General features: G+C 39.2%; 11 protein-coding genes and 2 pseudogenes across 16 annotated transcripts in view; 5 read left to right on the top strand and 8 right to left on the bottom strand.

The window, feature by feature from the left end:
* Positions 1–3,543: 3,543 nt before the first annotated feature.
* Positions 3,544–30,592, bottom strand: LOC110067188 (uncharacterized). 4 transcript variants are annotated; one of them, XM_020774489.2, is made up of 33 exons: positions 30,476–30,592; positions 28,308–28,365; positions 27,307–27,397; positions 27,087–27,179; positions 26,308–26,631; positions 25,789–26,068; positions 23,704–25,323; positions 22,955–23,160; positions 20,562–22,251; positions 19,827–19,990; positions 19,623–19,681; positions 17,897–18,026; positions 17,258–17,428; positions 16,801–16,898; positions 16,077–16,158; positions 15,476–15,581; positions 15,204–15,315; positions 14,909–14,963; positions 14,724–14,780; positions 13,847–13,900; positions 13,503–13,589; positions 12,743–12,829; positions 11,847–12,501; positions 11,211–11,290; positions 10,865–10,957; positions 10,337–10,390; positions 9,804–9,900; positions 9,495–9,683; positions 9,202–9,342; positions 8,659–8,740; positions 8,387–8,423; positions 7,363–7,425; positions 3,544–6,130 (listed from the first exon to the last, which is right to left on the bottom strand). In XM_020774489.2, the coding sequence occupies exons 3-33, from the start codon at positions 27,319–27,321 to the stop codon at positions 6,002–6,004; spliced, it is 7,110 nt and encodes a 2,369-aa protein (XP_020630148.2). In that variant the 5' UTR covers positions 27,322–27,397; positions 28,308–28,365; positions 30,476–30,592; the 3' UTR covers positions 3,544–6,001. The 4 variants fall into 4 exon arrangements, with proteins under 4 accessions (XP_020630148.2, XP_020630145.2, XP_020630146.2 ...); XM_020774486.2 differs by lacking the exon at positions 30,476–30,592 and adding an exon at positions 29,487–29,851; XM_020774487.2 differs by lacking the exon at positions 30,476–30,592 and adding an exon at positions 29,487–29,851 and having other exon boundaries at positions 20,562–22,248.
* A 10,357-nt stretch (positions 30,593–40,949) lies between these two features.
* LOC110067243 (tRNA wybutosine-synthesizing protein 3 homolog) lies at positions 40,950–50,774 on the top strand. The gene is made up of 8 exons (XM_020774547.2): positions 40,950–41,513; positions 41,614–41,685; positions 43,330–43,428; positions 43,562–43,633; positions 44,255–44,323; positions 45,903–45,967; positions 49,604–49,677; positions 50,215–50,774. The coding sequence occupies exons 1-8, from the start codon at positions 41,349–41,351 to the stop codon at positions 50,361–50,363; spliced, it is 765 nt and encodes a 254-aa protein (XP_020630206.2). The 5' UTR covers positions 40,950–41,348; the 3' UTR covers positions 50,364–50,774.
* On the bottom strand, positions 48,602–49,253 carry LOC149102082 (uncharacterized; annotated as a pseudogene).
* A 550-nt stretch (positions 50,775–51,324) lies between the features above and the next one.
* On the bottom strand, positions 51,325–55,703 carry LOC110067177 (cyclin-dependent kinase 9-like). Of its 2 annotated transcripts, none has more exons than XM_089275556.1 (4): positions 55,565–55,703; positions 55,157–55,241; positions 54,964–55,054; positions 51,325–53,211 (listed from the first exon to the last, which is right to left on the bottom strand). In XM_089275556.1, exons 2-4 carry the CDS (start codon positions 55,175–55,177, stop codon positions 52,349–52,351), a joined length of 975 nt encoding a protein of 324 aa, XP_089131682.1. In that variant the 5' UTR covers positions 55,178–55,241; positions 55,565–55,703; the 3' UTR covers positions 51,325–52,348. The 2 variants fall into 2 exon arrangements, with proteins under 2 accessions (XP_089131682.1, XP_020630132.2); XM_020774473.2 differs by lacking the exon at positions 55,565–55,703 and adding an exon at positions 55,311–55,528.
* A 333-nt stretch (positions 55,704–56,036) lies between these two features.
* On the top strand, positions 56,037–63,670 carry LOC110067178 (1-acyl-sn-glycerol-3-phosphate acyltransferase alpha-like). The gene is made up of 4 exons (XM_089275557.1): positions 56,037–56,585; positions 60,387–60,482; positions 60,995–61,067; positions 61,772–63,670. The coding sequence occupies exons 1-4, from the start codon at positions 56,070–56,072 to the stop codon at positions 61,942–61,944; spliced, it is 858 nt and encodes a 285-aa protein (XP_089131683.1). The 5' UTR covers positions 56,037–56,069; the 3' UTR covers positions 61,945–63,670.
* Positions 63,671–64,943: 1,273 nt separating this feature from the next.
* LOC110067175 (meiosis inhibitor protein 1-like) lies at positions 64,944–69,816 on the bottom strand. Its single transcript, XM_020774470.2, has 2 exons — positions 68,314–69,816; positions 64,944–67,816 (listed from the first exon to the last, which is right to left on the bottom strand). The coding sequence occupies exons 1-2, from the start codon at positions 69,782–69,784 to the stop codon at positions 65,355–65,357; spliced, it is 3,933 nt and encodes a 1,310-aa protein (XP_020630129.1). The 5' UTR covers positions 69,785–69,816; the 3' UTR covers positions 64,944–65,354.
* LOC110067176 (uncharacterized) lies at positions 69,798–76,673 on the top strand. Its single transcript, XM_020774472.2, has 4 exons — positions 69,798–69,926; positions 70,547–70,614; positions 71,140–71,291; positions 73,994–76,673. The coding sequence occupies exons 1-4, from the start codon at positions 69,893–69,895 to the stop codon at positions 75,342–75,344; spliced, it is 1,605 nt and encodes a 534-aa protein (XP_020630131.2). The 5' UTR covers positions 69,798–69,892; the 3' UTR covers positions 75,345–76,673.
* An 11,303-nt stretch (positions 76,674–87,976) lies between these two features.
* LOC110067238 (ZZ-type zinc finger-containing protein 3-like) lies at positions 87,977–111,092 on the top strand. The gene is made up of 13 exons (XM_089274886.1): positions 87,977–88,917; positions 89,532–89,592; positions 90,547–90,624; positions 90,953–91,100; positions 91,855–91,987; positions 92,378–92,498; positions 92,932–93,033; positions 93,958–94,053; positions 94,518–94,658; positions 95,377–95,475; positions 108,686–108,721; positions 108,832–108,932; positions 109,586–111,092. Exons 1-13 carry the CDS (start codon positions 88,361–88,363, stop codon positions 109,746–109,748), a joined length of 1,836 nt encoding a protein of 611 aa, XP_089131012.1. The 5' UTR covers positions 87,977–88,360; the 3' UTR covers positions 109,749–111,092.
* LOC149102081 (adenosine receptor A3-like) lies at positions 95,933–98,048 on the bottom strand. Its single transcript, XM_089274887.1, has one exon. The coding sequence runs from the start codon at positions 97,614–97,616 to the stop codon at positions 96,543–96,545; it is 1,074 nt and encodes a 357-aa protein (XP_089131013.1). The 5' UTR covers positions 97,617–98,048; the 3' UTR covers positions 95,933–96,542.
* LOC149102080 (adenosine receptor A3-like) lies at positions 98,506–100,740 on the bottom strand. The gene has a single exon (XM_089274889.1). The coding sequence runs from the start codon at positions 100,241–100,243 to the stop codon at positions 99,323–99,325; it is 921 nt and encodes a 306-aa protein (XP_089131015.1). The 5' UTR covers positions 100,244–100,740; the 3' UTR covers positions 98,506–99,322.
* Positions 103,126–104,167, bottom strand: LOC149102079 (melanocyte-stimulating hormone receptor-like; annotated as a pseudogene).
* Positions 104,477–105,419, bottom strand: LOC149102078 (melanocyte-stimulating hormone receptor-like). The gene has a single exon (XM_089274888.1). It carries the CDS (start codon positions 105,410–105,412, stop codon positions 104,477–104,479), a length of 936 nt encoding a protein of 311 aa, XP_089131014.1. The 5' UTR covers positions 105,413–105,419.
* A 5,280-nt stretch (positions 111,093–116,372) lies between the features above and the next one.
* Positions 116,373–122,566, top strand: part of LOC110067213 (gamma-aminobutyric acid receptor subunit beta-3-like) — an 11,180-nt gene continuing 4,986 nt past the window's right edge. The window contains exons 1-5 of one of the 2 annotated variants that reach the window (XM_089275104.1): positions 116,373–116,554; positions 119,493–119,623; positions 120,207–120,274; positions 121,247–121,473; positions 121,921–122,003. In XM_089275104.1, coding sequence (XP_089131230.1) covers positions 116,481–116,554; positions 119,493–119,623; positions 120,207–120,274; positions 121,247–121,473; positions 121,921–122,003 — 583 coding nt within the window. In that variant the 5' untranslated portion in view covers positions 116,373–116,480. The remainder of the gene's footprint in view (positions 116,555–119,492; positions 119,624–120,206; positions 120,275–121,246; positions 121,474–121,920; positions 122,004–122,566) is intronic. The other variant, XM_089275103.1, reaches the window with a different exon arrangement.

Below are 122,566 nucleotides of genomic sequence, written 5' to 3'. Positions count from 1 at the left end.
TCGGAAAATGAGGAAGAGTTAGGCCTCGTCCACACGTATCCGGATATTTTTGAATCCGCAACTTTTTCTTTCCGGATACCCCTTCCGTCCACAAGCATCTGGCGAATTCGGCAGCGAATCCGGATATTTTTGAATCCGCTCTCCAGAATGGAAAAAAATAAATCTGCAACGAATCCAATAACGTGTGGAAGGTAAATCCGGATATTTTCGAATCCGATGACGTAGCAAAATCGTTTCCAGTCTCAATATGACGCCAATATGGCGGCACAACGTATAGGCCTAGTTTCTCCAGAGTGAATCCGGATACCATAGGATGCGTGTGGACAGGCGAATTCGATTTGAATACGCTACGTGTGGACGGAGAAATTTTTGAATCCGGAAAGAAAAAGTTGCGGATTCAAAAATATCCGGATAGTTTTGGACGGGGCCTTAGAGACGTCATTCGGTTCACGACAATGGCAACGATGACAAAGAGAGGGATCATGTAAACGCACGTCCAGTAATGTTCCCAGGAAGAGTATTTAAAGTGCACTATGATCAAATTCTCGATACTCAGTTTTTACATTTTCGTACGCAATAGGTCTTTCCTAGGTATCTTGGCAAATTTCAATCTATTACGAAAATTAGAACTGATGTTTTTTGGACCTTTAGGTAAAGCATATGAAGAAAGCAAAGAATTGCATTCTCCCGAAAAATTAACTGCGCAATGAACTAAAATCTCGATTCATTTAGTTCACGTCCTTTCCACTCAGCGACCTACGACCCTGGTGCACTATACCACTCGAAAGTGTTGCAGAACTAGTATGCCTCTGTATGTATTCGAATTTCACTCGTATATATGTATTCGTATTTACTCGTATGTACGTATGTTAATCGTGTGTATCCATATGTTCCTCGCAGTAGTCGTGAGGTGCGTTAGTCACAATCTTGAAAAAAATTTAAAATATGCAAATTATAGGTGTTGTTGTGTTCTTGGGCAAGAATTTTACTCTCACAGTGCCTGTCCCACCCAGGTATATAAATGGGTACCGGCGAATTGAATGCTGGGGGTAACCCTGCGATGGACCAGCATTCCATCCAGGGGGGAGTCGAAATACGCCTGCATGGTCACTTCATGCTACTAAAACTGGGATAAGAACCGGTCGACCCGATAGGCCACTTAGCTCGTATACAGACTTGAACTTTCTATTCAAATTAGGGAACTGATGTTGTCATAAACTAGATCTTACATCAAGTATAAAAAGTAGAGCTATCGCGGTCAATTTGCTGCAGAGACCATTAAAACTTCAAATAGTTCTACAGACAACAGATTACAGCTGTGATGAATTCCGTTCCCATGGCAACTCACTCTTTTCCAGCCCTCTTTATCCGACTTACCGTAATGATTCGATTTAGCGCCCTCACTCCAATAAGCCCCCCGCCCCTCGAATGTTTTTTTATTATTATTAATAAGCGCCCCTACTCTAACATTATAGTATCGCAACGCCGTCAGAGTACTTATCAACGGAGGTTCATCTTCTTAAATTGCTCATATACGTAATGCCGCATTACAAAACCAGTGGTCGTCTGCGTTTCTCAGCTGCTATGTCCATGCGAGTGCGTGCAAGATGCCACCCCAGAAAGCTTCTATTTACGTATTGATGTACCTAAGTGACACTGTCAAAGCAGTCGAAATAGATCAAAATTCCTGACGTATGCTATATTTGTTACTGTTACAGTTTCTGTTATTGTTTCTTTTTGAAATAAACAGTATTAAAGTTCTGTTTTGAATTTTCGGTCGCTTCTCAAAAAAGAAATAAGCGCTCTGTCTCAAATAAGCGCTCTCCCTTGAGGTACCAAAAGTAATAAACGCCCCGGGCTCTAAATCGACTTGACTTAAACCCTTTCACCCCGTGGGGGTATAGGTACTTCAGGAAGTCTCTCCATCTCTCTCTCTGTCGTGTGACTGGCTCTCCAAATGTTGCCTGCAGTTGAAGCCTGCCTCCCTCATCTCCCCATCCATTGACCGTCGCCAGTTGTTCCTTGACCTCTCTCTCTTCCGCTTTCCCTGTGGGTTCCATCTCAAGGCCTGCTTAGTAGTGTTGGTAGTCTCCTCTATCCAGTTTTCAATATTTCAGTGATTTTCAACTCCGAAAAATTAAACGAGGCCAAGAATTCGACGTAACACATTTTTATTGTGTAAACCCGAGCGTTTTACTAGAAAATGCATGCACTACTCGTAAAATTCATCTGAAACTACGTCCGGGACCCGGGTGTGTTTGACCGTATATGAAAAATGAGTGCGTTGGGTGTCTCGAATTGAAAGTCATTATAAATGATTTTGACGATTATTTCTGCAATGAACTCCCGTTTAATTTAGATGCAATTTGTTGCTTATATAGGGACTGACCAAACCAGGATTGAAATACGCTGCAAAACGTTGGCAAAATGTTCAAGATCGCGCGTGATGGCTTCATCTTTGTCACCAGTGCTCTTATAATCTCTTTTTTATAATAACTGTCTAATTTCTCGGCCGTTTATTGGCTCATTTTTATCATCAATAAGAGTACAGACCGATAAAATTTTAATTTATGCGAGCTTTCAAGTTCAACTTTCAGCTATCAAACTGCCAACTTTTTAACCAATGAGATTTATGGACTTTTTTAAGTAGCCAATCAAAAAGTGAGAAAAGCTATTGATGTTCCCGTCATTTTGAATAAAATTCACTTATCCTTGTTTACGGCGTCTTTTCCCCTCATTTATTCCCGGCTTTTGCCGTCTTAGGGTCTTGTTATTGTAAAAAAACAAATTGACGTCAGTTTTCTACGCGTCTGTCCTCTTATTGATGATAAATTTCGTCATAACATTGTCAGTTTACTGCGAAACCACTCGCCTGCGGCTAGTGGTTCCACAGCCACTTTGACCATGTTATGACGCAATTTATCATCAACAAGATGAGAGACGCATAAAAAACTGACGTCAATTTGTTTTTTACAATAACAAGACCCCAAGATGGCAAAAGCCGGGAATAAATGAGGGGAAAAGACGTTAAAATTGACGAGAAAATTAGTCAAATTAGTATGTGAGAAATTTGACAGTGACAGATAGTAGCGTAGAATAGCGACATCATGATGGACAAGTGCATTGAAACTTTCCCGGCGAGGAAAATAGATTAGTCTTCCCTATTAGTCGATTCGGCTCATTGAGGACCAGTTCCCCTTCCTTTAATTATATCCTAAAAAGCGGGGACAGTTTTAGTTGTACACTGCATTGTGGGGCCGGGCGACGTTCGAAGAGCTTTACGTCGTTGTTTCAAAGCTTATCATGCATCAAAGCAAAATCATTCAAAGCCTAGTGAATGATTCACTACGCTCTCAAAATTTAAGGAAATGAAAAACTACAACAAAATCACCCAAGAAAATGATTCGCAAATCACGCGTGACAGTATACCACTGCTTGCACACGTTGATAATCCCCAAGATAAATTAACAAAAGGAAAAGAAATTAATTCCATAATTTCATGTACAGTTTGAAGTAACAAGCCTTTACAATCGAGACAAGGAATAAGTGACTACTCACATATTCATTTTATTTTGGACACTTTCATGTCTTGAGGTTCTTTGCATTACTGAACCCCATGGAAATTATTTACTCTCGCTTGAAAATTAGAAAGGCACCTTAAACAGTGACAGAAATAAAGTTAACAAAATGACCCAGACCTTCAAGGGTTAGACAAAGGAAAATAAACTACAACAAAGTACAGTAAGTAATTAAGCTTCTTTAGTACAAACTGACAATAAAGTTCCCGTAATAACAAGTCACACTTTCAAGGTTAGATAATGAAAAAAGAAGAAAAAAAAAAGAAAAAAAAAGAGAAAAAGGTAGAGCCTCTTCGTTACGAAGAAAAAAAAAAAAATTGAGTTCCTGGAAAGGGCCAGACTTTCAAGGTTAGATGATGGAAAAAAAAACGAATAAGGGAAAAAAAGTACAGCCTGTTAGCACAAATTGACAAAAAAATAAGTTTCCGAAATGAGCCAGATTTTCAACGTTAGCTAGAGAGAAAATAAAAGAGAGAGAAAACGACAGGAAGGAAAACAGCTGCAGGAAGTGCATTGCAATAGGTCAGATTTGAATAAAACCAGGAAAAGAATAAACCAAGTGATGATTTACAAATTTATAAAGACGTTGAAAATAAAGAAAGATCCCAACTCTGAAGAAAATAGCCAGTAGCATCCAAGATGACAACAGCCACATTAGGAGAACTAACAACTAAAGAAATCGTCCAATGTGGCAGAAAAAGGTGTGCAATTCAGTATCTTCACCAGAAAAAGAAGCCAAATTTACTGTGAGTGTCTGTTACGTGATAAAGCTCGACAGTCATACTGGGAGAACTAACAATAGACCAAGTCGTCCAGCATGACTGCCGAGAGACCACACACAACGAACCATCAAAACAAACTGGCTCCTCTTTAGCAAAGACGCTGTCGGTATGCTGAGGATCAGCCGCCATATTGGGAGAACTAACAACTAAAGAAATCGTCCAATGTGGCAGAAAAAGGTGTGCAATTCAGTCTCGTAGCCAAAAAAAGAAGCCAAATTTATTGTGAGTGTCTGTTACGTGATAAAGCTCGACAGTCATACTGGGAGAACTAACAATAAACCAAGCCGTCCAGCATGACTGCTGAGAGACCACACACAACAAACCATCAAAACAAACTGGCTCCTCTTTAGCAAAGACCCTGTCGGTATACTTAGGATCAGCCGCCATATTGGGAGAACTGACAGTGGAGACATCATCCAACATGGCGGCAATTTCGTAAGATCAACACTGGCTTCTTCCTTCAGGACGGGGTTAAAAGAATTAAATAAAAGAAAAACGATGACTGAAGCAGCAATGAAAAGCAAATAAGTAATGGTTAACTATGAGCGTAAATCGTGCAGTTGTTTCCCAGAAGACAACGTGGAAATAAGAGCAACGACAAAGAAACAAAACTGAACAAGTTTCGATTTGGAAATACTTTGGAAAGTTTGAATACTGAAAAAAATTGGCCTTCAAGAGATAAGAAACAAAAACTAAATAAAAAATTGATGAAAATCTGGCTCTTATTTAAAATGTCCTGAATGTTAAACTGCTAAAATCAATTTAGTACGTTTTAAACTCAAAATAAAATAGAGATTCCATTTGGAAACAGTTTGGAAGGTTTGAATACTGAGAAACTAGGTTAAAGAGATAACAAGGAAATAAGTAAAATTTTAGTGAAAGTCTGGCTCTTATTTGAAATGTCTTGAAAGTTAAACAGCTAAAATCAATTTAGTATGTTGTTGAGTCAAAATAAAAATAGAGATTCGATTTGGACACAGTTGGAAGGTTTGAGTATTGAAAACCCAGGTTAAAGAAATAACAAGGAAATAAGTAAAATTTTGGTGAAAGTCTGGAAGAATGGAAGAATGTCAAGTCAAATGATATCAAATTAACCCTTGACAGTTTGTCTTAAAAAGACGGACGATAACTGACCTATACTTACATACACAGGAAAGAGCTGTGATTAAAATATTACGGAATTTATAAATACGGTGTTAAGACCCCCCATTTTTTCTAACTATTACAATTTTAAATTAAGTACCTTTTTTGTTCAAGCAATTTTACCTACGGCAATAGGAATTGGAGATTTTGAAATATTTGTCTGGTTGAAAAATAAATCAATTCACTTTTATGAAATGTGGACTATCTGTCAATTGTCCACTGCACATTCAAAAACAATCTTCACTGACGGATTAAAAATTTGGCATAGAGCCCTGGCAAGAAAATTCACGTGAAAATGAAAATAATGAGAGCGACACTTAAGAAATTTAAAAGATAAGACAGAGATAGGGAGAGAGAGAAGAATAGAAGGAGATAGAGCGATAGAAAAACAACATTTTTTTTTTAAAAGCATAACATCATTTCAATATTAAATATTTTCAGACAAATATTTCAAAACCTCCAATTATTAATTAAAATATTTTCCTTAGAAGAATAAGTTTATTTCCGGATTCCCGGATAACGTGACTTTCTCGGAGAGGCCTGAGCACTAGGCTGGCTAAAAGCCATCGGATCAAAGAGCATTGGGGGTGGCGCAGCATTCATTTCCTGTGGGGGTGGGTCGGGATCCTGTGGACACGAAGAGAGAGTTGTTAGAACGACACTCGCATAAAAAAATGTGTAAGTTGGTAACTAATGAGGAAAAACAGGGACGATATCATAAAGAAGTGTTGTAGAAATGGGAATTTAACCATTCAGAAGTACAGTCAAACCTCGCTAATACGAACATTGGAGGGACAGAACAAAGTGTCAGTATAATAGATGTGGTCAAAGATATGATGTCACTGTAAAACGTCACTGTATGGTATAAAGTGTTCTTCAAGTACAAACTGACCCAAGCCTTATTTCTTTTTATTTCTTCTTGGCAGATGGCTCGTGATTGTAGAAAGAATCATGCGTGCAAAGCAAGGGTTTTTTGTGTGTGTTTGACTGGCGTCTACACTTGCCACAAGTCGAACTTGCTCAACTTTCGCTTATTCATCTCCCTCGAGCGAGGCGAGAGGGTAATTTTGGAGCGATGAAGTCGCGAGCGCGAACGGCAAAACCAACAAGCCAGGAAATAGTTATTGGAAAATACTTTTAGACAGTCTAACTGGCGTAATGCAAGGATTTGTTTACGTTAAATCACATAACGTCAAGCCAACATGATAAATAGCAATTATCAAACTGTTAGGTTATGTTAATTTTTAGAAAAAAGAGATGTAACCGGTTAGCAAGTAATACCACACATTAAAATGTATTATCTCATTCAAATGCAATGACAGACCCATTTACAGTAACTTTATCAGTTTATTTTAGACAACTTTAAGTTCTCAGTTATGACATCGAGTAGAGCTTTGCATACTGTAACAAAGTCTTAACTTCTAGTTTAGACCCTATTTTAAATGTATCATTTAACTTGGCAAAGGCATTGACAAACAAGCTGTTAAAAGTACACTTGCAAGTTCTTTTGAATCGGAAAGCAGTTACATTTCAGGCAGATGAAGAAGTTTACAAAAATATTTAAGCCTCAAGGGAAATTTAAGTAGGGGACCTTGGAATACACATGCTTTGAACACCTAATGTTCTTTGTTTGGATTTTCTACACCCCTAAACGTACCCTTCATCGACCAAAACAATAAATAAATAAATAAATAAATGAGAGCAATTGGGTAAACATGCAGTGAGGGTCACCTGCCCAAAGCTTCAGCTTTTTTATTTTTCTAGTCAGTGTTTTGCTGCCTAATTATTGCCCCACTGACTCTGCCTGAACTAAGCTAACTAGTAGACTGTAAGTGGCAGAATCATGACAGTGAATATACCTGGGGCATCATATAGCTACGCACTTCAGCAGATGCGAGAGAAACAGAGCTTGAACGGGAATGCTGAAATAAAAAATGTGCTAGTTAAGCAAATACAATCAGAAATAGTGCACATGAAACAAGGCAAGTGAAATTTAAAGTGTTTCCCCATTTTTGCTTCGTTATCGATTGACAGCCTTCCGTCAATTCAGTGATCTTCGCATGTTCTCTTCCTTACAGCGACAGAAACAAAGATTAAGTTTAACTTTTTTTGATTTTAAATCAAATTTTTGTATTCTTGAATTGCCTAAGATAAATAACCTCCAAGGTGGCAATACACCATATCATACATGGTGGTCTTACTGTGTGGGTCTCCTTTAAGGATTTTTGTTCAAAGTGAAATGATTAGTCTCTCATCAATATGGATGGGTTGATGAACTTTTATTTTGTAAATTATCTAACTTTTATGACAAGCTGGTAATTTATATTAATGCAGTAAAGAAAAACACGAAATGCGATTGTGAGCATTTATCTTCTTTCACAGTTTACGTGATATCACTATTACTGTAATATTGATTTCAACTAGTTGAAACATTTACTTAACCTCTTATTAAATCATATCCTTTTTAAAAAAAATAAAGCATCTCTTTGATTTTAATTCGAAACAGCTTACATATTACATACATTTCAAAGAAATTTAATTCCAAAGGTGCTTTAATTTTCTAATTAGTTTAAACTGAAACTTGGTTACACGTAAGTCGTCATCAGATTTGAATGGGTTAAATGGCAAAAATGTGAGCATGTGTCCTTTCATGGAAGAAATCTCTCATGTTTGACAACTACACTGCGACTACTATAACCAAAGCAGCCCAACAAAATTCTGTACAAATGAAAGAATGAAATCCTGAGATGGTAAGTTTCTTCACATCAGATTTACCACAAGCAGCACACTTCAGCCTTGGTTGGAGCAGAACCACTGCCAGGGCTATCAAAATCAATTTTAAATTTTGTTTTTGTCTTAGAAAACACAGAAAGGAAAGTTTACCTGTGACTGTTTATCACCCCCATCCTCATCTTCATTTCTAAAAGAGTCAAAGAAAGGTTGGTTTTAAAACACAGCGACGACGACGACAACAACAACAACAACAACAACAACAACAACAACAACAACAGAATTTACGCAGCCAGGCCCTACATTTGAACATGTAGCACCCAACAATTCAATGTAGATGGTACTCACTTCCCAAAATCTCAAAACTCATTACTAGTGAGTGGGTTCTTTGCTATTTTACATCTATTGATAACTTGCCAACATACCTAGATGAGGGACGTGAAGAAGGATTGCCAATAGCTGGTGACTGATCAAGAGTTTGCTCATCTGTTCTTTCATCAGATGTGTCTGAAAACAAACAAAGGAATGTGAGCTATACATGCTAAAAATACTTTGTGCTCTGCCATTGAATACCAAACCTGTATTCAAACGGAAACAGAGAATGGTGAGGTGTGGTTGGTTAAATACAATGTTTATTGGACAATTTCTTTTACAAGTTTATTCGACCTATTCTGTCTGTGATTAAAGTTTTTTACATTCAATAGGAAGACTGTCTGATAAGAAACAAAGGTAGCATTCCATAAGCTTGGTGCTCTGTATATTTCTCCAGTTATACCACTGTATAAATACCAGGGACACGACTTTGAAACTAATTGCAACTGTTCAGAGCTGCAGGCAACTATGTGCTGCGACTCACATCCACCAAACAAACTGATCTCCCTGCAAGTGACCCCAGGGATAATTTTGGAGTGGAGAAAGGACTACATATGCGGACAAGCAGGCCAGGAAAGCAAGTAGCATTCTATTACCTGTATTCACAGGAGAAGGCACAAAGAAATTGCCTTTGAATTCGGCGCCAGGCATTGGCATCATAGGAAGAAGGCTGCTTGGAAGCATAGCAGAATTAGAGCTTTTTCCACCTGGGTTCAGAACATCCACATATTTCTTAGCTGCAGGGAGAGAGAAAAAAACATGATTAAGTGATTCACAATTTCCTAAGCTCAAATTGATCAGTGATGTTGAAAAGGTTGCCCTTTACACTGGCAAGTATAAGGCTTAGCCTAAACAGAGACAAATGCATGAAATTTCACCAACTGCTCACCATGTCTGCTGCCACCATGTGCCTTTCTGGAAAATTTAGAAGCCACAGGAGGTGTGGCCATACCAGTAGGCATTCCCGGACTTGGCTGCAGGCTTCCTGGAAGAGTTGGCCTCCCAGGTACATTGGGCATGAGCATAGGGCTAAATGGAGGTGAACCAGCCCGTCCACCCACACCTTTAACTGCAGTACCTAGACAAAACAATCAGAGATTAACGCATGCACCTTCTGTTGCACACCAGATTCACAGAGATGGGGACATGAGAAACAGCACAAAATCAGGAAAAAAAAACTACATCAGCAAATTGTTACCTCCATTGGGGGGTATGCCATGACCAAGAGGCATTGGAGGAGGCATTCCACCACCAAGCTGCATGTCACTAGGAGGTGGAGGTGGAGGAGCCTTCTCCTGCAAAAGAAAAGAAGTCATGTTAGTTTACAGTACAATAGAATCGTCTTCCAATGACATTTGATCTAAAGCATCCCTGGTTACTTTGGCCGGTTTTGTATTTATTGAGATTCTCCATATGGGCGCATTTTATTTTTCACAAATTGCTTTATAAATTGTTCATTTGAGCAGACCCTATAGCACATATTCCAAAACAGCCAGTTACCATAACAAAATTGCTTGGGAGAAGTAACAACATAGTATACAGATGTTGTTAAATACTATCATCTGGAAATTTTTCAAATCTTCATTTGAAAACAAGCTAAATTTGCTGTAATCTTCAGTTAGACAACACACTAGGATAAGTTTTTCTCACAAGGTTTGGCTCAGTTGATTCAAATTGAGATTGGACAATCTAAGGAACTAATAATATCTATGAAAATCATCATACACACACCTCCTCGTCTTCATCTGTGTTGACCCACTTTTTAAGATCCTCATCCCAGTAAATCTAATACAGGATTGTTACGATAACAATGTTAAAAGTAGATCGTGTTTGGACACAAAGCCAAAAACAACTTTATTCTAGAAAAGGAGATCCTACAGAGATCCTTCACAACCTTAAGTTGGGTCATTAAACAATGACCCTCAGAGGCACGATGGCCTCATGATTAGGGCATTCATCTCTGGATCAAGCAGTCCAGGATTAAGCCCTGGCTGGGTACATTGTGTTGTGCTCTTGGGCAAGACACTTTACTCTCACAGTGACTCTCTCTACTCAGGTGTATAAATGGATGCCAACAAACTTGATGCTGGGGTAACCCTGCTATGGACTCTAACATCCCATCCTGGGGGGGAATAGAAATACTCCTAGTTGCTTCATGCTACAGAAACTGGGATAAGCTCCAGCCTTATGGGCTGCTTGGCTCGTATGCAGACTTAACCTATACTGGGCAGTAAGACAGTGTGTCACATAAGACCTTACCGATTTTTTTGTGTCATCTGGTAGAATCATTTCATTAGGGCCACGAGGAATAACCTTCTGAATTATCCCCGAGAGGCCAGAGAACCAACCACCCTGAAAAGAATAGAAGACATACTATGAAATGCCAATAATTTAATACCACCTGGGGTTATGTTCCTTCAAAACATCTTTTTTGTTGATTGATTGACACTCTGACTGTTAAATAGAAATGATGAGAAAAATGAAAATCTTCAAGTAAGTAACATACCTGCCTAGCAGTCACAAGCAAATAATTTGGGCTGAAAGGACTGAGGTACGTGTGTATGGGGATCAAGTGTATAAAGGAGAATAACATCATTTAACCAACCTGACTGCCATTATTTGCCTTTTTCTTTGCCTTCGCAGATGGTTTAGGCTTTGGTTCTTCTTTTGCAAGTGGCTCAGGTTCTGCAAACAACATGAAATTTGCAATCTTCCAATAAAAAATAAAGTCAAACCTCGCTAAAGCGGCCACCCCTTATTAAGCAGCCAGTTATCAAAGTCCTGAAATTGTTGTCACAAATACTGTAAATAAAACTCCTACCAGTATTTACCGGCCACCTCTTTCAAGTGGCCACAGCCACCTTTTGGTCATCCAGTGAGGGTTGTCTATCTTCTTTAACCCTATTAAGTGGCCACCCAATATTTAAATTTTAATGCATGTAGTTTGGCTTTGTTTGTTCGAGTACAAACTACAAAGTGACTGTGATGATTGTCTTGACGCGATTGCAAGTTTCAAAGTACATTAAATTTTTGCGACAAGTACATCAGGAAACAGTGATAGATGTTATTATGTGCAACACTAGTTGCAAGCCTTCAAGCATTTTTGTGTTTCTATAAATTGACATTTCTACTAGTTAAGCTTTGTGGCCAACCCCTATTGAGTGAAAACCTCCCATTTCCCCAGTGGTGGTTGCTCAATGGGGGTTTAACTGTAGAAATCTGTTTTTGTTTCACTGCATACCTTTAGCTGGAAGGGGCTCAACTTTCTTTGACTCTTCATATCCAACCCCTTCTGACCATGAGGACTGTTGACTGTCATTCCATGTTGGCTGCTGACTGTCATTCCATGGCAGGTGTTGACTGTCATTCCATGGCGGGTGTTGACTGTTATTCCATGGTGGCTGCTGATTATAAAAAGGCTGCACCTCCGTTGGTGCTGGTTGCTCACTCTCCATCTGTCCAGGAAGCTCCTGTGAGACAGGTGGGCCTGGAACAAAGAAGGGTGGCTGTGCAGGGGGATCAACAGCTGGGGGAGGCTCCTTCCTTGGCGATGATGGCTGTGGACCTGTGCTAGGGGGAAGCTGCTGAGCTGGAGGAAGCGGCTGAGCTGGAGGAAGTGGCTGAGCTGGAGGAAGATCAGGCTGGATTACTCGTGTATCCGTACTACCAGACCATGAATCCTGGCGAAGATCAGCCATGGAGTCTTGGCTTACTGCAGGTGCACTTGATGTGGGTTCAGCCCAAGAATCTTGATGCTGGACTTGCTCAGTTTTCTCAACCTGATGTTTAGGTGTGTTAACTGGGTCATATCCAGAGAAAAATGATGCTGAACTCTCTGCCAGAGGATCTTCCACCTCGCCTTCACTCTCAGTCACAGAGCTACTGATCTGGGATGACTGTAAAGGCAACCAAAAAATAATAACTTTGATGAGTTGAACCACAGTGTGAGTGGGCTGGGAAGAAGCATTGACTTGTTTCTAACACTCAAGAAGACTCTTACCAATGAATGCAAAAGATATTGATGTTTCTGATTAAAAAGCATTTTATGGTTCCAGTGTAAAGATGCATGGACTTACTTCACACCCTACCTAAGGCCTGAGAATGACAGTAAAATACCAAGAGAATTGTTATGCTTACATCTTTAGCTTGTAGAAGCCTGTCCAACATTTCTGTTGTTTCCGCAACAGCAGCATCTTGACCCTCAGGATTCAATCTATCTGTCAGCTGAGATGTAAAGAAAGGTATGGCTACATGAATTATTGCAACTTAACTGAACTACATCACATGACAACTGGTCCAAACGTAAAATTATTCGCTTGATGAATGCAGGATGTGTGGAATGGTCAAAAGCTTTGAACTTGACTAAAACTTTGACTTGGTGTATAGAATGATTTTCTTGAGTTACATTAAAAAGGAATGCTTAATTCTTTCTCTGCATCAGAGGACCAACGTAAATTCAATAATTGCAGTTATGTGCTAACAAAATCTGAATCTGATCACTGTTAACTCACTTCTTAAAGAGTGGCTTGAAAATTATTACATTTACCATCGACAAACTGAGAAAACATTAAAATCAAAACTGCTGACAGAATGATAACTTGAAAAACCATATTGGGAAAGGAGAATGGAAAAATACCGAAAACTGTTGAATCATCTCAGTAAAGTAACGCTTTTGGTAGCATTTAACATGAAAGATATCCCACTTAATTACAAGCTAACTGAAAGGCACAAGTACTAACTTTTCTTGTTTCATACCACATGTATGACAAGTCTGTTCTTGGTATATCTCACCAAAAGTGATCAAGGAACATGACTTAAATTCATTTCAGAAATCAATGTCATCTTCACACTGCCTCCATTACTGAAGGTTTGCCTAAAGTAAAATAGCAACTCTTACCTCCTTCATGTTCTTAATTAAAGTTGAGTTGAAGTGGTGAGGATGTTTAATTAATATTTTTCCAGTGAGATCTGCATAGTGCAAAGCCTGTCATGGTAAAAGGCAACAATAAATTACTGCTTTGTCATTTCCTGATCCATTATAAACTTTGGTACGTGTATGTGGTCAAGCATAAAACATAACTTTTAGACTGCTTATACTCCTTGGGAACGTACATGAATTACCAGTACAACTTACAATATATGTACCCTAATTGAGATCAAAATAGACAGAGTTTATTGCTTACTGTCTGAGGGAATGAAAGTAAATCAGCAGTCTACACCAAGGATGTCTTTTTATCTTACCTCATCAGTGAAGCCTGCTTCAGCCAACTTATTAGCATGGAGATATTTGTATGTCTAAGAGAGGAAGAACAGTAATGTTAGAAAATTACATGACTGAGATCGTTTGCATTTACAAATTTGCAGTTTTCTGTTCATGTGCATTGTTTCTTTGGCCATGTAATTACAATCTTCCAGAGTCATTTAGCTACATTTATGAACTTGAAAATTAACTACTGTTAGTAGCAAGGTTTCGGGCATTCACTCTTCACAAAGCAAAGTGAGTCATCAACCTACCCTTGGCCTCTAGTCACCAGAGTACAAATACCTAAGGTTTTAACACTGCATTTATCTATCAGTACAATTTTGAACTGGAAAGAGTTAACTGAGTATAACAAGACAATAACTCTGATTGCTGGGGGATTTCTTTAGCCTTCACAAGCCAGATTGGCCTCACCAGCCACGAAAAGACCAAGCAAACCATCCTTAACTTGAGAGTCAATTTGAGCACAGACCATCATTTGGCAGAATCAAAGGCCACTGTGAGCGACATAAGTAGGGCTAGTAAGTCTTACTATAAATGTTGCTCTAAGACCAAGCTATATTTTATTAGGTGACCTAGATTTGGGTACGAGTATGAAATCCAGTACAAGTACGACTTTTCAATTCTAGTTTCAGGCTTCACATTATCATGTCATAAATCCATCTCATCTCACAAGCTACCCTCTCTATCTAAAACCAACATGAAGAGTAAGGGCTGTGGAAATGTCACTGGTTTCAAATTCGAAAATCATACTCAATCTTGTACTCGCAGTCCAATCTAAAGGTCCCCACTGTAGTTTAGTAGCCCCAGCTACATGTACTCCTTCCACACAACACCTCAGTTACAATTGTCACAAACCTGTAAGACAGGGATATAATGGTCCTCGCTATTTAAACTGACAGCATACTCTAGCACCTGGAAAAAAAAAAAAATAATAATAATAACTTTTAGTAAACATATGTTGCTCCATTAATTCAGTTTCATATCTTTCTACAAGTGCACAATGTAGTAAACCAAGATATTAAGTTGTTTATAGTCCACACCTCCATCATTTGCAGGTTTTCAAGAGGAATGTGCTGGTCTGTGATTGTTTTCTTTCTGTTAAGACAAAGAAATTTTATTAGGGTGAAAATTTTGCCAATTTCACCACAACCTCCATTATCGCTGATGTTCCATTTCAATATATCAACTTAACCTCATTAACCTAGTATGTTACACAAAACTTTCTTCATCATAATTATAATAACACAGTGCCTGTAAAATAATAGCTACTTACTGAGTTTGTTATCTTATAATTTTAATTTATTATACCAGTGTCAAAGTGAACCCTATCATTACCTATGATCAATTCCTATCAGTGCCATCTTGGTCTTTTCATCATATGGAAAGCCAAATCGCTCACCAGCCAAAGTGTAGCACAAATGTGCTGCCCAGACTTGGTCATTAGTCACTGAAATAACAGAATTCAAAATAGTTACCAATAATGGCATTATGAGGGTAAAGGTCGACTGAAAGGGAAAAGTAGCCCAGAGAACAACTTACAGCAATTCAAAATGTTTGTATATTAATAATTTGCTAGGAAATAACTGAATACTGTATACAGCACTTACTGAGAGTGTCTCCCAAACAGATCATGTTTCTTTTGTTAGACTGGGGATGCTGACGAGGTGGATTGGCCACCATTGCTGCAAGGTTCCGTTGCCAGTCATCAGGCGTCTAACAGAGGAGTAAGCAGAATCAGAAGTGGCAAAAAAAATGGAAATCTGATCCAGAATACTTCCAATGGATCATCTAGTTACAACTTCAACAGGCCTATATTAATATTAAATCAAGTCTGATCACCAGGGCCCAACTGGATAGGTAAGAGACTGGGTAGAATGAGCAGAGATGAGAAGTGTGCAGATCGCAGCTGGGATAGCCAGCATCCTGGAAGGGGTAGGTTGGATTCTGAAGAGGACTTTTTTGCCATCAACTCCATTCCAGGAAGGTACATGAAAAAATGATCCTTTGTGGAAATTTGGCAAGTTACAGGTGAGATAGGTTGCATCACAGGTAAAACTACAAACATTTCATCTGGTTACCACTGTATATGGTATGTGGATGAACCAGAAATAACATAATTCAAACAGCCAGACCTACACACGTGGACTACATCAATGAGAGCAAAACAGTTTTTTGCCAATCAGTAAACAGAACAAAACTTTAGCTTACCATTAATGCTACAGGCTGCCGTCCTGAAAGATGATCATAAACTGTGTGGATTGGGTCAAAGTCGGTCATGGTCTTCATGAACCTGACATCACGAGAAATGCACAAGACAAAAGAATTAAGCTAGATGGTACACTACTGTATAAAGTGAACCTGGCCAGCATGGGCGTCTACTGCTAACTGAACAAACTGACAGCTAGACATTCGCAGGGCAATTTCTAAGGCCTATGATGTATTGATCTAAGTAAAATGTAAAAAGTAAGTAAAAAGTCCTCAAGATAACCACTGTATCTGGTCACATTTTGTAATCCGTCTGAGTGCTATAAATAAAAGATTAGATAGGCACATATCCTGTTGATTGCAAATGCTTAGTTTAACCATTCAACATCATCCTCATTTCATGGCTTAACTGGCCCCAACTAGATGATAACTTAATAATAAACTAAAGATTATCATTTGTCTCACAATGTAGTCACTTCAAGAGATGTAGATAGCAACATTTAGTTTATCTTGAAACACTACAATCTACATCTCAAGTGGTACATATGTACATGTACAATATGCTTTATCATTATTGTATCCTACCACAATGAACAAAAATAACCTTCTACATGACATAGATAATGACTTTTCTTAATTCATTTTCTAATTCATAACCACTAAATTCTGTACCTTGACACACACAGTTTACACATTACACCTTGTAGTTAGTTCATTTACAACATACCTGTTTGTGACTTCATTTTGCACCTTCTTGTCCATTTTTGATGCTAGCACCATTGCATGTCCCCACAGACCATATCTCATTGTGTATTCAAGGGCATCCTGATACAAGAATGAATACAAACAAGCAGTCAAATAACATGAGATAGTCTACCCCAGTAATGGCTTCTTTCTGAACTCTTTGTTATTCCAGTGGGTTAAAAGAGCAGTCATGAAACTAATGAGCTTTAAACTACGAGTAATAGTAGGCATCTCAAGCCTCCAAGCCAGTAAGGCTGAGGGCCGGAAATGACTGAAATTTCAGGCTAGAGTAGGAAGGGGTTGCTTTTTTTCCCCATGAACCAGAGTTGAGTCAAATCCACCATATGAGCCAGGGAAAAAAAACAGGGCCAAAAGCTAAATAAGAGTAATCTAACTGGCCCTTAAAGATTCTTCATACAAGAAAAGCCTATTTGTCTTACCTTGGTTGCTCCAGCTAAGAGCATCTCTCTAAAAACACTAAGATGTTTGCTCTTTTCATACTCTGATGATAGTGGCCCAGCCTCAGCAGAAAGGAATTCATTTTGGTCTGAAGAGTTACAGCTCCTCCAGTTCTCCATAATCAACTCAGCCAAATCTGAAGCCACAAATGCCTGCAAAGTACCATTCAAAATTCACTAACAGAAATCAGTGCACTCAACTTAGATCAATGTTCTACAAATGCTTGATCTTGAAATAGATGATAAATTTTACTAGATTAGCATTCTTTCGTAAATTCAAATTAATAGCTTTGTGCATGTGTTTTCAACAAGCACAGCAATTTGTCTTTAAGTTTGCAGCTTGGAAATAAAGATTTTCAAGTCAAAACTATTTAGATTCAGATTCTCACTTTTTCATCAAGGGTTTACTGGAAATTCAAAGATATCCTATATTTACGGTTTCCATGATTTGAAGATGAGATGAAAAACAAACAAATGGGCACAGGCAGGCAGACTGACAGACACACAGGTAGCCGGCAGGTAGATGGACAGACAGATAGACGGATGTACAGACAGACAGACAGATAGGCATGTATGCAAGATTGGAGGCAGTAATGTTAAGTTGTAACTACATGTACATACCCCATTGTGTTTGACCAAATTTGCTAAAATCTTCCATATGAGAGATTTCACCAAACCATCAGCAGACATGTCAGTTACAGTACTCCTCAGTTCACAGTAAGATATCACCTCTGTCCTACTTGAGTATATGCTATTATTGGGATGAAAAAGGTGACCACTCTTAACTTGCCACTTCATAAATCAGCTCTACACAATTAACCTAATACATGCACATTAAATTTACTCAAGAAATTTAAACTCAAGAATTTTTTTCATGTGTTTTGGTAGCCTGTGAACAGGCTCCTAGTGAGGGTGGAAAAAAAATTCAGTGAGCGAAAGCGTGATTCCGTGAGTGAAGCGAGTGGGAGTTGGAGCGTGAATCCATGAGCGAAGCGAGTGGGACGTGGGGGAGCCTGTAGAAATTGTTTTTGATACGCCATTCCGCCCTTTGGTGATTAGCCTGTTACAAATCAGTCAAGTAGGTAATTAAACCTGTCAAAATTGATGGTTTTTCCCGCACTGATATATCGGCTTTTTGTAGCATTCTACCGCACGCGGGTTTTGCAGTAAGGGGAAATGTAAGGCGAACGGGAACGTATTTGCCGTTTCTGCAAAAAGTTATTAAATCCGCTTGAAGGGAAAAGAGTGCTGGTGGTGTCAGTTTTTAACAGGGTAAAAAACAAAGAACTGACTGGGGCTTCTGGTCAAGAGAGTGTGGTTTTGGCTGTCAAAGTTGAAAAGCTAGGACATTGTTTACACCGTGGAATGAATTTCCCTGAATTGTCTTGCCTTTCTTGTGCCAGGCAAGTCATTCGCGTGGTTTATTCTTGCACGGTAATAACAAGCCGACATGCATATAACAGCGGAAACCATGCAGACCTACGACCTATAAAAATTTGCCATAGCACGATCTAACGGCCCCACTCCACTTAAAATTCCTCCTTATTACACAACATGAAGTGCCCTTCATGAACACGAGTGAAGCGACAAGAAAGGTCGAGTGACCGAACAGAGAACGGCAAATGTACAAATGTCACAAACCATAGAAGTCGTGTAGGCTAGTCAACCCCATTTTACACAGAGATGTGATGAAAATGTTGCAAAGAATTGCTCAAAGCTGCCTCGAATTCCATGTCAGTGAACTGTACATTGCACGCAGAAGCCATCTTTGTTGGTCGCTGCAAGAATTATGCAAATTTACATGCAGTTGTCAAGATCTGTCAAATATTTATCTCAAAGCTTCTCAAAGCTGTCAACAGTCATCGATTCAACCAATCAGATCTTGATACCAGGAGCTGGTATCATGGAATGGCAGCATCAATGGAATGTCTACAGGCTCCCCCGTGCACTCCCTCGTCACCAGACCGCTCTCGGCTCGTCCCGCTCGCCCTGTTCTACACTCGGCTAGCTCGCTCTGAAACCAACCGGGAGCCTGTTCGCAGGCTAGTGTTTTGGTATCAAAATGTTTGAATCCAGTTTGCATTCATGCTTCCTTGCCCCACATCTGCTATTTTCCTTTTTTTTGATTTTTAAATAAAATTAGGAAGATTAATAATATTTTTGTTTTAATAAATCAATTACTGGTCATTTTTGCTTGTTGGATATGAAATGATCATAACTATCAGTTGGCCCAGGGTGCCTATGGCCTCGATGACTGGCTATCTACCATCTCACATCCATCACATGCTGGTGGTAACCCTGAAGTAATAGTACATCATTATGCATGACTCAAAGCCTTTCAACAGACCTAGAAAGTGGACCAGGAAATGCTTTAATGATCTCCATCTCTGCAACACTAAACACCATCTGTGTAGAAAGGAAAACATGATGATTTATAAAATAAATCATAAAATAAGTCAAGTTTGGAATACATTTTAAAACTTTTCATCTTCTAAATTAGCATTTGAATTCTTGAATGAGAATTTCCATTCACACCGTAGACTATACTGACCTGCACTGATGCAATGACACATTTAGGTTGCTCCTCTTCATCTTCACTACTCATCAGTGAAATCAGCCGGCCACCACCAGTGAACTGTACCAAGGGGTGCTGCACCCTGTACAAAGGAGGGGTCAGTCTTGCAGGCTCGGATTCTTGGACTTCAGCCTCAGCAGCTAGAACCAAGAAGAGAAAAGACAAAATACACATTCACTCAACTCAAGTACCCTGTTCTGCCATTTCTGATGACAATCTTGTAATTCTTGAAGAGGTATGTAAACTTTAACTGATGAATTCTGGCTGTTGGTCAGAAGATGTGATTGGTCATTTATGTACGCAGTATAATTTTGCTTTCAATGGAACTATTGTCCTTCTGCTAGCTTTACTCTCTTTCGTTCTCTTTGTGGTAATTAGAAGCACATAAGTCCGTTCTGCTAACTTTGCATAGCAATGAATTATCTTTTGAGAAATTCATAGGTAAAATTTTCTTGATATGTTTCCGTCAAGTTAAGATTTAAACTTTTAAACAGTTTTGTGATATGAGGAAGGCTGTGGGAAAACAAGCAGTAGGCGATTGTTTTCACAATCTTTTTTTTAATGTTCCCAAACTTTCACCCTCTTTGATCTGGTGATCAACAAGTGAACTGCATTGCATACACTGTAGGTTTAAAGAAGCACTTACTTTTAGGGAGCAGTTTCTTACAGTGTGTTTTCTCACAAGTAACAACAAAGCAAATCCATTCATACCTTGCTCTGGCTGTGAACCTTCATACCCAGGAGGGTATGGTATACCACTGTAGAATTGCGCCAGCTGTTCTGGGGTATAACCCATGTTATAGTAGCCCTGTTGGGCGCAGTACTGTTCATAATGTTGTGGATAATAATAGTACAACATTGTTAAATATTGATACATGTCCATGGATTGAGAATCAGCGTATGGTGGATAACCATACTGATGTGAAGCGTATGACGATGATGAATAGTCATATGCAGGGCTGTTTCTTTCATAGTCCGATGATGGCGTACTACGTCCACTGTGGTATGAATGAGCATATCCAGGATCAGGCGCTCTATACAAGTCTTCCCTAGAAGAACGTCCTTCATTGTAACCCCTTCTGCCTTGTCTTGGTGACCCATACCCATAATAAGAATCCCTTCGATCATGATAGCTGTCCCTCCTTTCATAATCTCTTCTACCAAAATCCCTTCTATCATATTCCCTAGAATCATAATCTCTCCTGCTGTAATCACTTTCCCTTCTGTCAAATTCTCCTCGGTCTCTTCTGTCATAATCGTGCCTGTCATAGTCACGCTTCTCATGTTCTCGCCTGTCATAGTCTCTTCTATCATAGTCCCTACGATCATTTTCCCTCCTGTCCTGGTCATAATAAGGCTCTCTCCTATTATGCTCATAGTAAGGATCATCTCGACTCCGTGAATTTTCACGTGAATAAGAATCGTGATATTCACTCTCATTAGGAGGCAAATACCGGTGATCTGTTCTATCACCTGAGCCAAGAGACTCAATGTTCGATTGTTGTTCAGAATTATGAGATGACTCATCTACAGAATTTAATGGAGGAACTGATGGTGAGCCAGACTGAGGTGCAAATGGATTTGGCGGCGAGGTTTCCTGAGATGGCACAGTAACATCCTGTGATGATCCTACATCCATTTTAGATGTTTCCGATGTTTTCTTCTTTGGACGACCCTTACCTCCCTGAAGTAAGGATGCCAGTGACATCTGCACAGGGGCCACTACCGTTGAGGCATCAGGCAATTCTCTTTTTTTCTCTACTGCTGCAGATGTTCGTGTAGCTGGTGAGGGTGTACAGATTTCCTGACCTTGAGTGGGTTGAAATGGTACAGATTGCACTGGCTGAGATAATTCCTGTTGTGTGGCTGACATTGAGGCTGGTGTAGTTGAAGGACCAGGCAATTTTCTCAATATGCTCTCCTGTGTTGCAGATGATGATATGTATGGTGAGGGTGCAAAGATTTCCTGACCTTGTGTGGGTTGAAATGGTGGAGATTGCACTGTCTGAGGCAATTCTTGTCGAGTGGCTCGTATTGAGGCTTGTGCCATTGAAGCACCAGGCAATTCTCTCAATACATTCTCCTCTATTGCAGATGAAGTTGCATATGGTGAGGGTGTAAAGAGATCCTGACCTTTAGTGTGTTGAAATGGTGCAGACTGCACTGACTGAGGTAATTCTTGTCCAGTGACTTGCACTGAGGCTGGTGTAGTTGAAACACCAGGCAGTTCTCTCGATACTTTCTCCTGTGTTGCAGATGAACTTGCATATGGTGTGGGTGGAAACATATCCTGACCTTGAGTGGGTTGAAATGGTTTAGATAGCACTGGCCCAGGCACTTCTGCTTGAACTGGTGTAATTTGCTGGTGTGGTGCATCTGTAACTTGAAGCTGTATGCCCTGCTGGTGAAGAGCACATGCATCAGGGTACAGAGCAACAACCACCTTTAAGAAGTAAACTAAAAATGTAGTTTACATTATTTTGGAGGAGGGAAAATTAACTTTGACAGTACTCAGCTACCTGGAAAGAAGCCTAGTAGCCAACTCAGATATTATGTCAGTGAGACATTTAGATTCCATACCTTAGTCCTAGAAACACAAAAACCTACACACACATTTGCACTCACAAACACTATCACAGACAGGTTCACTTAGGTAGCTTTTTACTTAATTATTAAGCAAAAAGCTATCTAAGATAGTACACCAGTTACTAATATGTAAATGACAACTGAAAGCTAGTAAGTTAGAGTAAAAACATCATGTCTGGCAAGGTGCCATGATTGGGTGCCACAGAAAAAAGGCCTGTTAATTTTGTGCCAAAAACTACATTTACTTGCAAAATATTCTGGACGTCCTTTTTTCAGACTTCTAATTTTCTCACACTTTTTATTATCTTTTTATCCTATCAAGCCATCAAGCAGTGTCTCAACTAGAGTTTGCTCCATAAAGCCCAGCATAAAGGAAACTAAGAGCTTTGGATCTACTTCAAAGTTACTGTACTGTAAATATTTCAGATGCTTAAAATTTTGGATGCTTTATTTCCGGTTCCTTTTTTTGTCTAAAATTAAAATAGTCTAAACATTTTTGCAAGTAATATAAAACATACCTTTCTGTCAGCAGGAGATGTTTGATCATTGCCATGAAATTCAGAGGATTCAACTGCAGCAACAGCTGCTGGAGCCAGTACACATGGCGCTGGTAGTGGAACACTATTCATCCACAGAGATGTGCGTGGGGAGGAAGCAGGCGCTTTCCCAGCCAGTTGCTTTTGGAGAAATGCGGCCTGAATGGCATCTCGAGGACTGTCTGGTTCTACAGACAAGATAAGTCAAGCATAATACAGTTGTAACACAGATTACATCACAGGGTTCACAAAAAATTTAATCTATTTAAAAAAAAAAAAGAGCTGAGACATGAGACTACCAAAATGCGACAAAGATCTTTTAAAAGTTTATGTACAGCCAAGTTTCAAAACACTACAAAAACAATCTGTCAAGAGGTTTCTACCCAGTTTGGTAGAAAATTCTTCAGTAGTGGAGGCATGTTGAGAAGTGGAAATACATTACTATGACAACTACATTAGGGTATAATTTACTGTATGCACAGTATATAAATGAAGGGATTTAATTTTGGGACTTGACTTCTATCCACAAAAGTGCCTGGTTCCTAGCTGGTGTCTGCTTGCTAAGGTTTCCACTAACAAACCCATGTCAACCTATGAGTGTGCAAGAGAGGCAGTATTGTGTGTCCATGTATAGTTGAGGTCCATCTGGCCCTTTAAAATGAACATTTGAGAAGTGAAAATATGTACTACATAATTATATAATGATCATCAATTTTTATGCACTTTCTTACCATCTACTACAGACTTCAGCTTCCCACTTGGCTGAAATTGTCCCTCCATCTTAGGAGGCATATGTAGTTGCATCTGCTCAACAGGAGCTGGTTTAAACAACTCAAGTGGAGTTCCCTCTGAAGGCACTTTGCCCAGAGAGGGAGGTTGCACTGCTTCAACTACTGATGATGGCTTGAATGTCCCAGAGGGAATTTCCATTGATGGCTTGTGGTCCAAGGAGTCTGCTAAAGGTTTTTCATGAGATGGCAATTTGATGTAGGCATCATGATCAGGATCAGCACGTATATTTTCAGCCATGTTCTGCACTGGTTCAGGCTGTTGAACAGAAGCTTGTGGGGTAGATGTTGGGACAACTGGTGGTACCATTTTGGGTGGAGGCTCCAAATCATTACGGTGCAACATGATATCACCCTCTGGGAGAGCCATGTCCTGTGGTGGTTCAGGCTGTTGGACAGAAGCTTGTGGAGTAGAAGGCAGATTACCTGGAGGTACCAAACTGGCCTGGACTGGCTCAGGCTTTTGAAAAGAAGCTTGCTGTGTAGATGTTGGCACACCTGGAGGTACCATACTGAGTGGAGGCTCTAAATCACTATGATGCAACACAAGATCATTATTTGAGAGAGCCATGTCCTGCAGTGGTTCAGGATGTTGAACAGAAGCTTGTTGTATAGATGTTGGAACACCTGGAGTCACAGTTTGCAATGGTTCACCATTTTGAGCAGAAGCTTGTGGGATAGCAGGTGGTACACCCGCAAGCATCATACTGGGTGCAGGGTCTAAATCACTATCATGATGCAACTTAACATCGCCCTTTGAAAAAGCCATGTTCTGCAGTGTTTCAGGCTGTTCGACAATGTTCTGCGGGATATTAGGCTGGACACCTGGAGGCACTCTACTGCGTGGAACTGCCTCGAATTGTTCTTGTGATGGAGGCTCCAAATCACTAGAATGTGACATGACATCACCCTCTGCTGGAGAGGCTTGAAAAGCTCCAGGCTGAAGGTTTCCATGATGCTCAGACATGCCTTCCATGGGAGCTTGTGGTTGATGTTCATTCAAATTCAGATTTGACACTGGAGCTTCTTCAAGGAAGCTATCTTTCTGCACAAGATAAGGGTCTGCTTGCACAGGTTCTTGTAGTGAGGGTTCTAGATCACTATGGTTCAACATAACATCACCCTCTGCTCTTGTGACTGGAAAAGCTCTGGGCTGGAGGTTTCCATGAAGTTCTGACATGCCTTCCATGGGAGCTTGTGGGTGAACATTGTCAAACAATTTGCGATGGGATACTTGAGCCGCTACAGGATAGCTATCTCTCTGCCAACTCTGCACAGCAAAAGGGTCTGCTTGCACAGGTTCTTTTAGTGAAGGCTTGAAATCACTGTTGTGCAACATGGCATAACCTGTTGCTGGAGAGGCCACAAAAGCTGCAGGATGCAGGTTTCCAAGAAGCTCCGACATGTCTTCTATCGGAATTTGTGGGTGAACATTATCAAAGAAATTTAAATGTGATGCTGACTCTTCTTCAGAGAAGATACCTTTCTTGGTACTATCCACAGCAAATGGGTCTGCTTGCACTGGACCAGCATCATCCATTGTCTCTTCTTTAACAGAATCACCTTCATATTTATATTTAGAAGAACAATATATTATAGCAGTTAATAAAATGTTCTCTAAAAAGATATATACACCATATAATTAATGCATCTGTTGTTAGAATTTTAATATTTGATCAATGATGTGAGTCCAGGGTTACTAACAAGCCTGGAGGCTACAGGCAAATGACCTGTTGGGTTCACCACATCACCAACAGCCTTTATTTTGAGTATTGGTCACCACTGGCTTTCATACTCCTGATCAAATGGTTCCATTATCTTGTCCAGGTTGTAATTAAATACCAGAGACCCAATTAAGGTTCTGAATTCCACAAAATCTTGGGATATCTGATATAGAAACAACTAAGGAACACCAACTGCTTGCAACAAACAAGCAAACTACCCCTGGTAAAAATCCAGGTGGTGCTGTGCACGTAGTCCTGACAGGGAGCCACAAGCTCTCTATTATTACTAACTATTAATTATTACCTGGCTCAAATGATTCAGGCATATGTTGTTGATCACTGATCTCCTCGTGATTAAACACAGGAGACCAGCTGCCTAATTCAGGTTCTCGACTCCATGTCTCAGCACCCAGCTCATTATCCTGGGGGTTAAACAACTCAGGAGTGCCAACTGCTTGTGATGAGGGAGCCACATGTGACTGTTCTTGATTAAAATACAGGTTCTGTGCATGGTCCTGATAGGGAGCTGCAGGCACACCAGCCTGGCACACACTGGCATATGTGCGCCCATTAGATGTTGAACTCTGTTGACCAAATGCAGCATTGTTTTACTTGACAGAAAATTGGTCACAATTTATCTAATCTTTTAACTCCAAAGGATGCCAACATGTTTGATGCCTTTTGGAAAACAAAAAAATTCTTGAGCCAGGTGCAAATACTGTTAGAGTTTCTCTCAGTTTCTGTAGCATTAAGTGGATAGAAGCCTCTGGTGCCCCCTCCTTCATTTAACTGCAACATGTGTATATGTAATCAAATAACTAACCTGTTCTCCCACATCACTTTGTTCTGTATTTGTTTGCCCATTGAAATAATGGTCAAAGAAGTCAGCTCCTGAACTTTGTAAGGTGGCAGTCTGTGGTGTCATGTTCTGACCTGATAATGCCATAGCAGGGGGATACTTGGAGAAAGAATAGGGTGTGGTTTCTTCCTCAACCCACGTATTGTTAAGTTCAGGGTCCATTCCACGAGGAGATGACTCTACTGATGAGGAGTTGCTACTCTCAGAGAGATCCTCTTGATAGTGACCGTGCTCAGGAACAACAAGCTGGGAATCGTTATAGCCAGTATTGTGGTTAGGAGTACTTCCCTGTAAAGATAAGTTTAAGAACATTGGAGAAATTGTTAAGCATGCTGTCTTAATAGAGATGAAAAACAACATTTTAATAAAGAGGAAATGCAGAAGGGAAACAATAGGGTACAAATCCAACTCTGGTAGGCGTGGAGAGGAATGAATTCTTCCGCTGGACTGTACGACTTTCTTCTCATAGATGAAAATTTTCAACTTACACATTTGGTGTTATTTTAAAAGGGTTTCATTAACATTACCAGTAAGAGACTGAACTGTACTATCTGAACTTTTTTATGAGAAAAACTTTCCTCTAGATGGTCAAACCGGGGCAGGGGGAGGAGGAGGAATCATCCTCACAACTGGCCAGTTTATAAGTCAGCTATTTAGTTAGTAAAGATTACAAAAAAAAAATTATTTTACTTTTTTTTTAAACAAACAAGAATCATAGAGCATAACCAATTTTTGTATCCTACCAGATCATATGGTCCTACATGATTCTGATGGAAAGAATCATTGCCATAAAAATCATCTTCTGCTGGCCATTCGTCCCAGCCATCAAACTCATTCTATGGAGAAATTAGTTAGCTTACATAAGTTTAGAATGTATAATCATGTGTATTTATCCACTAGTAATAAAGCCAAGCAATATTACTCACTCATTGCTATTTTAGATACAGAAATAAAAATTTGCACCTGCACACTGGTCATAAAAGGATCAGCAGCAGCTGTAGAATTTCCCTCAAAAGGATGCTGATACTGTGCTGATCCTGATGAATGGTTCACACTAAATCAAACAAGAACAATGCAAGTACTAAATTAGCTAGTTATTATAAGATCTATTCTGACCCCAGCTAAAAAGAGATTTGTGTCTGGCCAAAGTGTCTCCTAACATACCCCTGGGGTTGGTCCTGGTTTCAGTAGAGTAAAGCAGCTAGTAGTATATCTAGTACCCCTTCTTCCCAATAAATGGGAGGCTGTTATCCCCAGAAATAAATATGCCATGTACCCATTTATACACCTTTCTGGACAGAGGCACTACAGGCAAGAGTAAAGTGCCTTGCCCAAGAATGCAACACTACGACACAGTCAGGACGTGAGCCTGGACTGTTCAATCTTATCAACCTCTCTGCACCAGCTAAAAATTCCAAACATTTCACAAATGACCTACAGGCATTGTATACTTTGAAGATGACTCAGAGATTTCTAAAATTTGTCAAGAGGAAACAAGGACTTCTGAAGACTGCCACATGTGGCTGAAGGAAGAAAGACGGTAATTGATGCTAAATGTTAAGAGCCACTAAATATTGCGAGGTCAGGAAAGATTTTCCAGTACTCTCCTAAATATCAAAGAAACACTATCACAGCTATTTTACTGCTTTTTGGTTAAAACAGTGCTAAGATTATACCAAAGTAACTTTGCCCATACAGAAAATGCTTCTAGAACACCAAGAAGATATTATCTGAACTGTTGAATGGAGAACATGAGAACATCAGGGTTAGACAACAGCAACTTACATCCTATTGGTTGATAGACTATCCAAATTAGTGGTTTGGAAGTCTGAACATAAAAAAGAAAAGAATTCTTGGACATGTACCAGGGTTAAGGGTTATTCTCATTGCTCCTTTTCCCCTTGAACAGAATTGTCCAGGAAAAATGGCTATGTCTTTGTCTACGAAGGAAATACTTTTATTACCTGTTAGATTGTTGATCCCAAAAAGAATCTTGCTGGCCTTTTTTCGGACTTGAATTACCTGAAATTCAAATGCCATAATATTTAACAGTTAGATTATGAGTGTGAGATTGCTATCGCAAGATTTCATAGTTGACGAGGGCCCAGCCCAAATCAACTACCATATATATATGTAGAAATCAACAGCGAATAATCTAATTGTTTCAGTGTAAATCTGCCAGTCATTCATTGTGCTAGGCTACTCACCATCTACAACAGAACAGATAGTGAGTAGCATAGTTCATGGAAAACAGCATTCAGATAGAATGCTAGTGGATCTATATTTATATTTAATAGCATTACCTACTTACATCTATTGCGAGTTTTAAAACTAGACCATCCTATTTTTCCTGGACAATCATTTTGTTCTATATTTGTTGTAGTTCAATTTAACCCTTTGTACAACTTGATATTTTCCTTCGTCCTGGTGTAATGTAATGTATTACAATTTATATAAAAAAAAACCAAGGAAAATACCACCATGTACCAAGGTTAATATTGAACCACATGATATCTCTTGAATAACTATGTAATAAACAAGGAACAAGTATTATTTAGTTTCACTAGTTTACAAATAAGTTCCACACACACACACCAACTACTGTGCAAAGACCCTGCCAGACATTCCATGCCTAAATACTAAGAGAGAAATATTATATATATTTGCCCTTCTTTTTTTCAACAAAAGAATTTGAATCCTTTGTGTTAAAAGGATTAATAACACTATTTATAAATAAAACTTGAGTTGCTTCTGCAAGAATTTAAGAGAAATGAAAATTACGATATCATGAGTAAAGCTATTCACCATTTATTTCATTAAACAAGCACGTTGAATTTTCTCTGTTCTTCAAGTTTCGAGAAAATAACCAACCGGAAGTAAAATATCTGTAAACGGTACACAAACGACACAGAATAAACTGTAAGCAGTTTTCTCTAAATATAAGATAACCTGCTGATAAAATTCGCCAAGAAAATTCTCAGTTAAAGAGAATCGCCCGACCTTTCAATATCTATTTCAGTCTGTGAACCGTAACTTCAGAAAAGTCGGCTTTTGCTGGTAGAACTTTATAACCGGTGTCTAAAACAGGTTTTCATCGCGACAGTAAGCCCTAAAGATTTTTAGCTTCAAGCAAAAAAACTTACCGAAGAATTGAGCTGCGTTAAAAATGCCTGGAATCTGTGCCATATTGTAGGCTGACCGCAGCAAATCTACCGATGAAGAAACTATACGCACGACAAAGCTGTAGAGCGAATTCACGATGCTTAGACCAGGATGTTTTGCACTTCAGAGGTCCCCCCTTCCATGGCGGAATCCTTTGACTTCCCCGCAACGGGACGAAGCCAAAGTTTACCAAAGAGCCGAGGAAAACATCGGTTAAACGTGCAGCAAAGTAAAACGAAGTTTGGTGAGTCTAACACAGTTTACGAAGAGCTAACTTTTTAACATATTATGCTAATGAACTTTCCTGCATTGAACTCACCATAGCAAATGATACCGCCACGTCACTTCACGCATTGTTTACGAAAGTTTGCCGCTGACGTCAAGAAACGGAAGTCTCGCGCAGTCGAACCGGAAATGTAAAGTACCATGTGTCGAGTAACGCAATTTTTCTAAAACGCGTATTGAAAACTGTCGAAAATGGTATTGTTCATTTCCTTTTGGATCACGATAGAGTTAAAACTTAATCGCAGATTATTCTGATAGAGGTAAACGTATATAAAATTGGTTTAGTGTCGATCTTGTCTTGTTTGCTTGATAGTCATTTGAATGCATTCTTGTGAATTCTTGGCGGTATCGAAGGAACAGCTTCCATTCTACAATGTAAATGACTTCGATCCATGGTGGAACAAAATATAATAGAGTTAAATACGTTCAGTTATTTTGAAATAAATGTTTTAACGTTGTATTATCGAGTTCAAAAAACTTTAGGATGTTGCATAAAAAATTTCCTCGCGACTGGGTAGTTGAAACGAAAAAAGTGACCTTTTCGATGTGGCATTCGGCTCAGGTTTCTATGATAGAAATCCCACTGAAGCTGCCACATCTGAAAGTCTGATTTCGAGTTTTAAATTTGAGCCGGCAAGCATAATAGTATTGTCATTCGACTTGTATGTTGTTGTACAGTTCTTACCTTTCTGAGGTAAATGATGGTTAGCAAGTCCGGGGCGGTAATACTGGCCGCTTTACAGTCCAACACCAGCAAACATGAAAATTTGTTCTCTATTCGTCCCTACTCCGCAGAGACAGACAACACGTGACAATCTTTCAGTTGGGCCCAGGCTATGAGCTTATAAACACCGAAACGACACATGAATGACGATATGTACATTCTTGGATATGAGATCGCCAGCTGTCCCATCGTTGCCGGCAAAATCGTTTCTATTTTTTTCTTCTTTTCAGCATTATATATGTGACTAGGTCGTCTAGGAGTAATCGAGGATCCAACAAAGTTTTGGCGGGCCGTTACCAGTCCTACCATTTTCACTCTCATCCCGCTTCACGTGGGATGAGGCATGAAATAAATTTTAATGGAGGGATGCGAGATAAAAATACTTCGGCTGGAGCGGGATTTGCTCATTTTGACAGGCGGGATGCGGGATAGTTTCAAAATTAACGGCGGGATGTGTGAGGAAAAACAGAAAATCACACGTTATAATTACGTGGAGAACTGAGACTTTAATCAAGCTAGGCGGGATTGGGATAAATCAGGATAAATTGATTCTGAAATTTAGTTATTCATTATTTACTATGTAAGTCCAAACTCATTGCTGAATATATAGGATTGCGCTAGCTAATAAACTTATCGATCTAATAATATACATGAAAAATTTACCCGATTCTGATTGGCTGAGAGCAGTGCAGTTCAAGTGTAACACCAGTGCAAATTACACGTCGTAATTCTGGATTATGATTGGCTGAGAAACAGTAGGAAATTTTCTCAGCCAATGATATCACGTAAAATGATGACGAAAATTTTGTGCGGAAACTTCGAAAAAAGTTTCAAGAAAGATCTTCCGGCAAATCCTTCTACCCGAATTGTTTCGTGTTTATATTATCAATAAGTAATCATACGGTTTTTCTCGTTCAATTTGGAATCAATTTTCACTAGTGAGTTTTTCAAAAACTCACTCGTGCAAATTAATTCCAAACTGAAGTCGAAACCATATGAATACCTATACTAATAGATCTAATAAATCGCAAACATAAGTAATAAATCGTAAAAATAGCTTCTTTGAAGGACACAAACGATTCTGCCAATACTACATGACTGGGCAATCTGTTTTACTCCTGTAGATAGGAGGCTTAACAATGGGAATACTTTAAAAGCATGTCCAGATGAGCGTGTGGAAGAATAATAATTATTAACTGGGTGAAACTCGGCTTTATCTACATATTGCTGGGTTATTTCTGGTCTTGTAGAGCATAGACAAGGGTGCGAGTGCAATTAATTTTGAGTGGAGCAGGACATGGGCCAAAAGTAAAAGCGGCAGGATGCGGCCGTTCAAAACAAAGCCACTGTTGGAACTGTTGACACTGTTGGGCCTTCGAGCAGGTGTTGAATTCCTTTGTACATCACTGGGCTTCGAATTTCTTTTTGACGGATTGGCGCGGCCCAAGAGTAATTTCCAAACTCCACTGAAAATAATTGATACTTAATGTAGTTAACAATACGACTCGGCAGACGGGATCGGGAATAAAAAGAAGGAAAAAGAAAAACATTAGCCGCCGCGACGGTTTACATAATTGAGTAAATGGACACCACAGTCATAGGCTCTGCACTCTCTGCTGACAGTGACACTCATATGCGGATGGTCCTAGAGTGAACTGAGCAAGGATCTTAAAACTGCCAAGTTCTCGGCAGAGCAGTAAAAATAAAAAAAAGAAAGAAAAAAAAGAAAAATAGAACAATGATGATAGAAATTGCAATATTGTTGCCCGGAAACGTTTTGGAGCGTGTTTTTTCAGAGGAAAAGGATCGAGGACCGTTTTCCCTTCCTACTGCAAAATACCAAAATTAAACCAAATATAGGTCGTCCCGGAAGTCGTGAATGAATAGTGTTTTATTGACCAGTTGGGAAAAAAAGCCCAGAGAGACTAAACATCGTAGAGATCGGCCCAATTCACATTATTTGGATGAGAAACATAACAAGAAAATGGGACGGGGCAGGTTTTTGACGGAAAACTCGTCAAAATTTACCCGTTTACATCATCAGCCGTGTCTAAGTCGACGAGTTTTGACATCCACTAGACGAAAACACCGTCGAATATCTGTTAAAAATTGACCCTTAGAGTCCTCATGATCAGACGGTTCTCTGGTCGAGTTTTGGGAGAAAATTCTGTCGAGAAAGAGCAACCTCGTTCCTATGGTCTTTCCAATTGATGGCGGACGAGGGGTCGACCGCCATCTTGAAAGAGGTTTGAGAAGAACTGGTACTAGGCACTGTGGGTTCACAAAATGGCGCCTAAGTGGCCACTAATTAACCCGTCCTACTTACTACCGTAAATTTTTTAAGGTATGTTTAGACGGACGCAGGCCTGTGGACGCGGAGTTTAAAGTAGACGGAATGCTCGTCAGACTGCTGTACCTATAAATTCAGTCCCGACGGCCGAGCGTTGGTGGAAACGAGAAGTACAACTGAATCCATAAATTAGGCGAGCTTATCCTAAGAACATTAAAATCAACCACAGCACTGAGAAGTACTCCGTTTATTTAACAAATAAATAAATAGATATGATGCAAAATAGAAATTTTTAACAAAGGAAGATGGAAATAGTTCGTATAGTGTGATCGTCCGGGTGAGTGTAGTTCTGAAAAATGAGGTTCAAACCATTTACTGTGAAGATGGAAATGATGTATAAAATTGAGTCCGTCTTCGATAAAATATTTATATAACTGTACACTTAAAACTTGATTATTTCTGGGCCTTGCCTTCGATAGCACACCAGTTTCCTTTATTTCTTGTATTTATTTTTTGCATGTTCGTCAACGAGCTCAGCCTTATATAATAACGCTTCACACTCGCAGTAAAATGGTGAGAATTTTCATTTTCTTTACCCTATCGATAATGGCCATAGAACCTGCACTTAATGGGGGATTGAATCGAAAACAAATACTGGCATGTACGTAACTTGCGAATTTTCCACGCTTTTTATGAGCCATTGGCAAAGGGGAAAATAAAGGGCTCATGTGCGGAACGTGACGAGGGAAAACGTCGTTAAAAGCAGCTAATATATAAAAGTATGTAAAACGAGTGAATTTTGCAAAATTTGTGCGTGAAACGAGATCACAATCTCTCCCCCCCCCCCCCCCTAAACCCCCAGTTATTTGCTTCCCTCCCCGGGCTTCCCTCTTCGATGTTTAAAGCAAAATTATGTTGCTGAGAATAAAAACGCACGCAGAAAAATGTTAAACACAACCTGTTCTCAATAAGTTACTGAACTATGCCAGAAACATCGGATTTCTTCTCTGTAGTTTAGTTCTGTCTTTGCGGTTTATTTTGGCGCAATTTTGACAATAAAATGAGCCTAATTACCTTGTTGCAATTCCGCCCCTTCCGTCGGTCTAGCATTTTCTGGCAAATGATCACAGGAAAACCCGTGACTTTTTAAACACCCCCGTGGGCGCTGAGTGCGACATTAACATTTGCAGTTCAAGCGTTTTACAGCTCGAAACGAAACTAGACCTTGAACGATTCCGGCGCTCTGACGTTTGAGGACCTCTGAGGAGCAGTTAAAACTTCAAGAGAGCGAAGGAGGTAGCAATTTCATTACAGCACTTCGAGAAAATGGACGCGTCGTACGAAGAGTGTTTCGCCGATGACGAATCCGACATCAGTGAGAGTTCGTTGAGCCGCGACGACATTCACAATGGACAAATTCATCAAGACATTGTAGAAACCACGGCTGAGAACGAATGTGTTTTTGACACGGAGTGGGCTTTGAAGAGAAGGTACAGCTTGTCTTCGCTTCTTTATTCTCGATTGCTGCTACGGTTGGAGGGCAAAATGAAGACTGCTCTTTCGTAAAGTTGTTTGGCTTGATGACGGCCTTAGTCACACTGATCGGTAAATAAAAAACAATGTCGGTGACTGATATTTTCTCAATACGAGAAATTATGACATTGTTGCGCTCATCGAAGGACGCAAGAGTTGTTTGAGAAACATATTAACTCACGAGAATAATACCTGATCTTGGAATGACGAAATACGATGAGAATAGTTTGGCACGAGAAATATTGATCATCGAACTGTCAATTTACTCAACTGAGAGCCAAGATATAATACAGGCATGAAGACAGCGTCCGAATCAGAAACATGAACAATGGACGAAGCTAATATTATCACTTTTGGTTAGAAAGGCGGACGCTTAATTGTGGTTTTGGGAAAGAAGTCTATTTATACCTCTTTTCAAGGGAGTTGACATCTTGATTTTCTGTTCTCTCCGGAAGTGAAACTGTAGTTCTTTACATAAAACAATATATACATAGTTTAGAAAACAATGATCTCAAATGGCTAAGGAAAATGATAAGGAACAATGAGTTGAATCTTTCGTGGTCTATGCTATCAGTTATGAGGGAAGGAAGCGGTTGTACAAGGTTGATACACAGTTAAATTTCTTTGTTCATGGAATTTTCAAATTCATGATCAGTTTATTCGTTGAAGTGCTGTGAAATAAAGTTGACTTGACTTGACTCTGGTCGGGAGAGACTAAGGGATATCAGTTGCAGAGACTGTGAGAATGAAAAAACAAAAACAAAAAAAAACAACGGTCCTTTTTTTCTAAGCATAAAACTTAAAGGCGGCTTGCATTTGCATTTAGTTTACGTGTATGTAAATGACTGCTAGAATATTCGGTTTGAAAAAAGTTACCACAAATTAAAACTTTCTTACCCCCAAATATCCCGAGATGGCAAGTTTCAAACCCAAAAAGGGCTTCATACTAGGGTCTTCTTTTTCTCCTCGAGATACGGCAATGGTTGAATTGGGCAATTGGCGAAAGTGCGAAAGTTGCGTGCGAAGTGCGGCTGAACCAAAGATCCCACGTGAAATTAATGCAAACTGAATGTTTTAGGGTATTTTTTATATCGCTGAACTGGTCCGCGATAGTGATGAAAAGGAGTTTCTGATCAGTTCCCTTAGCGGTCTGAATTTTAAAATACTGACAGCCAAGACGAACCCCTCACTGACTTTTTCATTGCATTGCCGACCGGCTCCGTCTGTAAACCATAAAGAAAAAAGAACTCGACCAATATTTCTCCCATACGGACCTAACGCTAGTTCAATAACCTATGATTATATCACTGACTCTTTTTTTTCTGTTTGGGTGTGAAGCTCCGTCCATTATAGTGAGACAGAGAAGGCGTAACATGTTCCAGGCTCTCGGTTAGTGGGGACGATCGAAAAAGCGGGCGGGCGACGAGCGGGATCAACACCAAGCGGGATTCGGGAGACCCCTCTCGTCGCTTGTCGCCCGCCCGATTTTCGACCGTCCCCACTGACCGAGAGCCTGGAACAAGCTAAAGAAGGCGGGAATCCTCGAAAAATCGTGACTTGTAACTCCAAAATTTCAACATGTAGAAAGCCCATGGCATGCATTTATCAGAACTGAATACTTTCACATTAATTGTTTGAGATTAACAGGCGGTTATTCCGTCAGTGAAGATCTAGAATAAACACATAAAGAAGTGGCAGGTATTGAGTCTGTAAACCAAAGGTTGTTCATGAACATTTTGTTTTTGCACGCGAAGTCCGCGCGAAGTTAGTACGAACTTTACGCTAATCAACTAAGGCCCCGTCCACGCTAAGCCGGAGGAATTTGAAAACAGAGGTTTCACTTTGAAAACGCATCAAATGTTTTCCGTCCAGACTGCGCCGGAGGAATTTAAAAACGCAGCAATCACCAGTCATTTTGGATTTGTGTTTCAGCGAAACACTCGGTCAGGGAAATCACCTGATTATCGCGACACCATACTTTTCGAAAAACTCCGTTTTCAACACGTTTTCTTTCCACACGAAAACGAAAAGCCGGTGTTTTCAAATTTCTCAGGTTTGAAGAGCGTTTTCGAAAAGCTTCGTTTTGGTGACGGATTAGTGTGGACGGGAGGCCTAACAGTAGAACTAGCTGCGTTTTCAAATTCCTCCGGCTTAGGTGTGGACGGGGCCCTTTGCATGACCGTGTCACTTGACCTTGTCAAACACTGATAAAAATGGTTGTGGTACGAAATAAATACCAGAAGTGGAAAGGGCGCGATGAACCTTTTTCGGTTTCCAATTTTGAGGCCACTGACGCTAAAGTTTGAGATGTTACGGCTATTTAGAGGCTTTAAAAAATTAACAAAACTTGTAAAGAAAAACGCTGGTGGACGCGGGACGACAAGTTTTGCAATCCAGCATCATACTGTCTTAAAATCTCGCACCAAAACGTCAGTGGCATCAAAATTAGAAATCCTACTAAACATTTCAACACTCTCTTCGTACGACGACCATTTTCTATGATTGACAAAGTCACGTGACACGGTCATGCAAAGGGCCTAGACTCACTAAATGTAGGGCGTAGTAGAGCAACGCAGGAAATAACAAAAAGTAATCTTCCCTACCTCCTATCTCCTTGCCCTAGAAAACGTTAATTTACCTCGGCTACGGCGAAACAAAATTAGAGACCAGCTGGGCATTGTACCAGCTTCGGATGAATCGAGTGATTTTATAAATGCATGCAGATGAAAGTTTGCGCCGCCTTTTCCGTTGACTGGCCAAGATTATCTCTTGGCTGAAGCCTATAAATAATTCCTAACAATCAAAATAAATCGAAATGTGGATTTTTTTTTTGTTCTTTTCCAGTCTCCCTTATTTTGAGAAATAATTTTTTAAAACCAGCTGGGCGATGTCTAATTCGTTTCTAGGAGTTTTTCGACGTTTTAAACTTCTAGAGAAATCCACATTTATCCTAAGGCTTCGCGGGATCGTGCTTGGAAGAACTTATTTTGGCGGTGAACGGTTTTCCTTTACAATTCTGGGAACGTACCGCTAAATATATAATGAATGTATGCGGTGATAGGTTGCTACAATTTGACGTTCTTTTACCTTCAGCCGTGAAGTGTATTGCCCCATATACCTTAAAATTTCTAAAAGTCCTCTGGTATATTTATATTTTCCCAATAGTTTGGTAAATAGTCCTTTTAGCTTAAAATTTAAATGTTTGGATTATTGTTCAGGCCGTATCAAATTATTTAAACTGTTTACTCTCTGGAGCGTTCTAGCTCTTTGTCAGCTAATAACAGCAAAAAAGAACACTGTTGTTATGCTAATTCCCGGCTAATTCTAAAGACATCAACAGCGAATCTCGTTTAGATCACATCAGAAGGAAAACCTTTGTTTTTGTTGTTTTGTTATGCACGAAAGTTTCGCTTTTCGGCGCGTTGTAGCGGCATTTGATTCCAGAACAAAATCATGAAAAACTTGGGTGTTAGCACCCACGTAAGCGACCAAGATTATCTTCCCGACGATGAAAGTTCGAGTGACGATTGCAGTGGGGCAACCGTAGCGAAAGATAACGAACTAAAAACTGGTAAATCGAAATCATCGGGCCGAGATCCGGATAATGAGTTTGTGTTTGACAAAGAGTGGGCGTTCAGGAGAAAGTGCTCCTTACAGTCATTACTCTCCGCAAGGCTTCTGACTTCGTCTTACGAACCGAAGATATGTAAGAAATTGGAGGTAGTTCGTCATCTTACTGGCCATCGGCGCGGTGAGTGGTGCACAAAGGAAACCCCTGCATCCTGTGACGCAGAGAAACCTTGCAACAGACCTGTTTGTTTCAGCCAAAGCATGAAAAAACAAAACGACACATCGGAATGTAAATCACATGCTAACGGATCTTTGAAATCACGGCACAGGTCAAATACTGTAGTATAAAATTCCTTAAAATGCCAGCGGTGAAACCTTAAGCAGTTTAGTCTCCGTCTTCACGAAAGTAAGCGAGGGAAATCTTTGGAACAAGAGATAGCAGCAATTTGGTTAAGTTTTCCCCCATGTTGGCTCTCATATGTAAAAACTTCAGTGCTAGCAGAGACGGACACGGAATGAAACAAAAGCATATCCGGATGCTGGTAATGTTCCAGAACGGAGGAGAATAATGGCAGCTAGAGATCTCCGGATACCGAAGAGCACACGAGTATATGACTCTTGCATTTTTGGCGGACAGCAAGCACCCTCAGAGCGCTTATATCAAACGAAGCTCTTTATGGAAATTTCATCTCGATCGAAAGGCGGGGAATAAAGCTGAAGCCGGCTATCAGAACGGATGGTAGTTGAATTATTTATAATAATTGAATTATGACATCAAGAGTCCTCTTGACAAACTCGAGTACCTGGTTAACACGAGTAAACCGAAATATATTCAGTCATAAACTGGATTGTTCGTACACACACAAAAAAGAAACTTCAGGAAATAATCAACGATGAAGCTATCCTTTTCGTTGCTTGTTACTGGGTAACTGGCAGAACGTGATCGCCGCAGGTTACCCCAGAAACGGTACGCTTCTGGTGGAATTTTTTAGGTCTGGCAAAATTTCCGTTTAGTTGCTTCGATTTTCATTTGCGAGTTTCTTAATTAATACGTACGTGACTTTTCACAAAGTAAACAACACAATTTCATGAGTCCCAACGGTCCAAACATAATCCAGCTGTGGCTGTTGATTGTCTCCTTTGCAGGCGTTGTCGGGCAACGCGTCGCCCTCAAGAGGAGCGTTGTGTGATTACCTTCACGCAACGCGGGTTCCGTGACTTAAATCCCCGTTGTGAATACTCTTTGAGAGTCTAGATCAGCTAGCGAAAAAAATTGACCTCAGTGATGTAAAAAGCTGACAGAACAAAGAGATTGAACAGTTACTTGACAACCATCTTAATAAAAAACGTTCTCCCAGTCACAGTTACTTGCCTTTAAGTGTGACGGAAATATTTCATTCCCATTATTTCTTGTTTATTGTTAGTTTTTTGAATTCATTCTGCATGCATCGTACAATTTTTGTGAGATATCCTGTGGCAGTCTGTCCACAGACCCTCTATTGTGTCTTGAGTTCATCGTGATCACACGCAAAATATTAACCACAGGAGGCAAGAACAAGCCAAAAGGCAAGGGGTGTGGCTGTGGAAACACTAACACACAATATATTTTTTTCCCATTTGGCATTCTCTTTCACTCCTTGTCTGCGAAAAAAAATAGAAAATAAAAAATAAAAAACGTCTGTGGACAGACTATCCTGTCATGACAATTTGATCATGTTTTGTTGTTTACAAAATAAAAATTATTTATATTTTTTTGTTCAATTCTTTACATGATTTTTTTCCTGGGGTCTACCCAAGCTCAACAAGGTGGAATGTTTCAAGGGCAAACCAATATTTATGAATTTTGAGTATTGGAATCTTAGTTATAAAGCAAAGGAACTAGGTTTACATTACTTTCCCTTTCAGAAATCCCCATTAATCCCTAGTTGTAACAGTCTCAGAGATTCTTTTCACCCTATCTTTTGACCTGTTAACATAGTCTTCAAATTAATTCTACCCAGGTAAATATTTGAATTTTCCTGTAATATCCCTGTATTGCATTTTACAAATGAAAAGCTGGTTCAGGAAAAAAATCACCAGGCTCCAAGATAGAGTGGTAAATTAATTAAAATTAAACTTTTATTTTACCCTCGGCAATGCTTATAGCACAAGTGCTAGTGGGCCAAGCAAACAACTGAAACAAAATAATTCAAATTCAACATAACATTGTTAAGAATCCCAACTGGCAAACCAGTTGGCTATTTATAAGCGTGGCCAAAGATTTGAACTCAGGGCTACCGAGAAACAAATCCAAGTAGTAAATGAACCCCTCAAGCACTTTGTTGCGGTATGATAGGCTCTTGTATAATGAAAAGATGAATGGCTGTCAAAAATAGTTATGAAAAAAACCCTCACTTAATAATGCTGGGCTTGAGCAACTTACAAGAGTCTAATGAAATTAGTAAGAATATATGGTATTCTTAGACATGTTGCTTAGGTCAGCACCAGGGTTGATTTCAGGGGGAAGCTAGTGATTATTACATTTAACTGTGAAAAGGCCTTAAAAAACTGCAAAACCAATCCCAGCATCTTTCTTCATCCCACACACAGTGGTAAGAAAGGAGTAAGCTTATATATAGCTTTATACAAAGATACTTGGAGTGATTGGGCAGGTTTATTTTCTCACTCTCTCTCTGGCTAAGATAATTTCTGGCATTGGTCAATGTATTAGGTTGAATATCCCTCTGTCCTCTGTACAAATTAGCCAGTTCATTCCAACCTGCAATCAGGTCCCGGAATCGGGTTAACCTGCCTTGTCTCGTTTATAACTGCTTACACTGAGACTGTCTCTATTAGTCTCAGTTTATGATACCTTCGACAATCATTTACTCGCCATATCCATGTCCCAAACATCTCCCAGATCTTCCGCCGGTCCCTTGTAGTTCCGTTCAGTAAAAAATTACCTTTGTACACACAATTTCGGCTACTGCATAAGCCTGGGATCGTCTGGTGAGATCTTTACTATGGTCACATTGGCAAACACAGAACTATAACTGTCGTTGGAATCAATGAAGCTGTTTTGCTACTTGCTAAGAATGGAATGTCGTTGTTCCGTCGCTAGGTACAGTCTCAGGCTTGTATCCTATTCGCTCGTGAATTTTCGAAATCCTCTTTGGATCATTCAACGCCAGAAGAGAATCATCAAGCAAGCTCTGAGCTTTAACATCCTCATCGTCTTTCTTTGTATCCTTCGTCCACATCTTTTTTGCTTTCTCGTATTCTTCTACGTCCTCTCCTTTCAGTTCTATCCGAGTGGGCTTTCTTCGTAGCATAATTTTAAGGAAAATGTCAGATTTACGAGGTGCCTGATTAAAGACGAAGACCTGTCAAAATGGCGCCAAATGTCTTCTGAGAGCCCACGGTTTCAAATCTCAGCAGCATTTCCTGTAAGAAAAATTCAAAATGGCCGCCTTCGAGGAGCAAAAAGCGTCTTGTCTTTCGCAGGTGGATCTTAGTAAGAAAGGAAGCATTGATGACCAAATCGTGGACTTAGTACAATACATTAATGCTAAAGATGATTATTTTACCACAAGCTCCTGCTCTGGAAGGATTTCAGTTTTCTCCGAGGTTAGCTATGAGGGGATAGAATATACCAGTATGTATGTATTTTGTTTTGGGTGATGCATCTCAGAGACTCAGATTTAACTGAAAAATTACAATTTATCAGCTTGCAGATCAGAAAAAGAAGCATTGCGAGTGGCTTTATGTTACCCACAGTACAGCAACAGAAGAAGAAGTTGTAAGTATATACATAGCCCTGGAACATAACCTGCATACCACGTGTGTTACATATTTGGTGATCAGTTGAAGCGATCAGTATGCAATGGAGCCCCAATCGATGGAAATCGATGATTGGAAAAGCAATCGATCAATCGATATCAATCCATAAAATTAGTTAATTGGCATCCACTGGTATCGGTCAATAGATGATCAATCAATGGTCACGTCACACAAAAGCCGTTCATCAATTAGCAAAATATGTCACACCCAGACTTCTCAACACAAAGCATATGCCATGTTGCACATGCTCATACCACTGTTAGTAACTGTTCTTCTTGAGTGTTCTTGTAAATGTTGACCAAATTAAAAAAATGTTGGTGAGCGATTCACTTAGCATACAAGAAAAAGAGACAGTGTGGAAATTCATTTAAAGTTACTAATAGACCATTTTACAGTTGTCTGCTCAGTGACCTGACCTTTGTATGGCAGCAAGGCTAGAGTTGACCTTGTTTTGATACAGACCTCACTGCTTTTGTAATGTAAATGCACCTAGTTAGCATCAGAACAACTTGTTTTACACAACAAAAGCACTGAGGTCTGTATCAAAACAAGGTCAACTCTAGCCTTGCTGCCATACAAAGGCCAGGTCACTGAGCAGACAACTGTAAAATGGTCTATTGATTGGTATAATTTGGTATCGATAGTCATCAATGGTTTATTTCATCAATTGGACACCCCAAGAGATGAGGTGCAGTCTCCTTCCTGTCACCCCTTATGTGTGTTTTGCACTTGTTCGAAGCTTGCTTGCACTTTGTACCCAGCTCATCACACCCACACAACTGTAAAAGCCTGAGGAGGAGTAATATTTACAAATAAAATCCAGAGACACTTTAAATAAGTATTATGCAGTTCTAAGTTACTCTCAGTTAGTTAGGTTATGCTGTAGTTAGTCCTTAGTTAGGATCTCTTTCAACTGGGGTCTGATATATCTATCTTGAGATTAACACAAGAAATAAAAATTTAATGAGTCTATTTGTGATAATTGACATCTGTTTACTGATAGTCAGACTATAATTTACATGAACTTGTAGGCTCTTACTTGGTGTAGAAGACGCAGTGGTGTAAAACAATGGAGAGCAAAAGGAAAAAAAGAATGTGGAAAACAATGAAAACAATAGGTTTGTGGGGCAGTGTTCTATCGTTGCATGTTCTGTCTCTTGTACGACAAGAAGGAGCCAACATGGAGTTCATATGTGAATTATTTCATATAAACTTCACATGGACCAGACTACTGTAAATTTCCAGAAGTAATGACCCTTCCCATGACTTTTGGAATAAGCAGGTTTTGGGGCTTGCTACTTTTGAAGGGTCCTAACCTTCTGGAGCACATTACTTTTGGGGAGCCAAAAGTTTTGTTTAAAGCTGGCACAATTAAGCTCTTTTCATTAAATAAAAGAAAGAAATGTGTAAATTAAAACAGTTCCGAAAATGTGTCAGTACTTTTGAAGGATTGTTGCTTTCAGGATTCATTAGCAGGCATAATTTTTTAACATTACTTAGGGGGGTTGCTAGTTTTGGAGGCTGTTACTTTTGAAATTTTACCACAGTATATCTCTTAGAGTTACTGAAGTTCAAATCAACCTGCTTTTTTATTCACTGCTAGGTTAAATCCTTGAAAGGCTGTCTTGGAAGTGCTGTGTTCAAGTTTGAACCATTTGTTTTGCATGTTCAGTGCAAAGACCTTGTCGCTGGACAACAAATGGTAAGAAATATTAGTAATGTTATGTACATTTATCATAAACTGATTGTGTCGTAATTTAAATCATAGCAGAACTGAAAATTTAAATAAGATTAATATAAAAAGAATCAAAATTCTTTCTTATTTTCTTTTGTAGCTTAAAGTGGCCCTCACATCTGGTTTCAAAAATTCTGGAATTGTCATTGGCAAGAAGGCCAATGTGATAGTGGTGCGTAACTACAGTTCATAACTGTGTGCTAATCTAACAAGATTGAAAGTTAAAAACAAGATATGGATCAAACTGTCAGTTAAGATCCTAGAGACCTATTAAGTTTCTTTATTCTTCCAGCTCTGATGGATATCCTTACATAGTAATACTACAATGGGACTCTTACTCCTCCATTGTGTGGTGTACCACCATCAGAACACCAAAACTGATCATATTTTAAACAGGATTGTTGAATAAAAGAGGTTTTATAATTAAAGGAAATGACTGACCTAAGTTTTGTTTGGGCTTAAAAAGATAGATAAGTGTTAGTAATAAAAAAGGGGCCACACTAATTTACAAGGTGGTCACTGACAGGAGATTGACTAACATCCAACTTTACGTCAGCCAAATGCAAAATGAGCAAATTTGCTCATATGCATCAGGTTGAACTTTTGTGATGGTCCAAGGATTCTTCTACATCCTCCTGCCAGCTATAAGGGAAAATTCTGTTAAAATCTTGGATTTTTCTGTAGGTATTTCTGACTGAAGTGAGTGCTCAATGACAAAATCTTTTGATTTGAATTGATGAATAATATTTTTGCATAGTTTGTGAAGAGTATTATTTTTCTCTGTTTATTTCAGGCAGTAAGAAGTACGCAAAGTTTGGAAGTGCCACTTGCTCATAAGGGAGAACTTATGGTCTCTTACAAGGTAATCAAAGTGGAATTTTTTTGCAGCAAAATCTCCTATTTTATTTGTTACCTTCTTATAGCTGAAGTAGGTAAGCAGGGTGAACAGAGGGCTAGTAGTGCCTGGGGGGGGGGGGGGGGGTTACTCTGCAAATTTTTATACAGGGAGGCTCCATCCCAAGGTCCAACCCCTTACCCTTTTGTATACCATTTTGACAGAAAAGTTACCCCTTTTGTATACTTTTATTGAAAACAGGTACTCTTTTCACATACCTACTTTAAAACATTAAATCTCTTTTCTAAACCATTGAAACGAAGTTAATGATGTAGAGCTTATTAATAAATTGAATGAATGATACAGCTGTAAGGTGCATCTGCTCAAGGTATTTTAACTGAAGTTGCTTTTAAATACCTAAATGACAGATTTCCCTAGTACCCTTTCAGATACCTCAAGTTGTAAAATCCCTACCTTTTTAATTACCTGAAGCCTGTAAAAGATACCTCTTTTGGGCAGAGCATCTCCTTGTATAGGAGTACCCCCCCCCCCCCGACAGTTTCTACTTTCTTTGTTATATCACTTTCTACAACTGATCACATTTTAGCGCTTAAATAAATTTTAACTTGTGTGAAGAGAAATGTTGTCACTGATTTTGTTTTTGCAAGACAAGTGAAACCTATTTTAAGCAGACCCCCAATTAAGCAGACATCCTTTAAGCAGACACTTAGCCTGGTCCGGAAATTAACGTGTTATATTTCCTTTTATAACAAACCCCTATTCAGCAGACACCTCTATTAAGTGGACACGGACACTAAAATAAATTGTATTTGGCTAATTTCTAGTGTTAAAAACCTCTATTAAGCGGACACCAGACTGAATTGACAATGTGCCATGATTACATCCTTGAAATAGTTGATTAAATGTACCGTTATTATCGTTGCTTTATGGAAAGGGCATTACTACAAACAAGTTAAAGTTGGTAATGAAAGCTGATGAACTTGAACTCTGGATAGCTTCGTTAACAACCTGGAACTTTATTACAGTACAGAGGGGTTGAATGTTAATTGTTAACAAACATTGTGCAATTGTTATAAACCTTTATTAAGCAGACACCCTCTATTAAGCAGACACTTGGGAAGGTCCCAAGGGTGTCCGCTTGATAGAGGTTTCACTGTATAAACAAAGCAGGGTTCATACTCTTTGAAGCTTTTAAAATTCCATGACTTTCTGTGACCTTTTCCATGACTTTTCTGCGTTTTCCATGACCAAAGGTAAGCAGTTAAATTCTCACAGGAGTATCAAAACAATCATTTAACATATTTTCCAGCATTATAATGCATAAAATGTGTGCTTGTGTCTAAATCTACTGAAATGAAAGCCTGTTTCTGACTCTTGTTATCTTTTCAATTTTTAAAGTAACTTTTTGCCAAGCATATTGCTTTTCCATGACTTTCCATGACTTTCCATGACCTTCACTTAAATTCCATCACTTTCCAGGCCTGGAAATTCAAATAACAAATTCCATGACTTTCCAGGTTTTCCATGACCTGTATGAACCCTGCAAAGTAATGAGACCCCTTACTACGTTGTTTCTTACATTCAGTATATTGAGTTCCTGGTGAATGCTGCCAACAAGAAACTTGAGGAAAATCAAACAAGGATAAACAGGTGCATTCTTTATCAGTAGTCTCTTACCTTAACTAGTTTCCGTTTATTAAAAACTATCACTTTCTGGCTTGAACTTGCGTTCAAACCCTCTGAATGACGTATGTATACTTATTTTAATGGTAAAGAACGCCTGATCGCAGCCTAGTTAGTAACCCCTAAGAGTGACGAGCATTTTATTTCTCAAAATATTGAAGATCCGATACCAGGATTCATTATAAAAGACGTAAAAAACGTTCTCTGGTAAAATTGTCTAAAGTTGTGAGCTTTCAACAGCCAGTCTGCTGTCTTTGACGGACAAAAATGAAATGATAAAATAGGGGTGACCCAAAAACACTGACCCCCGGTCCGCGGACCCTCACAACGGACCGGGTCCGCAGACTACCCTACGGACCAGTCCATGGACTACCCCTACGGACCCCCTCTACGGACCACCCTAAAATAGTGTAAAAATAATAAATAAAGATTTCACTTATGGATTGTCTAATAGATTCAGACTTGTGTCGGTGATTTTTCGAGTGTTACACTGCGCAAATGCAACAGACTCGCGTTTTTAACACCCCAACCCCCCACCCCTCCCCTTCCCAAAAAAAATGCCTAAAAGTTGTTTTCAGCGTAAGGAAATGCCAATGGTAAGAAGGAAAGTTCTTACCTTCCATTCGTGGCTCAATCTGGCTATGGAAGACATAGCTTTAGTCCGTTAATTGTTGTTTGTATCTATTATTCCGCTGAGCAAATTGTGAAGCCTGGAATGAGTTCACGAACCCACGGGAAAATGGGCTGAACAAAATGGCAGAGGGGAAAGAGCACAAATTTCGAGGCCTCCCGGAGGCTTCACCGTACGCGTCTTTCGTATATTTTATGGCCACAGCAAAGGAAATAGCAATGTGCAATGATTTAAATTGCACCCGAGCCTGAATCCAGGGGGCCCGTTTCTTGAAAGCCCCGGAAACTTTTCGGGCCCGTAACGGCGTCGACAAAATCTGGATCGGATCGGACCGGATCACGGATGGATCACGGATCGGATCACGGACCGGATCACGGACCGGATCACGGACCGGATCACGGATCGGATCACGGATCGGATCAAGGAAAAAAAATTCAAAATTCAAAATTTTGTTGAGCAAATTACACTAGTGTGACTACTGTGAGCAGAACGTTTTATTTAATTCAGGTGTGATATTCCTTTATTCTTTTATAATATCAAGCCAACTGGGAGCTGGTCACAGATGAATTTTTTTCAGGCTGTTGGGTTTTGATTGCGATGATCAATCATGTCTTCATATCTTTCTCCGCAGTTCAGATAAATGATATTTCGTATATTCGCTTGCATCAAAGGTAAACTGTCATAAAACGCGTCAGCATGGTAATAATAGGACGAACGTATGAATCGAAACACAAAAACTAAAAACACTAATAATATTAAACACCTGATGATTTCAAACAATTTCCGTTTCTGAGACAAGTCTATACTTTTACAAGATGTGAGTTTGGAATACGATATTTCGTACTGGAATAAAACGAAACAGACCATTTGTATTTCAAGGAAATATAGCTGTTTTACAAAAAAATATAGGAATAACATCGATAGTGTGAACGATAATGCAACCCGAGAATAGACAACATTTTAGAAGTTACGTCACGATTTTTAAAGTCATTTTTAGGGTCGTAAAGAGTTGCCTTTATATGGAATAAAACCTTAAAATGATCGTGTTCTAGGATAGAAAGCACTTAAGAGGCAAGAACAAATCAAAACGGAATGAGGATCGTTAAGGATGGCAAAGATTAACGAGAACTGCAAATGACGAACTTGAAAAACTAGGCTAGTTTTTTCAAGATGCGCAAATCGTGACGTAGCTCCTTTAAAGCAAGTCATGTCCTTAAGCTTTCGTACGTAAGCCTTCTCATTAACTGTAACGCTAACTGTAACGCTCACATCTGACACGAAAAAGTAGCCGAGAATTAGCTACTGATACTAACAACAATTTCAAAAACGAGAATGGGAGGGTCACGCAAGGTTCAAGCCAGCTAACGTTCAAATATAACTACTGCCTGTTCATTACAATTTAAATTCGTCGTAAATCAGGCGCTTATGTGGCTTTTTAAATGACCTCTTGTCATTCTCTGTAATTAACATGTCATTGCATCAAATTCGGGATTCTTATTTTTATTTAACATATTTTAGTTTTCCACTTTTATTTTTTATTTATTATTATCTTATAAACGATTTGATTTTTTTTCTTTAAAACGTTTTTTTTTCTTTGATCCGATCCGTGATCCGATCCGCGATCCGATCCGTGATCCGATCCGTGATCCGGTCCGGTCCGGTCCGGTCCGATCCAGGTTTTAGGTTTTGTCGACGCCGGGCCCGTAAAGCCATTTTTAGTTCATCTGTATCTACAAACGGAGAAGTGTATACGCCTGAAACTTCTTGCATGAAGGGAACCTCTGTTCATATTAAGAATACGTAAATAAAACAGCTCTGTAATCATAACGTTCGAGATTTTGCTATGGCTTTCCGGGCCCGAAAAGTTTCCGGGGCTTTCGAGAAACGGACCCCCGGTCCGTAGTGGGGGTCCGCGGACTGGGGGTCTTTGTTTTCGGGTTAGACCTAAAAGTTTTTGAATATAACAAGCGAATGGCATATATTAAATAGAATACGTGTGAAAGAATGTGAGAATGCTAAAAGTGCAAAATTAGTGTTTGTTTAAAAGAATGTTATATTGTCCCGGCAGAGGGCACGAATTGTTGTCCGCCTCGACCGTTTTCGCTGTGCGCCAGGATTCCAGCGTCTTTCTAATGCGGCTGTTGCCTTTGTCAATTATCTCAGCATTGTTAAAGTCGATGGTATGATCGAAGGTCCAGGCATGTTTCGCTACATTGGAGCCTTTAGCAAATTGTTTAGTATTTCTGATATGTTTTTTCGCCTTGTACTAAACGATCTTTTTGTCTCGCCGATGTAACTCCAGGGACAAGACCTACAAGGGATTTTGTAAACAACATTGCACTGGTCGTCGATCCGAGGTCGAAACTTGGGAACAGGGAACTCTTGTTGTAGTGTTTTGATTGGTTTGTTGGTTACTCGAATATCATGACTTTTGAGAATTCTAGAAAGAGGCTCGGTTGGGTCAGCCCAACTGAAGAACATCCCAACTAGTTCTTCAGGTGAAGGTGTTGGAGGAGTCGAAGATTTCTTTCTTATGATATCAGCAGTGACTTTTTGTGGGTAGCCACGTGAAATTGATCGCATTAACACTGCGTTCCAATCTAATGGCACATTTTTTATCATTTCATTTTTGTCCGTCGAAGACAGCAGACTGGCTGTTGAAAGCTCACAACTTTAAACAATTTTACCAGAGAAAGTTTTTACCTCTTTTATCTTATTTCTCCTTAAAATAATTCACTTTAAGTTCATGAGAATAAAGGATATGATCTCAGAGTAAAATGGTGTCAATAGCATTGATTATGACAACTAGTCCTCACCAGTACCACAGTTTAGTAAACGTATGGAGAACGATGTGGAAAAAAGTGCATCCTGATAATTATTGTCTCAAGGGTTAATACTTTTGCGATTCTTCTAAATATGTCAGATTTGTGTGGTGTTTTTAGTAATTCAATGCCTGTGGTTTTTTGTTTCAGATTTTTTGAAAATCTGAGGCAGTTGTTGAGTGAATGTGATGATACATGTAGTAACTGCACTCTTCAGAAAACAGGTACAATCATACTACTACTATGGGCTAGTGGCCTATAACATCCATGCTTATCTCTGGTTTAATTCACAGAAAGAGAGCATTCTACTACTACACTGGGAATGCCGTTGTAAGGTTACCCCCAAACATTTCCATTTCTACACCTGATAAGAAGGCATTGTAAAACTGAAATGTCTCGCCCAGGCAAGTTGTCTTCTTGCACTGTGTTCCTGGGCAAGACAACTTGCACTCAATGCCTCTCTACAGGTGTGAAGTGGTAATGTTTGGGGTAACCCTGCAATGGAAAAAGCCTCCTCCATGAACATGCAGTTTCTACCGTCAAGGAAGGATAGTGTGTTTAGCCATAATTGAGGTAATATCTGCATGGAGATGGCAACTGACATGGACAGATTACTTTCTTATTTGCAATAGGGGTCTAAATTGCTGCATCCACACTATAATAATATGTATGGTTACAACACTTTGCAGACTTAGTGTTGACATCTAACACTTGGAACTTTTATTTGTTCAGGTTAATTTAATTGATGTTTCTTTCTTTAGGGAGGACACCAAAAATAAAGGGTACTAAGCAGAATGAATTGGCACTGGTGCATGTAACCTCTCAGCAATCAAATTTAGATACTCCAGAGCGGTCCGACGATGATGATGCACTGGATTGCTTAGTGTCCTTTTATGGAGGAGTGTCCTGAACAGGCGTATGGGGTAACTTTATGAAGGTTGAAGTCGGAATGACAATGGGCAAAGCCTCTCGAGTTCTTTTACAGACATCTTCAAACAGATGAGGGTGTGCACATCAGACACTATCAAGACAACTGACACTGCCAGACACGCCAGTGACATGCCACAGTCACAAAATGCAAAGGACTGAAAACTATCACTTGCAACTTGCATGACCTTGTGCAAGAGTTGCTTGGCAAAACAGTTCTTCAGTAACTTCTTGGAGAAGTAAAAAATAAAGAAAAACCTTACCTAGGATACCATTTCATTTTGGATAAGTGTTTTGACAGTGGACAGACCCTGTCTAGCTGCCATAAAGATATCTATTTCCATGCAGAAAACAGTGTTCAGATCAAATAAAAACAGGTTTCTGGACATTTGAATTTGCTGTGTGTCATGTGCTTCCTACTGGTCCTGAATAGAAATCAGGAAAATGGACCTACTAAATAGGATAACATTGTGCCCCAGTCAGAGAGTGCATCAGACTAGTCCCAAATCAAATGTAAGCTAGACAGTTCAGTAACTTTTTGTACTGGAGGAAACACAAATAGAAAGTTTGGTTATCTTTCAAGTGCTGAAGGGTTTTGATCATCCTAATCGTTATTTATTTATTTATTTTTTACAAAACAATAGCCTGAAGAAATGGATGCCTTGTGCTGGGTGATGAAGTGGTACTGGCCCAGGTTGTTCAAAAGTTGTATAATCTACCGGATAAATCACTATCCAGCAGATAACCGTTAACAAAACAAACCACGCTATTCACTGGATAATGATTTATCCAGCTGATAGCGTTATCCAGCCTTTGAACAACCAGGGCTTGATGAATTAGTGTAGCACATTATTTTGCTCAGACTATTCAAAAACTGGCATAGCATTACCTGGAATCACAGCAACTAAGGAATCATTATCAACTAAGGAACCTCATCAATGCAATTACAACTGTTATGCCTTGTTCATTTATTACTACAGTTTTTTTATGTCACTAGTACAACCACATCTTATTCTATCAGTGGCACTTATCCATCTACCTTGGACAATGTTTTCTGTTTTTTTTTTCGTTTTTTTTTTTGGCAGCGACATACATCTTTAAGATATCAATTTATATAAAATGGAAACTGTCCATATTCAAACTAATGAAACATGATATTTTCACCGCATATCACTACACTGGCTTGATTAAATTATCCACTTTAATTGATTGTGTTTTGGCACATGCCATTCTGAGAGAAATACTGCCATTACAAAAAACACTTTATAGCAGCAATGCCTGATTCTCAAAGCAATACTTGAAAAATAAAATTCACGAAAACTTCAAAAATAGTGCTGTTAGCTTACCTATAAAACTCCCTCACCACAACCGAAATTATTAGTGTCGGGATAAGAACCAGACGAGTGCTTTCTGTTAACACTAAAATTAACAGATATGCATTTGGCTAATGATACAGCCTTGCATGAGAAGTCTGGCAAAACTTTTCATGACTTCTGCCTGAACAACTATTTTACTCTGTTCTGTACAGTCTACATATACCCAAAATTATGACAATTTTCCAATAGCATTCTGACCTGTAGCTGATTATGACCACAGGTTAATTAATTAACAGTCCAAGCTATCCTCTTCAAATTGACTTTCAACAGAACTACAAAACTGTACCAAGCCTTCCCAAAACCAAGGCAAGGTATTTTAGCATTGATAATCAATGCAGTAGATTTAAGAAACAAAGCCTTAAAATTAAAGCATATGACCTTCATATTTTTGTTCTTTTTGCTTCTTTTTAAAGTTTTTTAGGAGTAAGTTCGTTTTGTATTTTGTTTGTTTTGTTTTTAGCTTTTTACAATTTTTTCTTTTTTTTTTCTTTTTTTGAACTTTTCAGTCTATTTTTTTGCTATAAATTCAAGTATAAATACAGTATATACTTCTCTGCATGCAAAAAAATGTCAAGTGAATGTTAATTTAAACTTAAAATACCCTGTCAAATGTGCCACTCTGAACATTAGCCTGATTTGCTGGACCCACACGAGCCTGCCCAGCAGCTTGTGGCTGTACCTGACCTCTCCCACGATGTGGTGGTGCCAGAAATTCAAACATAGACGTATTTACAGAACTCAATGTACGTGTGAGGTCAGTGGGCATGGGATCGCTCCAAAAAAAATCATGATTCAGTGCTGTATCTGCATCAATTCTTTGCCCTGGATCAACAGTCAACATCTTGTCAATCAGGTCTAGAGCAAGGGGATCTTTAACATAGCTGCGTAGTCTTTCCTTTACACGCCTTTTCTGATTTGGCGGGAGGGTCAACTTGGTAAACAGATCCAGTTTTTCCACCCCTGGCCACACATCAGGTGCAATGGAGCCACATAGATGACTTATCAGAGTCAACTGGTGTTGTTCAGTGTTTCCTTGCATGATGGGAGTTCGTGTCCACAGCTCTGCCATAATGCAGCCTGCCCCCCACAGATCTATGGGAGGGCCATAATTTCTTTCCCCTAGCAAAAGCTCTGGTGGCCTGTACCAAAGGGTCACTACCCGGTTGGTGTAACGCTGAGATTGCTCTTTGTTAAGATGAATAGCACGAGCTAGACCAAAGTCAGCCAGTTTCAGAACACCATTCTTAGTAATGAGAACATTTGCAGCTTTCATATCTCTATGGAGTATTTTATTGCTGTGAATGAAGTAGAGTGCATTCAGCAACATTTGCACCATTTTTTTCATCTCTGACAATGAGAACTTGATCTGGCGGTTGCTAAGAAGGCCAGCAAGGTCATGTTCACAGAACTCAAACACAAGGTAGATACTTCCTTTATTGCGATTATAAGGAGATGCTACAAGACAAAATAGAAAAACAAATAGCTTTAAATATTTAATTAGAAGTGATCTAAATCAAGTTGTTCTACAATACTATGCAATGACCAAGTACACAAGTTTGTCTATCACTAGTCTGTGTCAGATTGTTCAGCATTTCACTTCATAAAAGGTTAAGTCTGCATACAAGCCAAATCACCCATTAGGCCAGAGCTTATCCTGGTTTCTGTACATGAAGCAATTAGTATTTGTACTACCTCTGTGATGGGATGCTAGTCCATTGCAAAGTTACCCCCAGCATTAAATTTGCCGGTACCCATTTGTACACAGTAGAGAGAGGCACTGTGAGAGTAAAGTGTCTTGCCCAAGAACACAACACAATGTTCCCCGCCAGGGCTCGAACCTGGACCACTCATTCAGGAGTCAAGCGCACTAACCATGAGGCTACCGCACAAAGTTCAGTTTAAGGACTCAAATCTTGTACACTCCGTTTCATACAAATTAAACGACACAAAGAAATATGGAGGAACATAAAAAATGTCAGAGAATTGGTCTGTTGGATGTTGTTCTGAATCATTTAAGCTATTCCTTTTTGCGATATACAGAGATGACCAAAAATGGGTCTTTTGGAGAATGACAATGTATACTAGTAAGAAAATAATCCTGAATAATTTGAGTTTGAGTTTCTGCAGAACCTCATCAGGCAGCTTCAACCTGGAAACGTTATTTTAATTTAGTTCAGAAGGTTTATTTCATGGACTGTTTTGTGGCTGGAAGCTAAGAAGTCAGTGAAAAAAAATACCTGCATAGTCATACATACATTTGTAAACTTAGTGATTGAATTATTCACCACAAAAATCCCTTTTAACTGTGGCGATGATCATTATTTTTGCTTCAAAAGTCAGTTTGATATTTTTGAAGCCACTCATTTTCTTCTGAGGAATGCCTCAAGAGGAGGAAAAGAGGTCCACAAGGAGTAGACCTGTGAAGATTGCTGGACACTAGACTTTGCAAATCATGTTTTTTTTTCTGTGTAATTTATTACAAAGCAATGTACATGTATAAGAATAGTAACCATTTTGATTATGCTGGTCCTCCATCATGGAGGTTTTTGTGACAAGATTGGCATCAACATTACAACAGGCAAAGAGTCTTTATCTGCTGATTTTGGAAAAACTGCCTCATACCTTTGGGGGTTTGGCAGCAAGATGATATCCACAAGAGGGTAGATGGGAAGAAAAAGTTTAAAATCCATGAGCATTGAGATTTTAGAGTGGTCCTCTAGATACCAGCTGGGCTATCAAGCTAACTGGGAGCTGGTCACGTTGTGAACTCATAATGTACACAAAGATGGGAAAGCATGCAAGGGAACACATGAAACCTCATATATATTTGAACTGCAGGGGGGACTTAAAAAGATATATCATCACAGTTACATACATGATTTTAGGCAGTTGCAAATTAAGTGTGGCTTGATAACCCAGTTGGTAGAGTACTGCACCAGTACTGTAGAGGTCACCATTATTACTAGAACTCTTTTACTAGAGAAGGTAGTCTCTACAATTCAGGTATTATATATTTGAGTTTCAAGTTGAGAATAAGCAAAGCACCAAAGTAAAGAACATGTATAACAGGCTCTCCACCCCACAGAAGTGTTCATCAGTTTTTACAATATGTCATCAATGCCTTAACTGCATTGTCACTTCCTTGCATACAATTACATAACATTATAATGATCACGTAACTGAGATACACCAGCGATTTTTACCTACCTTTAGTTCGACAAATCTCCAAGAGGTTCACCACATTCTCGTGTTTCAACAACTGAAGGATCTTAATCTCTCTAAGGGCGGTGATCGGGAACTGAACAATGGTGCAAAAAACACCAAAAGTTCAGTGACTACAAAACAAGCACGGAACACTACTAAATCAAGCAAATCATGTATCTACAAGAACATTAAATACCCCTTCTTTCTCGTTGTCCATGAGGACCTTCTTGAGGGCAACGATTTCTTTAAGATTCTTTCGGTTGCGTGCCTTGAACACCTCGCTGCAAAACAATTCTTACCATCAACACAAAGTCGAACTATCAAAATGGCGGACTGAACAGTCTACAAACCCGAAGGTTCCTTGGCCAATTTTAACCATCCTTTCGTATTTGTTGACATCATGGCAGAAAGGGTAGTCCAAGAGGTCTTTACTCATTACAATTATGCGATAACGAGTGTTTAAAAGTGTGTTTTGGCAAAGAAAAGACAATCGCGTACTAAACCACGTTGTCCTCCTTACGCCGGTAAAATGAAGGTCACAGGAAGCAAGTTTCCCGGATGAGAAGATGCGAAAAAAATCCTTCCCAGAAATCAACGCACTCACCTTCAAAATGGCGTCTTATGACGTCACTATTTGCATTTCTTGAGAAACGCGTGGAAATTTTCGAACAAAATCTCCCTCCTGGAACACTTATGCGTTTTATCCATGCTTCATCTTGCTAGGGCTTGGCGATCGGATCGCAAAATGACACTTTTTTGGATCGAAAATTGCTTCTCCTGGCGAAGCGTTGCTCTTTGCAGTACCGACCACGACAGTCCGTAATTGTCGAAAACAACTTCCAATTTTTCTTTCATATTTGCTGGAACGATATTCCCTAAGCCGATTAAAACCGACAAATTCGCAACTGGGGATAAAAATGATGTCGTAACTCGCGCCGACTTTCCCTGAAAACAACGCCTTTCTATGTTCGGAACTGAAATTTTCAGAGCAAGTACTGCTTATATGTTTACGAGGAGCGCGAGAGCTTCTGGGATTTCAACAAACCATTGCATCTTGGGATGTCTTTGAACATTCACGGGTCCTTCACGAGAATCACCGTCAAAACGTTATGTGGCAGTTGAAATTTGTTGTAATAGTGGTATCAGGGCTCCTAGGCCTTTTGATCGGATGCATTGCCCTGTACAGGAAGTCGAAAAGTTTCCGGTTCCGCACAAAGTATTTTAGCTTCAATTGTTTGATGATGTTCTTCGCAATGTGTTGCAGCTTTGTGGGAGCGTTTCATCCATTTGATGTAGGGAACTTTCATCGTTGTTCCGGTGTTGTGTACAGATCCCTGGTTAGACTGTTCAGAATACGTTCCGAAATTCAAGGAATGGAGATTTTTAACACTCTCAAAGGAAAGAATTTCATTATTGTAGCAAATCATCAGAGTTCTTTGGATATGTTTGCCATACTGCAGGCGACACCACATAGAACGACATTCTTGGCGAAAAAGGAATTGTTGTTCGCACCTGTATTTGGCTTTGCAGCGTGGCTTTTTGGAATCGTGTTTATCAATAGAGGGCATTCTAAGAGCGCCAGGAATGTAATGGATAAAACGGCGAAATGGATCTGCGATCAAAAGGTAAATCTGCGCACATGTAACAACGTGTATTCTGTCATAGGGGAGGGGAGGGCTTGGTGCAGGGTGGGAGTGTAATGCACAATTAGGAAAGGAAGAGAAGTAATGGAATGCAATTACCTTAGTGAATTTACTGAGTGGGGCAAAATAGGGAGTAATCCTACAATATGCGACAACTCTGAAAGCATAGGTTTTTTAATCCTGTGGTCTGCATCTCTACAGTCTACTGCAGCATGTCTTTGAGTTGCATCAATCTGAATCATTTAGAAGAGCATATGGCTGGTGCTCTTGAAATTTGAATTGGCCAATCAGGATCCAGTAGGCAGGGAAAACTGTACTGTCTCTAGTCAATAGGTAAGACATTGAAGTCGGCAACTTTTCCCACTGGAGATGCATTTTAATAAATATAATTTAATGAAAATAGGATTTACCCCTTGTTAAATAAGGACCGGGATCTTGGCAGGAATCCTGCCAGGATCCCGGCCAGATTTTGGCTGCTGGAATTTTTATTCCCAGCAGGAATCCCGGCGGGATCAAAATTCCCTGCGGCCAAAATCTCGCTGGGATCCTGCCACAAATCTTGTTGAGATTCTTGCTGGGAAGCAAAAGTCCCGACAGCCAAAATCTTGCCGGGATCCTGCTGCGAATCTCGCCAAGATTTTTGCAGGGAAGCAATTTCCCGGCAGCCAAAATCACGCCGGGATCCTAACGTGAATCTCGACAAGATCTTCGCTGAGAAGCAAATTCCCAACAGCCAAAATCTAGCCGCGATCTTGCTGGGAATCTTGCCAATATTCGCTGCGGGAAGTGAAATTCTTGGCAAGATTCACTGTGGGAATCTCAGCAAAATTTTAGACATGCTGCCACAAATTTCTTTTGGAGCCATCATCTTTTAAATAAAGGTTAAATCTTCCCAGTGTTTACATGCTTGAGAGTATTTAAAATACAGACAAAACTAACTTAAAAACATACACATATAGCCATACAGCAGTTCGATTTACGCTACTTAAATTTGTTTTTAAAGATGTCAGTGACACAGAAAAGTGGCGTCAATGATTTAAGACAAAGTTATGGCAAAATTCATGGTGCAAAGTTTAAAGTTTAAAAACAGCTGGATAGCGAGAAAAACAGACTGATAAAAAAACCCAAAACAACATGATTTAATTAATTAGCTAACAGAAAAATTTAGTCACAGTTGTTTGGTTTGCAAGAAGATAAAACACCAAAGTTCATGTACACAAATTGGCATGATACGCTTTACGTTGAAAGAAATGTAAATATTCTTGTGCTCAACACTTTGTGATATCTGCATTTTTAGTAAAAGAAAATCTTACTGAAATAACAACAAAAGGGAAACTGACCGTTTACTCAAGCAAAGAAGATGCGGGATCCCGGCAAGTGCTGGGAACCTTGGCGGGATCCCAGTACCTATTTTACAAGGGATAATTTCAAAAACCATATCTGAATGTAAAAAATTAAAAAATATGTTGTTCCTTGTCAAATTAAACCTAGAATTCTTGAGTAAAGCATGATTTCCACTCTGTACTGTGCAGTCTCGGTACCCCAATGTTTGTAAGTCTCACTGGATGGAATGTGCAGTATCAGAAAATATCCATACTCCCCCCACAGAAGGGATTGGAACTTCCTGGGGGGTGGGGGGTTCTCTAAGACCAAAACATTTAAAGAAATGTATCAAGTTTAATTGGAATTTTCAGAGGGGTGGGGGGGGGGGTCTTGGAAAAAATCTCTTCTGTGGGGGAGGTATGGATATTTTCTGGAACTACACAATGTGAATTGATGTTACTGGTTATGAACCGCTTACCTTATGGGTTAGGGTTAGGGTTTTATTTTAAATTCTTTTTCCAACAGTGACTTTGATTTTACAGCCACAAAGTGTTTTCATCTAGTTATATCACAAAGAACAAAGCATAAAGCTTTGCACCCATAATGGCAGTTGACATGAAACTTTGAATTTACTTCATGTGAATAGTTGCAAAATATTACATTCTGTGACGTCTCACATGAATCAAAACAAAAATGTAGACTTGCGCAGTACCAGGTGGAAATCATCTTAAAAGTGCCTTACTGTGTAAGTTTAATGTCCCTGTGTTCCCTGAGCCACCTTTCAACTGGTGCCAGGAAATCAGACATTAAAATCACACAAGGGGAGCATATTAATTAAGGTACATGTACTTTGCACATAAGTAAGGCACTAACTTTTATTTATTAATAATTATTTTCAACATGTAGCTTCTTGAACAATTTTTGTGATCATGCACATAGCCTGCCTTGGGTTTCCAATGCAAAAACTGGTGACACAAGTCCTTTTAAACTGCAACAAGTAACTTGAGAGTATATGTCTGGACATCACCTCTCTGTGAGTTAACTCACCCACCCCAAGGTCAAGGCAACCACTCCATTGTTTTAAAGATATATCCTGTCTTCTGTTATGCAATGTATGCTTGTAACAAATGAGGGCTATTAGAATGCCATCCATTCTATAATTTAGTGTAGGTAAATTCACTTCACCATGTCTAAGTTAACCAATGGGTAAAGCAATCAATCAGTTATCCAGTGTGCTGCTCAAGTTTGACAGCAAACTAAATACACTACAAAAAGAAAGCTGGGCTAGTGAAATGGGCTAGTGAAAACAAAATGTTTATAAATACCAAGAAAACCAAAGCATTGTTGGCTACGGGAAAGCGTCTGCGCAGACGTATAACCCATGACGCAGGAAAATTTGAAGCTAGGATGCAAAATGCACAAATTGAACAAGTTGGTAGCCATAAACTTCTTGGAGTGATAATCGACGAGAACCTAACTTACGAAGCACATGTTGACGAACTATGTAACAAACTTTCAAAACGAATTGGTCTTCTACGCCATATAAGCTGCTACTTGAAAAAGAATCAAAAATTGATCTACTATAACGCAGTAATCAAACCACTCTTCATGTATGCAAGCACAGTATGGACATCGTGTAACAAAGAGGCACTCAAGAGAGTTCTCCGTATGCAAAAACGGGCTGCGCGTATTATTCTTGCAGCACAACGTACTAGTCGAACTGTCACTTTATTTAATAAGCTAAACTGGATCCCCTTTTACAAAGAAGCTTATATAAATCGATGTGCACTGGCCTACAAAAGGATAAACAGAACTTTACCTGAATACATGAACACATCTTTAAGGAAAAACTCTGACGTCCATTCGAGAAGTACTAGAAATTGTAATTTAAATTTATTATGCCCCTCTCACAGAAACGCCTCTGAGGGAGGATGCACTTTCGCCGTCAGAACTATTAAAGATTGGAACAGTTTACCCCGGTCTTTAAAAACAGAGAAATCCGTTAAATCGTTTAAGGCTAAATTATGTAATACCATTCTTAACTCTCAGAAAACTAATGGAATTTTTTAACTCTTATTATTCGTAGTATGTTTGAAATTGTACGTCCAGTTTATTATTTGTAACCATTTTTAATAGTAACTTAATTAAGTATTTTATTGTAAATAATATCGTATTTTAGCATTTTATTGTAAATAATATATTTTTAGCATTCTAATTATTTTAAGCTGAGGGCCCCAAGTTTATCAGTAACTTGAGTTACTGTCACGGGTCACCCTCATTAAATAAAGTCTTTCACTTCACTTCAAAGCTACATTGAGCATTTTCCTTACTAGACATAATTTGAAGAACATGACTGTAAACATTTATGTAGCGTAAGTGTTTGGAAAGTGTATGGTTTTGCCCTCAGTTAATTACCTGTTTCTCCAGGATATACAGCTTAGTTCATTTGCTCATTTTCAGATAAATCTTTGGATTTTTCCTGAGGGAACCAGAAGCCAAACAGGAACACTTCTTCCCTTTAAGAGAGGAGCATTTCACTTAGCCCAGCAAGCTCAGGTACAAGACTACATGTTAAGTCTTATTTGACTTGTTATTTCCTCCAGCTCCAAGCATCAGTTTGAAAACTTGACAAAACACTTCATAGTGAGCTCTTATCTCAGTACACCTTGTTATTTTAGCCAATGTTTTTGGCTTGGAGAAAAGGCTAAGTAGAAAAGATAGTCATTTTCATACTTTGATGACAATTTTATGACCCAAAGGTAGTCGTGTTAGCAAGGTTCGACTGTTCTTTTGTTTGCCATACACTCTTCAATGTAAAGGTCTCGTGCTAGAGTGGTAATCAAAAACAATAGGGGATATCATTACTCTTATCAACTCTACTTTGAGACAATAGTAAATTTTTGTGCTGATCATGTAAACCAAATGTTTGAGACTTAAAGTCTCAAAATTGCCTCCCTGTATCAATACACTGCGGTATTTATTAGAGAACAAAATTAAGCTACGCAGTGTAAATGAAAAAAATTAGGAAAATGCTTAACTTTGTATACCTTTGCACGTGTTTTGTTTAGCTCCCTATTGTGCCAATTGTTATCTATGATTATTCTTCAATTTTTAACAAGAAGAACAAGTTATTTGAATATGGTAAGTTTCTTTTTAGTTTTTCCTTAAATTATTGGTAGATAGGTAAAGTCCGCACACCCCTGCATCTTGACTTGTACCTTCTTATTCAATTCACTTCCTACTATTTTGCTCCTGCCTCTCCATGCTTCTTCTCTTGCTTTAACATTATGCAATGCTGTAAAATTTCCCAACTTCACCCTCCTATCCTCTTTTCTTCTTCCTTTTGACTCCTTTTATCCCCACCCTTACAGTGCGTCTCTTTACCCAGGTGTATTAAATCAGTATCACACACCTTAGAAAATGCCAGGCTGGTCAGGAGTAATCTGATTAAATGCTTGGACCAGGAAGTCGTGGAAAACAGTACAGAGTCCAGGAAGAGTTTCAATGTTATTAACCAGAGTAGTGACAGTATGGGTCTTGGGTTGAAATAGATATTTGGTAATCCAAAAGGATCAGTGGCTGTGGGGCACAGTAAACAGTTCAAACATTATCAATAGTAATTCAGTGCCAAAATAAACTCAATTGTATGGCAGACGTTTCGGGCCTAGGCGTAGCCCATCCTCAGTGCTAAGTTTGGTTTTGAATGGGACACATCAGTGAAGAAATAAACAGTTATACGCGCGATTCTAATGGGTAGGTAAAAGTGTGCATGCGTCAAGCTGGGTCTTGGGTTCCTTGTCAAGACATTATCCTTTGCTGACCTTTTATAACTTCCCATCTGGTAGGAACCATGAAAGCGAGAGTATTGTCCCCCATACCAACTGAGGGTGTCACAGCTGATGGTGTTCCAGAACTTACAGAAACTGTGCGCCAACAAATGATCAAAGTTTTCCAGGAAGGTGATCCTTCAAAAAGTCTCAAGGATACAGTTTCAACTGTGGACAAAAAGATTAAGTGATACTGCCATCAAAGTAGACTTAACAAAATGTTAAAAAATGATACCTTGTTTTATCAGCTGAAAGTATTTAATTAATATTATTATTTTCCTCTAATTATTGAATTGCACAATTTGTACAGAAATAAGTTTGATCAAAAAGGGCAAAAATCAAGTTTACTTATTTCTTTTTAAGAATATATACATCTAAAGCTTTTATTATCTTATTAGCCAAGTGTGAGAGCCAACCTTGAAAAATATACAGTGAAAACCCCTTATTCCAGTCACCAACAAGCCCCAAAAATCTGGCCATATGAAAGGGGTTTTTTAGATAAGAAAAAGAGTCTCTGAGCTTTGTTCAGCCCAGAATAAAGTGGCCGTAATAATGAGGTGGCCTTATTAATGGGTGGCTGTAAGGTGGGGTTCCACTGTATTCCCAAGGTCTTGGCAGAATTGTCAATACTGATGAAGCTGATATTCTCCCAGTGCAGTATTTGAATCAAAATTTTCAGAAATAATCCCATGATCCAAGACAGGAAACTAAGACACTGTGAACAGCAATGGTTTTTTTGTTTGCTTGTTTTTTGAAAGAAAACCTGCAAAAACAAAGTTTGGAGAGAAAGAAAAGGAAAGGGATTTTTTACATGACGGTTAATATTCAGAACAGTGCCAGGTCCAATAGTTGGACAATATAGGACCAACAGAGTAGAAGAGCAACCTGATTTGTTGATTTTGATCATTGGTTCTCTAAACTTAGTCGTGTAATTACTGTTGTTGTGGGAAGTTAATCCCTATTAAGCCCCAGGGTAAACGTGCAATTTTTCCTCACTGAATTCTAACATTTGTTTAAAATTTCTTTTAATGGAAGAAAAGTTTGATTCAGGTTTTGGGGGCTTTCTAAGTAGTGAATCTGGTAACATATAAGAATTATGTTTGGAAATCAATATTTTGATCAGAATGAGTTATAAAATGTATTATAAGGTTAATGAATTAACACTCGTTCTTATAAGCCTGGAAAACCTGTGACATAATAGCCGATCGCAGTTACTAGCATTCGGCAATCTGTTCCAGTCAAGCCTCCAGTGCACCTGTAATGGGTCACCAAGGTACTCAAATAGGTGTGCAAACGATTAATTAAGAATGCAAGGAACTGTGGGAAAATCAAGCTGGTACGTCATAAATTTTATATCTGTCCACTGTTGATTCTGCTCTCATAAGACATTTTGATCATGGCCAACCCCGGGGGACAACCACCAGCATGCTGACGAAGTCAAACCCAACTTCACTTTGTAGGCATACCAGCTGTCAGTACCCGAGGTCTACAGATTGCGATGCCAGTGATAAAGTGATTTTCCATGTGCATTTCCAGGTCTTGCCAAAGACTATGCCCCAGGCTTGTCAGTGGCATACTACAACCAGAGATTAAGAGCCTTCAATTTAATAATAATCAGTTAAAATTTTATTTCTCTTGTTTTGCAACAACAAAACACTGGTATCCAGAGTTTGAAGTTGTTACCGCATACAAGAGCTATTACTTTGAACTATTTTTATATTTTAACGTTTTTAAATATGATGTTCCATTTTAATGTTATTTATTGATGAAAAAATTAGCAAGAGATATTGTATTTTATTTTATTCTTGTGTTTTTAGACTTTGCCTAATGTATCTCTACGGGCTTTCACTTTGCATTATTTGTTTTCATCACCAGGATGACCATGTGACACAAAACATAAAACAAATTATAATTAGATAGTGTTGATGTGCTGTTTTTGGCAAATATTCGTGGACGTGCTTGAAGGGTTTTTTTTTTATCAAAAAGTTGCTATACCACTATGCATTACTTTTATGACATGTTAAACAACTGACTACCGGTTGCGACCACCTCTCGTAAGCGACCGCCTCTTACCAGCGAGCAGTTTTCCAAGAAACCAAAAGTTTCCAAGTCAAATCACTATATTTGGAACCTCTTGTAAGCGACCACCTCTCGTAAGCAACCGCGACCACTTTTAGAGCTAAAAGTTTGAAATTTTCTTTTGTTTTAAACCTCCCATAAGCGACCACTTGACAGATAATAGAGCGGAAATTAGATAATAAGGTGCTGTAACATCGTATTCCTGGCTACTACAAGACAAGGAAGTTTCACAGTGAGAAGAACCAAGAGAAAAATCATTTTCTCTTGGAAGGACCGATTTTTTTCTCTCGAAATTGACTTTTACATCAACAAAACATTGCATCGGCATTGGTGTATTGGCTGAGACTCGGCAGTTACCATATTCTAATGAGGAACAATTTTCACCCAATATGATCTAAACTCTCGTAAGCGACCACCTAGGCTTGACATTTTGGGTAGTCGCTTACGGAAGGTTCGACTGTATTATATCATTCACCTAACGTTCAATATTAGACAACTTTTAACTAAATGAGAGTCTTTACTAAAACTGCTTTATCGATTGGAAAATAACTTGCAGACTGGTTTAAGTAATGGCTGAAGCTCTCTTACCAGCTAATTGTCACAACGTTTTTTATTTAAACAAGATTTTTATAAGAATGTTCATAGAGAGTGCTTATGCCGTTTATGCTTTTTAAAAACTTTAAGAACAAATCATGGTCAGAGAAAAAGGAAACGATAACTTATAATAACAAGCACAAAAAAGAAAGTTATGAAAAACAGTTTGATTGGGAGATAAAAGACTGAACAGAATAAAACAAGTTTCCATTAAATTGGAAGTCGATTCTACGAACTCCATTTAGAAGCCAGTCAATTTTTCCCATATGAGATGCGGAAAGCCACCTATCTCCCAACAAGTGTGCAGCGAAGGCAAACAGTGATTCATGCAGAGGGCAAAGATTTTGGCCGTAGAAATTATAGTATTTTTTGTAACAATTCTTGCTGGCCTTGACAGAATGGCACTGACAATACCATAGCAATACCATGACAATATCATGGCAGTGGTATGACCTTTTAAAACACCCTTAAGTTTAGTCTTAAGTGCTTTCAACTGAAGGACAAGGTCGGTGACCCCCATTTTGTCATGAAATTTATTGTAATCAGTATGTCAAGATTCCACTTTTCAAAGTTCAAATTTGTGTTACTAGGGAATTCAGAGCCACCATTAATTTTCCAAAAACTAAATTGGCCCTGAACTACCTTCCCCATTTTTTTTTAACTGAGCAAAAGTTTTGAAATGGTTTTCCTGGAGATGATTGTGAGTCATCTTAGCAGGAGTCTTTGCCTTGATTAGTTAATAAAAGCATCTTTTCTTGACTAGTATGAGTGCGTTAACTCTGTTTAGTGATTAAACTCGCCTTCAATTTTCAAGCTTGGTTTGCTTTCAGTTCCAATCAATTTTTCTCCCGGTAGAACAAGGTGTAGTTAAGGTATTGTGCCTGGTACCCCCAACCCTTTGACATTTTCTATCGGTCATTGCTGGAGACTACAATACAATGGACTGATTTCCAGTTTCCGCATCTTCGTCGCTCTTATCATCAAGAAGTAGCAATGCTTTTTCCAAGAGCTCAGAACCCTTGGTATTTTGTGGTTTAAGCATGCTCTTTGCAAAAATCACTGCATCTAATTTGAAGAACGTCATATCTTTGATCAGGTCATCCTGCTTTGATTCGTTGGTTGAGGCGCTCTCCTCGAAATTTGTTTTCAGTGACTCCTTAAACGTTCTTAGCCAAGTGGCAACAGCACCCTTTTGGTTGGATGGCATGAACTCTTTCGAGCTTAACACTTGAACCAAGAGATTAATACACTGCCACGACAGTTCTCGCTCTGAACACGGAATGCTCGGAATTTTCTCAAGAATGGACTTCACTGCATTTTGAAGGACGCTAGACAGTTGGTGTTCATCAGCCTCTGCATGTTGCAGAATGAGCAAACAAAACAGAACCAAGCTCGGGGTTACAACGTTAACATTGAGCTCACATAACTGTGATTCCAGAACGATTTTGTTCCATGGATTAGTTGCGAAGTAGCTGGCGTTTGGAACGTAGGTTAGGAAGCTGTCCAAGCACTTCACTGCACATTGCCTTACAGTCTCACTGTCATGGATTAAGGAGTTCTGCAGGTAAACAAGCAATACGTGGAGATCCACATCGGATAGCTTCTCAAGGGGCTGATACTTCTCCTGGGTCCTAACTGACAACACCACGACAGGGTTTTCTGATTCACCTGTTGTTCTAAAGAAGGAATCCCAGAAAACAAGACTTGAAAGTCCCAAAATGTTTTGCCGTTTATTGGCGAGTTTCATCATGCAGTTCTTGTCAATTCTGAATGCATCTTGGTCGTCTTTCTGAGCCAGCATCTGGGAGTTTGCAAGGGACGAGATGAGAATCAAGATACTCGCTAGTAAATTGATATCCTCCAGGGAATCCCTCCGCTCTCCATCATCTTTGGCTGGGCTGGCATTCAGAATCTCTTGGACAAAGCTACAGAACCCTTTGTTGGAAAGAAGCACTGCAGCAACCCTCTGGTTTTCTCTGTGTGTGTCCCAAGCTAACGACACGTTCAGGTAATTGAAGGCGACGACTGAGAATGTTTGACAACATTTGGTTGATGTCAACAAGTTAATGACATGGTACAAAAGCTTGATGTCAAATGCCAGGTTCTTCATTTGGACAGCCACCATCACATTCAGCATGGCAGTAATTGAGTGCTCCTGAAGAGGATTAGCCTTGTGGCTCAGGAAAAGCTTGTGAAAAATACTTGTTATATGAGTTGCCAGTGACCTTTGATTGGACATGCTTAGCTTTGTTGAAGCGTCTGAATCTTGGCCGATCAATCTTTCCAGGATGGTCACTACACGATTGGCGATAGCTTCCTCGTTACATTCAACGAGCGAGACAAACGTGCGAAAGCTTTGTAAGTTAGTTGCTAGAAGATTGTAGAGTTCTGCGTTAATGGGAGAGTCCTGTGCTGTGTCTGTTCCTAGAAAGCTGATCAAAGCCTGTCGTCCAAAGGCTTGTGCCAGAGATTCACGAGAAAATATCCAGGAAACGAAGAGAGGGTCATGAATGTAAATGGATTCAAACTCATCTACTTTGAACTTCACCAAACTTTGCTCTAGAATCTCTTGGGAAGCTTTCATGTTTTCGACGACGGTAGATTGCAGTGGTAATGTCCTTAGCCTTCTGTAACATCCCGTCCAGAGAAACAACAAATGTTTCAGTGAGACGCGAGGCACGATTCTGAGATCTTGATGCAAGACAAGATACTTGTGTAGACTTGTCATAAGGTGCTCAACAGGAACTATCTCGTCACCGTGAGCAAACGACACATACATCAGCTCAATACAAGCGCATTGTGTGCTGAAGAGTGAGTCGTCGATGATCTCATTAGTACCTTGCCTTACTGCACTTTGGGTCAGCAAGTTCAAGCACGTTGTTGAGGAATAAATACCACCAATGTCAGTTGTCTTCAACAATTTTCCAAGCTGAATGCTGTCAGAGGCATCACTGAGTGTAAGACAAAGTTCTGTCAAGAATGTTGCTATTGCATCTCCAAGCTCACTGCTCTCTGCTCTTCTATGGAATTTTTCTTTGATCTCAAGCGACAGTCGAACAAACGACCCTGAGGCAAGCTTTTGGGCAAAAACCTTCCTGCAGATACTCAGCGAAGACACGGAGAGATGTAGGATCTCAAAAACGTTCTTAAACACAGTTTGGTTCTCAATAGCCTCACAGTTCACCACTAAGGCTGGAACGCATGTTTGATCAATGACTTTCCACAACGACTCCACAAACTGGCCTAGCACTTCTTTCTCTTTTGAAATTGATGCTTCATTCTGTATTAGCAGGGCTGTATAGGATGGTTTGCGATCTTGGTAATCTTGAACAAACTGGAAACTCTTCTTGAGTACCTCTAATAGAGTGCACAGAAATGTCTCGAGTGCCCCTAAATAGTTAAAAGAATTTATAATTGTGAAAAGTAGTTTTGAACATTAAAGCATCCTTCTTTCCGCTCTATCCCACTAGTTCTCCTGTCTCATTTAACTACATGCATGCCCCGTATTGCCGTTTATATTGCAAAACTGAAGTAAGTCAGATAACTCCCACCTATGCAAAATACTCTCAGTGACCCAGGCTACACGCTGGCAGTTAACATTCGTAACGGGATGGGTGTAGTAATTCTAACAAGACTTAATAGTTATGTAAGAAATTCAGTTAAGTTCATAATATTAAAGGAAGAAAAATGCCAAGATTAGATTGCTGGGAAAGGAATATGGGAAACTAAAAATAAATCAAAAATGCAAAAAGGTCGAAAAGTTGGTCAATGGGAATGTATTTGTTCTGTCACCCCACTGCCATTCTTCTGAAACTTTTATGGTTAAAATTAAAGATAGTGTGTTGGCATGACAATCTTCAAGGTTGCATGTGGTGCGTATAGCTTACCTTTGGGAATATTTCTAAAATGTATCATTGGCTTGGTGAACTTCTGTAAATGTGATGTAATGCTTGACACAAGAGAAATAACAGCTTCAAACTCCATTGATGGGGGAAAGAAGTCGATGTTCAGAAAGTGTTCCACTGCATTCGCTGCCTGAGTCAGCACCCTGTGGTCTGCAGACTGCAGACACTCGAACAGCACGCCAGCACACTTCTTCCAGAGCTCATCATTTGGAAAGAGCTGGACGTTAGAGGGTTGCTTTGATAAAATCAGTGCTAACACATGAGTGGCTTGCCTGATTATTTCGTGGTTCTTGAGCTTGATGGCTTTCGATACACCAACGATTACTGACTCTATACCGTACACGGAGTAGCCTTCGGAGTAAAAGATTTGAGTTCTAACCATATGATCTAAACAACAGAACACTGACCCCAGAATTATGTCACTGGAGCATTCCAAGTCTTCAAGTAACATCTCTCCAATTCCGCAAGTCAGGAAGACTCTAGTGTAATCATTCTCCACTGGGTCATTTCTTAATATCTGAGTGATACATTGTATAGTTCCGATCTGGATTGCTTCGTTTGGTGACAGCAGCAATTTCTTCAAGCTTTCCACCATTGCGCAGTTGCCCGTGTTTGAGGGCTTCAAAACAGACTTCAGCACGTCTGATTGTCTGGCAAACAGCTTCAAAACTTTAAGGGCGTTTATTTGAACATCCATGCCGATTGAGCAGTTGATAACGGCGCATGTTTGCTTACATATCTTCTCTTTGATCTGCAAACTCAACCCGTTCAACGCCTCCTCGTTCGAGCAAATCTGCACGAGGACGAAAAGAAAAGCTGCTTTGACATTATCTTCCGGAAACAGAAGGTTGGAAAGCAAATATTCCATCAAACTGGACGAATCTTTAGCGATTACTTGAGATAAAGCCGGAATTGATTTTAGAAATCTCCCCAAGGCCACAACAAAAGGATAGGATTTCTTCAAGTTATTCAATTTGATTATTTGGTTCTCCAACTTTTCCACAATTTCTGCAACCAGGCTTTCTGATCGTAGTTTGACCGTTACGATGTCAAGAGCTTCGATTGCCGTGTTCATCAGAAGTTCGTTCTCTGAGGTCAACAGATCCATTATTACACTGCAGAGGTGGGAGGTGATTCTCGCATTTTGGGAAAGAAGTTCCAAGAGAACTTGGCTGTTTGAGAGAAGAAAGACAACCTCACGAAGGGCCTTGCGTTTTCGAAGGTGGAGAACATCAGCATTTTCCAAAAGCTCTACCAAACACGCTACGCAAACTACTGAAACATTTGCCCCTGTCATTCTCCATTGAGAATCGTGTTTTGAGTGATTTTTGGTGAAGAAACTCAGTGAGTTTTCGGCTGGCTTCATCTTTGTAATGACACTTGCAGTATTTCCAGCGAAATTTACGAGCCCACGATCTAATACAATGCGGTAATTGTTTCTGCGCAGGTGCATTTCGTGTTTATTTTGGAGGGAAAATTTCAAAGTAACGGATCGAGCGAAAATCGCTAAACATAATTGTCTTATTGCTCTCCCAAATCTAAACTATTGTGTTGCACTATCATGGCATCTGATGTAATTGTCAGTCTGGATGGAGGTGAGTCGTGTGTACGTGATTAGTACAGCGCAAAAGTAGCAATCGCGGACGAAAACCTACCTCAGCTCAGCTTGCGCTCCCCGGATTGTTTGTGTGGTTTTTCGAGCAAAACAAAACATTTTCTCATCTTGTTTTAGGAACGCAATCTTACTATTAATTGGATTTTCAGAACACCGATAAAACGGACTGGTTACAAAAATGCTTAAAATCGATGGGAATGATAAGGCTTTTTGAGTTCGTCTGAAACGGAGCTAAATCCTGCATAACCATCATTTGGCATTACAGTACATGTAAGCTTAGTTCATTACAGTACAATTAGTGTAAATAAGCTTAAACGTAAGACGTTAAGTTAAATATGTTAAAATTGCCGAAAAATGTCTGATTAAGACTTTATACTGCCAGTACAACGATTCTTAGCTTTGCAACACATTTTACGAATATCTTCCATCTTCCAACATTGCTGTATCAAACAGTTAAAGCATTTTGCTCAACAACAGCAAACCAAAATGTTGGCTCAATAAGGCTTGTTGAAAAGCTGTTAACACGGTACACCCTTTGCCTCTAGTCCTTCAATTTACATCACCAGAAACAAAACATTTTAATGTTATACTGTATTGCAGGGAAAAATCCAGTGCTACGGGAAAATGTACCTCCCATTAACACATCATCAGAGAAAAGACTCACAAAGGTATTATTTAGTGACTGAAAATACTACCAGTCTATCAATAAAATACTCATAAAGAAACATATATCTGCATGTTTGCTGATCTTCGTTCATTTGAAGATGCAATATCATGCCTTAAATCACAACTGTGTGGAGGGGCCAGACTAGAAAATATAATTTTGGCTGGCAGTAAGGTCATGGCATACAGACCAAGCTAAAGGACGTCCCTGCAAAATGACCAAGACTGAACAGCTATAAATGTTTTTGCCCTGCCAATTTAAACTCTGTCAGAAAGTACTCTATCATAATTACCATCCATAATAAGCTTGACTTTGTTGGGAAGTTGTAGAAAAAATATTGGTAAACAATGTTGTGGATTGTACTCACCAAATGAATTATTCATTTATTGCAGACTTGTGTGAGGCTGGATGGCCTTTTCTGAACTGTCTCACGTCAAAACCATACAGCCCCACACAGGAATGCATCTGTGACAATATAATAATAACAATATCGTAATAGACTTTTTTTTTCTCTTTCAATGGAAAACAGGTGGAGCAAGCAAGACGTGAGGCACTTTCTGCCTTTGGAAACTGCCCATTTAATTCATTGGTTGTGAAGAGAGACTGTTTTAAGTCAAAACTGAAAGTGACTGCAGCTAAAAGTGCATCCTCAAGAAAAGAGTCAATCAGGAGACCAACTCGGTAAGAGAGCTTTGATCATAGGGTGCAAGGCTTGTAAGAAACTTATATTCCAGCTTGCCCTGGGCAAGTCTTAGTTTACATTCTTTTATTTAGTTGGCAGATGACTTGCCTGGGCCCTTGCCGAGCAGGCAAGTGAGAATGAAAAGTTACTTGCTAGAAAGGAAAATCTACTTGCCCTGGGTGACCAGACAGCACTTTTTTCAAGCCCTGGTTGCAAGGAAAACTGTGTCTGATAGCTTGGGCTAGTGGATTTTACAGTTGGGTTAGTGGATTCTGTCCTTCAATGGGCATGTAAACTTTCTTTGGAAAATTTTTGCAGAAATTTAGACTACAGAAGTCTGGTAGAAGGTGAAATTTTGGGGGGCAGGGGAGAATGACTTTCAGCCTAGTGCATTATAGTTAGAATTTGCCCAAAGGGCAATCCCTATTATTGATATTTGTGCACCTTGGATCAGTAACATAGAACAAATTATTGCTCAAGAATGCGATTGATTTCAGATTAAAGTCAAGCCATTTAAGGTTATTCCCCAGTATTGCATTGCGCATCCCTACTGCGCATAATTTCACGCGTGATTAGCGTGCGCGCATTAAAAAATGGCGGCTTTTTCTTTACAGCTGGACCTTGCCATAGAGATAAATCGTCATTTTCTCGCAAATGAGTATGGTGACCTATCATTTTTTTCTGTTGTTTTGAATTGAGTAATAAATTTCTCTGCGTAAAATAAGTATGGACCAATTCTCAGTGTAGAACAAAAAGCAATTGTTGGAAATGTGAATTTAGCAAGCAATCATGACTACAATCATGGTGCTATTATAAGGATTTATATGGGTATAAACAGCGTGCTGTTGCTCCTAAGCGAACATGGGGACCCCTCATTTTTATTTCAAAATTTAAGTTCCTATAATATAAACAATCAATAGGCAAAGTTTCACAAAAATCTCAGTGCAGGTTCTATTTTAGTGGAATGACCTTAATATGCAAATAACCAATGATCTCTGTCATTAATACCTGAGATTATACAGTGTTATTGTAAGTTTGATTCTAACATTCTTTGTTATGAATAGCAAAACAGCTAATGATCATGTTTATACATGGCTTCAATAGTTTACATCAAATTATGAAAATTAACATGTAGTATACATATCAAGTCCCAGTTCTCTCAATGAGATGTCCCTGCAGAGAATCACATTAGTTGTATTCATCATCTTGGACCAGATATTTGTTTTGATGAATACAACTACCATTATTCCCTGCAGGCATATCTCATGGCGGAATTGGCCTTTGGCCATAGCACTCATGTTACAATCTGCTTGCCTCTGGTGCTTCTTTTCTTTAAATTTCCTCAAAAAGTTTCCCAAGAAATTTCACTTTACAGACAGAATCAGTAGCCCAACTGGAGAATCCACTAACCCCAGGTTATTGGACATGACTTTCTTCGTTTACTAGGGAGGCAGATGACGTACAACGGTTAGACAGTGTGCCAGACTCAAGTGACTGATTGCTAGTTTTGTCTGCATGGGGTCACAGTTGTCCTTTTGTCGATCCTTGTCCCCAAAGCCACCAATCCATCTTAGCTCATGGGGCCTGAGGCTGTACATGGGAAAACACTGGTTCTGTAGGCACATGATTTAATTCGCCCAATTTTTGGACCAAGATTTTTGCTAAATTCAATGCTGGTTTCCTTCCCAAAAAAGTGATCTCCATCTCGACTCATTTGATTGCAGCACCAACAGATTTTAACAGACTTTATCGAAGGGAATTTAAAATTGTAATAACATCCTTGTTGGGAGGGCAATTTTACATAAGTTTCGTTTTAGAGGACTTCACTGAAAATTCTCCCTGTAAGCCAGTTTTAAACTCCTGAAGGTTTGTTGGTTTTATGATCATATGACTTAGTTTGAGATCAGCCAGATATTTGCAGCAAGTCAATGGTGTTGAGTTAGTGAAAATCTTACTTCAAGAGGCTACTCAATCAAATCATGTGTCTTCACAGCCACCTTGGCCCTGCTGGCTATGAAGGACACCTGGCTCTGGGAACCAGAATGCTTTTGAGTCTCACTGTGTTTCAGAAATAGAAAGAATGTACCATGTTTCTATCAACAAGTATAGAAATGCAAGTGAAAGTTTGGAAGAATGGGAAATATTGTGGGAACACGAGCTGACATTTGATTGTTTCCACAGCTTTGGCTCATGTTCCCATGCACTTTTTTGGGTTCTCCCAAACTTTCACAAGTGTTTCTATAACTCAACAGAAACACAGAAAACATGTTTTCTATTTCTTTTATAAAATACTACAACAGAAAAAAAGGAAACAACTTGCTTACTTTGATTGTCAAAATGTAAATTCTCTTTTCTTGGGCCATCATTATGTCAACAGCTAGTGCTAGTTCCGTGTTTCTATCAAGTTATAGAATCTGAAACATGCTTTTGAACCAATCAGTGCACGTGTTTGCTTTGGGCTATTTTCTAAAAATGGGTACCAGTGAAGTGAATGTAGGAACTAAGTACTATCCTGATTGGCCACTTAACCCTTTACCCACAATGCACTGACGACAGTTTTAAGCCAATATACTCCCAGATCTTATGAACTTCAAGGTGAAAATAAAATGTGACTTGTGAAATGCAGAGTCTGCAAATTTGTTAATTGCATTTGATTGGGCTTATAATAGCCAATCAATAATCCTTCTATTTTTCTCCGTAGAATGGAAAAAGCCAGACAGGAAGCTAATGAAGCATTTAAGAATATTTCCCTTGGCCAGAAGCGAAAAGCTAGTGTCATAGAGAAGAAATCAGAAACACAACCTGAAACACAAAATGCAAAAAAGAGACTTACTAGACTAGAGAGATGTAAACTTGAAGCGCAGCAGGCTTTTGGAAATGCTCCTCTTAGCGCGCTTATAGAAGGAAGGGTACAAGAGCAACAACAAAATGGCAAGAGACGAGGAAGACTTGGAGTTGAAGTCAACCTTTCAGGAATCAAGAACGTTGAGACTATCAAAAAGGACACAAAGAAAAGTTTCGGAAGGAGATCCATTGAAAAAAGTGTGAAAGAAAAGAGAAAATCCACCAGTAAGGGCAAACAAAACAGAAGGTCAGCCTCAAGAAGAAGAAGTTCAGCCATAATGCGGCGAAAAAGCTCTACCAAAGGAAGTCGACTAACAAAGGTTCAAGCTTCGCAGTTAGAGGCTCTGAAGAGTTTCGGAGGACAGAGTCTGGAAAATGTTTGGAAGTCCAAGGATAGTCCACCCGCATCTGAGGGCGTGGCAGTGACAGTTGACGACACCTGTCAATCAGTTGAGAAACCGGAAATCCTTGAAGATTTGCTGAAGCCAGTTGGCATGGTAACATGTGATAGACATAGTACTTGCCAACAAGAAAGTGGTATTGATGTCGAGATAACCCTGAATGAACACACTGCAGAATTTTCTTCCCAAACAGGTCTCCAGGTAGTTGATGAATCTACTCAGATTAGTGGGTCCAGAGACAGTGAAATGCAAACAGAAGCCTGCGATTCAAACGAAGTAAATGAAATCGCAGATGCTTCAATGCAGAATGCAGCCAATGAAACCCCTCCTGTCGAAACATGTGAAGATCACGTGTACGCACGAGAAAAGCACGTGCGCAGCTTGAGTGGAATGGCCCCTATTCCAGAACAGAGTCCTCCCGAGGCTTCCGCCCGATCCAGTATAACGCCTGTAGATTCCAAGCCCCTGACACGCCTGCAGAAAGCTCGACTGGAAGCGTTCCAGAGCTTCAACGGTCAAGCGTTCGAGCACGTCATTAAGACTTCGACTAGGAAAATGGCCAGGTACTTAACGCCAGTAAAACATCAGGGAACCAACACCGAGGTGAATATGACAAGGAATACGCCCTCACAGACAGATGATTCATATTACAAAGGTCACCCGCGTCCCAAAAAATCTGTCTACTCCAACCTTCGAGAAAACAGCTTTTGTGACAGGGGTGCGTTGTTGGAAAGCAGCAAGATAGTGGTTTTCACGGCAAGGTCTCTGGATACGCCTTCTCCAGAGTGTTCACCCGCCAATACGTAGAACCTTGAACAACCCATTAGCGCTGACGGCAACGACATTGTCAACTTCCGATAGCCTCCAGTTATTTTAATTTTTACAAATGTTGAGTTAAGAAAGATAGATTTATTTTGTCCATATGTTATCGAAGATGTTAATGTTTTGTTCATGTTACCTTTGGTTTGAAAACATTTCTTCAACCTATGCCATTAGGAAGCCTTTACGTTTACTACTTTACAGGTTCTTTTTTCATAACTGAACGCTACGGTTTGGCAGACGGCCATACAATAAACGGTTTACGAGGCAGTAAATCGGCCCTGTTCTGTGGCAGCGCAAAAAATATTATTGACTTACTAGTTTGTTTTCTTTATCGCGCGCAAAACACAGCGTTTTTATATTTAATTGATGTCAAGTAATTTCCACTAACGTCGGTTTCAGAAAAAAACTCACAGTCGAGATACCTGGGAAAAGAGTTAAAATGTAGTGCGAAGGGTTAATCAGTGCTTGAAAGCGCCTCTTTGAGATTTCATATTTCTATACATTCCTCTAGAGGCTACTTTCAATCCAAGCCGATTTTTATCTTGACGAATGCTTGTTACAAGTGCATGTATGTCCGATAAATCTGGCAAACAAATAGGCTGCGAACGCAGACGAATTTCCGGCTGTCTGTCTCGTATTTCAGATGTGCTTGCGGGCGAGGAACGCGCTTTCTTTCCCGCGAAAAGCCATTTGAGACGTCAGCAGTGGTTTTCTTGTTTCTTTGGTACAAGCAAAAACTAAGAAAGTTGAAAGTTCACTAAGTATTGTTCGTGCATAGTGGTATAATGGTGATTTTCCCAGCTTTTTTCAGCCGTTTTGATCAGTTACTGATCATTTTCTTAGAGTACTTTGATGTTAACATGAAGATTAAACGCCCAGGTAATAACGGCAAGAAAAAGGTTATAAATAATTCCTATGATAATAGAGAGTGTAAATAGGTTTATATTAGGATAAGCCAAGGGCTTAGTTATATTTAGAGTTGTGGTTGTAGCGACAAGTGAAACGACAACTGTCTTTAAGAAGAACTTTAAAATGATATTAGTTGTCCTGTCTGAAGTTGCCTTGGAACTCTCGCCTAGTTTATGTGCGCCTAGTTTCGTTGGTTAGAGAGAGAGATTGAGGCGGAGTGAAGATGTGACGGCGTTGAAGTGTTTTGTGCCGCGAGGTCTTAAAATGAGTGAGACTCTTTCGTACAATAGCTCCGTCACTGGTTAGAGTCGCTTGTTTAACAGATAAGGGGTTGTGTTCTGCAGGAAGTATGGCTTTTTTCTTGACCTGAAAAAGTGTGAAATACAGTCACCATTGTTTTGTGCATGCTGCAAGTTTGTTGGTGGGGGCGGGGGTATTTATCAGTTACGTTGGTCTTATTTAACAAGATAGTGGATAGGAAAAGAGTGGCAAGTAGTAAATCTTGCAGTTTACGTGCAAGGTATATACGAACCCCATTCCTGGTCAGTGCTAGGAAAAGCCACACCCCGATCAAATGCACAAAAACTGCGTATACGATACTAGCGAGAAACAGCATTGAACTTAACACATGGATGCTTATCACAATCTTCCTTCTTCATATAATCGGGGGGGGGGGGGTCCGGTCGAACCCCTTAAATTAAAACAGCTAACGTCATAGAACTTTTAAAAATGTAGGTAAGTGCATTCAATCCTTAATGGAATTACAACGTTGCCTGACACGCTGACTTGGCCTCAATGCCGGAAATCTCATTACCGAGAATCTCAATTTTAAAAATTTGCCCCCGGACCCCCTCAGACAGGGGACAGTCTTCGGCGGTCCGTATCTCGAAACCCCCTCTCTAAAATCCTGTATCCGCCCCAGATAACCGTTATGAATGACTTACCTCATGTACTACGACACTCAAGATAAATGAGACGCATTCCAAAGTTTAGCTTTGTTACACGTTACACCTGATTCAAGAGGAAAAAAAACTCAGTTGAGTCTGATTCGGCGGGTCACTTAAAAATATTACGAACTCAGTCGACTAAAGGTAAACTTCAGTGCAGTGAAGTTATGCCATGCCATAGAGAATTAGGCTAATCAGAGTACAGGAAAGCCATTGTATAATCGTCGGTATGACATCCAACATTCCCATCATGCGCCGCGCCTGTGTGGCGTTTATTGTGTTGATCACTGTATTTTCTATGGCATGGTATAAATAAAATAGTCATGCTGCGCTCTCTCGTGGTATAACACGGAATATCCCACTTGTCACATGCATTTTCTTGGTTTACCCACTCGCCTATTGAAAGGCTCTTGTGTAGACCGAAAAAGTTCAGGGGACTCATGGGGCATTTCTTAAGTATAGAGCTTGAGAGAGGAATAATACACATCTGATGTCCATGTCGCGTGTTTCGCGTGCGCCCGAGAAGGCGTCATGCACTATTCATTTGATCGTGAAACATTACACCTTGATTGTCGTTCCTTTTAACTTTTTACTTTTCCTTCTCATTTCTGCTCAATGATTATGTCAAATGGCTTTCAAGAGAGATTTGAAATATCACTCAAACGTCGGCGCGTGGATAAAAAACATTGTCTTCCGTCCACAAAGAAGAGTACGTCAATGTAAATGAAGTAAAGAGACCGCACCCATTCTTAACTTAACCAGGTGAGAGACTTTGAGGTTTCCTTAAGTAATTCTGATTGGCTCTCTGGAATATTAAAAGTACCCTTGAAAGGAGTATGATGTTTTCGTCCACTTTGTTAGGGTATAGAGGCAGTTACTGCTCTGCTAAGTTTGATGATCCGACGAGTAAACTGGAAGATTACCTCACTAACTTTACTTCAAGCGCACGGAGACCAAAGCTAAGCTAAGGTAAAGGAAACTACCGGTCTAATTTTAGTTTCTAAAATGACAGTGTATATTTTTTTTAATTTATCGCATCTGAAATTTAACAGGATACATTAGTCAAATAGGTAACTCATTGTTCAGGAAATTCTTTTTTGACAAACTAGGACCAAATTCTGCGTTTTAAAGCAAATTTTATGAGCCGTGTGGATATTAGCTTAGCCAAACACAGTTGCTTTTTGTATCTTTTTATCGGACATAAATTTATCCGAAATTCATCGACGTAAGAGAGACGTCAAACAGACAAAATTGGTTAACTCAAAACAAAAAATATCAGACTACCTCTTCTGGATTGAAAGAAACGTTCATGAGAACAACAATAGTTCTCAACGATACTGTTCTTTCTTAATCTTTTCACATTTTCGTTAAATTAAAAGTTCATTACTGTGTAATGTTCTCTGTTCTTCCCTCTCGTTTGGTCGAGTGTCGACCATTCATTTAGAATGTTATTAACTAAAGTTTCTTTCCTAAAGGATTCTAATTCAGGCCATCAGTTAAGTTTGCAACAAGATGCTGTTAGTATTTCTTTTAACTCTTTTTTGTTGCGAATAAATTAGATTTTTTCGAAATTCGTGTCCGAAGAAATGGTGGCTTACAGAACAGAAAACAGCGCAATGATTCCTAGAAATAGCAAAATAAATATGTCAACTGGACCTGTATATTTTTGTAGCTCTTATAGTCTAAATTGCTCAGTTTCGTTATATAATGTGCGAACTCCGACCAAAAGACACAAAATCAATTTAACTGACTCCTGAACAATAGGATTGAGTAGCGTCCTACTCTGGGATAAGTTTAGTTTTGACAAAGATAAAATATGTTTATTTACTTTACAAGAGGAATATAACGCTTCCTTTTGAAAAAGTTCTGTTGAAATGATTAAATTCGACGGAAAAGATGTTATCATGAGAAAAATCTGATTACGTGTTTTAGTGTGCGGTAGTTACTAATTACGCGAATGACGAGCAACCGAGTACATGGCAATCAAACACAATGAAAATTGTAATATAAGCGTCTGTTTTCTTAATTAAAATGAACACTTTTTTGAACCATTCTTTAAGTTTTTTGCTCTGTCTGAAGGACTTGTCGCGTCATTTAGACCACGGCAGCCGCCATTTTTTCTTGTAACGCAGCGGTGTTGCTCTCGCGGTGTTTGTCGCTGACACGAGATAGCCTGGGATCAAGGTTGATTTTCCTTTCCCGCTTCCATTTGAGTGGACCTGTAAAAACGCCTGATTGAACGAACTCCATGTGTTTCCAGACAAAATAGAGCATTCGACTCTACGTCTCTATTGTTCGTTTGTCGTACTTAATTCAAAATAAGAGAAAAAAAAAATTCTTTAAAATTAAAATTATGGAATTTGCATTAACTGCCAATATCTCTTGTTGGGGTTTATCTGGGATTGTCTTGAAATCTCGTAAACATGGATTTGTATTGGTGACGAATGCAGCTGCATTGTACTTTGAATAAATTGAGCGATAAATTCTATATATATTCAACGTGGTCGGGTGTGTGGTGCTTGACACTTGATCAGCGCTGATTGTATCTAATCGTACCTTTGGGCTACGCACCGCTAGCACATCAGAAAAGTTTGGTCGAGCCATTTTTCGCTATAATCATTTTTCCAGTAGAGGAACATGAAATGATGATAATGATTACGATGATGTTGATGATGATGATGATGATGATGATGATGTTGATGATAATGACGCTGACGATGTTTCGACTGCCTCTCGCCAAAATACCCATGGCAAGACAAAACAAGGCTGATATGCCACCAAGGTATAACGAAAACGTACGATTAGGTTTCCACCGTACCCAATTCTGCCAAAAAAGAAAAAAAAAATCGACTAAACTCAGGTCAGTGACTTGATATTGCAAGGTATCAGCTCAGTAGACACAGCTTGCGAATTCGGGTCCTGAAATATCTCTGTTGGGATATATGTTTCATAAAAATATAAAAGAAAAGAGAAGAAAATGTTGTAATATCGAGAAAAAGTGCCAAAAGGTTTGAGAACGCAAATGCTTTAGCCACAACCCTTCAACGGAGTGGGTGAAGTCTGTTGCACGGACACGTGAAGAAATTTTAGTCTGAAGTGCCTACAGCAGCTGTAGCTCATAGTCATAGAAAATGACTCAGGCTGCATATATGTATGGACCATTCGGCTCAATAATTCCGATTCTGAAGATCAGGTCCATTTCATGCTGCTTCCAGGGGGTGGTTCCTCATTCCGGTAAATTATGTGAGCTGATTATATATTATAGGTTATTGACCAAGCTTGAGGTCAATTAAGATGGCTGGATATCGGCCAAGTGTGTTTCAATTTTTGCGGGTTTATGGACCTCGACTCCTTCTAGGTCCATAAACACGCAAAAAAAGAACGAGACCAATATCCGCCTATCTTGACTGAACAAGCTTGGTCAATAAAGAATATATTACTTATGGAAAGAGAACGCTATTTTCTTGCGGGACACAGCGGATATAATTCCGAGCGGGCAACATAGCTCCGTCTTGTCCGCTCAGGTAGCCAATCACAGCTCAATGTTCGGTTTATCTTCCCCGCTTACGGAGCTAGCCACGTAATAAAGGTAATAGCAGTATTTGGAATGCAGAGAGTGTTGGGCGACGTCAAAATGTTTCGCTATCGGGAAATCAGTCACTTTCTTTTGGAAAATTTCAAGTCAGCTCCCCAAGACACCCCTGATTTTTCTGCCACGGATCACCAATACTTTATTTTTTTCCGTTTTTCTTAGAGATGAAGGGATTTTTAATTGCCACTGCAAGCCAAGAGGAGCGATGGTTCGACCACATCGTAACAGGATTTTACGCGTTCATCTTTTTAATCACGATTATCACCAACACCTTCCTCTTCATGGTATTTCTGAGAAACAAGTCTTTTCGTGACCTCAGCACTTACCTGATAGTTCAGATGGCGGCAGCAGACGTGATATATCTGTGTCTTACCTGCTCTATTATCGTGATAAAGAACCTGGAGGTACAGATAAGCAGACCGGTCTGTAAGTCATTGCTGTACATGGAGGGTACGGCCAGGTTTGCTTCTTCTCTGTCCCTGATGCTGATCAGCTTGGAAAGATCCATGTCTGTATGCTCTCCGACGATGTGCTATTCCATAAGAAAGATTTCCGGAGTCAAGAAAAAGGTCAGTTGGTCGCAGCTGCGTGTCACTTTCTGACAAATTCCCTGTCATCGCTTGCGCAAGTACTTCATAACATTTTGGTCTTCTTGAAGCTTCGCAAAAAGTGGGAGGCGCGGTGGCCTCATGGTTAGTACGCTCGTCGCCGGATCGAACGGTCCGGGTTCGAGCCCTGGCCGGAACACTGTGTTGTGTTCTTGGGCAAGACAGTTATCTCTCACAGTGCCTCCAGGTGTATAAATGGGTACCGGCGAATTTAATGCTATGGGTAACCCTGCGATGGACTAGCATCCCATCCAGGGGGGAATAGAAACACTCCTAGTCGCTTCATGCTACGGAATCGGGATACGTTCTGGCCTGATGTGCCACTTGGCTCGTATATACAGACTTTTATGCTTCGCAATGCAGCACCTCGGGAGATAGAAGGATTCCTTTCGTCTCTTCTAAGAACGTACGACTGATTGTGAATCTATTCTAAAAGTTTAACTGCAGTCACTAACATGATTAATTGATCATTTGAGCGTCGATGGCTCTGACACAAATTATTATTGCTGCTCTCCTTATATTTTTTTGTGGGCGTACGTATCACCAGGGAGAAATCTGATTTGATTGTAAATATATCAAGACGATAGTCACTTTGTGGTAAGCAATTTTTGTTTCTTTTTTCGAAACATTTTCACCCTTCGTGCTTTACAGTTTAAGTAAAAAGGACCGATGCCTCCCAACTAGCAGGCTCCCATCCTTCGATCATTTGCAGCTGTTGAGGTGATGGCAAGATGTCTGTAACTTATCTCAGATAATACCCTTTCTAACGTATTATCTCCGCAGGCTTTCCTGAGTGTCTTGATCACCTCAGTCATCCTCCGCGTGGGTGTTCTCTTCGTGGCGTGCGATCCTGACAAGTGGGCCCCAGGGTACAGACTGGCTGTGACAGCGGCCACTTACACTCTCCCACTTGTGGTAGAAATGATCGCTTACTTTATTGCTTACATCAATATCAACCGGAGAATCAGGACCGAAGCCAGCAGCAAACATGTCCTGATGTTTATTAAGAAGTCCCTCAAGGTTTTTGTCTTGATTGCTGTAGTCTTCGCAGTCTGTACCTTGCCTGCCTCTATCTTAGTAATCCTGCAGTCGCTGCAGGTGTACACTCCCTCCTATTTTCTTGGATACGTGGGAGATATGATAGAGTGCATTCCTTGTGTTGTTAACGTGATCTGCTACCTGCTCTGCAGCCCCAAGTTTCGCATGGAAATCAAGAAGTTGCTGTCACGTATGTTCCAAAACGTTCTTTACTCTCTTAGTCCTTTACTTTCTGGTTGCAATCACACATGCTCAGTATGACATTAGCAATGACATGTCTTCTTGTATAAAATATATACACCTTATCGACCGGTTTGATACAAAATACGCGGGGGTATTTTACGAATCTGTTCTAGTGCTGTCAACTCGGCATATTACTGTGCACCACGGTCTGATATTTTGCGCGTTTAGTTAGCCCTATATGTTTTCCAAACCTTTTATGGTTAAATGACGCCATAGTCTAACATTGTCCAATAACATTGAAGTTATCGTGGCGTTGTACGTTTTCGCTGAAGCATTGCTATAGCTAGCCACTCGGGGAACGCAAGAACGCAAAACACGTGACTACAATATAAGGTTAACGTAATTAACGTTTTCTTTTTGAAAAAATTGAACATCTGTGTTCACAAAACAATGACTTGTAGTATCTGTCATGTCTTCTCACGATCTTTGTTAACCTATTGTGCTCGCGCGTTTCTCTGATTAGATACAAAAACCGGAAAAAGAAGTACGATTGCTTGATTTATCTTCAGGTTATTCTGGTTTTAACGCTCCTTTCTACAGCTTGTAGGTTTTGCCAAACTGGTCCAAATATGTCTAAATCAATCTCCGGGGACAGTGTTGATGGCGAGGAAGGCTCTCAGGCCCAAGCTAAAACGAAACGAGAAATCAACAGGGCGACTTTAAAACTGGACTGGGTCCTTGGCGATGACCCTTCTCAGGTAGTCATCCCGGGGTCCCCTCCTGGAGTAGATACACCGGCTTTTTTCACAGCTGGTGACCCAGCGGGAACAGACCACGTAGTCTTGGAGACTATCGATGAGCAGGAGGAAGCAGTGCCCGCGCGAGCAATCCAAAGAATCTCCAGCGTAGGAACATGGCCACGCATGCGTCAACCCACTCACAATCGCCCTCCAATCACAGGAGATCTTGCCATTTCCGTTGAGTCTGTCGTGGACAGCGGTGTTTACAAGTGTGGTTCTACTGAAACGGGTCTGTCTTCGGTGACAGCCGAGAGTGCTTTGCCGAAGGTCTCCGAACAGGCCATTATGACGAATCTGGACAAAGGCACCCAAACTGACTTCAACGTAGTTGAAGTACATGCAACTGTGCAAGAAGGTAGGATAAGAAAAATTACATACGTACAACAATACATAATTTATTTAGTATACCTACGATTTCACTGCACTAGCGCATACCAAATGCTGGTGCGCTGGCCACCGGCTGGAGTAGTCAAAGTTTGTCGGAGTCCCGACCGGGCATACTGTGCGTCAGTGCCTCTCTCCATCCCGGTGTAGTATTTCATTCCTCAGTGCCAGATGGGTATCAGGGAAAGAAATACTGTGTAGTAGCCCTGCGATGGACTACCGTCCCATCCTGGGGTAAAAAGAAGTTCTCTTCACGCTACAAAAAAACCGGAGAAAGGCATCGGCCAAATGGGTTAGCACTTGGCTCAAATGTAGACTTGGCCTTAACCCATCGTTTCACGATACAGGGTTTAACAGAGAAAACTATAAGGATAATTATTATGGTGTAAACTAATGGCCGAGATTCTGGACACGCTCCGTATGAAGCCTTTTGTGATTCCAACGAGTACTTTACACTGTCGCGACCTCATGCAGGCTACAGAAGATGTTGGCGATGATGGTCATGTCTTTACTGTTAAGTCTATCACAACAATCTCATACTTAGATCCTTTTGTAGGTCATATGAACGTTTAAGGTCGTTGTGGGAGATCTAGGTACGAACGGTAACAACTGAAGGACCTCTTGAGTCATGCGACCGTAATTTTGCTTGCACACGTGAAGGGGCTTTTAAAATGATATGCGGTAAGCTGGGCCCAGGCGCTCAACCATGCGTACAAGTTGTTCATTAGTAAACGAAATAATTTCTTAGGAGCTGATACAGCTGCCACGCTACCTGAAAAAAACACCTTGAATAAAGTGAGTTTCACCCCGCGATTACTCGAGAAAACTTTGAGTTTGGTATGCAGACAAAATGATTACTTTATCGCAATGTCTTGTTAAAACAGTATGATTGTGTTTCGTTTCTGCAGAATCATCATGGCTTTGAGGAAGAAAGAAGCAACATTTCAGTCGCGTAGTGTAATCGTGATGTACCTTGCTTTTGGGATGCAGCAATGGGGACCTTTTAGCTTCCTAACTAAAATGCCTTAGAAAGACGATAGACTGTTACTAAAAGTACCATAATTACATCTTGGACTAGCCACAGTATTCACGCAGACTGCGTTTAGGCGTGGTTTAACAAGGAGTCAGTTTAGAAAAAGGTTTTCTTAAAAGCTGTCTAAACATCTACTCTAGGGTATTTTAATTAGGAAGCAATAAAGAGCTGTTGGTTTAAAACTGTTTGTAGAATGTAATGCAACTCGCTCCGATTGTTTGCTAGGTCTCCTAGGATGTCTGGAAGCTTGCTCCCTGGTACGAGCTGAATTCTTTGATCTTCACTGTTTGTCCCTCATTACATGCAGTTTGCAATACCCACAGATAAAAATTTCTTTTAACTGTTCCTAGGCCTGCTTTTAAAACTTTTTTAAGGACGCTCGTACGAAAATTTTCCAGTCGATAGATTCTTTTTAAATTTTTAATGCGTTTAGATAATGAGTTACTTGTGTCAGAAATGCAAAACAAAATTGGGGATCACCGACTTCGTTTCAGAGATAAAGCGTGTGGAAAACTACCCTAATTTTGAAAAATTGGCGCGCGTAATTCAGCATGGTCTACAGGGGTTTATAATTAAAATTATCGAAGGTGAGTCAACGGAGGCAAACGATCTTAGTCACCAGTATTTACTAGAAGTGGGTCTGTTGCGTAAATAATTCCAAATGTTACCAACGTTTTCACAAAACTTAACCCTTCAAGAGGCATTTGAAACCGTCGCACAGATAAACGAAGAGCTAAAACAAAATTGCAATAAATTCAAACTTCTAGTTGATAGATTTTCTTCATTTTTTCGCTAAACGTAGAAAATCGGTAGAGAAAATGATCCATCAAAAGAAACATAGGGGTCACTGAACGTCCAAGATCGTTAAATCCAGGCAAAGCTATAGCAATGGCAATGCCCTATTATTGTTCATTTTATTACTTAGCGCGCTCATGCATGACGTGGCGTGTGAATTTGCAAGCGCAGTAAGGATGCACGGAAATAATTAGCACGAACGTCGTGAATTAGTAACATGATGCTGTGGTTAGATGATAATCAACTTTGTTAGTTTAGTAAAGGGAAGCATAATTAAATGGTTTAATCTTGATTCTATGAGCCCGTATGTACTGATACGAGTACATTGCTTCTCCCTATTTCCTCGATTCTCGAGCTCATCGTGAACTGAAGCTGCTTTGTCTCAATATTGTCCATGGATAGTAGAAAGTCTCTTTACTATCCATGGTATTGTCCATGGAGCCCGCGTCATCCTCGACAAGCGGGGCAACGCGTTGCGGTAGTTTCTTTCAGATACTTCATGTATGGGAACTTCCATGGCCTTTGGTCAAGTGGGGCGAGGGCGCTGGATACAAAATTGGGTCGTTGTCAGTTTAAGTCTGACTTAAGGCCTGTTCAACCCTTCGTCACGAGTGGTGAAGGTTGGGTCGTTCAACCGGAAAAGAGGAAGCGAGTTATGACTTATGCCCCAATCCAGCTGCGCGTCTCGCTTTGATGAACGTCGCTAAAAATGCATCGGTGATTAGACTTGTCTTTTTGTAACGGAGTCCAATAATCACCAAATTCTGGGTTTTATGTAGAAACTAGCGGTTGTGAGACACGTTAATATCAGTAAGAAACTCATCGTGTATCACAAGGCTTTTAGGAAAATGTTCCCCGAAAACTAGAAATGATATTTAAGAAATAGAAAATATGTACCGCGTTGCGACAACACGATTACAATACCCGAAATGGTTGCATGCCCAAAATTAGCAAGCCAAGAACGGAATGGGGCAGAAACAAAACGTACTATAAAGCAATAACCGATTGGGCCTCACTGCCAAGTGAGCTAAAGAAACTTATACCAAAAAGGATTTTTAAATACAAACTGAAACAGTTTTTACTTAACCATTTTTAACCTTAGTTAGCAGTAGATTTTTAATCTTAGGTCTAGTTTTAAACCTTAGTTTTAGTAACACGTTTTTAACTTTTATTACTTCTGTATTTTAGACATTTAATGTATATTTTAGACTTTTAGTTTTTAGAGGACCCTCCTGAAAACCATCCCTAGGTGATTGGAGGCCTCCTTGTGAAATATTAGTTTATTATTATTATTATTATTATTATTATTATTATTATTATTATTATTATTATTATTATACGATCGAGTTTTAGTATAAATCTACTAGCGTTCTATCACGAATGCCGTTCTCTGCTTGGCTATGCTACCCACTATCTATTCTGTTGTAGATAATGAGTTGTGTAGGAGTGTGCGCTGGGGCCGCTTCTTTGTGTTTTCGAAGTGTTTTTGAGGAGGATTTAGATCAAATTTTTTAACGACTAGTAAATCTATACTAAAACAATTAGATTCTTCGCTCTCAATACTCGATACCATACCTAAAAATACCTTGAGAGGGATAACCTTAGCAATAAGGTCTATATGGGGGATTGACTCTATTACACTTCATCTCTTGTCAATAGTGCACTCGAGTGGTGAGGATTGCTCAAAAAAATTCTAAACATTTTGAAATAATGTATGATGTTTCTGATATTTTTGGCCTGGCAATGTACTGATATTTAGAAAATAGTCTAAACTGCAAAACAGTCGTTTTCGGACGTTTTCGGAAGACGCGAAGCGCCGTAAGCGCGGTCCTCACGTGTGAAGCGCGCGAGTCATTATACGCCCGTAGGGCGTGCTCATAATCTAATTGTATAAATCTACTAGCGTTCTCTGATTGGCTTCGCTACTCACTATCTATTCTGTGATAGATAGTGAGTAGCGTAACACGTGTGCGCTGGTCAACAAAATGACGGCCGCTCCTTTACGTTTTCTAATTAAGTGTCTGTGAAGAGGATTTAGATAAAGTTTTGAATGACTGATAGATTTATACTAAAACAATTAGATTATTCGCTCTCGATTTCTATGCATGATAGTTGACTCGGGCTGCTCCCTCGTGAACTATCACGCGATAGAAAGTGGGAGCGAATAATCTAAAATTGTTGAATAGACACATGATTTTTAACCAATCAGCGAGCGTATATTCTTTGGACTATTTTCCAAATATAAGTACATTGCCATTAGTATTGGAAAGGATAATCAGAAAGTTTGCTACACTATGATCAGTTCTAAATGACACTATTGTTTCCCAAAGAATAAACCTCTGGGCTACAGTGGGCGCAGTTCAAAGATGGCGGACGATTTGTCCTAGCAGAAGTGTATTTTGTAGCTGAGAGTATGTATGTAACTTTTAAATGATCAAGAATCAAACTATGGTCATAAAAACCTGTCTATGGAGAAGATAGTACTCGAAATTTGAGAGGCTTTTGAATTAAGCTCATTGCTGTCGTCGTTGACACTGGCGTTTTCATGGTTTGTTCACGAAGCTTCTTCTAGTGGATAGAATGTTTATACAACAGTGAGTTTTGCAGCACGTGTTCGGCTATAACAGTAATGTTAGTACTACACAGAAAGCTAATTATTTACGCGAGGAGTTGAGATACTGAAACTCATTTCTTGTGGAACTGAGGTTACTCATGAAGGTAAACACGAAAACAAATGAATCAAGTCCAGCCGTAGACAAGGAAAACCAATCCTTAAAGCTTTGCTCGACAGCAGCTGCATTTGGAGCAACAGTCACGAAAGATAGAGTAACGAAAACTGAGATAAAAACAGAAACAAATATAAGTGATGAGGACGTTGAAGTTGATTTAGATGTTGGATCAAATGACTGCTTGTATAATCGAGCTTCAGACTTGTTTCCTACTAAATCTGACAATTCGAATCGAGATAGTGTCATAAGAACAGTTACAAACAAAGCTGAGGAAGATGATGAAGCTGATGTAGATGTGGGATCAAACAGTGCTTTGGATGATCAAGGCTCTCAGCAAATTAGCATCAAGATCTCTAGTGCAAGGACAGAAACATTTGAGGAAAGGGCAGACAAGGAAGTAAGTGGGCTGGAAAAGGAATCTTCTGCCAAAGGTGTCAACATGTGGTATGATCAGGTACTCGTCCATGATGAAGCTGAGGATGATCATTACGATCGGTTCTACTTTGAATCTGATCACTTGGCACTGAAAGATAATAAGCAGTAAGTGATGTTGTAGAGATGGGTGTTACTCTGACTAAACAGTTAATTGTCAACCATGCATGCATTGATAAAGGTAAATCTATTCTGCGAAATATTCAACTTTGCGACAGTAGTTAATTTACCTTTATCAGCTCATGGGAGTAATTGATAATATTAGTTAAGTGTTTTTTTTGCCTGCCAATACAGTACAACAGTTTCTTTAGCAACTAATAACCCTGCTAGTCTGAGAAAGGCAGAGAAAGAGATCTTACACTGATGCTGTAAAGTTACATACTCTTGACTTATAGTAGTACTACAGACATATACATCTAAAGCATCTTCATTGTAACACTAAGTACAGTGTGTCAGCATGGACTATTTTGGCTTAAGTCTTAGAAAAATCTTTCATTTTTACTAAACACCCACTCACAGTTCCATGATAGATATAACTCTCCAAAAGACAGTGAATTCAAGATATTTTCTGATTCTTAAGTGTAAGTGCAATAGTAGTTTGTATCATGGTATTATAAACTGTAATGAAAGTTACAAAAAAGGGCAGCCTCCATTGATGTATCAAGGATTTTTGTTTCAAAGGAGACATTGCTTAGAAGACTACTGTTTTGTTATTGCTCTAGCTATCATTTGCTACTGCAAACCCTGTTGGTTTTGGAATCACAGAGGAGTCAGGCTGTAAAGGTGATCAGATAGTGTAATTTTTTATATGTAGTAATACATAGCACAAAATGTAATTGTTCTTGAGTTGTAGATAAAATTCTTGGTCCCATCACAGCAGCTGGTTAGTACAGATGTAGGTTGCTGGTTGAAATGTTTCTTGTCAATGTGATTTCCTTTGTTTTGGATCATGAAAAAGTAACGTGTGAGACAAAGGGAAACAAACATCAAGTTTTGGTTGTTAAAAAATTCCCCACTTAAAAACAAAATTTCAGTGGCGAGCGATACAATGTTATTGTAATAATATCGTGGTGACTCTTTACTCCTTCATTTTGGTGTACAATTTCAGCGTTAATAATTATTTATAAAATTTCACATGTGAAATTACAAAATTGCCATGGCAATATTTGGTGCAAAATTCAAAATGGTAAACAAGTCAAAACCATGATTGTAAGTAATTTGCAACCCATGATATTAAAAGGTTATCAAATAGTATACTTGTGAAATTAAAAAAATGATTTCACTGCAAGTCGTCAAAATTTAAATAACTTACCTTGCCTAAAGGCTCAGGAAATTATTGGTAAGAATTTTGACAAAACATGCACAAAATTATTTCCTTCCTCTACTTGTCACCATTTGATTACCCATACTAGTATAATGACACATCCTAGAGGTGCCTTGGCAAGCCTCAGTTTGGGATGACGTATAGTGCTAACATTGTTGCTTTGCCTGGTAATGAATTAAACTGGCTGATTATCACAGTTCCTCTAAATAAAAATTTGTGATGAATTTTGCAGTCACTGTGATAAAAGTGCCGTGTCTTACACAGCTCATCCCTGTGCCTCACATGAGAACCTTTGAGATCACTAATAAAAACTTATTTCTAGGCATGTGTAAAAGTGGCTTTCTCAGGCTATATTTTAGTAACACCAATACTCATGCTTATTCGTAACTTTTTGTGTTTGGTTTATTTCAAAGGACCTTGACGTTCTCTATCAACAGCAAGCTAAAGCTCTTCAGGATCCTATTAGTTTTGTGGAGAAGCTACAAAACAGGGTAGAATGTGATGTTGCAAGTTTTCTGATTAAAAAAAATGGTTTTGACCTATGTTTACTGTTCCGGTAAATCAATGGTACATTTGGGAACCTGAGGATACATGTGCAGTTTGCACTGACAATTATGTTTTGGTTATAGATTCTTTAGTGGGAAAGTTGTAAACACAGTTTTAAATGTTTAACTTGATTTTATATCACATTGTGTGATGACAATTGCTCAGTTACATCTTTATAATGGGCTGACCACGAGTTGTTGAATTTTGAGAAATATGGCTGCTTAAGGTTTGCTACATGGAATCTGATGCCTTGTCATTTTGTTTTACATCTAGGAACATATAGATCTTCCATCTCGTCAAAAGGTAGTTAAGCTTCCGTCTATTCCTTGGGAAGAGTATACAGTATCTCTGAGTACAATAGATAGAGAGAGATTGAGCAATCCCCACCTCACTAGAGCTGCCTCTAACAACCTGGGAAAAGGTATTAAAAAATATTGTTATGATGGCAACACTTTATCCTAGTATCAGGGTGCTGTGATGTGTGGAGAAGGATAGATAACTGTATAATACATGTACATGTAACATAATGAACTTGCAGATGTTCAAAGAAAGGAGGTGTGGTAACTTAATGGTTAGTACGCTGGACTCTGGATTGAGTGGTCTGGTTTTGAGCCCTGGCTGGGGGACATTGTGTGGTATTCTTGGGCAAGACACTTTACTTTCACAGTGCCTCTCTCCACTATGTACAAATGGGTAACGGCAAATTTAATGCGTGGGAGTAACCCTGTGATGAACCAGCATCCCATCCAGGGGGGAGTAGAAATATTCCTACCAATAAGCTGCTTCATACTGCAGGTACTGAGACCAGAGATAAGGACTGATGGGCCACTGTGCTTGAACACAAACTTTTCCTTCAACATCCTGTACGAATGTCTATGGACGTACTACCCGTTAATACTACATGACAAACCTTTAAATCTTATTATTATCCAGTTCTTTGTCCGCAAGTGGGGGGGTTGGGCCAGCTTTACATGTAAATCTTTAAATCTTACCTGTCATAAATTTTTCGCTTTTCAAAAAATTCTGATATTTGTATATTTGTTTGTATGCAAATAATGTCTGATTGATGTGAATGCATCTCTGGCATTAACAATGTCAATATCCTAAGTCTCTTTTTTAACTTTATGAGAATATTGAATTAGACTGTCTGATCTGATTTGTAATTTTTTCTTTAGCAAATGAGCCATCAATACAAACTTCTGACACCGGTGAATTTGCATCTGCTGCTTCTTCAGAGAGCAACGTGTATAGTGTCTTTGGGGGAGAGTTTGTAGCCAGCAAACAAGGCAAGCCACTGGAGAGGGAAAGGTTGGTATCATGTTCATGTCTTGCTGTATGTTGTATGGTTTTAATAATTAACCTGTAGTTATAAGTGAACTGTTATAACTGTTGTTGGGAATTTGTGGCTGAGAGTGAAAGGGAGTACATGTATATATTATCTACTGACCACTTTGCACGTGGTGCAGACCTATGATGCTAGGTAATGATTATGAATTTATTGGCCCAATCCCAATATGAAACAAATGAAATAAGAAATTAAGTACAAAATGTTCAAACTGTTTTTGCAAGGTTCGACAGGTGTGTTGCTTAGCCATTTGCCATTTTTAACCTACAACTTAGCATGGGACGTTTTGTCCAAAATAAAACTGTCCAGAAACTCACTTCTTATCCAGCATAATGTTGTTGTTTGCTCCTCAGTCTGACGAGTGTTTTCACTCCAAGAAATAGCGAGTTTACAAACGGAAAACTGGTGCGAGGTCGTCACTGTGATGAGATGAAACCAGTAACATTCAATCAACCATGGACAGCTGAAGAACAGGTCTGACAGGTTTTGCAGACTAGTTTTAGGAAAGGGATAGATTTTGATAATTTAATACATGGGAAAAGTGTATTTTGTGAATCGCTTTATTTGCTATGCCATTACATGTAAGTGTTTCAGGTATCACTACTCCCCCCTGGATGGGGTGCTGATTCATCGCTGGTAACCCCAAACATCATATCAGGTTGCTCCCCCAAGAAGTTGCTGTTATCCATTCACATTTTCGGAGGGAGATAGGTTCAGTATTTCTCAAGAACACTACACACACTACACTACCTGTACATGTACAGTATGTCCACTGACCAGAATAATGGATTGCCTAGGCTGAACCTTTTGACCTTTTTGATTTTAAGCTTGGCACTACAGAATACAGTGACTTTAAAGTTTAACCAGATTTGAGGATAGCTGACAAGGCAATATTTTTAATTTTCAGGCTAAATTAGAAAAGCTGTTGCAGATTTACCCTCAGGAAGAAGTGGAAGCCAAGAGGTGGGAGAAAATCGCAGCTGCTCTGGGAAACAGAACTTTCAAACAGGTTCCTTCTTTGTCTTCTTTGATGTACAATAAAATAAGTAGATTAGTTAACTAGTGCTTAATTACCTTAGTGCTTATTTACTCTTGATCAGTGTTTAAAGCCAAATGCCAGTGGGGTCAAGCAATTAAGTGTCAAATTATTCAAATTAAACATAACGAGGTTAAAAACCCTAACTGGCAGTAGCGTTTAACAATAGTAGTCGGGTGTGCTGTGAAACTCCAGTTGGTGGTCAGAACGGGGATTGAACCTGCGACCTCTGGACTTCAAATCCGGCGTCCTAACCACTCTGCCACGCTGCCTCCTATAACCACTCAGCCACGCTACCGCTATAAATGCAACGCTACCGATAGATCGCACGCTCCCAATAGATCTCAGCGAATGAGAAGGAAGGAGGACAAGGGCGAACAACAAACCTTGACAGGGAGCTTAAGCAACAACGACGCCGAGGACAATGCCTAGTCAAAAATGAGTTTATATTTCACCAGCAAAATTCGCAATTGTCTAGATCTTTTCAGTACGCCAATGGCTCTAAAATCGTGCTCAGGCTAAATATGCAATGACAGCGTTCAATTCCACACGGAAACCAAAGATTACTCGTCGTTGTTTGCATTCCTCAAACTGCGCAGAACTTGGTCTTTTCACGTTGTTGGTTTGCAGAGGACGGCAAAGAAATGTACAAAGACTTGTAACGCACGTGCACAGCCATTGTTTTGCTCATTAAAACTTTTGTTTGGTGACTTTCTCCTTGCCTTCGTCGTCGTGGTTTGCTTAAGGTTCTTATATAATATATAAAATAATACATTACTACCTTAATCTCCAACAATTTAGATTGACACACTGTTTTCTATATCGGTGGCTATTTGACTCTCGTGTATTTGTATAACCTCGTTCACGTTTGTTTAAGAATGCTTCTTGTTCCTCAAGGTTGCCAGTCGTGTCCAGAAATACTTCATCAAATTAGCGAGAGCAGGATTACCTGTTCCGGGACGTATGCCTAATCTACCTCGACCAGGAAACAGGGTGAGTGTGAAAAATGGGTTTTGATAGGGAGGTTGTGGGATACACTGAAGATGAGCTGGACCAGAGGGTTGGAGAAGACGGAAGAATTGTTTTCTGTGATTACCAAGGCTGTGGTCTAAGAAAATTACGAGGAGCCCAAATCCTGGGTGCCCAGCATTGAAGCTTATATGAAAAAAAGTGAGTTTTTCCAGTCGCCCAAAGGCAAAAGTTTGCCGCCTGTGGCACCAGGCGCCTCTAGAGCACAGCCCTGGTGATTACTCAATGAACCACAAGCGGTTAGCGTAGATAGTTTTAATTTTGTGGCCAGAAAATCTGGCAATATAGACAATATATGAGGCTCTGGCTTAGGCGTTTGCTGGTTTAACATTTTCATCGATAGAGAAGTGCCGTTTTGAGTGCTTGAAAGATTTTCTTATCCAGTGCGAAAAGTTATATTTTTTAAGCAATGTTTTGAAATCTTTCAGAGCAAAAGGTCGTCCCATTACTACCAAACTCTTGGTTTTCGTAATTCCACGTTCTTTCCTTCGTATCAACCTAAAGTGCTGATGGACGAAGAGGATGACATCTCAAGTGTAGCTACGGATGACACAGCTGGATATCTGTCGGTAAGATGACAGGTTCAATTTGAGTTGTTATTTTAGGAATGAGCAATTTAAGCGTTTTACTGTGTGAAACAAAAGTCGTTTTCCTCAAATCCTCCTGAACCTAGTGAAACGCGAAAAGTTCCCGAATAAGTTGTTTGACTCGAGCACTTTGAGAATTGTCACGTCGGCAGTGTCAGTAACTAAATTTTGACAACACTCGCCATTTGGGCGAGTGACTCTCAGAATGCACTCACCCGGTGTAATTTTCAATCGCCCAGAAAGATGCCTCCCCTCCCCTTAAAAAGCCTTCCCAACGCCTTCGGATTCATACTACGTTTTTTCAGTATCTCGTAAATCAAGGACGCCCAGCTTGCCATTTTGTGTTGAACTTTCTTGTTCTGGTCCAGTACGAGACGCCTCCCGAGGATCGCGGATCTATTTTCCGGTAATTGTGAAGAAGAGCTCCCGAAACCGACAGGTTAGCACAAGTTACTGACAGTTCTAAAATAGAATGTTTGCTGTAGAATAGACAGGAATAGAGTGATAAACCCGATCAACAAAACGGTTTCAAAAACCCGTAAACAAATAGTAATACATCTCGACAGGCCGACAGACGGCCGACAGGTTTTTTTACGGAGCTTTTCTTCACGGTTACCGAGACGCTTCTCGAGAGAAACGAGACGAGAGGTGATAACTTACCTTTGGGCGGTAGTGCATGTGTTGTGTTTGTTATCTGTAGGATGAGGAATCTGTGCCTGTTGATCTGCGGCATACGGAGGAATACAGAGAGCTTCTGGAACTCAAAAGACTTAAAAGACAAAAGATTGCGGATTTTCAGGTATGTGATATTTCATGATTCTTATTTCAACTTAAAGCTGATAGAAAATCTGCGAAATATACCGGACACTTCGCCTTTTTCGGGGTTGGGGGTGGTAATATGGAAAATAATTGTAAGCTACATGTACCTTCCTAGTTGCCTCAAGGCAGTTCCTATAACGCCTGCTTAAATGAGAACGAGAACGGGAACGAGTTTTTGTCAGGAAAATGCATTTATACAGTTTTGTGTACACATATACTTGCTGACATAATGTTTGCACATTCCTCACTGAGTTATTTTATAAGGAAGGGCGTGGAAATTCTGGATAAGCTCCTCCCTCTCTCCCTACCCTCCCTCTCTCATTCTGCTGAGTTGCTCCCGCAAAGTTGTTTTAGAACGAATCTTGAAGGTTACCATTTCTAGTAGATAGGGTTAAATTATAAATTATAACAGTTGTTGATAAATCGTGAAGGCCACATTTACAGTTCCGGATTAAGATTTGTTTAATGCGGACAAAGAAGGACATTACATTTCAAGTACTATTCTGCCAATAGCTTGCTGTCATCAACAATCACATTGAATACGCTGTTACTGCGTACGGAGTTTCCATCTACATTTTCAAAGCTTAAATAATACATGCTGTAGTTCTTTGTAGACTTGATTTATTGCTTAGCTTCCTCCTGACTCGACCTGTATATGGTGAAGCGCAATCCAGCTGCCCGAAAGTAGGCATCTTTCGAAAATAAGTTAACGTCTTATGAAACTTAGAAAAATGACCCTAGATGCTTTCAGTAACATGACGTATTATCATTACATCTAACTTGCGTCGCAAGAGTGTGTCCTGTTAAAAAAAGCTTTCATTACACTGTTCATGTGGCATAACACGACCGAAAAAAATTTCGTTAGAACTGAGAGACGTCCGTAATGGCCGGACTCCGTGATCTCAAGAGTATTTGACAGACATGTCAGCTGCTTTCTGTGGTGGTGGGGTGTTGTAGCAGTGAGATATCTGAGGAAAAGAAGTTGACTGTACTTCGCCTGTTTGACTTCTGACTTGACTTTACGCCACGTGGCTTGACGACGTCATGTTATTTGAAATGAGTCAAGTCACTTGGCCTGACTTGCTCTAAGCCACGTGATTCGACTTGACTTAGCGTCACATCTTGTGGCGTGTCTTGAGTTAACTCCGGGTACCTTGAATGACTTTTCCTATCCCTTAGTCGATTTGTCTTTTTGTCTCGACGTAACTTGCGGAAACGTACATTCTGGAGTATTTCCTTGACTGCATTTCTCACTTCCCTGATTTTCCAGCAGTACAGCAAGGGGTTCAGCGATGAATTTAAATATAGCAGAGTCATTGTAAGAAAGTTAGTGACTACTAGAAATCCGCTTAGTTCAAGTAAAGTACCAACAATTAAAACCCCACCAAGCGGAAGATAGCAAAACATCATTGCTACAAATAGCCACAAAGAAGTGGACACTGTCTTTTTGTATCGCGACAAGTTCAATGGTGAAGTTTGACTCGGCTGACCTTGCGGGATGACCTGAGCTTGGATGTGATTTCGAAGAACAAGATAGATTCGCGCATAACAATATATTGATGTTACTAACCATAAAAACCACACTAAGGTGTTATAGGCAAGGAAAGTTACAAGGTGGGTGTGTTGCAACACGCAGCCTGTGATTGAAATAAACAGAAAGATTGGAACAAGCGAGCGAGCTCGCTTCATAGTTACAACTTGTCTATACCTGATGCCTAACAACAAAGCAAAAAGTCTGTCCACGCTGATTGCGATCAAAGTTGCAAGTGAAAAACTTGTTAACATCATGCCGAGGGAATACCACAGAATCTCACTAACCCGGCAGAGTCTCCAGCGATGGTTGACGGCCGCCAAAAGAGAAACAACTACCACTGGCTGCACAACAAGTCCAACGCAAAGGTCTGATATTGCCAAACATCGAAGAAATAGTTTAGAAGGAGGATTAAGAGTGGATTTCTTGTGGAGAGCAACGAGAATCAACGCATTGCCGAGAGTTGCTGTTATGGATAATGCAACATTTATACCAGATATCACCAAGAATATAGTGGAAAGCTGCGAAGAGTTGCGATGGATGGCCCAGTTTGCGTTACAAAGAAAGCCAGCTTGAAGTGAGTAATTCATGCCCTGCCTTCCCAACAAAACTTTCTTCTGTCCTCGTAAATGAAAAAGCTTGTTAAGTTTAGAATCTGATTGCTCTAAAGGAAAACGTGCAAAGCCTCACATTAGTGAAGCTTTAATTTCTGATTTGAAGCTGAAGAAAACACAGCTGTCGATATTCTATATGAATTGTGTAAACACATCTGTTGTTTCGCATCTAATAAACTCTAAAGGCGAAATGATTCCAATCTTTCCAATCCTCTACCACGCAGTATTTGATTACTCTCTCTCTTTGCTGTATTGTCAAAGTAAAATAATATCTGCTTTCATGATCCAAGTACCTGTTCCCTTAGGAAAATATACGTATTTCATACAGCTTTTAATGGCCTTCGGCCTTTAAACTCATTTCCTTGTAAAGTGACGGCAACCTATATATTTCCTGTTCTTTAATGTTTTGCTAATAGAATGGCCCCTGGGCTCCAGTTAAAAAAGTTATGAGCTCAGCATAAGCTGAACAAAACTGACCTTAAACGACGTTGTCCCGTGAATAGAAAATCCTCGAGTTTGGTTTAAGTGAGTCATGGGTTTTTCAAGATATCACACACGCATTTATGGCTTTAATGGTCGCTCCTAAAAATAATTTGGTAATCGCCTGATTCCAAAAACAACATCTATTAAAATTTGTCGGAAGCGAGATTAACATCTCATTTAGGAAATTAAGACAATTCATTTATTCGAGGAAAAGAAATGAAATAAAACACAGCTGGCTATGTTTGCTTTTAAAAAATAATACTCTTTTTGCTTTCTCATCTTCGGTATTAATTTGAATTTCGTTATTGGCTCAACCAAATTTACTATCACAGATTAAGTTTTTACGGAACTGAAATCATTCAGAGGATAAACAGGTGCTATGTTATGAACTCAAAGGAAGCAGTGAAGTGCTTTATTGAATTACCAAGTTTTTTTTTATGAGTCATTTTTGTAAAATTACTTTCAGCTTGAGTACAAATGTCAACTCACTTCGAGCAAAATAATTTTTTTGGTGGGGGGAGGGGGTATTTTTGCTTTTCATTGTTATTTGTGTATTTTTATTTCTGAAGACGACTAATAAGTTAGGAAAAGATTAGGACTACAAATTATCACAAAAAATGCGGGAGATTTGCCAGGACTTCGGGTCAGTCATTGGAATTTTATATTTTGCGTGTGAACGCTGTATGCGAAAGACCAACATCTCAATGTGGTCCCTAGGGTCTCTCCACTTTTCTTTGTACTAACACTGAAAAAGAAATCTCCTATCAGGCAATAGATATCTGGCAGGAGATTCGTCATTAACTGAAAGAAGTCAGTATATTTTTCTTTGCCAAGGAACTAAAACATTATTTACTGTCAGAACAATACTCTACACAGCATTATTATTCATTATCTCCCGAGTCTGGTTTCCTTTCCTTGCTGCTCTTTTTTTAATCAAGAATAACTCTAAATAGCTATTTAGAGCTAATTCGAAAACCTTTCAGTTCCTTCACTATAACTTGTTGTCATTGTTGTTGTTGTGAAGTAACGGGAGGGAGAATGGGTCTTATCCCGTCAAACCGCCATTTTAAAAATCGTCGAGGAGAAGACCCTGGAAATAAGATTGCTGTCGACTCTAAAGATTTTGGCTCAATTTTCCATCATGCACATACCCTGACCACGCTTCTTCATGCCACTTTGTTTTTCAGCCTCCAAATAACTTACCGAAACCCGAAATTCCTGAGTATTTCCTTTACTGCATGTCTCACTTCCTTGATTTTCCAACAGTACAGCAAGGGGTTCAGGGAGGAATTTAAATAAACCAGTGTAATTCCAAAAAAGGAGACGATTACTACAGGTTCAGTTATTTCAGACAACATTGTCTCAACCAGCAAAACCAAGCCAAACGGAAGATAGCAGATCATCAGTGCAGCAAATAACCAGAAAGCAGTGGACACTGTCTTTCTGTATCGCGACAAGTTCAATGGTGAAGTTCCATTCAGATGATCTTGCGGAATAACCTGAGCTTGGATGTGATTTCGAAGTGCAAGATAGATTCGCGCATAACAGTATATCGACGTTATTAGCAATGAGATCCACATTAAGGCGCTGTACACGAGGAAAGCAAAATAGTTTACGTATTGTGTGAAGCAGTTTCCAATAGAAAATAACAAAAACAGTGCAAGAAACAAACGAGCTCGCTTTACAGTTACAACTTGTCTATACCTGATACCTAACGATAGCGCAAGAAGCCTGTCTACGCTGATTGCGCTCAAAGTTGCAAGTGAAAAATCTGCCATCACTATGCTGAAGGAATACCATAGAAGTTCGGCAATTCGACAGAAATTCCACCGATGGTAGAAGGCTGCCAAAAGAGAAACCACAGCTAGAGGCTGCACAACAAGTCCAACGCAAAGGTCTGAAAATGCCAAACAACGAAGAAATAATTTGGAAGGAGGATTGAGAGATGATTCTTTGTGGAAAGCAATGAGGATCAACGCATTTCCGACAGTTGCTGTTATAGATAGTACAACGTTTATACCAGATATCACCAAGAAAGGAGTGGAAAACTGCGAAGAGTTGCGATGTGCAGGCAAGGTTTGGTTACAAAGAAAACCAACTTCAAGTGAGAAATTGAACATACTCTGGAGCCTTCTTCCAACTTTGTAAATAAAAAAACTTGTTAGGTTAGGAATCAGCTTTAGCTAAAGAAAAACGTGCAGAGCATCACTTTAGTTACGCTGTAATTTCTGTTTTGGAGCTGAAAAAAAAATATAAGAGTTGTGTAAACACATCTGCTGTTTCACATGGAATGAAATCTAAAGGGAAAATGATTGTTTTCTCTCCACTCTTTTTCATGTATTGCTTTGTTACTCTCTTCTTCTTCTGTTTTGTCAAAGTACCATAATATCCGTTTTCATGATCTAAATTCCTCCCTGAGGAAAATATATGTATTGTGTAAAGCTTTTTTAAATGGTCTTTGGTGTTTCAGCTCATTTCCTTGTAAAGTGATAAGTAAACCTACATTTCCTGTACTTGTATTTTTTTCTTGCTAATGGAATGGCCCCTGGCTCCATTAAAAAAGAAAACATCTTTGAGTTGGTTTTGTTGACGTATGTGCTTTTCAAGATATCCCACACGCATTTATGGCTTTAATGATCTTACCTAATAATAATTAATTTCGAAAATCGCCTGATTCCAAAAACAATATTCATTATAATTTGGAGAAAGTAAGATTTTCATATCCCGGAGGTAATTAAAAATATTCATTTATTCAGGGAAAGAAATGAAATTAAACACAGCTCCTATGTTTGATTTAGAAAATAAGATTAGTTTGCTTTTTCAACTTTGGTATAAATTTGAAATTCACTATTAGTTCTACCAAATTTACTATGTTCGCAGTTTATTTCAAGTTTTGACTGAACTGAAATTATTAATAAGATAAACAGGTGCTATGTTGTAAACTGGAAGGAAGCGGTAAAGTACTTTTTTGAATTACTTTGGATTTTCATGAACCATTTTTGTAAAATTGCTTTTGTAAGCTCACTACGAAGAAAAGAACAAAAGTTTTTGGAGGTGGAAAATTTTGGTTTTGGTTTTGATTGCCATTTGTGTATTTTAATTTCTGAAGAAGACTAATATTATAAATTCGAAGTTCATTATTGGTTTAACCAAATTTATTATGCTCACAATTTAAATTTTTGACAGAACTGAAATCATTAAGGAGATAAATAGGTGCTTTGTTATAAACTGGAAGGAAGTAATGAAGTGCTTTTTTGAATTCGGTTTATCATAAGTCATATTTGCATAATTACTTACAATTCAATTGCAAAATTCATACAAGCACACTTTGAAACAACAGAACAAAATTTATTAGGATTCCAAAAATGTCTTTTTTGGTTTTGATTTACTTTTGTGTGTTTTTACTACCGAACTAATACGTTAGGAAGGTATTCGGCTTTGGAGGAAACACCTAAAGATTATCACAACAAATTTGGGACATTTGCCAGGATTTCGTGCTATTTGTAAAGCTAAAAAAATTAATAAGTAATTCATTTGCTTGGGGTGAAATAACAATATTGAAAATCCAAAAGCTCTTTTAACAAGGAAACGAAAATATTTATCGTGCATGACAAGTGAAATCCACATTCACAAATGGTCAGGACAAGCACAGAAAAACAGTTTTGAACATTTTTGTTTGTTTGGTGTTGTTATCGCTTTAAAAATGTATGCAAAACCATCTCAGGGGCCTGAAAAGTAATTATGGAAATAATGTTTTTAAACTTTGCCAAAAGTTTAAAATCAAAAATCACCAAACAGTGTCTCAGGGTTTGGTTGCACCGGCTGGAAAGGAATGATGACGAATTGCCTTTTTTGATATATCTATTTTTTAATAATTGGTATCATTATTTTTAATATTTATTAAAAATAAAAAAGAAGAAAAGAAACGAAAGAATAATAGCAGTGTAAAACTCATCGTTATTCGACTACCTGCCGTTAGGGTTTTTATTCAGTACTATTTTTGATTTTTTAAGTTCATTTCTTACAACACAGCAAAAATACCTATTTAAAATACGACTGGTTCCGCCACAATACAATACTGGATACTTACAATACTACACTGTACTCTTGCGATACTTACACCACTTACAATGAGATTCTTACACGATCTATTTAGTAACACTTTGATCACTTACAATACGATGTTGTGCTTACAGTGCGCTACTTACATTTCTTACAGTACTTTTTTAAATTCAATAACTTATCCATTTATATAAATCTACAACATACACCTTCAGTACAGCGGCTTAGTGCAGTGAGCTAATTTTACAGAGAGAAAAAGAAGAAATTAAGGTGCTAACATAGAAATATAAATAGTGAAAAGAGTGGAAAAGGCAGGGGTATTTACATGGCTTCACCATTGTGATGTAAACGAAAAAATGGTTTTCGTTTTTTGGTAATTTGAGAAAACAGGGAGAAGTTTTTTTCTTTATTTTGGGGAAATATTGTACGTTTTGCATACGCGGATAGAACGTCTGGCGATCAAAAAGCAGAAGTTTAGGCTCAAGCTTGTTGTTGTTTGGATTCAAGTCTAATTCTAGATATCAGGTTAAATTTACAAAACGTTGCCAAAAAAGGGTGGATCATTTTGGCATAAAGTACATCGCCCTTTATCCTCTGAGTTTCTTTTGGTCAAAAAACTATTAGTTCTTAATCTCCTATGTAATGGCTTTAAGTGGAAGACGATTGGTTTTGAAATCTTTGTGTATAGACAAGGTGTTCGGTAAACTGTGTTGCAGTCAATGTCTTATTGGGTTTTAAGCATGCAACTTGCCATACTTTTTCTTTTGGCGTCAACGGGTTTCAATAGGCTTTATTTTGAAAGTTGAATTTCTTTTTGCGGAATGCAAAAAAAAACCGAGATGTCATGACCAGACCTATAAGGAAATACGTGTAGCGTTTCTGGTTATAACTGTGCTGGTTTTTCTTGATTTTTCTTGGCTTAAATCAGTTTCAAGAAAACTCAAAATAGTGGTGTAATAATGAGAGGCAATAATAAACAAACAGGGATCGAGGATGGCTCAGGATGGAAAGGACCACGGCAGATTACAACCCACGTCTCAACCTGGGTCTTCTCCATTTTCCAGAATGATGAGTGGGAGAATGAGTCTTCTTTCGACGAGCCGCCATTTTGAAAATCGTTGAAGAGAAAACCCTTAGGACGAGGTTTGCAGAAATTTGGGCTCAAATTTCCATCATGCACAAATCTCTTTGTTCTCCAGTTTTCACATAACTTACCGAAACCGAGATTCCTGAATATTTTGTTTACCGTATGTCTCACTTCCCTGATTTCCAACAGTACAGCAAGGGGTTCAGGGTGGAGTTTAGATAGTAAACCAGTTTAAGTCCAAAATAGACGGTGATTACTACAGGTTCAGGTGTTTCAGACAACATTGTCTCAACAAGCAAAACCAAGCCAAACGGAAGATAGCAAATCAACCGTGCAGCAAATAACCATAAAGCAGTGGACACTGTCTTTTTGTACCACGACAAGTTCAACTGTGAAATACCATTCGGTTGACCTTGCGGGATAACATGTGCTTGGATGCGATTTCGAAGAGCAAGATAGATCCACGCATAACAGTATATCGACGTTATTAGCAATGAAATCCACATTAAGGCACTGTACACGAGGAAAGCGAAAAAGTTTAGTGCGTATTGTGTGACGTAGTTTCCAAAAGAAAGCAACAAAAACAGTGCAACAAGCAAGCGAGCTCGCTTCATAGTTACAAGTTGTCTATACCTGATGCCTTACGATAGCGCAAGAAGCCTGTCTACGCTGATTGCGCTCAAAGTTGCAAGTGAAAAATCTGCCATCACTATGCTGAAGGAATATCACAGCAGTTCGGCAACTTCACAGAAATCTGCCAAGGGAGAAAACACCCCTACAGGCTGCACACAACAAGTCCAACACAAAGGTCTGAAAAGGCCAAACAACGAAGAAGTAGTTTAGAAGGATTAAGAGATGATTCTTTGTGGAAAGCAACGAGGATCAATGCATCAAGTTATTTCAAGAAAACCGAAAATAATAGAGTACCAAGAATGATAATCACCAAAGACTGAGAAGCAGTAATAAACCAATAAAGGAACGAGGATGGAGAGGACTATTGCAACCGACGTCTCAACGTTGCCTGAAGAGTCTTGTTTGAATGGTCTTTTCCATTTTACGAAATGGCGGGTGGGAGAATGTGGCTTGTTCTGGCGAGGCGCCATTTTGGAAATCGTCGAGGAGGAGAACCTGGGAATGAGGTTCGTTGGCTCAATTTGCCATCATGCACAAACCATGACGTTGCCTCTTCAAGTCTCTTTGTTCTTCAGTCTCCAAATAACTTACTGAAACCGAGATTCCTGAGTATTTCCTTTACTGCATGTCTCACTTCCCTGATTTTCCAACAGTACAGCAAAGGGTTCAGGGAGGAATTTAAATAAACCAGTGTTATTGCAAAAAAGTTAATGATTACTACAGATCCTGTCATTTCAGGTGCAATTGTCCTAGCAATCAAAACCAAGCCAAACGGAAGATAGCAAATCATCAGTGCGGCGAAAACCCACAAAGCAGTGGACACTGTCTTTTTGTATCGCGACAAGTTCAATGGTGAAATTCCATTCGGCTGTCCTTGCGGGATAACCTGAGCTTGGATGTGATTTCGAAGAACAAGGTAGATTCGTGCATAACAACAAATCGACGTTACTAGACATAAAGCCCATATAGAGGCGCTGTACACGAGAAAAGCAAAAGGGTTTACGAGTTCTGCGACGCAATTTCCAATAGAGAATAGCAAAAACAGGGCTACAAACAAGCGAGCTCGCTTTATAGTTACAACTTGTCTATACCTGATGCCTAACGATAGCGCAAGAAGTCTGTCTACGCTGATTGCTAGCGAAGTTGTAAGTGAGAATCCTGCCATCAGTGTGCTGAAGGAAAACCATAGAAGTCCGGCAACTTGACAGAAATTCCAGCGATGTTTGACGGCCGCCAAAAGAAAAACCCCCGTCACTGGCTGCACAACAAGTCCAACGCAAAGGTCTGATATTGCCAAGCAACGAAGAAATAGTTTGGAAGGAGGATTAAGAGAGGATTCTTTGTGGAAAGCCACGAGGATCAACGCATTTCCGAGAGTTGCTGTTATGGATAATGCAACATTTATACCAGATATCACCAAGAATATAGTGGACAGTTCCGAAGAGTTGAGATGTACTGCCAAGGTCGAGTTACAAAGAAAGTCAGTTAGAATTGGTTCCTTGAACATGCTCTGAATGCAGCGAGAACTTCTGGGATGAAAACACGCAAAGTAACATAACTCGGTGATCAGTTTAGAATCTTACCGATCCAACGGAAAACGTATAAAACACCACCTTTTTCGGTTTAAGTGCGTAATTTGTGTTTAGATCGTGAAACGTTGTTATCAATATTGAGTGAGATATGATAAAGAACATCTGCTGTGTCACATCCAATAGAATCTGCAGGTTACTAGTAAAATGGAATGAATCGAGTCACTTCAAAGCCGTTAAAAATTGATTATTACCTCGACTCTGTTGTATTGTCAAAGTAATGTGCAGTTGACATCCGTTTTGATGAATATACGTAATTGTACCTTTTTGGTACACTTCGGCGGCATGTCAGGTGAGTTTGGTCGAGCCGTAATTCGTATTTTGGTGAGATGTAGTCAAGCCAAAACACCTAAGGCGAGACCAAACGAGCCTGATATTGTCAGAAATCGCTTTAAGGGAAGACACGCTATTATTTTTCACAATTATTGTTAGAGTTATAGATCAACATGGCCCTCTCACCAAACCTGCTGTTCAGGCTTCATATCCTTTAATTGAAGTTTCTTTGATTAAAAGTTTCCCGCTCCAGTTAACAAAAGATGAAATAAAACAAACAAACAAACAAGTAATTTTCGGGATTTGTATACAACGGTCATAAAAACCACGTCATCCTTCGAATAGTCGATCTTGGATACCTTGTAGTATTTGATTTTGTTAAGATGTGGTCTGTCGAGGACGCATTTATAGGTTTTGTGATTAACCTTTCTAATAATTTGAAAACTGATCATGTAATAATCTCCTGGTTTCAAAAACACAATGCATTGAATTCTGTTGCCTTCCAAATAAAATCTAAATTTCCTGGGGAAAATTACGTTTTAATAGAAATTTATTTGTCATTCCACATGGCACAAATATTTATTTATTCGCAAAAAAACAGAATAAAATAAATTAAAGCCGCGTTTTTTTTGTTTTACAAATATTCTCTGCTGTCGACTATTACTTCGCGATTCATTATTTTCTCTGCCGTCACAAAAAAAAGCATAATTCTAAAGATGTAATGTTTAATTCATTTATCTGAAACAGCGAAGTACCTTTATGGAATCCCTGTGGATTGTCATTGGTCATTGTTCGCAAAATTACTTTCTCTTAGAATTTCGCGCTTATAAATGAACAAAAGAGCAAATTTTTTTAAAGATAACACAAATTTGTTTTTTGCTGTTGATTGCCAGAAGACGATGAGTCAGTATTTTGAGAAAGAATTCTGGTTTTAAAGGAAAGAATGATGACTTTATTTGTCTATATAAATAACCAAATATCTTAAATAACTTACGTATTTGGAATGAAGGACTCTGGCCAAGCGAGGCTCTCTTGCGTGGCGTTAGAATGAGATTGGAGACTCAAGTGTTGTTAAGAAAGGCAAATGAAAATGCAGTAGTGAAATACACATTCACAGGTGGTCTCGACACGTAGAGCAATTCTGAATTAACTATTTGTAGCTCGTTTTCTTCCATTCATTTTAAAATAGATCCAGTAGAATCTGGTAAAAATAATCAGATAAAAAAATATATATGCATTACATTGCATTATGCCATTTTTAATCTTGTCTTTTTTGCAAATGCTTTCTTGTTTTATTAGTCTTAATACTATGTTGTAATTTTAATCAGTTTAATAATTTTTATATTGATAAAAAATTTTTCTCAAAACCCACTTGGGATAAACTATTAAATAAGACTGTATTATAATCTCAGGTGTTAATTGCATGTCTCGAAAAGGAATTGTTACGAAACAATTTGGGTCAAAATTTGTGTCGAATTCTTAACATTCAGTTTGTACGACAGCAAGTTGTAAAATAAACTTATCTTTGGAAATTATTTTCTCCAGTTTTTGTGATTTTAATTTGTGAACTTATGTTTTACAGTATGGTTGGAATATTTCACGATTTGCTGAACGCCAGAAACCAGTGCTGCTCGATCTTTTTTGTCACTCTGTACATCAATGTTTACCCAACGAGAAGTTTATTTAAAGTTTATCTTTATCTTCAAGTATTAGAAAAATATCGAGATCTCTCGTAACAGATAGTATTTGCTGTTGGCCGAATCGATCGAGCACGGGAGTCGACAGTAGTTAAGAACTGGACAAGAGTTCTCAACAGTTTTTCCTTGTGAACTATCACGAAAAGACAGCAGGTTCAAAGTTGGTCAGAGGACACGAGATTTATCGCTCCAGTGAGTGCGAGATGTTGAACTGCCGTCATCGACTTTCTTTCTTGTTTGATCATAAGCTTACTTTGCAAGGCGAAATCTTAGGAAACTGTTTTTGAATCAGTAAAAAAATCAAGTTGCGAATTTAAGAAAGATGTTATTTCAAATTTCGCTTCAGTCTCCTGATGGAAGTCGAGCCCATGACCCTCCGCACATTTGTGGAGCGTTTTAACAACTGAGCTATAGGGAGGCTGGTGACGGACTTAAATTATACATATGCGTTATTGACCAAGTGTGGGGTCAAGATGGCTGAATATTAGCCAAGTTCGTTTCTTGCGTGTTTATGGACCGACAGGGAGTCGAGGTCCATAAACTCGCAAAAAAAGAACGAGGCCAATATCCAGCCATCTTGACGGAACAAACTTGGTCAATAAATGATTTATTATATGGCTTTCGGGGAAATTTTTCTTGCGGGACACGGCGGGTAGTCCCGAGCGGGCAAGATAGCTTCATCTTATCTTAGATAAGTTATCTTATGGATAATTAGAATATTTGTATATTTGTATTTGTATTTGTATTTGTATTTGTATTTGTATTTGTATTTGTATTTGTATTTGTATTTGTATTTGTATTTGTATTTGTATTTGTATTTGTATTTGTATTTGTATTTGTATTTGTATTTGTATTTGTATTTGTATTTGTATTTGTATTTGTATTTGTATTTGTATTTGTATTTGTATTTGTATTTGTATTTGTATTTGTATTTGTATTTGTATTTGTATATTTGTATATATGTTTTAAATTTTAATATGTGGGGACATCCCTGGTATGGTGCCATTGCGCTTTTGGTGTTCTCCTTCTCCACTGCTTTTTGTTTGTTTGTTTTGTTTTTAGTTAGTTGTCTTAATTATTCATAATGTATTCGTATTGTATGGAGTAAATCGTAATAAATTAAATTAAATTAAATAAATTAAATCTTGCCCGCTCACGGAGCTACCCATACAATAAGAGCTGTTTAAGTTTTTTTTAATGGTTTTTATTTCTTATTTACAGCAAACTGAGGAAAAGGTCCAGCACAGTGGCTTCATGGTGAGACAACAAAGTGAATTTATTAAATATGTGTTATTTGTAAGGAAAGACCGCCAAATTCAAGTTCCATCATTTGGATGAAACTAAATGACGATATTTTGACTTTGCAGTGTGATGGCTGTGGAATAAGTCCGATATCAGGCACGAGATGGCACTGTATTGACTGCTCAAAGGACACTGGTGTTGATTTCTGTACCGAATGTGCAGAAAGGTTGGTGTCCAAAGCTCAATAATTATATATATGGATAAGAGAAAGTTCTGGGCAATTTCGTAAAGTTCTGGATATTTTCTTCAAAATCATGAAAGTAAGGATGCGAAGGACCGGATGGGTTGTCTTCCAAGCCATGTCTCTCAATAGCTGTTGTTGGAGTTGAGTCTGCGGTCAAATATTCTTTTGTTTTAAAAGGCATGCAAACGAAAGGGCGAAAGGGTCAATACAATGCAGAATTGACGCTTTCGCCTCGTTTGTGTGTCAAGCCGCTGATAACTGCAATAACAGCTATTCTAGCCATTTAGTCAAAGCGGTTTATATTTACAAGCTATTATTTTCTAAAGAAACAGTCGCGCTTCGTTGACGGGAGGTCACACACGTAGCTTTTTATCAACTTGAAGTTGTAAAGGTAAATTAACGTTGTGAAGCTATCGTTTCGACTGTTAGCTCTTTGTTCGAAAGGCTGGTACCCAAAACGTTAGCTTCACAAACTGGCTTGGGCGTTAATTTACCTCCTAGTTTTACATGATCAAATATTTTCCAGTTCTCTTTCGAGTGATATATGTTTTTGCTTTAGTCGAAAATAAGTACGAAATTTTAGCTGCCATGTTTCGGAACTGTCTTGCTAATACTCATTCTATTTTGCTTCACAGAGGAAATATTAACGTGGGTTCACACACAAGTGAACATCAACTTGAACCAATAACCAGAAATTCTACGTTCTTTGTGGACGGAGACTATCTCGGACTCAGTGGAGGAAACACGAGTGCCGGTTATAACTATCTGGACACTAATTTCCTGCCATCTGCCAGCTAGCACAGGGAAAACTCTGGCATTGTTCCAAACGATTATCATTTATTACAGGAATCACATCAAACGTAGACAACACCTTGGACGAATCAGAACTCGCAGCCAAAACATGCAGTCGCTGCCAAGCGCGGGAAATCGTGCACAAACCAAGACGTGTGGTTTTGCATTTAATCCTGAATGGCTGACAACGCCAATACGTGCGCTCTGATTCGTCTGAACAATTTGTAAAGATTATTTTTTTGAACCACACGTAGAGCCCACACGAAATACAGTTCTGTCTGTTACATATAAATTGACTCTGCTTTTGGACTAGAAGGATTTTTTCCTTTGAAAATGTTTATTTTGGCAGCTAAAGAAAGGGGACGATTATTGTACTTTTTTCAGCATAACGACATGCGACTCCAAAATCCAATCTCAGTCTATGTGTCGTGAACCATGGTATTCGTAAGAGTGATGAAAATCAAATTTCTCCTAACAGTATTCATCTATTGTGAAGCAGACAGGTGTTAAGAATAAATAGAATCATCAGCTGTAAGTTATGTCGTCCCACTCAGTTCTCCGACAGCCGATGATCTTTTAATTCTACCGGATTAATTACCCAGCTTTTATCACCACTAATTTGACGTTCAGTGTGATGTGAGTCTTCAAAGTCAACCACAAAGCAGAAAACATTTGAGTTGCTGAATTTAACGTTGACGCTCATAGGCCACATACGTATTCTCGGTATTGGACTGGAACTAGCTTGCAAGTGAGGCTAATGCGGGAGTCTTTTCAAATGCAAATAGCATTTATCCTTTTTCTAATGATGTTCCCCCGTATGACTCCATTGCAAGCTAGTTCCAGGCCAATACCGAGAATACGAATATGGTCTATTTAACAATTAGACCCGTGGCCCTTGAGGGCGAAGGGTCTAATTGTTATAGTATCACCCAACTAGTCGGACAGAAAAGGCAATAATAAAATTAGCAAATGCAAGTTGAAGAAATGTTTATTTGGGAATAAAACGAAAGAAAGCGTCACGCTCGATGGCGCCAATTTCGCTACTCGATGACTATTACTAATAGTCCTCTAGTAGCGTAGCCAATCAAAATGCAGGATTTGCATCAGTCCACTAGTTGGGTGATACTAATCTAGATTAGCTTTAACTTCTTTGAGCAGCTGTGCCCGAAGATTCTGGAAACCATTCCAGCACTTTTGTCCTCGACTGTAGGTTGTCTTAGTGCTTCGTAGCAACTTTAACCCTAGCAGATGTAACTCGTATTTATTTTTTCATGTATTTGTTGTGAAGGTGAGCCTTAACGTAATAAAATGGCGAATATTTAACAATAATAAAAGAACACCGAATCTGAAGTGGTTAAATGTCTTCAATCGTGATTTGCAGTAGAGTTACAGGTCGTGAGTTTACGGTTTTCTATCAATTATCGAGATCTTGGTACCTCAAGGCTTGTTTCTCGGGATACTACAATCAGTATTCTCTATTTTATGACTGTTGTTATGAGAATGTGGCCAATTTAAAATAACCGTATCACTATAGGGGACGAGAGCTAACTTGTCTGACAAGTTTTCTGTGTTAATGGGAAATCTTGACTCAGCAAGTCGTCTAATCGTAAATTTATAAATTCACACTAGGACAGGTTAGAGGCCATTTGGCGAAGGTAAAAGGGAAAGTCTGCATGCGGGCCAAGTGGCGCTTATCACCGGTTTTTGTAGCATGAAGCGATTAGGATTATTTCTACTCCCCCCTGGATGGGATGCTAGATCATCGCAAAGTACATAGATACATAGATACATATATTCGAACACGAATTCAACAAGGCCAAACCAATCTACGAAACTACTTTGAAAGCCAGCGGATACTCTGAAACACTAATTTACAACGAAGACAATCAACCAACACGCCCCCGACGCAACAGACAAAGAAACATTATATGGTACAACCCTCCATTTAGTAAAAACGTAAAGACAAACATCGGTAGAACATTCCTGAAGCTCATATCTAAGCACTTTCCGAACCAACATAAATACCACAGCCTCTTCAACAAAAACAACGTCAAAGTCAGCTACAGTTGCATGGACAACATGAAAACAGTAATCAACAAACACAACATGAAAATAACAAACGCCGACAACAACGCCAACGCAACCACCGGAGAGCAATGCAACTGCCGCAAAAAAGACCAATGCCCGCTAGACAACAAATGCCTGACTTCCAGTGTAATCTACAACGCACAAGTTACAACTAACAACACAACCAAGAACTACATTGGACTGACAGAAGGAACATTCAAACAGAGATTCTCGCAGCACAAATCCACATTTAAGCACAGAAAACACATCAACAGCACCGAGCTTTCTAAATACATCTGGCAACTACACGACAAAAAACAAGACTTCAACATCAAATGGTCAATTATTAGCCGTGCAAGACCCTACAACAACATTTCCAAACGATGCGACCTCTGCCTCACAGAAAAACTAATGATTATCAAACATAGCAACGACAATCTACTAAACAAAAGATCAGAACTTATTTCTAAATGCCGGCACGAGAACAAATTCTACTTGAAGAACGCTTGACACTTTCTTTATATTGTACTGCACCCACGCAGTTTATACTCGTCCCCGTAATTTCTGTCTTCACACCTATTGTTTTCCAGTATAACTATCACTTATTGTAATGCAACTAGTCCAGCAATTAGCCTATTGTTTAATACCGTGTATATATATCTAGTTGATAGGAATGCTTATCATTAAATACTGTCTGATGAGTGCGTAAGCACGAAACTCGGAGTAACAGCAAATCTTGCCTCTTCGTTATTACTCATATACTCAGCTCTACACTATATGTGTATTGAGCACTATTTTAATGGGATCTGCTACTTCCTCATATGGTTAGATACATATACATACATTCTTTATTTAGACACGGTAAAAGCATCAGTTACAAGATTAAAAAAAAAAACAAAACTGATTAACATGTTTGCCGTGTGGGAGGACAAGGAGGACAGTTGGCGATTTATCTCGTATCTAAAATGAATAATAGATCCGTAATGGCTCTGACTTCAGATGGAAGGCTATTCCACAAATGTGCCCCACTGTAGCAGAAACTACGTTTCAAAAAATCGATACGGGCTTAGACAGAGCCAATTTGTTTTCGCTGTTTCTAAGTCCATAGTCCGTGCTGAATGGGTTAAATAGGCCTTTCAGGTACTCCAGAGGCTCATCATTCAAAGTTTTAAACATCAATTTCAATTTTTCCTTTTTCCTTCTGATATAGAGATTATCCTATCCTAGCTTACCGCGGAGGGCGGTAGCGCTAGAATAGTAATCAGACTTAGCGCGATTTTGTAGTTTTTGTAATTTGTCGGCTAACTCGTTGTTACACCCAGCATCAAATTCGCCGGTATCCAATTATACAGCCGGGTGGAGAGAGGACTTGTGAGAGTTAAGTGTCTTACCCAAGAACACAACACAGTGTCCCCGGCCAGGGTTCGAACCAGGACCGCTCGATCCGGAGACGAGCGCACTAACTATGAGACCACCGCGCCTCTTTCTAGGGGCCATTTATTTTGTTATCCAACGTTCTTTGCTTACGTCCTTGTTCAAGTCCTTTCGGCGGACTTATCTCCCTAAACTCGTCCAGAAAGCTGTCTTAAGTATATTTGGTTACGGGTTTCGACGGATATTGGGATAAAGCAGGCGGCAAAGTTTGGACAAGTTTCCCACCTAAACCCGTCCCGTCCGTTTTCACTCTAGTAAGGGAAAATCGCGGACAAGTTTCCTGTCCCTTGTGTAAATTCGTCCAGTGATGTGTTAACGAAGCAATGTCAAAATCGACGCGAGGAACACACAGCCATTTTGGAGGAGCTACCTCAGGCACGGGGCATTTTTAAAATTTAGAACACACTTTGGATATTTGCTTTTCTTAATCTGTCTCGATCTTCCTACAATATACCAACCATCGTTGTTAAAGTTATTATGGACGCCGGCGGTTTTTTTTTTTTTCAAGATTAATGCTATTTTCAGTTTCGTTTTATAAACCGCATGACGTGTACTTCGAATTCAGAGAAATAGCTCCTCAAACTCAGATAATATTGTGTTGAACTTTGAAAAAAACTTAATCGACCTTAATCGACCACTCTGCCAACCCACCGTTTGAGGGTTGCTGGTGATATATCATAAATAACTACAGAAGTGAAAGTTAGTTAATCGTGCGAGGTCTGCTAACAAAGAGTTTCACCTCGTTTGATACTGGCATATAAATTAATTTCATTTGTATTCTTGTAAGTGCATTTATAATAATACTTGTCAACAAAACGTAGGTAGCCTGTATTCGATGTGGAACACGCTTTTGTCACAGACAAGTCACGTTGTACGATTTGGAGTTATTTCTTGTCCCCAGCCTCCCCTCGGCGATGGCGACTGTTTACACCTTTTCGCATGGATGGAACTTATTTCGTCCGTGCTGTGGTTGTCTTGTGGCGGCGCAGCATGTTTAAAACCTCACCATCCTCACTAGATGAAATGTTTATGGACAAGTACAAATAAGCTAACCCTGCCAGTAATCATAAAATTAAGTCTCCTTGAAGGAAAATGAAAAGCCTGATAGCCGATTGGCTCACGTTTTTCTCAATATCCCATGATTTGTTCAGCGCGAGGAAGTGCAAAGATTTATTTAGCGGATAATTTCTTGAAAATAATAATAAATTGTGTCGTATCATATTATATTTTTCGCGTTGCGCCCTTTAACTTCAACACGGTCACTTCGAAGAGCCGAGTTAGAACGAAGTAATTACAGTATTTCTATTTTACACGCTTCTATAAACGCCGGAGAGTTTGTTGCGAGTCGTTCACACACCCAGCATTTAATTTATTCAGAACTGTTGACCATTTTGACTGTGAAGATAATGGTTTTTATGGACTTTCACAAATCCTTGATAAATGAATCTGTTTCAGTATAGGTAACGATGGGAGAAGCTGTTTGTGTCAGAAAATACGATAATCAAAGTATATCTGTGTGTTTAAATCAACACAAGCTCTGATTTACATTATATCGACAGTAAAGATCAACACAAATCTAGCTCTAGATATTTTACGTCCGTCCACAGCCAATTTCAGTTCTTATTTATTATTTATAGCTTCCCTTTGCCCAAGCTAAACAAGCTGACCTGAACTAACCTATTTTCAAAAAAATTATCTTTCAAGAAGCAGTTTTCCTGATTAATGATTCGATCGAGGTCAAAACAGTTTTCTCAACTTAGCGTAAACTTCCTTTGGACGTTTAGTTGGTTTCAGTTGTAATACTGAAAAATATTCGGTTATTTTTCGGATTTTAATTAGTTGCGGCAGCTAAAGGTCACATTTGAAAGTCTCAAACTCGTATCACCCCAAAGGCATAGCGTCCCCTCTCGCCCTGGAGCCCTGAAAAGACAAAAACATTCCCAGCGGGAAAACCTGTGTTGGCTTTCATTGGCACGTAAACACGTCCAACGCAAGGTGTTCACGGTTTCAGTTTTAAATGACTTGCTGTCTAGCTTTCCGTGGCTTTGTTTGGCTTAACCACCAACAGTGTCTCGTATCCCATCGGGCCTGTTTTCCCTTTTTTTTATCAAGAAGAAGTTCAATTAGAATCTGCATACTAGCATATTTTTACATGTTATTTTTTCTTCTCGAACGTTTATAATCACACATGGGTAGTCTAATTTGCGTCCATTGAAGAGAAACACATTCTAGCGCCAGCGTCATGCGAAAAAAAAAAAAAAAGCTTGATATATCTTCACTTTTGCAGCGGATGAAATGCGTGACAGACGTTTTGTTTACAATGATTTATCTATTTTTATTTTATCAAGTTCGCATCAAACACACTCGAAACAGTACGTTTCTAAAACACGCTTATCTTTAAACATTTTGTTTCTCTTTCAGTTCATCAACTTTGTAACCATACAGATTGCTTTCTTTGGTCAAATACAACAATAGAATAGGTGCCAGTATTATTTTGCTCACATCAGCTAATCGATCGGTCAAAAAAAAAAAAATAAATAAGTTTTTAGTCTTGAAAGCCAAGAAAAAATACTACAAAGGATCGATATGACAGTTTCAGTATTTTCTAATTTATGCTTTGCGTCGAGTTTAAAGACAAGATTATCTTGATCTTTTAGGACTGTAATCGTTACCAATCATTCTGAAAGTTCTCCTCAATAAAGCAATAACAGATGTTTCTCTTTTGGGGGGAAGAATTTTCTTTTAGAAGTGAAACGTATCTGATTCAGGAGACTTGGGGAAAATCTAATACTCTTGTCGTTAATCACTGCTGTAAGGTTCAATGGCAATTGCAAATACTGGTTTTAAACGTGAGGAAATATTTTAAAAAGATTCTCCGTTGAAATCAAAGGAAAAACAGGGAGATAATATCTTGCGATTAAAAGAACTGTTATTTTTCTTTAGTTCATTTCCATTCCTTCTTCCATAAGGCCTTATTAAAAAGCATTTCTTTTTTGTTTACAGCATTCAAGCGCTCAAAGCGTTGTTTTTGTTTTTCCGTCTTCGACTTCGGCACATTGCATTCACTTTACTTGCTTCGAATTGGCTTACCTTATTATAATCAGCTCACCCATTTAAATGTTGATTCATAACTTAAGCGCAGCGCACCTGTCCTAGACTTAAATATGCACAGAATACCTTGAGCGACTTCATTTTATTCAGGAGAACGCCCTGTTTGAAGAAGATCGAGCCGCAAAGATGCTCCCGCTAACCATCACAATCCTATTTTTTCTGGGAAACCATGCGTTTGCAGTTGATGTGAATTTAACCAGGTAAATTGCAAAACGATTTTCCCTCTCTGTAAGGCAGAGTTGGTAGATTTTTCTTTAGCTAATCACAAGTGATTCTAACGCCCTTTGGCATTTTGCGATTAAAAAATGCCTTATTTCGGTGCGTATGTCCACATATAATGAATTCAATTTATTAGAGCTATGCATTTACTCTAAGGCTTGGTAACTATGTTATGTTTACAGAGGGACTACCTCGCGCTCGAGAGCGACACATCTTCTTCTAACATTCAGTTTGTTTTTATAACTTCATTTCTGTACACTTTTTTTTTCAGTTTTGTTTTGCACTGCTCTCAGCATTCTGAACAAGGATTTCCCTTTATTTTTCAAAGAACTTATGTTAACGTATACCATGCAATGGATCAGATTTGATGCATTTGACATCAGTAAGATTAGGAAGTTGTTTTAGCGTGTAGAGTTTATACGACTGACAGAAACGGATTCGGATATTTACATATAGTCGTTAAAAAAGAAATTGCGGCCATAACCTCAGAATTACACGACCGGGGGCCGCGACTTTTATAGCCTTAATTAAACTGAACGAAAATATATATCTGACACCCTGATGCTCGAAACTTAAGGATCTATACAATTCGTTTTAAAAATTTATCTCTATTTTCAATGATTCTTTGTATTCCATCCAAGTTGGAAATACACCCCACGTACGTCCATGCCACTTTAAGTGGATTTAGCCAAGAAAGGTAGAGAATTATTTTACGTTTGGACTGAAATAACATCAGGAAGAATGGAATTATTTTTTACGTGCCCACGAAACGTTTGCAAAATCTCCACAGGGGTCAGTTCCTTTCATATTCATTTCTTCGTTTGTTTTGAATATTTCCAGAAAATTTTATGTCGGAGTCTTTTTTATACAATAAGAACTACTGTTTCTTCCAGCGATGTTTTAATTTAACAGATAAAATGGTTGAAAAAATGGTTGAAAATGAAACCGATGCGAAACCTTTTGGAAACGTTGCCATGAATAAAGGAAACGATCGAAAAGCAATTTTGTTTTTTTTCTTTTGTGGTACAAAGATAAATTATCCGTATTATCCTTTAGATTAACTTTTTTAATTAACATAATTGTGATTCCCTGAGAGTCCCTCAATATTTAACATCCCACAAGCGAGTTCGAAAACACAGCGCACTAGTATTGCTAAAATGCACCCAAACGTTTAAATAAACATCAATTCTTCGAAGCCCCGATCTGAAAGACCAAAATGGTATAAAATTCTTTGAAAAACCTCTTTTGAACTTAAAACCCAAGGCGACATGAATGGTTACTTGTAATTAACAGCTGGGTTTTTTGTAATCTTTTGTGCTCATAGATGTATAGTTTTTTCTTATCTTTCTTCTGTTAAGCCAATGACATTAAGGTCTGTTAATTTCCTTTATGAATTGAATCACACTTCACAGTATATTTGTTCCAATTCTCGATCCTCTAATGCTCTTCATTGGGTCGAATTTGCAGGCACCGTCACATTTTGATTTCCCACACTTACTGTAGTCCTATCAAACTCGTATTTCACCACAAAGTCTCCTTTTACCCAATCACAATGACAATTTTTCCTTACCTACATTTGTCAATTTTTCTTTTTTACTGGAAATTTTTTACTCGAAAAAAAAAACATGCATTTTGAATGTAATTGTAAGAAATAAATACGCATTGTGCTATATCAAACTATATATACTGAAGAATCTCGCAGGGTCAACAAGGATGATTGTAAACCCAAACGATATCTATAGAAGCTAGCGTTTCAGTGAATTATAAATTATCCTAAAAATACCTCAACTACTGGACTACAATTTCCTTAACGAAATAAATTAGTGGTGTTTTAAGTTGCTAAAAGCACGAACGAAAAATGTACGTTTTCTTTTCCATACCAGTCCAAAATTTGATATTTATTTTTCGAAAAGTCGAATAATTTCAATGCATGACTTAATCCTGCAAAAATGTCAGAAATCTGTCTTGGTTTCAGACTTATTGGAGCCACCAATGTATTTCAAATTCTAATAGAGAATGTTTCCTCAACATGTCTTAATGAAATCAATTTTCCAAAAAATAAAAGTATGTAATATGTAAAAAATGATATAATCGGCGGTACCCGTTTTTATGACAGCGAGTAGCGCACACGTTATACTGACCGAAAGAAGTCTATATTTACTCCATAAAGGTGGTCATCGATCGAACGTAAAGTTCGAGAAAAAAGCAGGCGAGCAGCGAAATCGCTTTGTTGACTTTGTTTATATTAAAACAGAGACAACCATTACATGGTATCAGACAAACATACCACGTGATGCGCATTCAAATCACTGCCTTTGTGTTTATTGTACATAAACCAAGAGAGGATGTATTGTCTCAGATATTGGCCTTATTTAGCTAAATTAAACCTGCTAAGTTATTTTTAGAGATGTTAGCCAGTCCTCCTGCGTTTAATGTTACAATGGGCGACGCCTATTTGTTTTCGTGGAGGGTGAAAATACGTGTAAAGTCCACGTGAATGAAATTCGTGTCACAGTTTGGCTAATTCTAGACCTTGCCGTAATTCCTGAAGCCTGGAGTGCCGTAAAAATAACACGAGAGGATTTCTTCAGGAAAAAGGCCTATAAGTAACTCTCTCACCCTTCATGATATAGACTGCACGAAATAAATGCAGCATTCATTCTGATGATGTGCTGCACATATTTCGCGCCTTATTTTCTGTTCTACCATTCTTCCCTGTGATAAGAATGAAATCGTTCAATTGCTGTTTTGTGGCAAGGCAGCATCTGCTATTCAAATATTTTCAATAGTTGTTAGGACCGTGTGAAAATTCGACCAATACTAATAATAATGGTGCTATTTCTGCCGGGTATGTTCTCATTTGACTAATCTGGAAAAAAGGCTAGTACCCTCAGTTGTGATTTTCTCTCCATTCTACAGGCCCGTGACCGAAGCCACCAAACCACTTCAACAGCTGTCAACACCAAACTCATCCGGGGATATTAATGTTACTTCGCTGATAGCTAAGCTACTCATCGGTTATGACAAGAGACTTCGCCCTAACTTCGGAGGTGAGGAAAACAATTTTTGTTTGCTAATTGTTTTATATCGTGTGTGTGCCTTGCTTGTAATCGCCGATATTAAGTCGTCACGCATTCCTTCTTGATACATCTTGCGTGACAACGACCACGATCGAGTGCGAGTCCTTAAAGGAGCTACGTCACGGTTTGCACATCTTGAAAAGCTCAGCCTAGAATTGTCAAATTCGTCGTTTTTTTCTTCCTCCATACTTAGCCATCTTTGTTCCTTTGTGTTTCGTTAATATCTCTTTGGCGTTTCTCTATTTTAGTAAACTACTATTTACAGGTTTTCAATTTAAAGCTTATTCTGCAAGTGGCTGAAATAACAAAAAATATTGTGACTGAGCTCCTTTAACCTGCGATCAGGCGTTCGTTTCTTGGCGACCTTCTCCCGTCCGCCCGTTACGTTTGTTCTCCCGTTCGCCTGATCGCAGGCTAGCGAAAGCTTTGCGAATGAAACGTTTTTCCTGTGGGAATATCACATGCACGATTTTTTTTTTCTTTTTAAGACCTTCACTCTGTTCGAATCCTTCTGATTAAGTTGCATTTACAAATGTATTTTTCTCTATCCTAGGCGACCCCGTTGGTGTATCTGTGACCGTATTTATTGAGTTTATTGGTGACATCGACGAAATCAACATGGTATGATTGTTTTCTTCGATCATCTACTGCACATTACACAGTGGAGTTTTCTCATACTACGCGATCAAATCTTATTCCTCGAGTAATCCCATACGGATCGGGCCCAAAACAATTGCTCTGTGATTTAATTTCAGCGCGAAAGAAACTCGTATTTCTTGCAATCACCTTACTCTCACCTGTACGACACGTGTAAAATGTCAGGAAACTTTCTCGATTGATTATAAGGTATGGAATCAAAAGTAGGTTTTCCCTAAAAAAAAAATTAAGCGGTGCGCCAGAAACTTGAAAGCTTTCAAAAAATGCATTACCAAGTGGATTAAGAATATACAGGCTAAACTACGTTATTCAAACCCCCATTATAGCCTGTTTAGTCTAGAGACTGAAAAAATTCTGATTTGGGAAGTCAGAAAAAAGTAGCTGAGTAGAAAAACAACTGCAGCACATTCGGCAAAAGGAACCTGAAATGAATGAGAGGTTCTAACGACGGGTGTGTTCTTGCTTAGAATGTAGTATTATTATATTAGGCTTGTTGTTAGATCAGCAGCAAGCACCTTTTCGTCTTATGAAGTAAATAATACAGTGTCGAAAAACCCCCGAAACTCCGTAAAAACATATAACAAGGTTTTAGGCTAACTTATAGCCTGCGTAGCAAGCATTTCCGTGGGGTTTGGAAGCAAAGAAAGACCGAGGAACGGGATTTTCGGTGTTTTGTCTGCGCGGAAAATGGGGCGAGAGCCAAAAAAAGAAAGAGGGGGGTGGGAGAGGGGAAGGAAGGAAGGAAGGTTTCCTTCCTTCCCCTCTCCCACCCCCCCCCCCCCCTCTTTTACTCGCTCCATTTTTCGCGCTGTAATTCTTTGCTCTCGAACCCCACAGAAACGCTTGCTACGCAGACTAGCTAACTTAGGAAAATCAGGGTATTTCCCTGTGGATTTTTGTCCTCTTAACACGATGTAAAATAATATCCTATGACAGGAGTTTACAACGATCATGTACTTCCGACAATACTGGAAGGACGAGCGCTTAAAATACAACCAGACAGGATACCGTAAGAGGCTGGCTTTCAATCCTGAAATGCTCAAGTTTATCTGGGTACCAGATACTCATTTCCCCGGGATTAAGGACGGACTCAAGCACGCAATCACAGACACTAATGAGGTCATCCGATTGTGGCCTGATGGCTCCGTGTTGTACAGCATGAGGTTGGTTCATGTAAGATACTCAAAAAGTTACAATTAGGTGTCGAGTGATAAATATATGCTATTTGCCGGCTGGGAGGTCCGTATAGTGAAAAACTGTGACGGAATTCAATTCACTATATACGGACCGACCCTAAGCCGGTAAATGACTTCATTATTTTTTCGTCTCTCCCTGAAATCACTTTTATAATTGTCAAGGAAAATCCGGACCGCACCGGCCAAGAACCAATCAGATTGAAGGATTTGTTACCGTGCCCTCTTGGAAAAAATATAAATCTCAGTATCTCTCTAGCTGTCTACTTTCAAACATCATACTTGCATTTTGTCATGGACGACGTTGTCTTGACTCTCCCTCTCTCAATCGTAAGCAATTTCAAAGAAATATCAATATGATACGCTTTATGAAATCACTGTGGTACACTTCTCTTTTTCTGTCTTTTGTCTTTTAAGGCTTAAAGTAATATCACAGTGCCCCATGAACCTGATAAACTTTCCAATGGATAAACAGAAATGTCACTTGAACATAGAGGCTTGTAAGTCAACTTCAATTTATTTGCGAATTGTGTTTGATGAGAGTAGAATTAAAAATAGTAAACTTCATACATCAGTGTGATAAACCTGCTTTGGATTGCATACAGTGGATGAGCAATTCTTAAGGGTTTCGAGTCAAGTTGATGAATAGTTCTTCATTTGGACTAGGGCTTAGTCAAGCTATCCTACCTAGAGACGTCTACTATTGCCTTTGTTCTTGGCGACAAAGTGAAACAAAAGCAATACACAGCTGTTTCGACAAAGATTGTCCCACAACAGCGCAAAAGCGCACGCGACAAAGCCAATCGGTATTGAGGGTAGTAACAGTTTGGCGCTGTTTGATTGAGGTTCACGGTGTTTAGCTAGAAGAAAAGAGAAGGCATGAATGCACGTGTTTGTGCTGTTTCCTTCTCTAACGCTGAAATACCTTTAGATTTAGTCAACAACTGTAAAACCACCGTTACTCGTAAAAACGTTCGCAATTGTAGCGTTTGCTTTTACGCTTTTGTATTACAACCTTTTCGAAACAGCTGTAAAGTAGGCATCGACAGGCAGGCTAAGTCAA

Source organism: Orbicella faveolata, unplaced genomic scaffold (assembly GCF_042242905.1).
Source record: "Orbicella faveolata isolate gen_17 unplaced genomic scaffold, um_ofav_v1 contig_36, whole genome shotgun sequence".
Classification (NCBI taxonomy): domain Eukaryota; kingdom Metazoa; phylum Cnidaria; class Anthozoa; order Scleractinia; family Merulinidae; genus Orbicella; species Orbicella faveolata.
The sequence above is the reverse complement of the archived record's forward strand: the minus strand, read 5'-3'. Positions and strand labels throughout refer to the sequence as shown.

Bases quoted from the DNA above. Each gene is read 5' to 3' on its own strand.
- LOC110067178 (XM_089275557.1), top strand. From the start codon at position 56,070: ATGTGGCAGTTGAAATTTGTTGTAATAGTGGTATCAGGGCTCCTAGGC. The intron at 56,586-60,386 runs GTAAATCTGCGC...GCTCATTTTCAG, and splicing joins AATGGATCTGCGATCAAAAG to ATAAATCTTTGGATTTTTCC. The intron at 60,483-60,994 runs GTACAAGACTAC...TGTTTTGTTTAG, and splicing joins ACTTAGCCCAGCAAGCTCAG to CTCCCTATTGTGCCAATTGT.
- LOC149102081 (XM_089274887.1), bottom strand. From the start codon at position 97,616: ATGAATTACTCACTTCAAGCTGGCTTTCTTTGTAACGCAAACTGGGCC.
- LOC110067243 (XM_020774547.2), top strand. From the start codon at position 41,349: ATGGCCGCCTTCGAGGAGCAAAAAGCGTCTTGTCTTTCGCAGGTGGAT. The intron at 41,686-43,329 runs GTAAGTATATAC...ATTCACTGCTAG, and splicing joins CAGCAACAGAAGAAGAAGTT to GTTAAATCCTTGAAAGGCTG. The intron at 45,968-49,603 runs GTGCATTCTTTA...TTTTTGTTTCAG, and splicing joins AATCAAACAAGGATAAACAG to ATTTTTTGAAAATCTGAGGC.
- LOC149102078 (XM_089274888.1), bottom strand. From the start codon at position 105,412: ATGTTCAAGGAACCAATTCTAACTGACTTTCTTTGTAACTCGACCTTG.
- LOC110067175 (XM_020774470.2), bottom strand. From the start codon at position 69,784: ATGCACCTGCGCAGAAACAATTACCGCATTGTATTAGATCGTGGGCTC. The intron at 67,817-68,313 runs GTAAGCTATACG...TTAACTATTTAG, and splicing joins TTTTAGAAATATTCCCAAAG to GGGCACTCGAGACATTTCTG.
- LOC110067188 (XM_020774486.2), bottom strand. From the start codon at position 29,529: ATGGCACAGATTCCAGGCATTTTTAACGCAGCTCAATTCTTCG. The intron at 10,958-11,210 runs GTTGGTTAAATG...TATTCTTTTCAG, and splicing joins AGGCAAATAATGGCAGTCAG to GGTGGTTGGTTCTCTGGCCT. The intron at 7,426-8,386 runs GTAAACTTTCCT...TTTTTATTTCAG, and splicing joins GGGGTGATAAACAGTCACAG to CATTCCCGTTCAAGCTCTGT.
- LOC110067176 (XM_020774472.2), top strand. From the start codon at position 69,893: ATGGCATCTGATGTAATTGTCAGTCTGGATGGAG. The intron at 69,927-70,546 runs GTGAGTCGTGTG...ACTGTATTGCAG, and splicing joins AATTGTCAGTCTGGATGGAG to GGAAAAATCCAGTGCTACGG. The intron at 71,292-73,993 runs GTAAGAGAGCTT...TTTTCTCCGTAG, and splicing joins TCAATCAGGAGACCAACTCG to AATGGAAAAAGCCAGACAGG.
- LOC110067238 (XM_089274886.1), top strand. From the start codon at position 88,361: ATGAAGGTAAACACGAAAACAAATGAATCAAGTCCAGCCGTAGACAAG. The intron at 88,918-89,531 runs GTAAGTGATGTT...TTATTGCTCTAG, and splicing joins GCACTGAAAGATAATAAGCA to CTATCATTTGCTACTGCAAA. The intron at 95,476-108,685 runs GTATGTGATATT...TCTTATTTACAG, and splicing joins AAAAGATTGCGGATTTTCAG to CAAACTGAGGAAAAGGTCCA.
- LOC149102080 (XM_089274889.1), bottom strand. From the start codon at position 100,243: ATGTTCAATTTCTCACTTGAAGTTGGTTTTCTTTGTAACCAAACCTTG.
- LOC110067177 (XM_020774473.2), bottom strand. From the start codon at position 55,396: ATGAGTAAAGACCTCTTGGACTACCCTTTCTGCCATGATGTCAACAAA. The intron at 55,055-55,156 runs GTATTTAATGTT...ACCATTGTTCAG, and splicing joins TGGACAACGAGAAAGAAGGG to TTCCCGATCACCGCCCTTAG. The intron at 53,212-54,963 runs GTAGGTAAAAAT...TTTGTCTTGTAG, and splicing joins GGAGATTTGTCGAACTAAAG to CATCTCCTTATAATCGCAAT.